Source organism: Xiphophorus hellerii, chromosome 2, assembly GCF_003331165.1.
Source record: "Xiphophorus hellerii strain 12219 chromosome 2, Xiphophorus_hellerii-4.1, whole genome shotgun sequence".
In the NCBI taxonomy this organism is placed as follows: Eukaryota; Metazoa; Chordata; class Actinopteri; order Cyprinodontiformes; family Poeciliidae; genus Xiphophorus; species Xiphophorus hellerii.
Window position 1 is genome coordinate 25,202,462 of NC_045673.1, and position 124,816 is coordinate 25,327,277.

At 39.5% G+C, this 124,816-nt stretch overlaps 3 protein-coding genes and 1 long non-coding RNA gene across 14 annotated transcripts; 2 read left to right on the forward strand and 2 right to left on the reverse strand.

Moving 5' to 3' along the window:
* The first annotated feature begins 21,736 nt into the window (after window positions 1-21,736).
* On the forward strand, window positions 21,737-47,630 carry ampd3b (adenosine monophosphate deaminase 3b). 3 transcript variants are annotated; one of them, XM_032590186.1, is made up of 16 exons: window positions 21,737-21,896; window positions 26,679-26,746; window positions 34,941-35,163; window positions 35,286-35,442; window positions 36,013-36,178; window positions 38,129-38,348; window positions 40,074-40,203; window positions 40,307-40,501; window positions 40,688-40,819; window positions 41,993-42,156; window positions 42,359-42,485; window positions 42,590-42,753; window positions 44,025-44,145; window positions 45,092-45,265; window positions 45,410-45,520; window positions 46,953-47,630. In XM_032590186.1, exons 2-16 carry the CDS (start codon window positions 26,689-26,691, stop codon window positions 47,130-47,132), a joined length of 2,322 nt encoding a protein of 773 aa, XP_032446077.1. In that variant the 5' UTR covers window positions 21,737-21,896; window positions 26,679-26,688; the 3' UTR covers window positions 47,133-47,630. The 3 variants fall into 3 exon arrangements, with proteins under 3 accessions (XP_032446077.1, XP_032446087.1, XP_032446095.1); XM_032590196.1 differs by having other exon boundaries at window positions 21,737-21,892; XM_032590204.1 differs by lacking the exons at window positions 21,737-21,896; window positions 26,679-26,746 and adding an exon at window positions 32,020-32,306.
* Window positions 47,631-51,999: 4,369 nt separating this feature from the next.
* rnf141 (ring finger protein 141) lies at window positions 52,000-58,725 on the reverse strand. 5 transcript variants are annotated; one of them, XM_032590250.1, is made up of 6 exons: window positions 58,637-58,725; window positions 54,854-55,049; window positions 54,200-54,308; window positions 53,446-53,627; window positions 53,176-53,283; window positions 52,000-52,571 (listed from the first exon to the last, which is right to left on the reverse strand). In XM_032590250.1, exons 2-6 carry the CDS (start codon window positions 54,982-54,984, stop codon window positions 52,421-52,423), a joined length of 681 nt encoding a protein of 226 aa, XP_032446141.1. In that variant the 5' UTR covers window positions 54,985-55,049; window positions 58,637-58,725; the 3' UTR covers window positions 52,000-52,420. The 5 variants fall into 5 exon arrangements, with proteins under 5 accessions (XP_032446141.1, XP_032446133.1, XP_032446149.1 ...); XM_032590242.1 differs by having other exon boundaries at window positions 58,591-58,713; XM_032590258.1 differs by having other exon boundaries at window positions 58,611-58,708.
* A 770-nt stretch (window positions 58,726-59,495) lies between these two features.
* Window positions 59,496-118,209, reverse strand: LOC116737181 (alpha-1,3-mannosyl-glycoprotein 4-beta-N-acetylglucosaminyltransferase C-like). 5 transcript variants are annotated; one of them, XM_032590216.1, is made up of 5 exons: window positions 118,053-118,209; window positions 112,941-113,049; window positions 61,568-61,713; window positions 61,332-61,479; window positions 59,496-60,882 (listed from the first exon to the last, which is right to left on the reverse strand). In XM_032590216.1, exons 3-5 carry the CDS (start codon window positions 61,694-61,696, stop codon window positions 59,717-59,719), a joined length of 1,443 nt encoding a protein of 480 aa, XP_032446107.1. In that variant the 5' UTR covers window positions 61,697-61,713; window positions 112,941-113,049; window positions 118,053-118,209; the 3' UTR covers window positions 59,496-59,716. The 5 variants fall into 5 exon arrangements, with proteins under 5 accessions (XP_032446107.1, XP_032446112.1, XP_032446103.1 ...); XM_032590221.1 differs by having other exon boundaries at window positions 61,568-61,710; window positions 117,991-118,209; XM_032590212.1 differs by having other exon boundaries at window positions 117,991-118,209.
* A 91-nt stretch (window positions 118,210-118,300) lies between these two features.
* LOC116710311 (uncharacterized) lies at window positions 118,301-120,943 on the forward strand. The gene is made up of 4 exons (XR_004337076.1): window positions 118,301-119,735; window positions 120,173-120,223; window positions 120,604-120,687; window positions 120,841-120,943. It is a non-coding gene; the product is annotated as an uncharacterized LOC116710311 (long non-coding RNA).
* Window positions 120,944-124,816: the final 3,873 nt, after the last annotated feature.

Consider the following 124,816-nt stretch of genomic DNA (forward strand, 5'->3'; position numbering starts at 1 on the left):
GAAAACTACAGGGAACAACCATTAAAGAACAACTCAAAACCACTCGTACCCTTTTGGGCTGCATGACCTGTTGCCATAGCAGCTGACTGACAAGAGCTCCACTCGTGTATCAGTATTCAACACCAAAACTCACACAGATATTTCCCACACAAAAAAACAGAACATTCAGTCTGTTGCAGTTTTATGTTTTCAGGATTGATTTTTATTTCGCGATTATTAGTAAGTGATCGCCTGACTAGCTAATTTAATTAGCTAATTAGCTAAACACCTGCGCCTCTGATCCATTAGAGAGTTAGTGTGTGAGTTGCCTTCTTGTTTTCTTTTTCTTTTTTAACAAATTCAGAATTCTGCAGCACATCTATATGTTAAGGCTGTCAAAGTCAAGCTAGCATAGCCGATCTGTTTTCCCTTGCTATTTAAAAAAAAAATTAAAATACATAATTGTTGTTGCAGGTTGGTAGTCAATACACAGTCATCAGTTTTATGGAAGTACAAAGATGTGTGTGTGTGTGCAAGGGTGTGTGTGTGTGTGTGGGCGTGTAGGCGTGTGTGTAGGGGTGCATGTGTGTGTGTAATGATGGTGTGAGGTGCAGAATGTCTGTCGGTGCACGCCGGCATGTTTTTAGTGAAAGTGGTCGGGAACCTACTGTTTCTGACAACAAGGCTCTCATTGGTCAACACTAACGCTGCTTTTCAACCAGAACTCAACGAGACGCCGATGTCGATCACTGTCACAGACGTCTCTTACAGGCGCTGAAATTCCTGGCAATCAGAATCCCCTTTCCGTCCTGCTCGGCCTCCGGCGGAATGCCAGGACTCTCCAAGTGGATCCCTGGTGTGTTTTGCACTTTCAACACAACAAAAAGACAAACCAAAAACAAGTTTCACCGATTCCTCTTCAAATATGCCAGTCGCTCTTATGAGTCACGGAGTTTCGAAAGCCGTGTCAGAAGCTACATTTCAAAGCTAATCCCTCGTGAGCTAAATTTACAGACTGACTGCTGGGGGGGAATTTAAGGACTTGTTATTTATTTTTAACCTTTCTCTCTTAGATTTGGGGTTCAAAGGACATACTTCTCTTTATACACCTAAATCAAGTCTGTTTTTCACATTTCATGTCATAAGTCAACACAAAGAAAATCTGTTAATGTCCACAAATCATTTTCCTACATAAAACCACAAACTGCCATCTCCAAATGCTTCTATTATATGTTTATTTACAATAGTTATCTACAGCAAGGACTCATTTTGCTTTGTTTGAGCCGAATGAACGACAAATTGTAAATCATTATTTTGCAACGGCCACATAGTCACATTACATAAATTCAAACATGAAGCTCATCTGTCAGACTAAAAGCACCTTCTGAAAATAACATACTTTTCTATAAGCCCACATTTTTTACATTTGCTTATTGATCTACTGCAACATTCTAATCATCAATGTCATCTTTTTAATTAGCTGTACTTAAGGTTTGAAAATGTCCCTGTGTGTAACTTATTCTATTTAACGTGTTTTACTCAGTTTTCAAAATAAATGTTCCAGTGATCTTGTAATTTTAATTTTTTTTGAATGTGACTCTGTGGTGCTAGCTTGATTTAAGAGCCAAACAACGCATTGTTATAGAAACACTAACTCTAGACAGACTAAAAGAGTGTTCACATTAGCAGTGTATTACCATTTATTTAATTGTAGCGAAGTTAAACCCTCACAAGTAAAACAGGAACCATGTCTAGAAAAGTCAGACTTCCGGCTACTTCCATTCACTACCAATCTGATACGCAGCCTCTGCACAGCTCCATGACGTAAAGCTGATGTTTTTACTAACACTGTTGTTTGGAACGCATTAGGACATCAATGCTGCTTACAATGAGAGCAAAAATGACTTACTGCTTGCTTCCTGACAGAATTCATCTGAATTTTTGCCAAGTTTATCCACTCACCATGTTGGTTCACTACAAGAAGGCTGGACTTCTAAATATGTGGGTAAGATCCTGGTCTGTTAGGTCTCTAAGCGGCTACTCTTAGAAAACACTAGCACAACTTTCTCATCCCCTGGATAAATTATCACTTGTTTTTCGCTGCCTCATGCTTGCTCTCTTTCTATAAAGTGGCACTATTATGTATTTTCCAGTCACAGATTGCCATTTTATAGCATAATCAAGTAAATATGTTCACTTCAGTTCTTATTAAAATGCTACATATAGCAAATATAACTTAAAAAATGACTTTGTGATTTAACACTTTGAAATTGGGTCTCTGTCTCTTTAAGAAACTCCTGTTCTGTCTGAAACTCTGCCTAAAAGGGTCTGCCTGTTTAAGGGTCTTCTATTAACCGTTTAACAACTTTTTTTTTTTTTTTACCTGCGTTTCACAAAGAAGTAACTCCTATAAAGTTGCACAGTTCCACCAGATGTTTGCTAATAGCTGCCGGCTAGTCTGAGGGGGCTGAGTGGAGGACATGCGCGGTAGTTGGAAGGTTGATTTGGAAACTGCAACTCAGAGGAGGAGCTTCGTCCACAGAGACCTGCTGATGCTTTTTTTAGAGCCAGTAGAGGAAACCGCCATGTTTCAGTCTACAGAAAGATCTAACTTTAAACCCAGTCTGTACTGACTGAGTCTGATAAAGTATTAAGATTTGGTTTAGGCTTTTCTAGGAACATCTGGGCTAAAGTAAAAACAAGAGATTAAAATTATTGCCTCGGCTAAACAGTCCAGGCTATTATTTCTCTGTCAGAATATGTGCAACATAGTTTTTCCCTCGGGCAAATTGGTATTTTCCACTCGACAATTCCTGAACTTGTAGCTCTCCACCAAAAAAGGAAAAACACATGCACGACATTTGTTTATTTCTCTCGCTGTTTTCTGCATTGTTTTTCGGAAAAAAGAAAAGAAAAAAACGCAGAGGAATGTTTGGGCTGCCTATCTGGGGGAAAAAAAAAGGCATTTTGAGGAAATGCTCTTCCAGAGCAAAGAGAGGGAGAGAGAGAGAAATTCTTGTGTCACATTCCAGAGCAGCCGAGTTAATGAGAGCCTAACACTTCCTGCACATCGTTCTCCAAAGTAATAAAAACGCTGGATGAAATGTGGAGCTATAAATAGCCTCAAAGTAACTAATAATATCACACGCTGGCTGACTGCCAGGGTTGAGCTCATGCTGTGCTCTACTGACCCTTCGGTGTGGAAATCCGCCGCAGCTTCATCCCGAGCGGCATCCAAAGAAAACTACACTGCCTCTGTTTCTTTTTTTAACAATGAAATCAGTTCATACAGAAACACTGAAAAGTCCCTTTTTTATAAAAAAAAAAAATCTAACCAGTTTGTACTGGTTTGCACTGTTTGGGTAACATAACATTCTGGAGCTCATGATCAACATGCAGCTAAGAATCTGAACGGCATCCACAGAGCGATGAACCGTTTTCCAGAGACGTAGCGCTGTGTTCCTCTGACATCGTTCTTCTGTGTTAGAAGCATTAGCTCACGTGTTACTTAAAGCTGCAGTATGTTACTTTTATAAGAATATTATTTTAGATATTTTTCTAAACTGTCACCATGTCGTGAAAGTAAGGTATGAGACACAAAATCTGTGAATTATTATTATTATTATTTTAGCTTCTCTCCCTTTTTCCAGTGCTAACTAGAAACAACCAATCAGAGCCAGGAGGCGTGACTTAGCGGTGAAAATCATCCTTGATATGGCGCTGCCCATACCCCCTTTAATCTCTGCTACGCTGCAGCTAGCAGAGCCTGTAGTGAATGTTAAGGCTAGTTAGCATAGCTGCCGATGACGGTGGATAAACTGTTTTCTTGTAACGGTAAGTTGTTTCTGCGCCGGGTAAGCGCTACACATTTAGCAGCAAGCACATAATAAGGATGATTGACAGCGCCAGGTCCCGCCCCCTGTCTCTGATTGGTAGTTTTTGAGATGCATTTCTTCGGACAGCAGTAATAGTTCAAGGAGGACGTGGAGGACAGTGATTTTTTCCCCCACAGATCTGTTTTGTATCATACTGTCATGACAAGGTGACAGTTTTAAGAAATAAGCAAAAAACTTTTTTTTTTTTAAATTACATGCTGCAGCTTTAAGCTGTTTTCTTCTAGTTTAGCGCAAACGTCTGCTTTGATTTTGGTGCTGTAGTCAGAAAGCACTGCATGTAAGATCAATTCAGGTTCACGCACAGTGGGCAAACATCTCTCCTGTTCTTAGAAATGTTTAAGATCTACAACAGTCCGACCTGCAGAACATGTGCTTCTCAAGAAAGTGTAATGGCACCAATATGGTCGTCATTCATCAGTTATGAATTACAAGCTAATCAATTAATTAATAATTGCATGTACAGTGACATACTTCATATTTTTCACTGAAAATGTGGCTACTGAAAATGGCAAATTATTTATTTATTTTTTAATTACGGTGTTTTATTAGTTTTTAAAGCAGCATTTATGCGGTGATAATTGCAATTTTCCACCCGTGTTGGGCCCATGAACGCACCTCGGCCCCCCTCCAGCCCCGCGGCTTTCCGTTTGCAGCGTTGCCTGGCTCATTAGTGCGGCAGGCACCAGGTGTGCACGCCAACTATTTCATTCTCCAGGGCGGTGGCTGTTTGCTGGGCTGCACGTGTCTGGGAGAGCATCCTAACTGGGTCAGCGTTGATGTTGTGCTCCTCGGGATGCTACAGGTAAGCCTTGGGACCCAAAAGATGGCGCTGGCGCTTTTGGTCACGGTGGCCCTCCGTGATTATTTTATAGGACATGCGAAGGTACGACAACATACCACGAGATACAGTATATCTGCACGTTGTGTTGTTTCAGGAGTTAAAATGAAGCGTAGCATAGTGTGTTTAATCCATGTTGAAGTGAAAATGAATGTCAGAGAAACTGCTGGAGATGCCCTTTTACTGTTTTATGGGTTATGCTCTTCATAATAAAGCATAATTATGCCCGTATGACCACAGACACGTTGCAGCGTGACGTCACGAGCCCCCCCACCCACGAGCTTCCTGCTGGAGGGCAAAAAAAAAAACTGCTGGCCAATGATGGCTAGCATTGGTTTCGGCTGTTGTCGACACAATAATTTACTACTAATTGTCAACGTGACACAATTAGATAACGAGGTCAGAAAAAAGTTTTAATAAAAAAAAAAATAGTGAAGAAGAAGGAAGTAGGTCAGTTATGCTACGCTTGACTTTGACAACCTAGAAAACTTAGATTTGCTGTTGAGTTTGATGCATTTCGGTTCAGTAAAAACCAAGAAACGTGACGTCATCAGTAGAACAAGGCGTTTAAATGAGCCAATCAACCACTGCTGTAGATTAGCTGATAGCGCTGGTAGCAGAACTATGTCCGTATGTATCCATGTAAAATGAAGAGCTCTTTGTCAAAGTGGCTCCTTAAAGTATGAAAAACAATGAAAATTCCCCTTGTGTTTGTTTTTCTGGCCTGCCAATAAAAAAATGGTCAACTTTAGCGAAGGAAAGTTTCACTGATATAACGTGATAATTGTGACACCTGCTGCAAACTTTGACTTTACGGAAAACTAAAATAACACTAGGTTGGACAACAAGCATTATTTGAAAACAAATGCTATAAAAGTAATTATCTCTCTCACACACAGTTTGTGCACAAAACTATTTTTGTACACCAACCACTCCTGACTCCATGACCTATGTGTATTTTAAGGGATATGAATACTTTTGCAAGGCACTGTACCACATTTATCATTTTGCTATTATCTAGTGTTGCTTAGCACACAATGATTAATGTGAAGATTTTGACTATTTTCTTTAATAAAACCTCTAACCGTTCCAGTAACCGATCCAGTCAGTGCCAGAACCTCCCTTTGGTGTAAAAGTCAAACTCCTAAGAAACTTGGAAGTCACCAGTCGCACCGTCAAACTGACACCATCATGCTTTAACTCATAAACCTCTTTTGAACTATTGCTAGTGACACACAGCTCCATGATTTTACAGATGTTTTGGGTTTGCGATAAGGTCACGATGACACCACTTTCCTTGATTCTGAGAGCTACAACTTTTCCTCCAGCCGTCAGTTGCCATCATGTACAGTTTCCTCTGCCTTTCTCTGTCTACATGTGAGCATTTCCACAGCAGTAACCTATTTCTCTAATACCGAATTAAAACTCATTGTTGGAGAAATATCTTCCCCGACATGTAATCAACAGTTCAATCAATTTAACAAGAAACTGCTGGATCACCCGCATCCTTTTGTGGACAAAAAAAGCTATTAAATGTGCTTACATAATCATGATTTATTTATTTTTTTATGTCTTGAAAACTTTTGGGTATGAAAAACAAATCAGTCAACAACATGATCGAGGATTAACTTTATGAATCTACAGAACACCACCAGTGAAGACAGTGACTCAAAAGTGAGATCTTTGATTTCGATGTAAACAACCGAGACTGTCTGCATGTCTGGCGCATGCAGCTGGTTGAGTAACAAAGAGCCAAAGATAAGAGAAGCCCACCATGAGGGGACAAATAACTCGCCATGCTTTGGTCTTGTTGTGAAGATGGAACATGTGTTTATTGCTCTGCTGGCACTAAATAACCTTCAGCAAACATTTTGTTGCAGGCCAAAAAAAGCCAAATCTATTCTGCCAAAAAACCTTGGCGTTGGTTCGGTTGAGGTGAACTGCGGCGCGGTTCGAGCGCATATGTGAACGCCAAGCGGACCAGAGATCACACCAAAAGCAGCAAGCGGACTACGGCGCAAGGCATTCTGGGTAAATACAACTAAAACAAGCGTATGAGTCCAGTGTTAGTGGGAGAAGTCCTACAACTGCTAATATCTGATATCTTCCACGAAGAAAGTTGCGCTCGGTGTCTTCTTCAGTGGTTTTGTTTCCTTCAGTGGTTCTTGGTGCAGCGCCACCACAGGCGAGGAGACAAACTGATTTTTCGAAAGGTTTTGAATCGCTTGATGCTGTACAGTGTGAAAGTTGAGTTTCTTGCTTCTTCCTACTCCTTTTCGAGCACGTTAAGATTACTGTGGTGCAAAAATGTCTTCTGCATTCCTTGTTCTTGTTCATGATTTTATACTACTATCATGTTTGAAATAAAGTTTCATTTCATTTCAAAACGTACTGCAGCAGCTGGAAATGTCACAAATGTTTCAATTTTGGTCCCCGATCAAACAGAGTCTACCGGACTATCAGGGGGAAAGCATCCTTAATCTCTGTCAATCACAGCTTTGTTTTCTTTGCATGTTGACTTCTCAGTGATCCTAAAAACTAGTCTTGCTTTGAAACACATTTTAGCTCTAGGTCATGGTGAACCCACAATGACTTAAATAATCTGATTTTGGACTGATGTTTTGAGTTTTATTTCCAAGCTTCTGGCGGAGAACGGACTGACAGTTGGAGATTCTGGTGTTGGCTTTAGCAAGACCGACACCAGCAATTACCGAGGCAGCTTTTTGTTTATATTTAGTCTCAATAGTGTCAACTAACTCTGACTGGTTTTGATGCCCAGATCAGATGTACGTTTTTAGTAGCTAGGATGCTACAGCTCACAGTAAGCTGTGGAAATTTTGGATTGATCAAAATAAAATTATATATAAAAAAGTGGGTTACTGATAATCAATGCCATCATAGCGAAATGGTTTTCCTGTTATTGTGCACCTCTGGTTACATTTAATATTATGATCTGTGTGACTCAACACCATCAAGTTGATTTGTACCATAATTATTTATATTCGCTGGCCTTAAGTTTGCCGTCGCCCCAGGGGCCCACACCCTCCCAAACCCGGCTCTGGTCGAATTTTAATCCCATGTTGTGATTTTCTTTTTTCACTGGTATTTTTGAAAAGCCTTCACACTGATTCGGATGTCGTGCTGATTAAGTGATTTCTTCTGGCCCTTCTGGCACTCGGCATCTGTTTTGATCAGTTCCCATGTCAACAGGACAACCGCCTGCATACGAGAGCAGCTGACTGAGCTGCACGCAAAAGAAATTCCATCTTACTCCAGAGTAATGCTCTTATGTAATGCTTTTAAGTGCCACTAAGGAGGAGGTATTGCTGATTTTGGAAAGGTGAGAGTTTAGATCAAATGAGCCCTAGGAATTCAAGACTCTCCCTTTTCCTAAAATTACAATGACTCTGTGCAGTTATAACGAAGTACACCAACTTTTACTTTAAGGGTTTTATATTTTATGTCATAAATGGTTCAGCTTATGACAGAACCGGAATTATCGTTTTGGGTGAAAAAAATAATCTCTTCCAAAGAGACTGTTGCCTGGTTCACATCGCAAAATTTTAAAATTATCAACCAATTTTTACGTGTGTGAGAGACGACACCATAAAAAGTCTTGGGTATAATGGGTTTGGCTGTAGAGTGCGTGGTGTGGAGCCACATGGCGGGAGCAACACACACCATACACAAAATCACTCTGTCAGTCAGATTTCAAAATTTGTCGAGACCCAACGTGAGTTCAGAGTAAGCAAACATGGCCGACTGGGAAGAAGCAATGGCGATGGTATAGTGTGCTGGCCATATTTACCAAAGAAAAACAGCACAAAGACTTGTCTAACATCCACCGGACTTTCTGGTGAGCCGTGGCAGATGCTTCTTCGTTTTTGGATTTTGGATTCCCCCTCTGTGTTTCTGTCACTTTACCTTCTGATGGACGGTTGGGATTAGCGTGGCGTTCTGTGGGTTTTAAACCATAACCGCTGGAAACAATCTTAAATTAATGCTGTTTTAATCAGATTTTATTATTTTATTTACTATTGTTGTGGGCGGAGGCATACTTTAGCTGATGTGCTAATAGCAGAGATAATTTTTATTTTGTTCAGTGTTTTTGCTAACTTTGAAAATGGTTAGCCACGTAGCTTCCCTTAAATTAATTTTACTAATTTACTTGACTGTTTTATAAACATTAGCAGTTGAAGTTTTGGCTATAGACTGTTCAAGTCGTCAGACGTTTTAGAGTCAAAGAATCTCTTCTTGAAATACAACCAGACAGGTAGGTGTGCAATAATACATTTGTCCCTAATGAGGGTGATATACACACTTGTTGTATCACTGACATGGTAAATATGAACATCATTGGGTTCAACAAACTTAGCACAACAAACTTTTGAGATAGCAGCCATCACTCTCTGCTACCTGGAATAAAACTTCAGTGAACACTCGTTCTGCCACCTGCTAACAAACAGCTGCTAATGGAGAGATGTGGTTTGTGTGAATTGATTAGCTTATGTTGGGGAGCGCCTGTTCAGCTTAAAGCTTGTGTCCCTAATTTTTGCAGTGCGTGTAGTTTCCATAACGACAAAGAGCTAATTTATACATAATGGAGTCTGAGTGGAAATTTAAAATCACACCTGACTGAATCGGAGTGAAGCTAAGCCATTTGAAACACTCATTTACTCTCTGAATTTACCAGACGCATGCAGAAACAGACCTTACACAACAGCTGAGAGAAAAAAAAGTTCTTAGTTTTAATCATGGTTTTACCTGCATACTGTGGTGCAGTGAAAGCAGAAGAATATACACCTATTAAAATTTCATAATGAAAATCTGAATATGTAGACCAACTTTTCTTTCCCTGTAGCCCACACTAAAATCCAGTGCAGTCAGTTGCCTTCAGAAACCACCTAGTTAGTAACTCTATACACAGTAAATCCACCTGCTAAGGATTGTTTTAGATGACTAAATCCAAGAAACACAGCAAACAGAGGCAGGATAAAGTTATGGAGAAGTTTAAAGCAGGTATAAATTTAAAAACGCACCAAGCTTTGGACTGTCCACCATGTAAAATCTGTCATCCATGTTTTAATTCTAATTCCGTAGCACGTTGAGATTTACATGTAAAGTGTGTTATAGATAAAATTCCATTATCATTATTATAAAAACAGAAGTGGCTTGGCAAAACATGGCTGAAGAAGTTAACTGACTTGGAAAAGAACAGATTGATCAAAGAACCAGCCCATGATAACTCTGGAGGAGTTGCAAGTAAAGATCAGGTGGACGAAGCTGTTGACAAATCTGGCCTTTATGGAAGACTGGCAAGAAGAACGGCGTTGTTAAAAAGAGCCATGCAGGGCTGTGCCATGTCAGGCCCAGTCAATGTACAGTTCAATTGGTCAAAGTACAGACTGATTGAACTGTACATCATCCAAGGTGGCACCATCATTCTATAGGGATACTTTAGTTTCCCTGGTTTAGCAGTGAGAGAAAAAAAGAAAGGAGACTCAAGAATCAGGTTAATGTTTACCTCAGAACAGAAAAGCAAATCACAACCTTCACTTGACAGCTATGTGCAAATGCAATTGTGCAATCAGAGGAAATGCCCAAGAAATATAATGAAATGTGTAAATGTAAAGACTTTGAGGGGCATAAATACTTCATAATCACCATAAATTAGGTGTCCAGCAATAGATAGACCTTGGTTTTCTTAATATTGGGAGATCAGTAATCAACTGATGCTTCTAATTTTGATGTGTCAAGATATAAAGGGCATTATAAACAAAATATATTATTACTTACACGTGAAGCCGATCTTATCTACTTTGGGAAAGATCTAAAAATCATCTACTGTTCTCTTCTGTGAGAGAGGTTTGAGAGGTTCCACAAGGACCAGTTTGCAGTTCATCTTTCTCTATTCGACTAAAGTCGGAATCGGCAGGTCAGGCTTCTTAAAGATCGGCACAGAAAACCGCAGTCGGTGCACCCCTACTGTAAATGTCAATGAACTTTACAAAGGCCAAAGTGTGAAAGGCATGCTATTCTGGTAACATCTCAGAGCAGGAACAAAAAAAGAGCAATAACTTTGATGAAGTTATGATTCCCACAAACTATCACTCATGCCATTTGTGGGTCCGCCTGCAGCAGTCGGTCTCTGCATGTTTCTGGTCTGAGTGTCTTCGTGAGGGGTGGACGGGGTTGACATGAACTGTCAAGCAGTCCCTCCCACTGGGTCTGGCATTCAGGTACAGCTCCCTCCCTCCTCTTATAAAGCCCCTGATGTCAGCAATGTAATCTTCAGACTTCAACCCATGGCAAAGCCTTTACAGCATTGAAGAAAAAAAACCAAACAACTTCACTTATAATAGACTTTGATTCCTCTATATCACGTCCCAAGAAAGACTGAGGTGAGTAACACTTTGTGGATTTTAAATTGCCGTTCTAAATATTAAGAACGTTAAATCCAGAAGCTGTAAAGAGTCATAACTTGTTCATCTTGAGCAAACTAAATGCAGTTTCTACATGTTCTGATTGACAGCTTTGAGCCAAAATGAGATTGTCTCTCCACACTGTGATGTGCTGCTGTGTTTTCACCACTGTGGTCCCACTAATCAGAGGGGACCCTGTGGAGCCCCACGGCGCCCTGAAGAAAAGGTGAGCTGCCTCATAAACAAGCAGCAGAGGACATTTTGTTCACAAGATGGTCGCTCATATATTAGGGAATAAATTAAGTTGACTAATTGGACTTAAAGGCTTGATATTTTTGGGGGGGGAAAGAACCTTTCAATATCTAAGATTATTGTGCTATTGGAGATAGATGTGTTAATTTGACTGGGAAATGATGTCGCTCCCTCCTGTTTCTGTAAATGTTTGCTGCAGGTTCAGAGAATGGCTGCAGAGCCACATGAGCAGGGACCCCCACACCCAGCTGAGCGCAGCTACAGAGCGGACCTCTGTGGGACCAGAGCAGAACCAGGATGGAGAAGCATCTTTACAATCAGCAAGGTAAATAAGAAGAGATGCTTCTCCTACACCCCACAGACAATCACTGGTGCTTCAGATTACTGTCTGGGAAGGAAAGCAAATGAGAATTATGAGCCTTAGATCCATAATAATACTGTAGGATTTTTGATCTCCATTTGGATGCCTTCAGAAACGTATTACTAAAGATTTTGATTTTATGATTTAACCCCTTACGTTCCCATTTTAGAAGTTAAAAGTATTTTTTTAATCCCCCACAAAGTTGATATCCGTACCAGGCCCAGACTCGTTTTGTAAACATGCAAGTTGACGTACAGGAATATTTTATCTTTTTATTTCTTCTCCCCTCCATCTCCTTCACTCCAATTGGAAGTTGGGAAGGTCGGGTTCCAGAAAAGTCAAAATCTTATTCAAATCACTTGTGGCAAATTTTTACAAAGACTTTTTTTAAAAAATGACTTTTATCTAATTTATTTTTATGCTAATTGGTAAATTTGCAGCTGATGAAAAAAAATGTCTTGACCAAGCAGAAAACAATAAAATCTAAGGATTTTAAAAGACTTAACACTTGTGAATTAAAAAAAATTGTAGTTGCCATGATGATGTTTTTTTTTTTTTTTAATTTTGATATAGTTTAAAAATGTTATCTCCCCAAAAATACACAATATATCAAATTTGATCAAAACAGTCCAAGTTGTGTGAAAATGAAATCCAAAAACACAAAACCAAACATCCCGTTGACCCACGAGGTTTTCAGGTCGCCTGAAAACTGCATGACTTATTCGTTACTGCCGTAGTTCATCTGAACAAACATGGAAAAAAACCCTACTACTACCTAGACTTGAACCTTCTTGTTTTATGAATTCACATGACATTAACCTGTGAATCTGTTATTTCAGCTTTGGAGGGAACATCAGATCCAAAAGATCCCCTGGATGCTTGTTGGCAACCTGTTCAATTCACGTCACATTAGAAGCCGTGTACAACAGCAACATTCCCAAGCCCTGCTCTCCAGAAGGTAAGACCGGCCCTGGCGGCTTTGGACGCCGCCGCCGCCGCCGCTCCACCGCGGGCGACCCTCAGCTCACCCTCGTCACCGAGAGACCAGCAACAAGCAGTGAAAAACCATGCTCCAAGGAGAAAAACACACCTGTAGAGGCAAAGAACAATTAGCGTTGGACCTTGTTTTTGATTGTTTGTTTCCAGCATAAAGACTTTTCCACAGATTTAGATCTTAGATTTAATTACCCATGGAGTCCATGAGGGGGAGCTCTAGCCTCCCTTTTGGCTGGAAACGATACATACACGATTTTTTTTAGCTGTTTGTGTATCTGAACGGTGTGATTTATTGATGTGCTGGAGTCAGAACCTGTGGGACTTGATAAGAATGTGCCTCTTCTTCAGCATTTAAAGTGAACCAGCCATGAACTGGGAAGGAACCAGAGAAGCAACTGGAGCTCTGGAAGCTCACATCAATGAAGCGAAGCGAAGTGAAGGAAAGGAACTGCTCATTATGTGCAATTTACACATCTTGTACCAAACCTTTATTTGCTATTTAGTACTATTTAACGGTCAACATGTATATATGAATATAAAATTTTATATTTAAACAATATAATTTTATACATATTAAAAAATATGTATTTTTTTATTTCAACTGGAATGATATTTTTGCTGTATGTAACCTGTAAGCAGAAAGAAATGTGATGACATTACTGCGTTTTGTGCTGTATTAAAGCTTAGTTGTTACAGGTTGAAGAGTTCTAAAGAACTAAGTAGGTGTTGTGCTGCCATCTAGTTTTGACTTAAAACATTTCTAAATAAAGGCTTGTCTTTCACTTTGGGAAATGCCTCATATAAATCCTTGAACATCTTAATATTTATGTGACTTGTGAACAACTAATCTAAAATAGCTTTGAAACTTTAGTCATGGATTGTGGCAAAGCCAGAGATTATAACTGATTCCAGCAGCCCTGCTTTCAACCAATGTCAGAAACTATTTAAAAAATGATGTGGTCACCAGCATCAGTCTCTTTGGGTTCAGATGCATACGGCTGTCATTTTGGGACAATGTGGGTTGTAAAAAGAATTTCTGACTTACATTAGGAGCGAAACATGCGCCTCGCATTCCATTTTAAAAATAACTCTTTTTATCAGCTCCCTGTTTCAAAAGAAAAACATGTACTAAAAGGAAATTTGTCCATGGGGAACATCGTTCTGGAGTTGAGTAATCCTCAGTCTTCCTTTATTTTGGGGAGGAATAAAGGAAGAAAGTACAGAAACTGGGACTGTACAGTTCATTCTAGATATTTACTGAGACTGAAATAATTCTTGAAAACATCAAAGTTCTTCTTAGTTTAAATGTTTCTGACATGGCCGCTGACATGAAATTTACACCAGATGTCAGGAACAACCCAAGTAATCCACACAAAGACACTGAAGCAAAATAGTCCATTTAAACAATTGTGGGTAAAACATTGTCATCTCTAACACCTCTGTTTCAGAGCACCTAATTGGTGCTGATTAAAAATGGAGGCAGATGGCCAGCATCTCCAGAAGATTGTAACCTTCTGACATTCTTCTCTCCCCTTTGTTGCCCTCTCCTCTTTTTCTCCCTCTCCTTGACCTCTCTTTTACAGCTAGCTATCATTTTTGTCAAATTAAATTTTAAGTTTCCCATGCATTGCTTCCCTACATTTATTATGGTCCTAGAGCCAGGCTGCAACAAATTGGGGGTTTGTCCGGGATGTAAGCAGAAAATCATAATTGTCCAAATAAATTGCTAAAAAAAGTTCTGACATTGTGAACATCTGTTCAAACCTCCAGCATGGTAGAGAGGACTCTCTTCATTCCATGATCTAGAGTTTTGCAACCTCTAGGTCTTGTTTATTACTGCCTTGCATAGCACCAATATCTGATGAAGTCCTGGTTGATTTGAGAGAAGAAGTGGCCTGGCCTCGTTTCCCCCAGACGATTTTACAGCCATTCATATTTTGAGATGTTGCCAAAACAACTCACATGGCGGGATTGTTAGGTGACCACCTTTGATTGTCAACTGAACTTTCTAGGGAAATGAGCTAGAGTTTGATTAAAGTGGACTAAACGAAGCTGGAGTGAATGTACAATTATAAGCTTCATACTTCCAGTCTAGTCATAACTGAAGAAGCTTTTTAGATGCGAGGTAGAGCATCTCCAAAAAATAATTAAGCACTCAGGATTCCTGCCACAAGCTTCTTACAGTAGTTTTCTAGAATTTTGACCCACTCTTCAGATTTGCTGAAACTGAACCACGTTGGTAGGCCACCTTGTTCACACACACATTTTGGGCTCTGGCCACAAATTTTCTATAGCATTAGGATCACTAGTTTGTGACGACCACGCAAAAACTTTCACTTCATCATTTTATTGTCGATTTTGTGAAGCGCACCAGTCCCTCCGTTTTTCTCCAGATATAATAATGGTTATTTTTGCAAAATGCTTCAGTTTTAGTTTGAATGAAACCATAAGACACATCTCAAAAACTGAAGATCTTTTGTCCTAAGTGCATTTCCAATTCATGTCTGCATGGGACTTGATATACTGGGGATAATGGCAGTCCATCTTCTGACAGGATCTCCACAAGGTTTTTCGTGCTTTTGTGCCGCGGTTTATAAGCACATTCATCTCTGGGTGACAGAACTCATCTCCTTCCAATGCAGTTTGATGTGTGGACATTTCCATGCTGTTTTCATTTAAATGTTGGAACTGGTGAAAGCGGCACCTTCCGGTAGTTGTGAATTTCACCCAGGGATGCACAATGTTGGTGGAAGTTCACATTTCTAATCCTAATATCTTGGCTGATTTCTTTGGATTTTTCCATGATGTCACACAAAGAAAAATTGTCTGTAGAGTCGCCTTAAACACATCCACAGGTGAGTTTCCATGTAACACAAATGTAGTGACATATTTATATAGACTTGACAGTATTGTCCCAGGTTGCTTCACGTCATAGTAAACTTCTGAATTTGGAGAAAGTATTCTGGCATTTGGTAACCTGGTCATTGCCTTCTTACGCAATTCTGTTCAATTCTCATCTCCCTTTGGTGCTCCACCTGGGATTTATCCAAATGAGCTAATTTTCTCCAGCTGAATTTCAACCGGGCCGGAACAGAAATTGTGAACGACGATGTTGATTTTTTTTGGTGCCGTTTTAGAATTATTGTCTGCCTCTATTGGGTTGTAGTTCGGCAATTGCAGTGTAGGAAGTGAACAAAAACATTACGTTTGTTTGTTCTTCCACACTTCCAAATATTGACCCATTAAAGTCGACGCATAAGGAATGTATAAGATGTTTTATTACTGGCAAAGTTGTTGGCCCTACTCCACACATGGTTGTTTACAGTGCACACAATTTCCGGTAAGCTTCATCAAATTGGCATATTTTCCCTTCTACTGTAATTGTTCTTTTTAAGAAGAAACTACAACTTGTTTAAAAGGTTTACATCAGATCATTAAAGTCCTCACTAGTCAGCTGTAGCCTGGTAAAACGAGCCCCTTGTTCCACATGTTGTTTTAGGATGTGGACTCTTGACTATTGAGGAAGGTTTGCTTCCTGGAGGCATGGACTGTGTTGACGTTTAAAATTTTACCCAGTCGCTAATGTTTAATAGTGACATATGTAACGTGCCAGTTCGATGCAATGATGCTAACAGAAAATTGCTCATGATTGCCTTTGATGCATGGAATAGAGCATCGTCTTGCATACATGTCATGGTCTGCTTGAACATTCTTGTAAGATCCAGAGGTTTTCTGTGCCACTGCTTGAAGAAAGTGTATTCCAAAAATGGAATCCATCTTGGGCTTTTGGGCTGCACAGTGGCGCAGTTGGTAGAGCCGTTGCCTTGCAGCAAGAGGGTCCTGGGTTCGATTTCTGCATCTTTCTGCATGGAGTTTGCATGTTCTCCCTGTGCATGCGTGGGTCCAAAAACGCGACTGTCAGGTTAATTGGTCTAATTGGTGCCTTGCGACAGACTGGCGACCTGTCCAGGGTGAACTCCGCCTCTCGCCCGGAACGTAGCTGGAGATAGCAACCCTCCCGACCCCGTTAGGGACAAAGGGTGAACAGAAAATGGATGGATGGAGAAATGGAATCCATCTTTATGAATAGCACCAGCCCATGAGAGTACTTAGCAAAGTACAGCCCTGATCTAGCTACTGATCCAACCACAGGCTCACCTATACAGTTCGTTAAGTTTTAGTCCATAAAACTTCTGAAACTTCTCTCTTCAGATATTCCTTATCCTAATGTTTCAAACTATGTGGCTTAGTTGAGGGGTCTTCTAAATCCAGCTCTTCTAACCTTTGCCATGCCTCTGATCTCAGAACACCTGGTACTTCTAGGTTAAGTGATCCCGAATCTGTCAAAGTTACAAACTTTTATCCAATATCATTTTCTAACCTGTTTACAGTTTGTAACAAAATGATTCTGGGACAGAGTTTCAATATTTCAGGTAATTTCAAGGAAGCTTTTTTTTTCTTAAAGTATTTTTGACTTTTTGCAGTCAGTTAAATCTCCTTTGGGTGAAGAGTAGCCTTACGCCACACTCTCAGTCATCACACATACAGATCAGCTGATTTACTCAAGTCCAAAGATTATTGCACAAAAATAACATGAGAACAATACTGTGCACACAAAGTACATAAAAACATGACAAAGAGAAAACAAATGGTCTGAAACTGTCACCTGGAGGGGAGAACAAAATGAAACATTTCCTCACACATTCCACATGGTGGTGCTATAAGATTGCATTTAAACAGGCTGCTGTAATAAACTAGATAGATTTGTCTTTTCACCCTACAAAGATTGTATCCAGCGTTCAATATGACGGGACTCATATTGAAAAGTTACTTCCCAGATACTCAATTTCTACATATTTATAGGTTCTCAGCCATCCAGGACATGGGACCCCCTAACCCCCCTGCCCCAAAACTAACAAAAAATAAAAGTTTAAAGCAACTTAAGTTATAATTTAAGTAACACATAATTGTATTGAGAAGCTCAAATGTGAAAAATTAGACTGATGTTGATATGCGATACTAATACTGCTGTTATGTTAGATTTACCAATGTTTTATTTTATCCTTTTTTTTAATCTGATCACTCGATTGATCGTAAGAATAACTGATAGATTACTCGATTACTAAAATATTCGTTTACAGCAGCCGTAGTCAAGATAAAGTCACAGTTAGACCTTCAAGTAAGTGGGATAAAGTTTTGTCTTACATGGGCCGTCATCTTACATGGGGTCAATGCACCGATTGCAGCTTTCTCGCAGATTGTAGATGATCAATCTTTAAAAAGTTTGACTTGCCTATTTCGATTTTAGCCAGTGCCATTTTTTTGATTGAAATGTTGCTAAATATAGCAAGAAAGTCACTGAGTTGGTAACAGTGGCCTTGCCCATAATTTGATAGTTAGAGGACACAGATCCTCCTCTTCCTCACCATGGACCCGGAGTCTGAACAACATGGAGGCTCTGAGAGTCATTATTACACTGAGGGCAGCCAGACTTTATTTTGCTAAATTATTATATTTTAACTAAATATTATTGCTGAGGGGCACAAACAGGCCTCTTGACATACAGATTAAAAAAATAAATAAAATAAAAAATAATTTTTAAAAAACCCTCAAAGAGGCCACTAGGGGCATCAAAGATAAAAGGGGGAGGGGCTCAGCATATTTCTGAGCTCATCACAACAAGGATTCTTTCTGATTAAGACCTATGAGATCACGCTTCTCTATCTCTAAACTCTGATAACTTTCTTGTCCCGGGGCATAAAACTCTGCAACATCTGTTTTACTGTGAAAACAGAAGAGTGTGTATACATTCTTTCAGGCTGATTTATAACCTCAGGTATGTTTCTCTGCTATAAATCTGAATCATTGTGAAATCCTGTTTGCAGAAGAAGTCTGCCTTCACTTAAATCATGCTTAGTGGACAGTTGCTTGCACAATCCCTTTTTTTGCTTTGGGAAAGTATTCTTACGCTTTTACAAGGTTTCCCCCAGAAAACTAGCTTGGGTCGCTCGGCAGTCAGTCTCCCAGCGGCCCGTCGTGTTTTTGAGTTACAAAATGTTTAAAGTTGAGAGGAAATGTGAAAATATCACTTCATAATTATGTGTTATTGGAATATTGGAAGATCAATATCTGAATACCAACTATAAAGTCTTAAAAAATGGCAACATTAAAAAAAAACAACTAAAATAAATAAAAGTTAAGCCTGGTGGGAGCACAATAAAGCCTGGTGGCCCTCCAGGCTTATAATACACAGGGGACACCCTGCTTTTAACTTTTTCACACTTTACACTTTACAGTCACAAGCTTCTGTACTTCACCTGGATTTTCTGTGGTATAGCAACACAAATTTGTGAATGATTGAATTTTTCAATTATTTTCACAACTTAAACTCTGAAAAGTGTGCTGTGCATTTGTATTTATGAAGCTCGGTGTCAGGTGAGGTGGGAGGCCATGTCTTGATAGATTTGCAATCTGTTTTTAGATGATGGGTTGAGTATCCCTCTCCTCACCATGGACCCAGTTTTAACCCAGCATGGCTCTGTGCTTTATCACCAAACATCTCTACATTGACTTACATTGAAAATACGTAATACTGTCCCTTTAAACCTTTTAATGCAAGTTGTGTGACTGAATCTTTTTGCAAAAATGGATCTAAATGGACCCACATGGAAATTTCAAGTCGGAAATGTTTGACTTTAAAACTCAGAAATTTCCAAGTTCTTTCTAGAGAATTTCTGAAATTAATCTGAAAATTTCTGATATTTTTTTTTTGTGGACTTTTTAAACTCGGACGTTTCCTTGCTTTTTCTAAAAAAAAAAAAAAAAAAAAAGATTCTGAGATTTTGGCAGGGATTCAGTTCCCTACCAGTGCCACAGTTGGAGTTGACTGCAAGAATCATCTCTCAGGCATTGTCTCATCAGTGTTGGCACGTTCCTATCTGAAAAAAGGCCATTTCCATTTCTGTTTCAAGTTTCTGTTTCAGTCCTAAGCTGTGCTGTGGTTACTTTCCTGTCACTAGGTAATTCATTTTTATTCATGTAGCAACATTACTAATAAAAAAACCCCAGAAAATAAAGTAAAGCCTGTCTAAATAAGTACATCTTTAAGAGGTTTTGTTTGTTTAAGTCTGTATCTGTCCTAGGGGAAGACACTTCACCTCCCCTGCCTGTTGGTGGTGGTCAGAGGACCTGATGGCGCCAGTGCATGGCAGACCTCCTCATCCCCAGGACAGCTGCGGCTACAGGCCAGTAGCTCACCACCTTCATAGTGTGAAGGTGTGTGTAAGGGGGCGAATGAGTGAATGTAGTGTAAAGTGCTAGATAAATCTCATAAACCGCTCTACAAGTGCAGGCAATTTACCATTTTGTCTGTTTTGGAGGTGTTTGCTTGGTTTGCCACCAGAGGTCGGTGTTCGTGTGTCTGTTTTCTGGAGCACTCTGGCATTTTTCATCTGTTATTCTGGAGATTAACTTGAGTTATTTTTTTCTCTCATTCTTTTCTCCAAGAGCTAGCATAGTTAAAGATTTTACTGTTTTAAAAGGAGACTATTACGCTACCTAGTGTCCATTGTTACCAGTTTTTATCATTTGTTTGATAAACAAGCCTTTGCATTGGTCGTCAAGCCTCTGTTATGTGCGAGTCTGCCTATGTGGACAGCCGACAAAGGATTATTAGGCCTCAGAAATCTTTTTCACAGCACATAAAAAAAAAAAAAAAAATCCATCCCAGACCTGCGGGGAGAAACAGCTGCTACTGTAATGGGATTGCTGATGACTCCTCATCGGCATTGTGTTAGAGGGGGAAACTGAAAAACGTCCTGCTGTCACGAAGCTGATTTTTAGGAAGCCGTTTGTAAAGTTAGTCAAAAGTTAACAGCAATAATTTGGGTAATTTAGCTTGTCATAAGAGAATAAAATTGGGGTTTATTTTTCAAAGTTATCATGTTATTTATGAATTTATTTAAGTCACAGTTTCAAACTAAATATTTGATTAGCAGGTTAAATATTTAGTTTACAAGTTAAATATTGAATTGCAAACTAAATATTTAGCTCCAAACAAAATATTTGTTTGGCAAGCTAGCCTCAAGCTACATAGTTTAGTCTGAAGCTAGCCAACTGGAGCTATATATTTAGTTCATAAACTAAACATTGAGCTTTGAACTAACTTTGAACTAGCTTGCTAACTAAGCAGTTTGAGCTGAATATTTAGTTGCAAACTAAATATTTTGTCTGGTGCTAAAGTATTAGTTTGAAGCTAAATATGTAGTGAAATATTTAACTTCAAACTAAATACTTTGCTTTCTAAGCTTGCTTGAAACCAAATATATTAGCAAGCTAAATATTTAGTTTAGGAACTAAATATACAGTGCTAAACTGAATATTTAATTTGAATGAACTAAACATCTAAGTCCAAACTATTTAGTTTGAAGTTGTCTAAACATTTAGATTGAAGCTAAATATTTAGTTCATAACGTTGGAAACTGTGACATTTATGAATGAATGAATAAAAATAGAACTTTGAAAATGTAACCAACATTTTTTTTCCATTCTCTGACAGGCTAAATTACACAAATTCCTGTTAATTTTACAAAAACGGTTCCTCATCAGAGGTCAGAGGTCGCGAGTCCTACTGTCTGGCATGTTTTAAATGAACGTGTGAGTGCACACTGTGTTGTATACATTGACATGCATGTTAAGTTTAGGTCATTTTAGAACCAGGTGAAGAACTATAAAACCCTGTGTTTTGAAAGACGGTGTATTTTTGTTTGCTGTCATGACTGCAGATCTTTTTCTTTTAATTTTTTTTTTTACCACAGTTTTAATGCCAACTCACGCTCCTAACAGGAATCTGAGGAATGCAGCCAGCCCAATCAACAATGAGGGTAAAACAAAGAAGGGCGTGGTCTAAAAATAGCTCTCATCCACTTAGAAGACTTAACAGCGCCGGTGCAGATGTAGGCCTTCCTCCTGCACCTCCTCCACCGCCCGGCTCACTTCCTGAAACTCTCCGGGTTCCTGCATGTTTACCAGTCAGGTCAGGCAGGTGAAGCAGCTGCGTGTCTGCTGGAGGCTGATCCTAACAAGGCTCCGAGCCGCGCCGAGAGGTCTGAGCGCCGCACACACAGCCCTGCAGTGACAACACCCGGCAGTAAGTAAGTACACGGCGACGCCCGGCATTCTTACTGTACTGCTAACCGTAAGGCTCTCATCACTCTCACACACGCGTGAATTTGGCGCGGCAGAGTCCGTTGGGTGGAAATAAAACATCAAAACGTGGCTGTAATGTGCATCCGAGGTCAAGATGCGCAGCGCAGTTTTTAGTTCTGCTACTTTTTATTGTAGCGCAGGAGATCTATGAATCGGAAGTTCTGCTTTTTTGGAGCAAAGATATTCTTCTTCTTCTTCTTTTTTTTGTTGCTTTTTTTTTTTTTTTTTTAGAAAAATCACCAAAAAAAAAAAAAAAAGTCAGTCTCGTGGGTGCGATCGTCAGGACAACTGGATCAAAACAAAACCTTACAGAGGTTTTGTTTTTGTTCCGAGTGTGGGCGTGTTCTTGAGCCAGTTTTCGTACACTGCACACACACACACACACACACACACACGCACACACACACACACACACACAAAGAGAGACCAGCCTGGGCAGCTACACAAGAGAATGTGATTCTTACAGATATAACTTTATTCACTTAAAATGAACTTGACAGCGTGAGTGTTAACCCGTGGGATCGTTTGGAGTTTGCATGCGATGGAGAGCCAGACAAACAAACCCGACAAGTCTTGACAAATCTCACGTCTGAATGGATTTTTGCACCAGATAAAAAAACAAAAAAAAAAACCAAAAGAAAACCTGTGAAGATTCCTGGGAGAGTTAAAAATCTAGAGAACTGCCAGTGTTTAATGGTGCGAGTAAAGCTGTCGTTATTCTGACGTGGGCAGCTGCAGAAGTACAGAGTCATGAGGGAGGAGGAAGGGTAATAGAAGTTAGCTATTGCACCTTCTGGGTCTTGGTGTAAAAAAAAAGAAAAAATTTACAGAATATTCCTTTCTGTCGTTCTCAGTTTACCAAACAGGAAAGAGAAGAGCAAAAAACCAAATACGTACGTGAAAATGCTTCTTTAAAAAAATGTTTTGTACACTGTAAAACACTCTTACTAAGTGTTTTTGGTCTAGTTTCTAGTGCAGATATCTGAGTTTTGTCTTATATCAAGTGTACTAACTTAAAAGTAACTTTTTTAGCAAGACGAGCAGCTTGTATTAAGTTATTTAAGTCATTTAACATAATGAATAATGAAAAAATACTAGTACAGATTCCTATATGACTATATGCAGTCATATAGCATATTGACTGCTACAGTTATCTTAATGTCATGTGTAACCTTTACTTTTATAATTTTGATTGCAATACACAGACCAGCAAAAACATGCAAAATTTAATAGTTTTTATGAGCTGATCATTGGACAGAACTTTTTTTTTTCTTCTCCTTTTCATGGAGTTAAACTGGGCTAGTTAAATTGTGAGACTTTTTCTTCGACTGACTAACCTGCAGTTTGTTGTCTAAGGGAGCTGTCACTCATTGCTTTGACTTTTTTAGGCCAACTGTAGTTTTTTCATGGCCCTCCAAACAGCATTAGCTTCCGTTTAGCATAAATGCTGCCTCATGATGTGTTATAGAGTGTCATATCACTCCACGCCACTGGATGGCGCTGTCGAGTGAGGCTGATGACATTAAAGAATATGGTACCGTGTCCCTTCGTGTGGATGTGCTACTTTAAATAAATGCGTTATGCAATAACGTGTTTTATTTGTCACACCATTACATATATCTTCTGACTTTAGTTGCCCATGGGTTGTTAGGTTCTTTGTGTCTAGTGCTGGAAAATTCCTTCGGTCTTTTTTTTGACAAAACGTCTCCATTTCGCGCTTGCTAGCATAACAAGCTAAGCTAGCTATGTTAGCTTAGGGAGAACGCAGCTTTATAACTGACTGGCAGCCAATCAGAAAGATGAGCATAGCACATTCAAAAAGTTCTTTTAACTTATATTTTATATTAATGATCGAAAAATAGATTAGATTTTATAATTTACAATGAAAATTCATTATAATTTTTTTTCTTTTTTTATTGAAAACATAGAACAGTTTTGGTTTCAAGGCTCTGGCTGATTTTTGATTCTTTTGGATGTATGGAATTATATCCGAACAGCTGAGCTTATCTTTCTTGTAGGTGAGGAAAAAAGTGTGTAAGCAGCCAGTGGGGGAGGGGTAGCATCTGTGCTCCATGAACCCGGAGCGAACTGCGTTCACTTTCTCTGGCTTAAGGATTTCAATGTGACCTACAGTAGCTGTTGCATTTAAATCCTTAAAGAGTGGAGTTGGACATCCCAGCATTAAAAGCCTCATTCTACAAACCAGCCTTTCCAAGCAAAGTAAACAGCTCTGATCAGGTAATGTAATGAAAGGCTAGAAATTTGACTATACACATTTATCACATTTATTGCTGCAATTTAATATGAGGAAGTGAACAAAGAGGCTGCTTGTTCACCCTGCACATGAACTGTGCCTGTACATGAATGTGTGTCTTATGTGACGTGTTGGACTTGGCATCTAACCCAACTGTCAGCATGCTCCAACCAGGTGATGGGATTAAATGTATCTGCCATACATCTACTGACTCTGAGTTCCCATTAAAACAGTGGGTTAGATGTTTTTTTTTTTAAAAGTGGGGTTCTCTGCAGAGGGTATTAGCTGTCAATATCTTATCTGCTGTAACGAATAGGGGTGCGCCACCAGATCTCACGTTGTTATGCAATAATATTTCGTCTTGTCTCAAGAAGTCTTTCACAGTTGCAGTCAATATGGGACATCGTCTGCTCAAGTCTGTTTACGTTATGTTATGAGCTCCACTTAAGAAGATGTCTGCCTTAAGCTTCACACTCTCCTCTATTTAGATTTTGGTCAAAATCGTCACTTAAAATCACTTATTTTTCTCATATTTGAACAAAACTGAAACATTAGAAAAAGATGTATTGTTTTCAAAAATGTTTATAAACCTTTCTTGGCATTGCAGCAACGCTTCTTAGAACTCGTAAACCTTTAAACTGGTTTTCACTGATGATTCATCTTTTATGATGAGCGCAAACTCTTGGTGGCTGGAGAAGGACTCCTTACAAACACCCAAAGTTTGGCTCTCTTTACAAATTCTCTATCGGAATCCAATCAGAAGGAACATTTGGGTAAAATAATATTATTTTTAAGCTAAATCGGCAAAGGAAATGAGTATTGCTTGGGCATATTTTATGTTTGAGACGTTGTCCCGTTGCACTGATAGACTAAAGAGTCCGAGTCAGGCTGGTTGACAGAACTAGACTACAAAACTTGAAGACAAGTGCAGCACTTTTAAATCTGGTATCTGGAAGCATTTTGGGTATTTATAAGCACTGTGAGAACGCTGATGATGCTAAAGTTAGCATCAGCTTCATGGTTTTGTTTGCAACCATCAGGGACTAAGAGGTTTACCTCCAAATCTCCAGTAGCTGCAGGCCTAAACAATAGATGTAGACAATAGATTAAAAGTTTTCCTTTGAAGCTTCTTCTGAGAAGCCAAACTCCACTCAAACCCCAAGCTATCTATTTAAATGAGCAGTGACTTTGCTGCTTTCTAATGCTGTAGTGTTAGAGGTACAGAAGCAAGTGGCGAAGCACGAAGGCAGGAACTTCTTCTAAAATCAGTCCAGCACTCGAAGTGAAACTTTCTCAATCAACCGGCATTGGCTTCCTCTGTCTTCTTCTCGTCATCATCTGTTTCACAAACAGTGGCAGAGACACAAGCCACAGTTCAGCACGGTGGCTCGTTGGGTGAAACGCAAGAAAATTTCGCAAAGCAGCGAGACGAGAAGAGAGAACGCGGCCAACTAAACCTTCTGGTTTAAACACAGTTGATAGTTTTTGTTCTACGGAGTCTGCTTTCCCAGTCACACATTGCTGAGTGCGTTGGGTTGCAATGTAAGATTGCATTTTATATATGTGGTCATGTTTCTTATTAGCTGCATTATTTGGTTTCCAAAGTATTGAGGTTGAACGTTTCTAAGTGTCTCGTTGCAATTCCGAACCTGCATGTGTTTCATCGGGTTTGTATGTGGCAGGCCAACATAAAGCATTACAATTAAAGCTGCAGTTTCACTGAACATATAACTGCACAAGTTGGAATTACAAAAATAAATCTGATTAATGGAAACACTCCAACTTGAAAAACATGTCTTATAATAAAAACCACCTCATCACAGAAGCAAACTTCTTAGCGAAAAATGTTTCAAAATTGGCGGATTTCAATAAAGCCAATTTATTTTCGAAATTTCAAATAGTGAAAAACATTGTCAATGGAAACTCAGCTGATGTACTGCAGCTGGTAGATGGCTGTACTTCAACACACCTGGACCAAATGAGGTCATTATAAGGCCTCGGTGGAAGATGATTTCATGCTCAGGAAATGATCCAGCCATTTGAACGTTGGAGAACAGTCAGTGTCTGGAGATGGAAGCCCTTCCTCCAGAGTTTCATCCTCCAACAACAAACCGGTTCTGGCCCCATTCCTGCAAAATAAAATTCGTCTGCAGGCGCAAAATTGCCCCTAGAATAAAGATAAGTTGTTGAAGTAATAAAGGATTTCCTTTTATAAAATGACTTTATTTTATCATGACTTAAAAAAAAGCAAACAAAAATTCTTTAAGTTTTGGAACAAAGAAAAGATTTAACATTTAAAATGAGTATAAAATACATTTCTTGGTGTTTTTGTATTTCCCATATTTATGGGAAGTGAATAAAGAATTATGTAGAAGAGTTCAGGTGTTATAAATATAAGCCAGCGTTAGACTGAAAATACATATATATATGTATATGTATAAATTTGTATTAAACAAAACTTTGCATCTTTTAGGTGAATCAAAATGAAGAGAAGGGACACTCCGTTTTTCAAGCAACAGTCCACACCATGCCTCGGGAAAGGTGAGTCAAAATTCCCCATGTGGCGGTCGGGGGGTATGGGGGGAGAATAAGAAGCACACGGTGTGATAGAACATTACAGCTCCAGTCAGCATCCCTGCTCTGTTCATTGAAGTAATTAATACTCAACAGGAACATGCTTGTCAGCTGTTGGCAGCATGTATACATGAGAAATGAAGTCAAATCATTAAAAAAAAATATATATATATCAATGCATGAAGATGCTCTGCTCCAGTGAAGGAGTGTGTGGTTTCCTGTTAGATGTAGCTGCATGGATGCCTCATAAATCAGAGATATTAGAAATATAACTCTGTTTCTTCATAAACAGCTTGGCTCAACATACTGCAGGTGACCCATAACATAAGAAACCAAAGAACTGCACTCTGTGCCACTCATACAAACAGACCAAAGCAATTTTTTTCTTTTAAAATGTATTTTTATCAACAAATGCAGCCCAAAGCCTGCAGCCCAAAACAGGAATAGGTTTTTAGTTGCAACATTTTTCATGTTGGTTTGTATAATCTTAGGCAATCTTTGGATTCATTTCGGTTTATACTTGAAGACTGTGAGCTAAGAGATGTGTATATTTGCTCTCAGTTCTTGTTTGGACTCTTTTTCATGCTTATGCACAATGACTGATAAAGAATAAACATCCGGTGGAGTCGATGGTGACATGTCTAGGTACTTTGCCATATTTAGCTCATCCAAAACAGACCAACAGTTCTTGGATCTAATGTTGAGAGAAAGTACTGGCTAGCAAACAGATTTCTTCTCACACATAATGTTTCAGGTCCCAGATCAAGGTAACCCGAGTAAATACAAAACACACTTTTTAAGTTTTATTCACTAAGGGGGGAAAAAGTTATCAAAACTTTTGTAGAAAAGCAATTTCCCCATAAGAAATCACTTCAATAGAACCTATCTGAGAACATGAACAATGGACAAAAGATTTTAAAAAGAAACACATCAGGCCTGATGTAAGGAGGAACGATTTTTTTTTTTCGACGTATTCTGTCTGAGTGTTGGCACAAGGTGAAGCCCAAAAGATTAACTGTCACAAGTGGAGAATTTCGTCCTTTCCTATGATGCGGTACTTTGGGTTAAAACTTAACCCAAAGTAACTTTTATTGATATTTATGAATAAAACTTAATTTGGGTTTATTTCAAATGTAATGGACAGGAAGATGTAGAAGAAAACTGAGGGAAAAGGTTTAGAGAGAATGCAAGACAACACCTTAGAAGTCTGCTTCTACACCTGCAGAAAGAGAGGGGGAAAAAAGCTAAACGGAGAACTGAGAAACGAGTTTAACATAAATGAAAAACTACATTGTACTACGTACTTGATACAAGATGTGTTTAGAGTCAACCTCTGCCCGACAGAGTGTTTATGTGAAAACATCCGAATGTAAACACCATATCATAGGTGCAGATCACTGACATGCATCAGTCTGGAAAGCTAAACAAAGCTAAAACATCAAACCGTTGCAGGAGTGGCAGCCCTGCCAAATCAAAGAGTGCATCAATGACTCATCCAGGTCACAAAAGAACCGGGCTGAGCACCCATACACGTCTGGCCTCTAACTAACAGTATTTTAGAAGAAGAAGAAGAAACATGCGGCAGAGTGATGGCCTGAACATTCAGACAATTCTGAAGGAAATGCTTGACCAAGCACACAGGGGTCCAAAACACACCAGTAAACACACCAGTTCAATGTCTCAATCAAAAGTTGTTTTTTTTTCTTCAGCTGCCTAGTTAAAGTCTAGACTTTTTCGATGTATATGCTGTGACGTGACCCTGAAGAGGTTGTTCAGGCTGGAAAACCTTTAATTCAGCGTTTCTGAATTAAAGTGTTCCAGGATTCAGCTGCAGAGTTGTTAAAACCTTGCTGCCAGTTGTTCAACCACTTGTTGTTGTTGCCAAAGGGCTGGTACAACCAGTTCTCTGGCTTAGGTACAGAGAACCTAAAGCTTATGTTGGACTTTTCAACATAAGCCCAAAATGGTTTGGATTGATGATCAAAAACCCTTTAAGTGTGACAGAAACAACAAAAACAGCAGAAATTTGCAAAGGCCTGATATCTTTCTGCCATAGTGAAAAGGTATTTACGTCAAAGCTGACAGTTTAGTCAGTCATAACAATACATGCTGGTAATGCATCACAGTGTGTTTTACATTGCACTGTACTTTAACATAAGTGCACCTGTTGTTTTGTAATATACCACAGAACAGCCATAAATGCCTCAATGAGTCGTTTTAGTACCCTAGGAACATCTACACAAACCTGTAAACAATTGTTTGTGTGATTAATAACAAGACGTTATGTAAAACTAACTGAAATGTTCAATCATTTGAGTTTTTTTTAATGAGCATATCTAGACCGGTGTTTTTTTGCTTCTGGCGGAAATGTAGGATCATTACTTTTTGATTAAAAAACATTTATAATATTAAATTGCTTTATTTAACAGCATATCCTGACTTTGAAAAGCAATCTTGAGGATTCAGTCACATGCATGTAATTAATAATATTGTCCTCCGGTTAATAAGAGGAAACCGATTTGGATCCGTGAACCAAAAACAATTCGAATTTGTACTTTGTTGTATTTCAGCTGGACTTTGCCACTGAGATATAATATTCTATTATCAGTCATGTTCATCCATGGCCTTAAAACAGTTCACAGATCAGATTTACAGGATGGAGCTCAGTCCTGCACCAGATTTTTTTCAGCTTTCAAAATAAAAGAGTAAGTTGGTGAAATTTAGACACATTTCTGGACACGTTAATGAGTTAATGCAACTTTTCTAAAGAGAAGTTTTAACCCTCTGTGCCATATTATCAGAGCTTGTGGAAGAAAACCCAAAAAGTTTAACCCAAATCAAACAGTTTAGAAGACATTTATCCCCACTACAGACCAAATGCATGCAAAGGATTAAAGCTACAAGAAAAATACATCTCCAAAAAATATTCTCATTAAGTTTTCTGGCGTTAAGAAATATGAATAATTGTAACCTAAACGAGAGGTTTGGTCAGATTTAACTTCAGACAGTGAGAAAAAAAAAAGTGTATTTTGTTCTGACACTGATGTTAGATGAGAAGGCCTGGTTTTGCAGGCCCTGCTCTGGTTTACCCTGACGGTTCTCTGTTGGTCAGTGACGTTCCAACACCTTGGACTTGCTCATCTCCGACCCTGTGGCGCTTTCTCTGTTCATGTTGGAACAGGAAGTGGCCATCCTCAAACAGTTGACGCAAAGTTTGAATCACGAAACTGTTTCCTTCTGACTGCACAGCGCTTTGAACAGGTTTTTCAAGTTGTGAAATATAAGATGCATGTCATCATCAAGGCAGCGCAGGCGTTCCAGCGTTGGAGACGTTAAGAGTTCATTTTATTCTTTTAACGGTGACAAGCCTTTCTTTACACCACTAACGCTTTGCATTGCACTTTGTGACGTTAAGGTTCATAAGCAATTGCGTGGCCATGGAAACCCATCTCCTCAGGCTGTTATTGAGCTAATCTGAAAAGCAGAAGTAGTTAGTGTTGAGCTATTGACCCTGCAGAAAGTTGGCAACCTCTGCATGCACAGACCTGACTCAGTTCTGAGGTTTTCACTTCATACCGATCAGTCCCCGAGTTGGTCTACAATACCTCAGACAAATGTCTGTAGAGTAGTAGGGAGGAAGTTTCTTGACTGGACTTACTGCACAGGTAGCGTCCTGTCTTGGCATCATGTGGGAGTTCATAAAACTCCCAATGATTCTTCATTCTTTGACAAATATTGACTGAAACAATCCCTGAGTAGTTACTCTCCAGTTGTTTTTTTTTGCCAGGAAATGTATATCCTAATTAGGTCGCTATGAAAAAGGTATTGAGTAGAGTCTGAGAGCAGATCATGACTTTCAATTCTGATTGTTTTTTTCTGAAATCCGACTTTTTACGATCATTGTTAGACTTCTGTAACGATTTGCTTCCCTGAAGAAGAAGAAGAAGAAGAAGAAGAAGAAGAAGAAGAATGTTGACGTCACACAGCAGCGTTGTGTTTATGGACGTAATAATGGAAGGGTTTTAAAGTTTATTCAGCAATGGGAGCAGACAGGATTGTCACAAGATCATAAGACAAAGGTTGCAGTCAATGGTTGATGAGCATTGACTGCAATTTCTGTAGAGATGGAGTGGTGGGATTGTGATGTGATGAAAGCTGTTTCCTTTACAATGTGTGCAAAACTTTGTCGATATTCCGACTTCTTGTTGTTTTCTTTGGTTTTTTTTCTGCCAGTAGTAACAGTTCAGTTGTTGATCGTGATTCATGTTATGCAAAAAAAAGACGCTTTGCACAGCTGAATGGTTGTTTCAATCTGAGTTTTGTGAAATACACTTATTTTGATACGGCCGAAAAGCTTTTTTTATCAAAAATCGTGGGATTTTTCGGAATTGACGTGTTTCCATTTCCTTTTTCGTAACCCCAGTTTGCGCAATTGTAAGGTCAGTGGAAACGCAGTTGCAGACTTCTTTCATAATTTCATAATTCTGATTTTCAGCCATTATTTTTACGTCTGATCTGGCTTCTTCCGGTGTCAAATTGCGGCATCTGTCTCACGCCAGTGACGTAAATGTCGGATGAAATGCCATTCAGACAGCAGGCGTTTGGAAACATTCGGATTTGCATCCAATTTAGCAAAACATTTGGAAATGGCTAAAATCTGATTTTTTGGGGGGGGGATAAAAAACATCAGAATTGGTGCCGTTGAGGCTTGCATGAAAAGATCTCATATGGCCAATTAAAAAAAAACAAGCAAAGCAAAAAAAAAAAAAATCAGATTTGGGCTGCTTTTACCCGCTGTGTGAACGTAGCGTAATGTTCCTTTCCCTTGCGTTTCAGTATTGCATTGTTCTCAGGATTCGTCTTTTATAGTCATTTTGTTTTCCCACCCAAAATATCCAACAGCCAGCATTTCTTCTCAGCATTAAACAGAGGCATGCTCCTGAAAACCCAAATTTCCCTGTGGAAATCTGGGCCCTTGAGTTTGTTTCTTCTCCACAAAGCGTTACGTTTTGAAATCTATTCTCAGTACCTTGACGTGACCTAAAGTGCCCCGACATTTTATTCCCGCTGACCCGGACCACAGACAGCCGCCCGAGTTATCAGCCCCGCTCGGCCATGCCAGCTCGGCCCCTGTTGCTATGACTCTCTCAACATCCGAAAATAGCTGGATAGAAAGGGACACTTAAGACAGCAGCAGCTAGCAGCTGCTTCATGCGCGCTGTTACTGGAGGGCATAAACAGCGGAGCAAAGCGGGACAGAGCCCAGTCGCAGTCAGACGCTTCGACGAGAAGCATCACAGGCGTAAAAAACCAAAAAAAACCTCCGACGTCCAGGACACTGCCAGGTGTCTGCAGAAACCCTCTGTTGAGAACCTGCAACCTGAAGCTGACATTTTATTTTATTTTTTTAAGATAGTGATTTTCACTCTTATGAGAGCTGAGGTGTTTGAATCAGCAGGGGAAAAAAAAAAAGAGTGAGAAAAACAAACAAACAAACAAACAAACATGGCCCAAATCACTGCAGAAGGTAAGAGACGGAGTGGAATCTGACGTGTTGTGGATCTGTAGAGTGATGCGGATGTGATGACAGTTTTATCAGTGTTGTTTAGGATGGACTTTCATGACCTACTGGCCGGGAGCGAAAGTGCCGCGATATTTTGGGAACATGTTATTCTCAGTTTCATGATGGTTAAAGCGTGACGATTCATATTGTATAAAATGTGAAATCATTTCATGAACAGTGGCTTCACAAATGTTCTGGATATTGAATATACTGCACAAACAGCAGCAGGTTTTGGCAATTTACATCTCTATCAGCTTTGCAGTTTTACATCACACATTTTCAAGTCTTGCCATGTATTCTCAAACAGCTTTAGCTCTATGCTTTGACTGGGCCATTCCACCCACTGAGAATGTTTTGCTCTAAACCGGTCCATTTCCCCTGTATTACAGCTTGTAACAGGTTTTTTTTTTCTAGTTTTGCCTTGTGTTTAGTTCTTTCCATCAGCTCTGACCCCGTCCCTGATAACTCACAGCCATGATGCTACAACCACCATTTGTCACTATGGTGATGGTGCATCCACAGTGATGAGTTGAGTTTTTTTCCAGTCCAAAGGTTAAACTTTGCTCTCCTCTTCAGGTGTTTGTGATAACCTTCTGTCTAAAGTTGGAATGGTTTTCTTCCACCAACAGCTGAACTCTTTCTGCAGCTCCTCTGGAGTTAGCCTGAGTCTAATCTGGTTGGTGCTCATCTCGTCCAGCCTTTTCAGTTTACGTGCACACCATGTTATTGTAGGTTTCATTCTCTTTCTTTTGATTTTTTTTCTTTTTGTTATTTTAAAAAAATTCTATTTATAATGTCTATCTTTGCCTTTCTCTCTTTGTTTCTCATTTTTTCTGTTTCTTTCTTTCTCTATTTCTCTCTCTCTTTCTTTCTGCACACCACACCTTTCAGATTTTTATTTGTGAAGTAGTGTTATGTGTGGTCGTCATTTTTCTTCCACTATTTTTGCACTGCTTTGCGTTGGTTCAACCGATAAAATATCCTTTAAACTACCATAATAGTTTAAAATCCTTGGTTGCAAGTTAATACATAAAAAAGTTCAACATATCTAAGCATTTTTTACAAGAGGTTTTGTTTTTCTGGGTGTATTTTTTATTTACTTTTTTTTTTTTGAACTTGTAAAAGGAAACTTTTCCGTCATCCTGCCGGCGGCTCAGCTGTTCCGGTACAGGAGCGAATTGCACGTGTCCAGAAGCTCGGCCAGAATGAAAGCTTTAGAAAGTGTGTCAGTGTGAAGGTAAATAGTCCTGCGGTCGTTTCTGGGGAGCCAAGAACGTTGAAAGTTCTGACAGTGTTGCCTGTGGCGGCTGCAGCTGGGATGTTAGTCACCCGATACTCTGGGACGTACACACGTCTTCATGTCCTACTTGTTGATTGAAACGCCACACGGCCCAAAGACTGGCCCACAGACAAACATTAACACCAGTAACAGTGATGACACAGAGGTCAGAATAGCTACACACGTCCGCTGGTACTGGATAGCAACAGAAGCTCTCACAGCAGTGACGGTTTGGCCCGCCAGCTGAGTCGTCTAAAAAAAAAAACAAAAAAAAAAACACTCTCCTGTTGTTCTTCTGATCTGATCAAAATACAAATTCACAGAAGCTGAGGGTAAATATAGCGCCAGGCGTCATGCCACGGATGCAAAAGAGATCCAGGTCAGCCTAAATAAACCAGACTGTTTTATTATGATGTCTTTGGAAGAGTGCTGCAGCCCAAACGGACTCGCATTAATCTCCCAGGAGCCACTAAAACTTTACATTTGTGTTTTTATCTGGAGTTTTGTGCTCATGTTTCAGTAACATTCCCACATTGTTCCAGCTATACCCATAAACGTCAGAGTACACTACTGGGATTTTATGTGACAGACCAACACAAAGCAGTGAAAAACTGAGAAAGGGAAAGAAAAAAAAATGCATGTTTCTCCAAATGAAAAATCTTTTTTTGTGGGATGCACTTCTGTTTGTCTACTGAGTAAATTGTGGCCCTATGTTTTCAACAAACTGAGAGGAAACACTAGTACTGGGCCTCTGAGTGCCGATGTAAAATGTGTTGACTGTAACCTGGCCGGGATGTTGGGCAGAAACATGAGCAGTCAGTTGGAAGTTGTTTACAAGCTAGAGTTCAGATGAAGCTCAGCAAACCATCCGCCAACTCCCACCTCAAACTCGTATTCAGATGTCTCTGGTTTATCTTTGATACGTGTGTTTACTGCCATCTCTAAAATAATGTTGTCATGTTGGCAGCTTGCTTAGATAAATAAAAACTAATGCAAATATACATGTGATTCTTATGAAATGATCCTTACCTCTCTCGGGGTCTTAGCACAACACTCAGGAGGAGCGCGGCACATGTCACGGTTGGACAGTGGAGAAATGATGGGGTTGTCCCGTCAGACTGTCAGTTCCCGAAACCATACACACAAAAACATGTAAAAGTGCAGTTGGCTTCAGTGCAACCTTGCCGGACTGTGCACAGGGTAAAAAAGCTCACGGGCTCCCATGGACAGGGTCTATCACCGGTAACCGCAAAATAGTTACCTGTGATAGTTTATGACACGAATCCCAGACCTTCTCTAAAATGCTACTCTTGTTCCAGAAATGGCCAGGCTCTTCCCGAAGATGTCTCTGAGCGCAGCGGATGAGAAAATCCGGCTGATGGCGGAGAAAGTGTACGCTTCTGCCCTGAGAGAGGAGGACACCAAGGATGCCATGGCCCTGTTCAGCGTGCCGGAGGACTGTCCCATCGGCCTGAAAGAGGACAGGGAGCGGGAGATGCAAAAGGAGCTGGCCGAGCAGCACTCTCAGGAATCAGTGAAGAGGTACACCATGGATCAGTGTTCAGAAACCTATGACTCTCCACCCAACAGGGAAAACTTCCAGTTTCATGACCCTTAAAGTGATCTGTTAGCTCGTCATGTGATCCCGTTGCTTGCTCTTTCAGGAAGAAGACCTTCTTGCTGAAGCGCTCCCAGTCCATATCTATGCAGGATGACTGGAGGGCGTCTCCACAGCCCACTCCAGGAGGGGCCGAAGCTTCTCTCCCAGAAAACTTCCCAGACTACCAGAGAGTTACCATCAGTGGGGATTACTGTGCAGGGGTGCGTGGTGCTTAAGCACACAAGTCTGTATTGAAAAAGGCACCGTGATAAGTGATGAAGATCCAAACCAGAAATGATATGACCAAAACGTGAAGGAGACAAGGGAAAACCACTGGATGTGCAACATTTTGACCCGCTACCTAAGTTTATGCTATAATTGTCATTACTTGTAATGACCCAAAATATTACATTTGTTAAACCCAGATCACTCCTTGTAAGGGTGTATAAAATCTCTAGGGGCCACAATGATAAACCCAAGAAAGAAGGGACAGACTGTAGGATGTCGTAGGATTTCTCTTTTGTTTTTGGTAAAAGACAAAAGTAGCCATTTCTCCAGCTTTTGCTACACTCACGTTTGTTTTGGTTGTATTTACCCAGAACGCCCTGCACTGCAGTTCACTTACTACCTTTGAGCTTGGTTTTCACATATACATCCGAACTCACCTCAGTCAAACCAAGACCGAGGTTTTTAGGTGGCGCTAGAGTTTCCTTAGAAACTCTACTCATTTACCTAGTAACAAGCTAGAGTACTGGTGTGAATTCTCCGTTAAACTTGTTTAATGTTTCCAGATAACAGTTGAGGATTACGAACAAGCAGCCAGGAGTCTCTTTAAAGCCCTCGTCATCCGAGAGAAATACTCCAAGCTGGTGTACCACCGCTTCCCAAGAACCGCTGCGAAGTACCTTCGCGATGGAGAGAACTTGAAGTGGAGCGAAGACGACGAGGTTCTGCCAGGTACAGTAAGATCTTTTAGCTAATGTTACTCCATCAAAGCATTCGCTACATTTACTGAGTTGCACTCCTACTCTTGCAGATGCTATAATCTTCAGGCATTCGCTCTTAAATTCATCGGATGCATCTAGAGCGCTGACAATGTATCGGCACAGGGAGAAATTCTTTCCATTTGTTGTTGTTGTTTCAAGCTCTATTTCAAGTATTGTATGTAAAGATAAAAATGCAAAGTAGTATCCTTCACTGCTATTTTAAGCTCCACTCTATGTGCATCAGTGTGAGTCTAACACAAGGCCAGTCAGGCTGTTCCTGGTTCGAGATGAAAGAACACACAACCAGAAGTTTACTGAGTACAAAGACTTGATTCATACATGGTGAAAGCAAGTAGAAATGAACTAACATACAGTTTTTGTGTATTTTTTTTTCCTGCAAAACATGAGTAACTTTATATAAACACAAATACACAATGTCCCCAAGGCATGAAAATCCTGATCATTGCACCATCTGACCTAAATACAAACACCTAAATATGCAGATTGCTTCTACAGACATTAATGAAAGAATCTAAGGAGTTAAGTAAATTTCAGTCAAATGACTTGACTGTATACCTACTGTGCAAGTCTAGTCATGATTTGTTTTTTATTACTAAATATTCCACAGTCAACTCTCATGGTATTAGAGCAAAGCTGAAGCAATTGGGAAAAACCACCATGAAGAATACAATTTACATTATATTATAATTTTATTACCTCATTAAAAACATACCTGGAGTGTTGCCATGATTTTTTTCCATGAATATTTGAGAAATCCTTTAATCTCCATGGCAACCATCGAGCTGTGCAAAATGTCTGGGTGGACATAGCTCCGCCTTTGAGACGAAGCTCCTCCTGCAGTTTCCAAGCTGCCGCCTCACAGAGCAGCCCCCACCCACGACTACCACACTCAGCTCCTCCAGACTAGCCAGCAGCAATTAGCAAACGCCTGGTAGAACGGTGCATGTGATGAGCTCATTATGTAAGCAACTTCTCAGTGAAACGCTGGTAAAGATGTTGTTAAAGAGTTAAGAGGAGTGCTGCAGTGATGACTTCCTGAAGGTGGAGTTTCAGAAAGAGCAGGAGTCTCTTAAAGAGACAGAGGTCCAATTTCTAGCCATTAAATTAAAAAATAACATTCTTTAAAGTCATATTTGAGATATTTAGCATTTTTTTTAACAGCTGAAGGCAACGCAGTTGCTTTATTAGGCTATAAAATGGGACTACCTATGTGCCCAGAAAACACAAAATACTGCCCCTTTCAGACATGTAAAATTTCTGCAAAATCAATGGCTTCAGACCTTCAAACTTAATGTGACTTTCATATAAGTTTGAGAAGAGTGCATAGAAATCTTTGTGGAATTAGTTTCTGCAGCTGATCAGCTGCATCGGAAGCTTATTTCACCTTCTGCAATAATAATAATAATAATTGGCAAAAAACACCTTAGGCTCATTATCTTAGGAAGGTAACAATATAACAGCCAAGAGTGAAAAGTAAAAGTGGAAATGTTTTGTAGATCAGACTGGGACAGAAGTACGACTGGATTTTTTTTAACTTTGTACTCATGTTGTAAATTTAACCTCCAGTGTATAAAACGGTGAACACATTCCACAGTTTACCAGTCAGTGAATATAGAGGAGGAAATTTTAAATCAACTAATTTCAGTACAGCCAAAAACAAACCTCCAAACTCATCCTAGTGCCTAAACTTTTCATCTAAAAACTAGTTTTTTTAAATTCAGCAAATTTATTTTCAAAATGTTAAATTGTGCCGCTATATGGTCAATGTAAATGCAGCTACTGACTTTCCCACAGAAGGACTGCTTTTGTCTTTTTCAGTCAATGATTTGTCTTTTAACCCAGTTTTACTTCAAAGCAGCATTGCTTAATGTTTTTGCTCATCTATTCCAAACCTGTGCAGACACCTGGCCTAGCCCTCACGAAGAAGAGGACCCGTACTCCATGGAGGGCATTCCTGAGAACCTGAACTATGAGCTGAAGATGAAGGATGGAATAGTTCATGTTTACGCCAACGCTGAGGCCCTGAAGCAAGAGCAAGCCCTCAGCCTGCCCTACCCTGACCTGGAGACCTTCACCATCGATCTGAGCCACGTACTTGCAATGATAGCTGATGGGCCAACGTGAGTGAACAAAACGCTTTAACGTCTTCCACAAAGAGGAGATCATGGAGGGAGTTACATCTCAGCTGGTAGTGTCAGTCATTTCCCCAACCTTAGGCAAAGATAAATTATTTTTAGCAATTCAGGACAGATGGGAACCATTGTGGGGGTAAAATCTACACTAAAGTTATTTTGCAACGAGCATTTAGCAGAAGCTAATGCTAATGTACTTCATCCATAATGATGTCCAGCGTGTTACAACAAACCAATATGTGAAATGATAAAGCCTGAAAGCATGTTTAAAAGTTGTAGTTTTATAATACCATGTCTAATGCAATAAAAACCGGCAGAAGTTTTAAAAAAAAAAAAGAAATTTAATTGCTAAAACAAAGAGTAATCTTATTTGCATCTGAAGAAAGAATGGTCATCTCAGTTATTACCAGTGGTGGGCACTGCTAACTAAAAATCACAAACTAAACTAAGACTCATAAACGACACTAAAGTGTTTTACCAACAAGTATTTAGCAGAAGCTAATGCGAAAGTGCTGAATTCATCCATGTTGATATCCACCATGTTAAAACGAAACAATATGTGAAACAATATATCACCCTCAACACAGATACGCAACATTACAGTTGTGCTTCAGGAAATGATTCTTTGGAACAGACCTCGTGGTTTCACTTTTACAGTTGCTGATTTTTGAGTATTGGTAGCTATGTTGTTATTTTTACCTAATTGGCTTCGGTCATAAAATTTTAAATTGTTTATTATTTTAAATCTGTACAATAATGGGGGGAATGTGAGGAGGCTCTCAAAGTAATTTGTGAATATTTGCTTTTTTTTAAATTGCATTTTTAACACTGGTTGTTGGTTGATGTAAGTGTACTCTTTAGTTGTTTTTTTTTTTTTTTAGATATTTGCCACTTGCTCAATAAAAATAAAGAACATGTGAAGAGTTGCTTAAACAGTCTTCGCACACTTCAGAATAAGAGCACAACTATAAACGTCTGGCTACTTGAATAATTCTTAACAGTCGATCACCTAAACTTAAACACAAACGGTGAACTTTATTCAACTGAATGATTACAAAACAGTAAAGTTAATTAGTGCCTTTGTTTGTATCTGGAAAAAATAAATTTAGGGGAAGCAAAATGCGTTAAACTTTTTCAAAGTTAGTAAAGACGCTAATGCACTGAATGATAAATTAGCTCCACTGTGCCCACCACTGGTTTTTAGTAAAGATTCACCGATCCAATATTGATATCTGTATCTGTATTTTTTTTCTGATATTGAAAAAAATTCTAGATTGGATATGGGTGACAAGGTACTCGAGCCATAACAGCAGATCTATTCAGTCTAACCCTATGCTTTGTACTCTGTTACATTCCTAACTTTAACCTGGTTAAAGTTGTGCTGTTTTTACATGTTTTAGCTGAGCATCTGATGCTATTGGTGTATTTAAGTGTTGCTGTACTGGTGCAGAATAAATATAGTAAATGTATCCTTCAGTACATTTATTTCTGTTTAAAAAAGGAATTCAACACAGTTTTTTGTATCGGATTAGTATCGGCTGATACTAAACCTCAGATATCTGTATTGGTATTGAAAGTGAAAAAGTGGATCGGTACATCCCTGTTTATTAGAGGCTTGCGTCCCCGCAGTTCAGTGATTAAAAGAAGTTTCTCACACTCAGTAATTCCCAACAGCACATGAAATCTTTCTCTGTCTATTGTGTGGCTTTGCAGGAAAACCTACTGCCACAGACGGCTGAACTTCTTGGAATCTAAATTCTACCTTCATGAAATGCTAAATGAAATGGCTGAGATGAAAGAGTTAAAACGCGTTCCACATAGAGATTTCTACAACGTCAGAAAGGTTGGTCTGCAATTTTGACATCTGGTCCAACTTCCTTACTTTTGAAGTCTAAATGGGCAACGGCGCAAGAAAAGGTCCGACTTTCCTGTTTGATCACACTTAGGTGGACACACATATACACGCTGCCGCCTGCATGAATCAGAAGCATCTGCTGAAATTCATAAAGCTATCGTACCAAAAGGAGGCAGACCGGGTGGTCTTGGAAAAAGGCAGCGAGAAGATAACTCTGGAAGAAGTCTTCAGGAAGCTCAACATGGACCCCTATGACCTGACTGTGGATTCACTGGACGTCCACGCTGTAAGAGTTAAAACATCTGGAAAACCACTTTAATGTTAACTGCTCAGACTGCAGATAAAGGAGAATGTACTGATGGATTGTTGTTATTCTGATTGTTCAGAACAAAAGCAAAGGAGTTTAAGCTGATTTCTGTTCTATGCCAAGTTCTGATTTACCGTTTTTCACATGCTCTCTTGTGACTGGCAGGGAAGACAAACCTTCCACCGCTTCGACAAGTTCAACTCCAAGTACAACCCTGTTGGAGCCAGCGAGCTGCGAGAGATTTACTTGAAGACCGACAACTACATCAAAGGAGAGTACTTTGCGCGTCTCGTCAAGGTGAGTGAGGAAAAGCACTGGCGCCAAATAGTGTCATTTGTTACTGCTGGGCAAATCTGGCGTTGTCCTGAGGTTTAATGGGACTCTAGTCAATGTTCTCATATTCCTATAATCATGGCTATGTCATTTTTTACCAAAAGTGATTTTGGGAAAAATAAATCACTACCTTTTTCTTTCCAAATGATGTTTTAGGCAAGAAAACAATGACACGGGCCATTACTTTAGAAAGGTATTGATATTATATGGGATTGAGAAGTCATCAAGGGTTGCCTTCTATTTACGAGACAAATCTCAATTATTGGCACTCCATGTAAAGAACATTAAAATAAATCTCATCTCAAACTGGTGACCCTAAGATTAACTAAGATAAACTTAGGGTCACCTCAGGAATTTTTTTAATAAATGACCTTACATATGGAAAAGTTTAGGTGAGCACTTATTTTTTCTGTAGCCATGTGCGGATTCATAAATGGTTAATGGCATGTACTCCTATAGCACTTTATCTAGTCCAGAGGACCCTGAAACGCTCTACATTCACTCATTGGCAGAGGTGAGGTTCTAATGCACCTTTGACCAGCAGGAAAACCAGGTGAAGTGTCTTTTCCAGGGACTCAAAGACTGAGAGAGACAGACAGACAAACCAGCAGCCCAACATTTAACCACCAGTTACAGAAACTCCTCCCACCTGAGATAGCTCATATCAACTAACTTACTTGATGTAAGTTACTCTACCACTTTGAAGAGTGGCTGAGAGAAATGGACCACTGTGTCGCACCATATTCACACCCCAAGGAAACAGAACTTACATGTCTAAAATCTTACTAGAAATTTTTTTTTAGGGTTTCTAATAAGAAGAAAAAACATTCTGGGTGCTGTGGTGGCACAGGGGCAAAGCACAACACCACATGTGGAGGCCTTAGTCCTCGAGGTGGCCATCACAGGTTCGATTCCCGGCCTTTTAACTTTTGTCTTGCCCTTCTCTCATTACCCAGTTTCTTGTCTGACCTCTCTCAAATAAAGGTCACCAGGGCCAATAAAACCTTTTAAAAACATTCTGCACTGTATTGTGAGACTTCTGCTGCTGTTTTTACATACTGAGTGATTGCAAGTGCCTACTTCAGTCTTATCAAACAGCCTCACTGGCTTCCTGTGTGGTTTGCGTGTCTGTTTCAGGAAGTTGCCGCAGAGCTGGAGGAGAGCCAGTATCAGTATGCTGAACCCCGTCTGTCGATTTACGGCCGATCTCCCAGCGAGTGGGAGAACCTCGCCACATGGTTTATCCAACAGAAGGTCCACTCCCCCAACATGAGATGGATGATCCAGGTTCCAAGGATCTAGTAAGCACTCAGTCTTACTTATAGAGCAAACCACAGACCGTTGCCCTCAAAGGACACCATGATGTTAGCATATATCATGGTGTCCATTCAGAAAGTGTAATCATCTAGAAACTCAAGATCAGTTACTTAACAGTTACTTAAAGGCAACTGTCTGATTTGTTCATTTTTTAGGACGGGTTTTATTTGGTTACTTGTCTTGCAGTGACATCTTCAGGTCAAAGAAACTGGTGCCGAACTTCGCCAAGATGCTCGAGAACATTTTCCTTCCACTTTTCGAGGCCACCATCAACCCTCAAAAGCACAAAATAATCCACGTGTTCCTAAAATACGTACGTCCTTTCGCAACACCCAAGTGAACGAAAAGACAAGCCGTGGAAGATTTCTCCACATCTGGCGGAGCGTAATAGTGAACTTTGCCTCCGTCGCCCTGCAGGTGACGGGGTTCGACAGCGTGGACGACGAGTCCAAACACAGCGACCACATGTTTAGCTACAAAAGCCCGAAGCCTGAGGAGTGGATCGAAGACAACAACCCTCCATACACCTACTACCTCTTCTACATGTATGCCAACATCATGGTGCTCAACAACCTGCGCAAGTAAGTTTAGCCTGTTGGTGCAGCCGATTGGGGAAAAAAAGTAAGCACAATGTGGGCACAGCTAGCTAAAAAAGTTAGTTGCGCTAACCTTGAAGCACTAGCCATAAATGTTAGCTCTGCTAACAAGCTGTATCAACATGGTTTTTAGCAGAAGCATTAATTTCAACTATGTTCATACTCACCATTTTTAATGACATGTGTTGCACCACTGTGTTTAATTCTGTCTAACAGAATTAAATTTTAAATTATTCAGAACAAACCTTTATTTTTTACTTTCAGTTTTAATAGTTGTTGAGTATAGCTAACTCTGCTGCTACATCAGTAGATTTTAAACTGTTGAGCGTTGAACCACTATCTGTAGTTCTACAGTGATGCATTCTGGGTACATAATAGACATCATTTGGTGCACTGCATCATGGCATCATGGGTGGAGAATATGAGGAGAGGAACCGGACTGCCGTGTGAACAGTCTTCACCTGCTTTTTTGAATATAAACGTTTAACTGCTTTAAGAATTAAAAACTAATACACAGATGTCAAACTGTAGTCATAGTTTACAAAACTGCCGAGTAAATTGGTGCTTCATTGTTTATCTTTGAAGCGTCATAGATAAATAGACGTGTTGAACGATTTCACAGTTTGTAAATAAGCTAATGTGCTAAATGAAAAATTAGCTCCGCTACGAGCAGATTAGTGGAATGTGCTCACTGCAGCGTAATCACAAAGATTGTTTCAAGGATTTGGACAACAATGACTATTGTTTAGGTAACATACACAAAATTAAATCAGTGGGTTTTACTAAAGGTTGTGGCTGTTACTATTGGTTAGCCCTAGCGGCTGATAGTGGGGCAGATAATTGCTAGCGCAATCACCTCCCACCTTTATTTCTTGTGTACATGACCGTCACCTTTTGTGGAAATAAGCCCTTAGCGCAAGTGTGATGAGGAAATACTTGTGAAAATCTTTGAGATTGAAATGGTTATAAGTTCACCTTGCTCTTAGCGCTTTCAAGCTAGCTATTAGCTGCTAATAGCTAATAGCTATTAAGCTATTGTAAGCTTTAAACACGCCACATGTTGCCTGGACTACTGTCATTTATTTGAGTGACGTCTTGAATGCAGCTCTTATTGACAACCCATACATAGAGTTTCAGTTAAATTTCTGAAATAGGCTTACTGAAAGCACAATACAGAGTGTTGAGACTGCAGCCAACTAAAAAGATCCAAAGTGAAGCTCATGGCAACGTGACTCTGAAAATGTTTCTGTCCACAGGGAGCGAGGCCTGAACACCTTCCAGTTTCGTCCTCACTGTGGAGAGGCCGGCTCCCTCACCCACCTGGTCTCTGCCTTCCTGACCGCAGACAACATCTCCCACGGACTCAACCTCAAGAAGGTGCAACCCTCCTACCATGACGCGACTCGGTGACCGCAAATGAATTCATCAAGCCACAGTCAATAAGCACAATTTGTTGTTTCCAGGGAGAAAATTCTGGTTAAAATTCACTCGCCAAATTACATCAATGGGGTTCCGGTTTTTGATAAACGTTTTAGCATCCCGCCTGCAGGTGGCAGTGTTTCTCACCTTTACGATACTGTTGCCTCAACCGTATTTGATGTCTAGTTATAATCTGTTATCAAGTCACATTTGACTTGACATCATACGCAAGTGTAAATTTTTCAAAATTTCTTGAAAATATTTCTGAATTACCATCACAAAATCTGTGATTTTTGATTGCAAAAACTCACAAAAACAATCACAAAATCCTGGAGGGACAGAACAATGTAAAAAGATGTTCAACATTATTTAATTATAAGTACTTATCGAATGCAGACTGTTATTTATTAATACATTAGCAGCTTAATGGACTGAATCAATACAACCCATAAAGTTGTATTGATTCATGATCTTGATGTGGCCTAAAAATGAAAATGAGTTTGACCCTCCTCCCCTGCCCTAGATGATGTAAACTCTTATCTTAACTCTAAGGTTCCATATCCAGCATGTTCAATAACAGAACAGATTTAAAGCCACTTTGCTGTAATATGTTCAGTTTCTACTGAAGTCTGGTCTGGTTCACCGGTCAATGAAACGCCTCTACGTGTCTGTCGGTAAGACAGACATGAGTTGTAGAGAGATTGATTTCTTTTTTGGTTACATACCTTAAAAAACAGATTTTGTTTTGAAGGTTTCATCCCATGTTTGTTTCAGTAAGGTGTCAAATAAGTCTTGAAAAATCCACCGATTTCTCTTTCCACGCAAGTTGTTCTGGATCGTCTGATAGACGAACGAGTGTTGACCTACAGCGGTAATCCCTGATGCGTGTCCTCGTCTTCCTTAGAGTCCGGTGTTGCAGTACCTGTACTACCTGGCCCAGGTCCCGATCGCCATGTCCCCGCTGAGCAACAACAGCCTCTTCCTCCAGTACTCCAAGAACCCACTGCGAGAGTTTCTGCACAAAGGCCTGTGTGTGTCGCTGTCCACCGACGATCCCATGCAGTTCCACTACACCAAGGTCACAAACATCGCCGTACTTGCGTGCATACACTGCTTTCTCTCAGAGGCTTATCAAGTGGTCAGGCATCATTGGGTGTTGCAGGAGTGTTGAGGTGCATTTTGTTTGTCTAGCTGCTAATATGCTCCAAAAATAAATGTCCAGGAAGCGCTGATGGAGGAGTACGCCATAGCAGCGCAGCTGTGGAAGCTGAGCACGTGTGATCTGTGTGAGATCGCCAGGAACAGCGTCCTGCAGAGCGGACTCTCACACCAGGTAACGAACAGACGGATCGTCTCCGTCTTAAAAGCAACGAAACCGGCAACTTTCTGGCTGTTTTGTAGACTGTTACGTTGAAGACGTGACACAACTACATGTCATGTCTAAAGACGAATATATACACGTATCCATTACTGTAATTTTCTAATCAGAATCAGCTTTGACTGCAGAGTTTGTGCACATAAGGAATTTGGCTACAGTTCCACTTAACTCTGAGGAAAGACATTCAAATTATAAATATGTATTAAAAAAAATTTATTCCAACCACAATATAAGACGATAATACTTTGGTTTTAAGAATGTCAGTGAAGGCCAAAGTACAACTATAAACCAGTTTAAAAACTTGTACAAAAATGAACTTATAGGACATGATGTTGTGTAGATGTGTGTCTCAAAGGCCAAAACTGCAATTGCTCATATTAATAATGTGTAAAGAATGATAGTTATGATAGAAATGAGATGTTCAATAGACATTTAAGGTTTATCTGATATGTGGAGAGAAACATTTGATGTGCATGAAAGGAATCTATTTTCTATCTGCTCCTTTTTGAACAAATTGTGTAAAATTGCATGTCAGCTGGATGACAATATTTCTCTTATAGTTTCCTTCCTGTTTTTACTTTTCATTTTCTGTTCGAATTAAATAAGTAAATACATTTTCTCTTATTGATAATACCTAGACTGCCATCTTGTGCTCAAAACTAGTACTGCCTTTAACACTGAGAAGGAACATTCAACTCGGCTTAATGAATGGAAAAATTTAAATCCTTTTATTTATTTTGATTTTATTGTATGATTCTTTACTACTAAGCCCTTGGGAAACCAGACAATCTTAAACTTTTAGCGAAAAAGTTCTGTTCCAGACTGTAAAGTATTTGATCTCATGTCAGAGTTGTGCGATGCAGAATATTTTGATATTAATCCGATGCTAAGTAAATACAGCAGCAGTATTGCTGATAACGATACTTTTTAAAATTCAAGTTTAACATTTCATCAAACCTCTGACCTTCACATGTTTTTGCTTTAAAAAAATTTTTTTTTTTTACTAAAAAAGCAAAGACAGACAGAATTTGGACAAAATAACATTTTCACAATAACAAAAGAATATAAAAACAAAAAATATATGTTTGTGCGCATCTTTTCCAGAAAAAAATGAAATGAAAATAATTAACATTTTAGAAAAATCTAAACACCTTTTTTGTTAGAGTTGAGAAACTCGAATACCAAAAATAAAACTTCAAGAGGGAATCTGAGACTAAAGTATCGATCTTACCATGCTAGCATCGATCCGATACCGATACAGACTTGGTATCGATATGAACCTCTAGTTTATGTCCAGATCGTTGACCTGACTCATGATTCCTTTTAACAAAAACTCTGTACCATGAATGTTCCTTCCTTCACGGGCTGCATGTATTAAAACCCACAGGAGAAGAAACATTTTCTCGGCTCCAACTACCTTCAAGACGGACCAGAAGGCAACGACATCCGGCGGACCAACGTGGCCCAGATCCGCATGGCGTATCGCCACGAGACTCTGCGTAATGAACTCAGCTTCCTGGTGGACGCCGTGAAGACAGAGAGCGCTCTGAACCCAGCCGAGTTGTAGACCCGACGGGTCCGACCCAAACGCCTGGGCTGCGTCTTCAGACAACGGGACACTGACTAGACAGCAGATTTTTTTTTTTCAAATTCAGTTTATTGGGTTTTGGGGTTTTTTTCTACTTTTTTCTCATAATGTTGGGGTGGGTAAAAAACAAAAAAAGACTGTATGTAATGTGTCTGGTGATTTAAACCAGTCCAGATATCACCATTTATGTGCCTCTTTTCATCTGGTTAGGTTTTTTTGTTTAGTTTTTTACATTTGTGCAATTATCATACAGCAACTTGTCTGTATGATTATGAATTTCAATGAGGGAAATGTCACTTTTTTATCAAAGTATTGATAATGAAATTATGCTGTTGCAAAGATTTTACTAAAGACTTATGATTTATTGAGTATGAAAACATGTTTGACTATATTAACAGTTAAAATTGATTGGATAGTTCTTTTACAAAATGTCTGATTTCTCTTTTTCCACAATTTAAATAAAGGCTGTAAAACAGATGAGAGTGTTTAATACGTCAATTTGTCTGAAAAATGACAATCCGGTACACGTCCAGTTTAAAGAAACCAGTGGAAAACAGGTTTCCACAACTTAAAAAAACACATAAAACATCAATTTCTGTCAAGTTTATAAAGCACGTGTGTCTCTTGTATGTTTAAATGTAGCAGATTACATTTGGTAATCATATTCATGTAGTTGTCCAGATCAAATTATGAGGAAATCTACATATTTATTAATTTAGGAAGAAAATAAAACATTACAATAATGTATTTTCTCTAGCTACTAATAACTGCTGAGATTGAGATTTTCCTTTTAAATTAAAGCAACATTTAAATAATAATGTTGGGAACAACCCAAGTCTTTGAAGAATCATTCTTATTTCTCTATCTGAGTAAACAGGACCATTTCTATATGTTTAATCAAAAGCAGAATTGGGTGCACCCAAATCTGCTTTTGATTTATTAAACTTTGCTAAAAAATAAAAAGGTTCTTAAAGAGAGAATGACCGAAGTCCTAGTCTTGTTTTAAAATGTGGGCCGGAAGAAAGCACTTTCAACTTGGAAGAGTTTGTTCAGTTTGACTACAGGTTTGGACGTCCTGGACTTGAGTCTAAGTATTTTTATGACCCAGCTGGAACACTTTTGCAAGGTAATGACAGAAGATTCACACCAGGGTTTCACCAACCCACATTTAAGACGTTTATGAACTAAATTTAAGACCTGGTTATGCTACTGCTCCGGTCTCCGTGTTTATAATCCGCTAAACCGCCAGCAAACCGTTTTTCAGCCACGCTACGTCACAAGTGGGACATTTCTGGGGTCCGTTTGGTGCAAAACACACACAATACACACAACCTGTTGGCGACAAAAATGGCCAGCAGGCGATAAATCTGCTGTTACCTGTATTCATATCTATGCTCTCACCCACTACAGACACAAAAATGCTAGCTAGCTAGTAAAGGTAAATTAGCAGCTAGCTAGCGGTAGCCGCAAGCCGTCTCGAGTCACAGAAATCCATGAAGATTGAAAATTCAAGCCTGGAAAAATATCAATTTATTTTTTGGCCATTAATTTTACCTACATGAATTTAAGACTTTTTAGCTATTCGCAGATAAAGAATATGACTAAGTAAGTAAATACGCAAGGTGACGGAGTCTTTATGTGCAAAATCGAGCTTCTTTATTAATAGCACACCAACAAGGCTTCGATTTCATTACATCCACATCCATCCATACAGCATTATGACTGAAAGTACTCCAGCAAAAAAAGGACTTCAGTTAGTGGAATTACAGTTAATGCTACAACCTTAAGGTGGAAGTACCAAAAAAAAAGAAAAAAAAAACTACAGTCGTTTGCAAAACCTATCTAAAATCAATAGTGTCAGATATGAGCAGGAGCTCCACCAAGAGACATCTGCAAACTAAACAAGTTATTATATGCATTGAATCACAACTTTATTCAACATTCAGAAAACAAAATAAAATAGAAATATAAAAAAGTTTCTAATTTAAGAGAACATTAAAAAAAAACAAGCTCAGTGATAAAAAAAAAATCACCATCAACAAAAAGTTCTTACTAATTCATATCAACACAGAATTCATTAAAGTCTTTGTGAAATAGAAATATCTTATTGAACATATATACTTCACAATCAGAGCTATCATGTATAAGCGAGGCAATAAAACTAGACAATAATAATGATAATGATAAAAGTCAGCTTTAAAAGGGAGACGGTACGTGTTTGGTTCATGACAATGTTTAAACATAAAACATTGTTTAAATGATGTTTAAACAATGGTTTACAATTTTATTACGGTAATATTTTGCTACAGGGTTTCTAATGTGTTCTTAAAATGAGTATTGAAACAGACAGTACAATATTAAAAACTAGACTTTTAACTTGGTACAACGGCGTATCAGGGCCACTGTAGAAATCAGAAATTTTCTAGAAAAAAACGTTCCAAATTTCTGAGTTTGAAGTCGAAAATGTACTGAAATTTCTGAGACTAATCTCAGAAATTCTTCAGAAAAAAAAAAACCAAACGTGGAAATTTCTGAGCTTGAAAAGTGGCAAATTTCCAAGAAAAAAACTTTGAAATATTCAAAGTTCAGAAAGTTATTTTCCTTGAACATTTCTGAGATTAACCTCAAAATCTCTTGAGTTTTTTCCAGCAAACTTTCAACTTTTCAAACTCAGAAATTTGCTCACTTTCTCGAGAAAGTTTCTGAATTTCATTTACTCCCTATTTTCCACTCTAGCCACTACGACACGCCGTCGTAGTATGATTTTAATTTTTGAAATCGTCAATCTGAGGTCGGGCGTTCTCCACATAAATCACAGTTAGTTATCGACCCGAGAGCGGGAAGCACTCAGAACCAGACAGAAATACTCAAACAGAACCCAATGAATTTCTTCCTCAAAGGAAACTTGGTACCAGCGGAGATGACAACAGCAGATTTGCTCATGCAAACATATTTATACAGAGATCAAAATTAATTTATTTTTATACAATAATATAGAATAGATTTTTATATGTACACACGCAAGTACAATTAAAAAAAAAAGAACATCTTAGAAAGCAAAGTAGGATTTTATCCGAGTGAGGAAAGCTGTCATGTTAGCCAACTCCTATTAAAGTTCAAACTAATTCGTCCAAAACACTTTTTGAAGGAAAATCTGAATCATGTTCCTTCACAGCTTCACATCCCAGAGCTCATTTGGGACTAAGTGGGGAACAAACATGCAGGGCTTTGCAGATGGGAAAGAAATTTGACTAGCCCGCTTTTCTTCGCAAGTTCAGAAAGCAGGAATGTGTCTGATTTTGATTTGCGGGGGGAAAAGAAATGGGGAAACCAAGATTATCTTCTTTTTTGTGTGTGACTTATTTAACAGTTAATGGCTACCAGAAGGACAATCTGCCACAGGGCCTCCTGACTCAGCAATCAAAGTGGGTTAATCCAAGTCATTCCACCACAGTGGGAAAATATCGCTTTCCAACTCACATATATGCTCCCAAATATTACCACCTGTTTTTAGAGGGCAGTGAAGGCAACATCAGGTTTCTGTCAGGACTGGTTTCAGTGGCGCTACAGCTCAGCTAACTCGGCCCAAACGATTACAACTCAGCAGAAAACAGAAAACAAGACCTGATGGAAGCGTGAACGTCATTCACTTTGGGCTTTTAGGTCTTTCTCCCGTTGCTTAGCAACTTTGTTGCTACGTTTAGCAACTTCTCAGACGAAAAAAAAAAAAAATCGTCCAAAATCAGAATCGGTAGGTCAGACTTTTTGAAAGATTGGAGATCGACTGGAAAACTGGTAAGAAAAACAAAAGGAAAAAAAAACATATAGGAGCTGAATAAGGTGAACAAAATAGAAAATATTTCTGTTGATTAAGGGCTGCAATGTATGATTATTTTAGTTAAGCCTTTAGGAATACATTAAAGGATGCAAATAAATTATTACATTTCTTTTTTAAATAAGAAAATAAACATTTTGTTGCCTAAAATGAACAATATATATATATATATATATGTGTTTTTAATTTCCCTTTAGGATCAATAAAGTAATATCTTTAATTGAATTAAATATTCTTAACTTTTTTTTTCAGACCTGCATGGATGTTTTAACGGTTTTATCCAAATTACATTATATGGCACAAAAAACTACATTATATGCAGAAAAAAAACCCATCAAATAGAAATGTATTGCACAGTCAGACTCTTGTTTGGTTTTTACTGTTTTCTGAAAATTGTTGAAAAGCCAGAGATCCTTTCTGCTCACAGACATCACCATCTACAGCAACTCTTTGAAGAACCTTAAAGAGGCAGTATTATGAATTTTCCAGTCACATCAAGTAAGTATGTTACCTTCAGTTATAAAATTGACAAAAATATCAAATACGACTTAAAAGAAAATTGACTTTGTAATTTAACCCATTGAAATTGGGTCTCTGTCTCTTTCTGAAGCTCCCACTCTTTCTGAAACTCCGCCCTCAGGAAGTCATCCCAACATGGCTCCTCTATTAACCCTTTACCAGCTTTTCACTGAGAAGTAACTCAGCAGATGCTCAGTTCCACCTGGTGTTTGCTAATTGCTGTTGGCTAGTCTGAAGGAGCTGAGCGGAGGGCGGCTCTGTGAGGCAGAAGCTTGGAAGCTTGTAAACTGCAGCTCTGAGGAGGAGTTTGTCATCGAAGGCGGGGCTAGGTCCACCCAGGCGTTTTGCACAGCTGAATAAGAAATCATTGAATCTCCATGGCAACCAAATGTGCACAGAAGAATCAAGGTAAACCTCCAGGTACATTTTTGATGAAAACATAACATTATGACATGATGTAATGCTAAAAAAAAAAAAAAAAAAAAGAGTCAATTTTACATAATACTGTGCCTTTAATTTCCACAAACTATTTCTGAATATGAATTCATATGAATTATATCTGAATGTATATTTGAGCCAGTTCAGATTCATCATTAAAAGCCCAAAATGATTCATGCTGATGACAGGTACATGTGAACTTCTCACCAGAGCTGTGAGAGGGCGTGCGTGTGGGTGTGTGTGTTATGGAGCACAGTCCGGTTTGGAACAACACAGAACACAGGGAGGAATACTCAGGCTGCCAAGTGCATTCTGGGAATTTGAGGCCTTGTACAGTAACTTGGTATCTGCCGTTTAAACACAAATAAGACGCTACTAGTTGCTATTTACGTGGAACATAAAGATCTCCCCAGTCAAAGTGTCACTGTGAGTTTAATCAGGTGAAGGTCTAGCCTCCCTTACTGTGTGCGGTGTGTTAAGGCCGGTGTGGGTGGCCCGCCTCATCGGCCAGGTTCAGGATGTAGCCGACCACTTCGTCCTCTGAGGGGAAGTCGGACATCACCCACGAATCGTCGGCAGCCGTCACCTGCAGCCGGCAGATGGGACAGTTCCGGCTGCGGCCGCTCCTGCCAACGCAGAAAACGCCACGCGATGTCAATGAGAAGCCACCACAAACAACCACGGCATAAACAATACGTTCATATCAGCAATCACACTGCTCCAGTGTATTATAAGCCTGGCGGTCTACCAGGCTTTACTTGTGCCCCCACCAGGCTAAGCATTGCTGTTTTATTTTAGTCTTGTTTTTTGTTTTGTTTTTTTAAATGATGGCATTTTTAAGAATTTATAGTCAGTATTCAAGCATTAATCTTCCAAAAACACATAATTATCAAGTGATATTTTAAAATTTCCTGTCCACTTTAAAAAATGTTTTAACTGAAAAACACAGCAGGCCGATGAATGAATGACTGCCCCAGCGCCCCAACCACCGGGCTTAGCAAGTTTTCTGGGGGAAACCCTGACACTGCTAGCAGAGCTCCATTAGTTTGTTGGGTTCCTCAGGGACCCATTTGGGGACTTCTTTTATTCTGACTCTGTATTAAAGATTTAAAGAAGAAGAAGGAAAAAAAAAACGTTTGTAAAAGTGCACCGCCTCACAGTTGCTTTTTTAAATCTTATTGTTCTTATGTGTGAATAAAATTAAAAATAAATAAATAAAGCAAGCTTCACCATTTGTCGATGCATTTCTGACAGAAGCTGTGAGCGCAGGGCAGGATGAGGTCGGCCTTTCCGTCCATGCAGATGCAGCACTCCTCCTGGTCGGTCAGCTGCTTCACCCTGCACTCAGTAAAACACACCACTTCAGCTCTACAGCGCCTTGCAAAACTATTTCTACCTTTAGAACACTTGAAACATATGGTTTTAAACGTTTTTCTTTCTTCCTACTAATTAAAAATGTGAAAGCTCCCTGCTGAAGAAGAGCCACTCCTGTGTGCTGACCTCCCCATCCACATGCTGGCCTGGCAGGAGTCGGTGGAGGGCAGCTGGGCGGACGAGCCCCTGACGGCGCCCTCTGCTGACAGAACCTCAGCCGCCTGGCTGGTGATGTCCCGGTACAGCTGGATGAACTGATACAGGTTCATGATGCGAGACGCCTCCACCACTCCGCTCTCCTTGTTTATCTGAGACGTGACAAATTCAAACCAGATCTCCCATCATCCAACCCGGTTAAGGAGATCGGGGCCAGTTTACCGGCGCGTTTTTGATATTTTTGAAAGTGAAGACATTTTGTTTGTTCCTCTAACTTTGGGGACAAATTCAACAGGGACAACTAAATAAAATTTAAAAAAAAAAACTCAAACCCATCAACAACAACAATTTATAAAAACCTAAAACACGCACAATGTTCTGCTGGACGATCTACATATGAGCACATTTCCATAGTTCTACTGCGATCCGATGTGTTCTGATAAAACAGTTGTGGAGAATTCGTTTCTCTCTAAGATGCATTTTCACCTTTTTCTTTTTGTTAATAGTCACAGTAATTCAGCATATGTGACAGAAATCTTCCACTTTAATTTCTTTAAAAATAAAAAGGTCCAACAAAGGACTGGGTTTGTAAAATTAGCCTGTTGCTAGAAAACAACGATTGATCTGTTTTTAGCACGTAACATTGTTTGGTGTGACGTCCTTCATGAAATAAGTTTGAATTCAAACAAAGTTGAATGTGGACCGGCGCTACTCCGGATGTCACCTTGGTGCAGACGATCCGGACGGCCACCTTCCATAAGGCCGAGGCATCAGAACCGGGCTGGACCTCAAACAGAAGGTGCTTCTGCTGCCCGGCAGCCAGCTTGGCCGTCCTGAGAGGAGAGAAAACGTCGTAAACAAATAAAACAGATTTCCAACATACTTCATCTGCAGTGCCAAAATCGGTTGTCACTGATGGAAATGCGTGATAAAAATGACAGAATTTGGTTTCTTAGAGAGGAGTCCGCCTGCAGAACTCGACACCCAGGCCCAGGTCGAACTGGCGTCGAGGATTTTGAGAAACTTTGAGATTAATCTCAGAAATTTTTTAGAAGACACGAAAAGTTTTTGACTTTTGAAACTAGAACATTTTTTATATTAATTTCAATATTTCTGAGTTTTTTTTGGTGGAAATGTAGTCTGATACGCCGTTGTAAGAGACTATCAGAGTACGCCTCCTTTATTACTTTAACATTTCAGCTCTGAACGGAAAAACTAAATGAAACATTAAAATCTTGAGTCATTTTCTCACTTCCCCCACATTGATCTGCATTGAATTTTAAGAACTCCAAATAAAGTGGTGAAATCTTGCTTCCTGTTTGTAGACTAACGTCTACAGAGCATTATTAGTATGTTCAGAGAAACGGCAGAAACTCACACGTCATTAAGCTCAGCTACTCTGCCCAGGAACTCCTCGTAGGTCAGGTAGCCGCTCTCTCGGACCAGTCCAGCATGTTTCACCAGCTTCTCAGGCAGATGGTTTATCTGACCTGAGATTTGCTGGCCCATCCTAGAAGCAGCAGCAGCACTTTACCGTCCAGCAGGGGGCAGCACTTCATTCAGTTCTGCAGCACCTGCTGGCAAAACGAACTTCTTAAAACAGATCAAATGCTCTCTAGGGCTGCGTTCACACTGCAGGCTGAAGAGACCCAGTTCCGATTTTTTTTTTTACCTCAATGCGACCTGTATCCGATCTTTTCATGATGGTCTGAACAACACAGGTCGGATTCTTTTCAAATGCGACCCGGGCCACTTGGGTATTTGGTGCAAATCTGATTCAAATGCGACCTAATGTCCACTTTGCAGTCATCTGACCTGAATGTCATTGATACTCGGCAAATGTCACTACTCTGCGTCCTGAAACCCGCAAGCGGGGAAAAAAACAACATCCAGGACGGATGATAATGAGGATTAAGTTGTTAATATGCTGCTCCGGTCAGACAACAACTTCAAATGTGTAAGCTATGCTCCACCGTTAGCATCCATGTTTACTTCCACAGTGAGCTCTTCTTCCCTTTATGGCGGTTGGCAGAACACTGAGAACGCTGACATTATTGCGCACTCTACTGCGCATGCGGGACACTTTCAGGTCGTCTGCCCGTTCACATTAGAGATCGCATCCAGGTCGCATATATATTTGGAAGTGTGAACGACCGCGCCAAAAAAAAAATCTGATTTGTCAAAAAATTGGAATTGGGTCACTTCAGGCGGCAGTGTAGTTTTTAGTAAAGAAATACTATATTGATCCCAGAGTGAATGTGAAAGTTGTTGCAACTTGTAGAATTTTCTTCAGAAAATTTTTATAAATGCCCTGACTGTGGGCAGGGTCTTGTAGCAGCCGGTATTACAGCGGTTCCACATGAAGCCTCTGATTGAAGACACTGTTGATGTATACTGCTCTTATGAAGGGGACGCTCAAGGTTGCCAGTAGATTTCTTGACTTTCTGAAGAATCCTTTATAAACTGAAGAAATGTTGAGATGACAGAAGACGGTTCCTGTTCCAACCAAAGGCAGTCACACACTTCCTGTACTTACAGGAAGGCCAGATTCAGTTGTTTTGAAATATTTGTGATAAACATGAACAGTCGTAGCGTGGAGGCTGAAAGCGTGCCACCTCTAGCCTATCTGTCGAATCTCTATTATTTTTGGTCCTGTGAAGATACAGATTAAATGAAATTAAATGAAAAACTTATAAAATTGTGTTTTAAAACTACAACTGCCAGCCACTAATGACATGTCAGTTAATGAGCTGACTGCTAGCAATCTAGAACAAAATATAGACAAGCTAATAAATCAGCTAAAATCAGCTGGCTAAAATTATAATAATCTATAGAGCATAAAAACAAAAACTGAATAATATTAAGCACTTTAAGAAGATGTACTTTACTCAGTTTATGAGGCGTTTGTTTTCTGTTTTTATATTTATGTCTGTCACAATAGCAAATTTTACAATACATTGTCCTGGTGATTGTTGCAATATTGTTGTTTTGAGACCATTTTCAAGTCATTTATCAATAATGGCATAATAATGCTAGTTCACCCTCTCAATAAACTTTAATTTTGTGCAGCACATTCCACACAGAAACTGGAAGATATTTTAACTAACCAAAATAAAACATAAAAACCAAAAATAATAATAAAAAAAATAAATTAAAAGCACTTACAACCTCACCAGAAATATGATGGATCATGAAGTCTCTGTGAACAAAATTTCCCTCAAGAAATATTAATTATAAGAATGGAAATGATGGAGCTCATTTTTATTTAGTGTGCGACTAACCGAGTCATTGCTTATTCCGACAGGCTTATTTATGTCCTTATTCTCATCTGCTTTGTCAGAAACACAGGTGGAGGCCTCAGCAATCACCCGTCTCTATGACAACCAAAGTGTGTGAGACTGAAGGAGTGTGTGTGTGAACGGCTGTGTAACCTCTGGAGATGACGGTGCAAAGGAGGATTCCTCATAAAATCAAGAACATCGTGAAGAACTCTGAGCTTCTTCATGAGACTACTTTACAACGAGTGTCTTCAGGCAGAAGCTTCTTCAGATCTGCAGCAGCACAGACTGCTACAAGAACTTTTGAGTTACAAGAACATCTAACTTCCCTCTAGGATCAAGAAAGTATTTCTGAATTGACTTTTTCCTATGCCTCTGTTTTTAAACCAAAACAATATTAAATGAATGATATAGATAACAGTATTATACTCATAATAAACAATATGTTATCTTAACAGCAGGTGAAATACTGGTTGCTTTCCCGTTTTAGAAAAAGAATGTTTAGATCATATTATAGATTTTTATATCAAATTACAAGGTTTCCCCCAGAACACTTGCTAAGCCTCGTGGTTGGGTGCTAGGGCAGTCATTCAGCCAGCGGCCCGTCGTGTTTTTGAGTTAAAAAATGTTTAAAGTTGACAAAAAATGAGAAAATATCACTTGATAATTATGTATTATTGAAAGATTGGAAGATTAATACCTGAACACCAACTATAAAGTCTTAAACCATGCAAATATTGTTAAAAGACTTAAATAAATAAGCAATGCTTAACCTGGTGGGGGCACAAGTAAAGCCTGGTGGCCCACCAGGCTTATAATACACTGGGGGAAACCCTGAATTGTATACAAACACAATATATGTGTTTGTATATTTGTGGTTTGTGGTCCACGTCATTAAGTCTGAGTCTGAGTAATGGATACTCAGACTTGTGGTTATCATATCTTGTTCTATGCCTAGTAAAGCTAACAGCCCAGAAATCCTGAATAGTTTCAATATGTGCAGCTGTGTAGCTGAGAGAGGATAACAGGTGTGTGTAGCTCATTACTTAGTTGTGTGGTTTGTTGCAAACACCTTTAGTGTGGCTGTACAAAAACATTCAGGACATGAAAACACCAACAGTACTGTATCCAACAAATTAGGGTTGCACAATGAACCAATATTATACAATCATAACAATGTCAGTGTGTAACAAAGTAACAAAGGACTTTGTTGGCATGAAGAGTTACTCAAATGGATGGAGCTTTCACCTGACACGCGTGATAAGATGGCCTAGCTCAGAAACTAAAGTCCACCGTGTCAGTAACATCGTAATAACAGGTGAGAAGGCGAGGAATGACTGAAATGTAGATAATGTACCAACCTTTGATGCCATGGCAACATTTAACAACATTTCAGCTGGCGGATTTTCCAATACTATGCAGCCCCGTGGTAAATAAGTCTGCATAGTTTATCTAAAACATTACTAAAACATGTATTATTAAGCGGTTGTTGTAAATAAACGTCTACGTTGAAATATATATATATATATTTCTAACAATATGTTAATGGACCGCTGTATACAGACTGTTGGCCAACTGAGGACCATTTGAAACCAAATAACCTAAAACGCGAAATCAGCTCCAGCTAACCAGTTCTAATTATTATCATTTTTAAAACATTCATTTCGGACCAAACTCAACCGAACCGAAGCTCGGTTCAAATTCAAAGTTCTACTGATAAGCTATCAAGCTAGCAAGAAGCAGCAGCTCTGCTGCAAAACCGCAGCGAGCCGGCTACACGCTAGCAACGAACAAGAAACACTGTCACTATAAAGGAAATTATGACGGAGAATATTACGTTACTCAAATTCACCACACTTTTAGTCCAGAAAGTTGAGTCTTACGTCGCTGCCTTCGCTGGGAACTTGCTTTGACGAACACAACAACAACACGCAGCGGCGCGGCTTGATGACGCAATCACCGTCACTTCGTTGTTCGCCGCAGGTGAATTAGGTGATTTCTGTTCAGAGGTTTTCAATATTTGTTCATAATTTACCTCCTTGTTCATGTGGTTTAACCCGCTGAATTGTAAGTAAATTGTCGGAAGTCGTTTCAGGCAGTTGTGGTCTCATTTGTTTCCCGCCACAGCCGTTTGTAAGTATGAGCAGCAAAAAAAAAAAAAAAAACACGATTAAAAGTCAACACTAGTAAAGTTGTCATACAGTGCCGCGCTAACGTACTCATTCCTCTTAGTCCCCTTAACTTTATGTTATTAGAATTTTATTATTATAATTATACTATTATTATTATTATTTTATTATTATTCAAATTTCTATGACATTATAAACACAAAATTTCATAAATTTAAATAGTATTCAAATCCTTTGAACCTTTATACATTGTGTAATGGTACAACCAAAGTATTAATTTAAGATCATATCTGATAGACCGGCTGATAGAATGCCTTTCTTCATTGAGTTTGCATGTTCTTTCTGTAAAATATAATATAATATAATATAATATAATATAATATAATATAATATAATATAATATAATATATAAACATGTTGATTTGAAAATTATCTCTGAGTTTTGTAATGTACCACCAGATGGCAGTAAAGGACAAAGCAAACTGAAAAAACCCCTTTAACTTTGGAAAATAACTATTTTCTTTAAAGTGAGGTCTTACACTTTTGAAAACCTAAAGCTCTATTACTTAAAATTACTACCAAGACTTAAAAAAAAAAGCCAGAGAGTTCCAGTAGTGTGTAAATATTTTTTATAAATAGATCCTCAGAAAATGAACGTTGTATTACAAATGCCCTTATGTACACAGCAGTTCTGTTGTTGATACATCACAATGAAAATATACAAATCTTTCAGCAACCCATGAAAATATGGATTGGTTTAAATTTACAGCACAGTAAAAGTCCAAAGTGAACTTGTCGTATCAAACTAAAAAGTACAGAAAGACCTCAACATCCTTACTTTAACTGACTGACAGGTGATGTGGTCCAGAGGCTGATAGTTCTAATGATGAGCCATTCTTTCTGACTAGCTGTGACAACTATTCTGACACACTCAATGTCAAAGCCAATCTTGTGATCCACGTCATTAATCTCAATGTTGCCCACTTTAAACTCTCCTAATGTGATGTAGGATGTACACTGTCTTCCCTGTTTGGTCTCCACAGACTTCTGTCCTACTTCCAGAGCTCCGTGGTGAAGGATGTCGTTTTGCCGATCCTCCGTCCCTGTCACTATTTTCATTCTGCTAATTTTTGTTGATTTGTTGAAGATTATGATGAAGAAGTCTCCGGTGCAGGGAGGTTTCCCCCAGAAATACTCATCAACTATACTGCTGTACGCCTTGGTGGCGTCATAGTTCTCAAAGACGTTGATGTTGGTGTAAATGCCGGCCGGGGGGTTGTCCGGGATGTCTATGGAGTCCTCCTCAAAGTCGTCGTCCTTCAGTTTGTTCTCCACGCCTTTGTAGGATGAGTAGTAGCCCATGTGCTGGAACAGCGAGGGCTTGAAGCGGATCACGTCCTTTTGAGCTAGCAGGCCCCGGAAGTGGATGAGGAGCCAGTCGCAAGGCATTTCCTGGTAGAACATGAGGAGGAAGTGAGCCAGGCGGGGCAGGTCTCTGGAGTGGTACAGCTTCCCGATGTAGCCCAGCTTGGAGAACTCCATCATCACCCAGTAGGAGCCTTCTCTGGAGGTTATCACCTTCTTCAGCGCCGTCAGGAAGTTCCGGGAGCAGCGGACGTCGTCCTCCAGCATCATGTAGAAGTGCGACAGGTTTGTGCAGAAATTCAGGAGGAAAGCGTAGTCGACGTTCTGCTTGGAGCGGAAACGGACTCTGTCCTCCGGGTCGTTGTAGTTCCTCTTCAAGCCGTCCAGAGAAGGGTAGAACTCCTCCGGGGCCTGGATGACCAGGAGGCGGCCGGCTATGATGTGGTGAGCGAACTTCCTGGTGATGTCCTGCACCACGTTCTCACACCACACCGGGTCAAAGTCCGCCAGGTGGACCACAACCACAATCTCTTTCAGCTCCTCGTAGCTGGACTGGTCAAAGATGGATTTGATCGTCTCCAGGAGGTAGCTTCCCTTTTTTCTCTTGACAGATGCCAGCCCGATGGTAAGATACTCTGAAATGAAATCAGTCTTATCAGTCTTAGCATGAACACAAATAAAATGTTCATGCTCAAGTTGGCAACAAACATATTCAAGAAGATATACAGTTGAAACCAGATATTTCCACAAACTTTATGAAAATACATTGTAATAAGAACATAGGCCTGAACTTTCTTAGACATGTCCTGTAATCTAAGTGTTTCTCCATAATTGCCACTTCTACATTTGGAGAATAAAACCCAACTGAGTTACGCAGTGGGTCAAAATTCCAGGAAAAAATACTTTGAGATGCTCGTTAACAGAGATCCATCACTTTTGAATTAAGTCATGTGGTTTAAAAGGCAGTTCCACCAAATAGTGAGGAAATATATTTAAAACTTCTGGCTCTGAAGAAAGCTATAAATGGTTTTAAATGATGTCTGTAAAAATCTGGTTTCAACTGCATGTCTGGTATACTGCTTACTTTTTCTTGACAGAGGAATTCCGGCAAGGTAGCGAAACGTCACATTGATACTCCCAGAGAAATTGGACAAATCTTTGAACGTGTGCACATATCTGTCAGAGCTCGAAGGATGAATCAACGTCTCTCCCAGCTGTCTCTTTTCGCCTTCCTAAAGCCCAAAAAAAACCAACAAAAGATCAACAAAGAACGGCACTGGCAGAGGTTTTAGATGCTAGATTCCAAATCGAGACTCGTACCAGGACGTAGCCATCATTCATGTAAAAGTTGAAAAAGAGCAGCGCGGTGAGCAGGAAGGTGAGGACGGGGAGCGTGGATCGTTTTCTAAAACACCTCATCTTGTCCACGGACTTCCACAGCAGCCTCATGATCACAGCTGTGACTGCTGGGAAATAAAGAGAAGCGATGTAAGTGGGAATAGTATTTGTTTTTGTTTCAGCTCCTTTCTAGCTCTGGACTTTTATCATTGTCACAAAGTATTAGAGATAAGAATCTGTGAAAATATGATCCACTTTAATAAGAAGGTCAGTTAAATGATGGTGCTAGACGGACGCCTGTAAAGCAGTTGAAGCAAAACTTAAATAATAGTCTTAAGAAAATCTGTGGTATCAGTGGTATCTTCAATAGAATAGCATAGAATAGCTGGTTACATCATTAACCATGGTAGCTAGAAAGCAGAGTGTCTGTAGCAAAACAGATGAGTGCGACCTGACATCTGTAGACTAGAGGGAAGGGAGCTACATATGGGCAGCCATTTGTAAAATTGCAGTCAAAAATTAACAGCAATAATTTAGTTCATATAGCCAGTCATGAAAGAAAAGAAATGGGAGTTAATTTTTCAGATTGATATTTTCACAATTTCATTCATTTATAAATCAAAAAAATCAAATAAATTTTTTTTGTATAGCACATTTCAGCAGCAAGGCATTTCAAAGAGCTTTACATCATAAACACAAAAACACAAAGTCATGCAACATAGAATCAACAATCAAAACATGACATTAAGTCAAATGCCATCGTTAAATTCGTAATTGATTAGGTTTCAAATACAATTCTAAACAGGTGGGTTTCAGTCGAGATTTAAAGGAAGTCAGTGTTTCAGCTGTTTTACAGTTTTCTGGAAGTTTGTTCCAGATTTGTGTGCTGAAAGCTGCTTCTCCTCGTTTGGTTCTGGTTCTGGGGATGCAGAGCAGAACCAGAACCAGAAGAACTGAGAGGTTCTGGTAGGTTGATACAACAACAGCAGATCTTTAATGTATTGTGGTGCTAAGCCGTTCAGTGATTTATAAATTAACAACAGTATTATTAGTTACACTAAAGTAAATGTCACAGTTTCCAACTAAATGCTTACCTAGAAATCTAAATATTTAGTTTACGTATTCATATTTATCTCCAATTTAAATAATTAGCTAAGTGTTTAGTGTGAAACTAAATATCTAACTTGCTACTTAGATAATTAGTTTGGAGGTTTTTAGCTAACTTAATATTTAACTTGCTAAATAAATATTTAGTTTCAAATTATATACTTAGATTGCTAACTAATTATTAGTGTGGAGGTATACATTTAGCTCGCTAGCTAAATATTTAGTTTCAAGGTAAATATTAAGTTTGAAATATTTAGTTTGAAACTAAATATTTTAGTTTGGAGCTACATTTTTAGTTGGAACCTAAATATTTAGCCTTCAACCAAATATTTAGGTTCTAACTTAATATTTAGCAAGATAGCTTTAGCTTGCTAGCTAATCATTTAGTGTGGAAGTAAGTAGTTTGAAACCATGACATTTATAAATGAATGACTAATATTGTGAAAATATGTGTTTCTTCTACGACAGGCCAAGTAATCCAAATGACTGTGTAACTTTACCCCATTACTATGACGACGTTTTATAAATTTACAGAACCTTTCTTGAAAATGTTCTATCAATCCCTTTCAGGCGCCAGCAGATGTACAAACTTTAAACCCGTTGAGCTGTGAAGCTTAGTGCCAATCATCAAAATCACAGGGTTCTTAGTCAGATCTCAACACGTACATTTATTTCCTGTTAACTTGTTGCATGGATATGAGACACATCAGTGCAAATCATATTTAATCTTTTGGAATATGTGTAGATTGAAGGAACACTAAAACAAATGAAAAAGAACTGAAAACTCAGAGAATGGCAAAAAGAAAAAAACAACTTAGAACAAAGAAATCTGCAAAGGTATTCCATCATCCTTCCTCATTATCCTGGACAACTCCTGTCTTTACAGTTGGATGCCAGTTATTCATATCTAACCAAATAGATTATTCTAACGTTAATCAGAATAATGATCAGCTGCAACCCCGAGGCATCAATCAAAGCCTGGACACATCGTCATCTTTAATTACGTTTTGATGAGCTACTCAACATGACAGATGTGACCGTCGGGGGCTGAGGCCGATGCAGAAGGCTGATTTGAAGGCTTTTCACTGGATGAAGCTAAATGGCTGCTGGTGATGGATCGTTTCGCTAATCCGCTCACAAGCTGAGACGTCAGTCATCTGGTCTGCTGTTACAGGCCAGATGACTGTCCAGACGTTCTTAAACGGATGTTCCAACAGGAAATTAACCTTCCTGGCCCGAAATATGATAATATTAAACGGATTTCTTACAGGACTGATTTTTTTTGATGGGAGGTTCTGTAAAAATATAGCGGTAATTAGAAGTTTACATGTATCAAATAAGAAGACACATTCACCTTTTCTTTTTTTTTCTCACTGAAGTTAAATCAGACCAAACTTCTCTGGTTTTAGGTAAGAATGACTAAAACCAGAGTAATTACCCAATTTATTTCTATTTGCTAAATGCCACAATCATGAGAAAAATAATATGTCAGAGATTCGTTTATCCATGTCTACCAACTCAAAAGTTCACATACAGAATGATTACTGCCTCTTTAAACAATGAAGAAAAGCCCAGATGATGATGTAATGACTGGAAACCTCTGATTTGACTTGATTGGAGGCACAGCAGGTATAATGCTGCGTTCCAGTTCTACTTGGAGCTGGGAAATTCCTACGTGCTAGTAGGAAGAATCAACAGGAATGCCCTCCGAAGTTGGATATTCTACTGGGAAAATGGGAGCCAGTCCGACTACTCCCAGTTAGGACTTAAAACGCACGGCCAACTTCACGTTTCAATATGGCCGCTCCTCGCTTAAAAAGTAGTAAGTTGAGGTGGAAACATGTTTATTTTACAAGACTCACATGTAAGAGTGTGTCTAAAAAAAGGTTATTATAATCAACTAAAATTAATAAAATAGCAAAAACTGTCATTGAAAAATATTTTCTTTAACTGAAATAAATAAAAACGGTAATTAAAGGGGGAAAAACAATAACTAACTGGAACTATATTGTGTGTTTATAAAACTAAAACATACAGAAATCATAGATAGCATCCTTCCTTTTTCCGTTTATGAATCTATTTATTAGCTTTTTTGAGCTGATGTGAAATTGGATTTTTCTTCACCATACAAGCATTTTACATTAGCTGTCTGCAAATCACGGCGCTGTGTACACCTAGCGGCGCTTACGCTAGTCCGCAAAATGGCGACAGCAAAAGGTGGGAGAGTTCAGCAAAACCTGAATCCATTTTTTGAAAATGGTATCTTTTATTGAGTATTCATTAGCCAATCCATAGCATAGCATTTAGTTTGTACTATTATTATTTTTTTCCTTTTGTATAGACATAATGTGAATGTGGACAGGGGGACAGAACGAGAACGATGCCAGGCATCCTGATATATTGTGTAAAGTGTGAGTGTAGCTCACAGACGTCTTCTTTTTACATTCATAAATTAACAAGAGGGGCAGTTATATGTCCATACAAGGGGCAGGTTGGTTTTAATAACTTTTTATTAATAATAAATGACATCATTATTTGAAACTCACATTTTGTTTTCACTCAGATTACTCTTTGTCAGATATTGAGATTTGTTCGTCTGAAGAATGTAAATGGGACATAAGAGCAAAACAGAGGAAATCTGCATTTCACAACACTGTAGCTATTTACTACATACGGGAAAAAAACCCACCTTTTGGCACTCAATCCTAAAAAAAAAAAAGCAAAACAAAGTTGATTCCACCCTGCTTAATTCTGATATTGTAGAACTTAAAAGAACAACCTTCGATGTGAGACAGCAGCCGGCTCCAGTGACAAACACCTTATTATTCATTCATTCATTCACTCATTCATTCATTCATTCATTCATCACTCAGGCTCCATTCAAGCCAGCAGAGCGTCCTCCACCTGCTAGAGAGAGTGAGCCGTCATGAAAAAGCTCCAAGGTGGCACCTGAGAGAGTAAAGTAGAAAGTAGAAAGACAATGACAGCTGACACAAGTCAATATTATGAAAGCCTTGGCAGGAAAATACACACACACACACACCCACACACGCCCACGCACACACACACACACCATTATCTGAGACAGCAGCCTGCGAAATCTGATATTGAGACGAGCGAGGAATACCTAACAAGGCACCGTAATGGCCGCCTGCTCACTCCGCCACGGAGAGAATCCTTCTAAGAAATGAGATTTTTGTTTGCTTTCTCTCCTCGAATCTAAGCAACAAACAAGCCTCCTATAGGTCACAGACATTTATATGGAGATGAAGCTGCGCTGGGCGGGATAAATAAGCCCCAAGTTTGAGGTTTGGGGTGGCGGTGGTGGGTTGGGGGGGGGCAATTTGCTTTTACTTCAAATGCTACTCTGCTGAGGTGTTTCTTTTATTCCTTTTTTTGTCAGCAAATTATCAGCATGCATGCCCAGGGAGCTCATTTCTACAACTGGAGTCATTTTAGATTAGAGGCCGTAAAATAAAAAGGAAAAAAAAAAAAACAGATAGAGGAGAATACCAAGGAGCATCTGCATTTCAAATAGTAATACATCTTCAGAGAGTTTCTCTTCTTCACTGCGCATTAACCAGAGTCTCTCTGGAAGAATAAAAGAAATAAGAACTGATGGGGCCCACGCAGAACTGCTGTTTGAAACTTCTCTGAAAAGGAGGGGGGGGGGGAAACGCAGTGGAGCACTTAAAAATGATAAACAGCTGGCGACGGCTGTTTGCACACGAAGCTAGATGGAAACTAAAAGGGTCCAATCAGGTTTACTTGATGCTTTTCAAACATTTTTCAAAAAATAAAGTCAAAACTGAAATATTGGGATATGCACAAGAGTAAAAACCATGAAAGAAATTTCTATTTGATGTTTTTTTTAAAAAAAAATTATTATTATTATCTTCAAATTCTTAAGAAAATAAAGTTGGATTTTGCACCAGGTAGGGTAATTAAAGGAAACTGTTCAATTCAATTCAAAAGTAATTATTGATCCCAAAGGGGAATTAAATATTAACTTGAGATTCTTCAAAGAGTTTGTTCTAGACGCTGATGGCTGTGTACAGGAAGGATCTCCTGTAGCAGTCTGTCTTACTGCGAATTTTGAAGACGCTTCTGACTGAAGAAACTGTTTTTCTTGATTTTCTTTTTTTCAGGTTTTTTTTCTTTTGTCACACTTCTCTATTTCAAATTATGACAATGCAAAACGCAGTTTATTAAATGTTTGATGTTGTTTATTAAGAAAAGAAAGTATCTAAACTAAGCTGGCCCTACGTGGAAAAATGTATTATGATAGAATAAAATAAAAAATAAAAAAACACTGAATACATTAACTCTTTTGGGTTGACGCTCCCCCCACAGCATCCGGACCTGAACAATGGCAGACCTGTATGATCAGAATTCAAGATTCAAGAGTAGAAAGCAACATCTTTGATTTACACCGTTAATTAAATCAGATTCTTCACATTCGCACATCACGAACGGATAAAAAAAAAGACAAAACTGTTTTGTTGTATATTGACATAGAAAACTCCAGGCGTATAATAACCTGAGGAGACTTTATGGTTTAAAGTGGCAGCCTGATGTGTTTCTAGGCACAGAATGTCATTTCATAATCAAGCAACTGTGTTACCATCAGTTTTTATAAAAACGCTACATAAAACAAATATGACTTAAAAGAATTTTTACTTTGTAAATTAATTCCTGGACTTCGGGCCTCTGTCTTTTTAAACACCTGTTTTTTTCTGATATTCCACCTTTAGGAAGTCATCATAACACGACGCTTTTCTCAACCCTTAAATAACACTTTACCAGTGTTACACTGAGAAGGAGCTCCTATAATGAGCTCAGCAGTTCCACTAGGTGTTTGCTAATTGCTGCTGGCTAGTCTGAAGGAGCTGAGAGGACAAGTAGGAGGGGAGGGCGGCTCTGTGAGGCAGAAGCTTGGAAGCTTGGAAACTGCTGCTCCGAGGTGGAGCTGCGGCTTGAAGGCGGGGCTAGGTCCAACCAGGTGTGTTGTACAGCTGAATGGTTGCCATGGAGATTAATGGACATGCATGAAAGAATCAAAGCAACACAGCTATGTTTCTGGTGAGGAAATAACATAATAACAAAAAAGTAGATTTTTACAGAACACTGCCCCTTTAACTTAATTAGGAAGGAGTTCTCGAGGCTGCATGTTAGCGATTTGGTTTTTAATTCTCTTTCTCGGCAATGTGACCTAATATGTTCCTTTTTGAAATCGATTCCTTAAATCGAAGTCCTTCGAAAAGATGCTTTTTACATGAATGCCTTTTTTTCTTCTTTTGTTTTACTTACAGTAGAAAGGTAAGTTTATTTGTACAATATATTGAAGTGCTTGAAACAAGGCAGTTTACACCATAAAAATATAAAACGTTAACCAATTATGAAGCAAGCAATAACAATTACATTTTAAACGTAAAAAGTGAGAACGGATGAAAGGTAAACGAATAATCAAGTGAGCTGTAAGTTGAGGCTACACCAGAAAAAAAACAGAAAGACTGCAGTAAGTTAGACGAGATAAGCTTTGGGCTGGAGAGCTAAAGATTTAATAACCAGCCTGTAATGAAAGCGCGATTGTGGAAAAATTAATGAGTAATCTTTTCATTTCAACGACGCCTAATATGGCGGCCTTTTGGGAACGAAACTTAATACCGCCGTGCAGCACTGGCAACCAGTAGGACATTGGGATGTGAGCAGGATACGCCCTGGAGAGAGGAATGAGTGGAACGCGACAAGATGCTGAAACAGAAACTGCCTTTTCAGCAGAACCCTGCGTGTAATGCGTTTGGTCAGAAAATGATGGGTGGGACAGTTTTCACAGCGGAGACAGAGGGACGCACACGGAGAGATCCTGTTATCGACTGGATGAATGCAGGCAGCTAGAGGTGGTTAATGGAGCATGGGCATGGAGTTGGAGGACAAGCTAACCTGGAGCACCAACACCAAGGAGCTGTTGAAGAAGGCACAGCAGAGACTGTACTTTCTGAGAATACTCAAGAAGAACCGTCTCCCCTCAGACCTGCTGCAGGCCTTCTATCACTGCTCCATAGAGAGTGTGCTCACGTACGGTCTGTGTGTCTGGTACGGCAGCAGCACATCCGCGGACAAGAAGGCGCTCCAGAGGGTTGTTAGGGCAGCAGAGAGAACCATAGGCTGCCCCCTCCCCACTATGGAACAGATTTACACTTCCAGGCTCCACAAGAAAGTTTTGGACATTTTAAATGACTCTTCACACCCTGGCCATGGTCTCTTCCAGCTGCTGCCATCAGGCAAGAGATACAGAGCAATAAAAACCAGGACAAATCGCCTAAAAAACTGGTTTTACCCGATGGCAATCATGGCACTAAATTCAAAGGCATAAGAACTTCTGCTCTTGACACCACTTTGTTAAAAATGTAAACTCTGTTGCGACACCTCCAGGCGCTGCAACCATCTTCTGATGTCTATTTATTTCTCATTTTGTACTATTTATTTCTTTATCTTTGTATATTATGTATATACACATAACCTGCATCTTAACTCGAGTCGAGCAAATCTCAATCTCGTTGTAATCTGTTGATGACAATGACAAATAAATCTTATCTTATCTTATCTTATCTTAATGGTGGAGGGATGGACTGGGCTACTGGGAGTCTGAGAGAAGAAATATCACCTCCTTAATCGAGTTAGAACAAATAATTCCACTTTGAAAAGTGGCTTGGACTTTCACACTTAAAGCTTCAGAATGTAACTTTAATAAAATTATGTTTTTTTTCCCTCCATATTTATTCAAACTGTCACCAGGACTGACAATATGATAATCTGTGAAAAAAACATCCCTGAGCTTCTGTCGCAGTCTGCAAAACCACCAATCACAACCGGGAGGCAGGTATTTGCGCTGTCAATCAATCTCCTGTATGCTGCTAAATGTGCTAATGGCTGGGAAACAATGTACTTTTATGGGAAAACTGGTTTATACGCCGTCATTATTGGTTATGCTAACTACCCTTAGCATTTGTAGCAGGTTATGTTGTCATAACCTGTCACAAAAGAGCTAGCAAAGTTTAATTCTTTGCTAAATCATAGCTTAGCAAAGAGCTAGTGGGACGGGATGAGCACAAGAGTGATTGACAGCACTAAGACCCTCCTCCTGGCTCTGATTGGTTGTTTCTGACTTAGTGGTGTATTTCTGCAGGTAGCACTGGGAGAACTGGGAGAAGGCAGAGGACATTGATTTTTTTTAATAGATTACCTGTCTTATACTATCAAGACATAATTGGAAAAAAAGGTTTTTTTAAATAAAAGTTACATAATGCAGTGTTAATAAATTGATGTAAATGCATCACTGACTGCAGCTTTGCTTCTACAGCTTTCCTTCTCTCACTTCTCTCTTTGTGCGACTAAAACTGCCAGGGTTCTCCTGTCAACTTCTCTGAGAGGAAACTCAGAAGGCATTATGAATAACCGCAGGTGGCCTCGTAGCAGATGCACATACACCACTCACAGCCCGGGCGGGCACCGTCTGAAAGAGTGAGCCAGGCGAGATGATAGGTCGATTCTGCCCTTAGTGGGTGGCAGGTTCAAATCAGACGCAGACAATAAGATGTGACTCAAACGTTTCAGATAAGAGAGAAGAGTGAGCCAAGAGCTCAGGTCGGAGGCATGCAGTCACTCTTCATGGTGGTGAGCATTATGTTAATTTTTGTATTTTCATGTTTATTTGGTTTTTCCCCCCCACTTTTTTGCTCAGCTGATTAAACTCTGACATAGTAAATTCAAAGACAATTTAATTTGAGATTTTCTTTAAAGCACACAAGTTCAAATTCATGTAAACAGGCTCAAACATACACAAAACTGCGGGCACCACTAGCTAAAACGTTAGCTGTGCTATCCCTAAAACACTTGTGCTTAGCAGAAGCTAATGCTAAACAGCTAAATTCAGCCACGTTCTTAAAGACAACAGTTACAGTGTTGCATTCTGGGTACATAATAAATGTCATGATGGGAGGAAAGAAAACAGCTGTGTAAAGAACCTTCACCCACTTCAAAATAAAAGCATGAAGATAAACGTCTACCTACACGAATATTTCTTAACAGTCGAAAACCAAAATTCGACACGGACGTCGAATTTTATTCAACTGCAGGTTTGCGAAGCAACAGAGTAAATTAGCGCTTTAGAATGTATCCAGGAAATTAGTTTTAAGGGAAGCTAAGTGCACCAGATGTTTTCAAAGTTACCAAAAATACTAAAGCGTTAAAAGAAAAATTAGCTGTCAGCAGAGGAGTGTCCACCACATATACCTGTACTTCACCAAAACATTTCATTGCCACAAAACTAACCAAACAACTCTTCTTTTTTTTTTTTTGGTAGCATAATGTTGAACCAGTGATGCTTAGAAGTTTTCCACAATGAATTCAAACTAGAGCACAAATTCTTGCTATTACGTAGAAAACCTTTGAAAAAATTATTTACATGTTTATGTAAGTATGAATGGATGTAAACTTCTGATGTCAGCAACGACACGTACAAGAGTTAAATCATCAGCAAAAAAGTGAAAAGATGCATTCTAAAGTTCCAGAAAACAGACTTAGTTTATTTCTATTACACTTTATGTTTAATGCATTATCCAGATGCAGAATTTTAACTTTACACAATATTCTCGGTGAAATACAGAAGCATTTCACAACCTGAAGGACACGCATTCATTTGTCCGCCCATTTCTTCTCTACGTTTCTGTATTTTTAACCTCATGCATACAGATGCTGTCTGAACGTTTCCTCTCCTGCCTCCAGCTGAGTCACCTTGAATAAATAAAGTCAGACTGACTTAGTGATGTTCCCTTCTGATTCCCTCACAGTTCAAATCAAAGTGGAGTCTGAACAATAAAGGCGGCTCGGCTTCTGGCTGTTTGGGTTTTCACTTCAGAGCGGATCATAACAACACAGACGTGATCCGAGATCCATGACAAGGGCTAGAAATTTATTCTAGATTGCAAACTTTTTCTTGTAGAGACCAAGTAGATATAATCTGACCCGTGATGTGGGTCTCAGATTTATGATGGTGTGTTAGGGTCATTGTAGATTAAAAAAAAGGAGTAAATTTCCACCCAAAAATCCTCAATATTTTAAAATCTCAGAAATTTTGTAGAAGAAATTTGGACATTTTTTAGCTTCAAAAGTTGAAAAAAAGTCAGAAATTTTTAGATTAATTTCAGAATAAAAAAACAAAACAAAAAAAAACGTGGACATTTCTAAGATTCAAAAGTCGAAAATGTTCAACTTCTGGAAATTGGAACGTAAAAACTTTATTAGAAAAAAAAAAAAAAAATATATATATATATATATACACATATATATATATATATATATAAATAATATATATATATATGTTTATATGTATAAATTTAGATTCATCTTAGAAATGTTCCAGAAAAAAACCTTAGAAATTTATGAATTGAAAAAGTAAAAAACTTACATCTTTTGACACTCAGAAAATTTCCAAAACTTAGATTATCAGTTTTTGAAACAGACGTCTCAATAATTTTCCTAGAAAATTTCGGAGATTAGTTTTTTTCAACTTTTCAAACTCAATCATTTTTGTGCTTTTTGTAGAAAATGTTTGACATTCCCAACTCAGAGATTTCCATGTTTTGTTTTGTTTTTTTCTAGCAAACTGTTGACTTTTGGAGCTCGAATATTTCCTTGAAAATGAATTTCTAAATCTTTTGGTGGCAATTTACTCCTCCATTTTTTCTCTCCACTTACGACGACTCAGTTGGATATACTGTAGAGTTGTACTGACTGTCATGTCTGCTGCGCCTCCATACGGGCGTGGAGCAGCGAGCTAATGTGGGTCAAAGCGCTGGCTGCTGAGGCGAGCCCATCCTCATTACAGTCGCCGCCACTGGGACTGCAGAAGCCTTTCATGTTCGTCTTTGACCTGAAAGGTAAATACACTCCAGATGCAATTTACATGTACAGCAGGCCCGCTGTGCGCCAGCGCCGAGCTTCAGAAGAAGAGAATCGTGTTAGCTCGGGGGCCGAAGGCCCGCTTTTAATCCTGAATACTGAGCAGCTTGTTGCAACTGCAGGAGCCGATAACGGAGATCAGATTATTTTAACCAATGCTAATATGAAGAGGTTTCTGCCTCTGACTTGCCACTTACTGTATATCTTACAGCTGGCTAGAGATCAGCCGGAGCGGTTTGAAGTGGTTAAACTGGACGGAGAACCAAGATGTGCTCCGGACACTTTTTTTTTTTTTTTAAAGAGGATAAAAATCAATGCTGTGGAATAAAATAAATATCATCTTTTCTGTTCCACATGTTGTGCTTCCTCATAGCCTCAGGCAGAGATTAGGTGCAACCCACAGCGGTCTGATAAACTCACTTCTTTCTCTTTATACAGCTCTCAGCTGACAGCCTTTATTATTAGTTATTATCATTGTTATCATCCTCACTTTTCATCTCCTGTTCAAGACCTGATCTTTAATCGGTACATTTTCTCCGCGCTGCATAATTTACAGGTATTTATTATCTGGGAACAATCTTGTTTGCGCTGAATACGTGGAGCAAACCGGTCGTTACCAGACTAGCATATAACAATCATCATCTTGTGGAAAAGCTCCGGTCCTTCAGGGCCGGTGTCGTGTGACTTTGGTGGCACTTTAAAGGGGTCATCGTTCATTGGTATCGCTTATTAAATGATAAATATTTTTATCCAGCTGTCATTATTTGGTAGAAGTTAGTTTTCATTTTTCAACTGTTCCTCTACCAGGTCTTACATATAAGCAGGCTCCGGTCCGTTATTCCATTGTATTTTAATCACAAAGCCAAAAGCTGGGCTTTTTGCTTTGGCTGTTTGAATTTAAAACTCTCAAATGATATCTAATAAAAAAGAAACAAAAAAAAAAAAATTGTGTTAGAGATACTAAAGCCAACAACTGTTGCAGAGACCTAAAACCCGTTTAGGCTTGTTTGGATACTTAGTTTGGAACAGAAATTAAGAAGATAAATTTTTAATGACCTCCTCCAAATGAAAAAAGAACGTTGTGCACCTGTTGCCATTACCCTCCAGTGTCCCGTGTGTGTGCGTGGGTGTGTGTGTGTGTGTGTGTGTGTGGGTGTGCGTGTGTGTGTGTGTAGCACCAGACCAGAAGTTCATGGAGAAAATTTTGTTCTTTTAATGCCATAAGACTTGATTAGACTTCATTACCTTCTAGTCTAGTCTAGACCGCCCTAGACTAGAAGGTGGTCTAGGGCGGGGACCGCCTTCTAGGGTGGGGACCGCCTTCTAGGTCCCCACCCTAGAAGGCGTCCAGAAGGCGGTCCTAGCCCCACCTTCTAGACGCAGCTACTCTTCAGAGCTGCAGTTTCCAAGCTTCTGCCTCACAGAGCAGTTCTCCCCCACTAAGCTCCTTCAGACTAGCCAGCAGCAATTAGCAAACACCTGGTGGAACTGAGCATCAGTGTAGCTCACAGGAGCTGCTTCTCAGTTAAATGTTGGTAAAAACGTTGTTAAAGGGTAAATAGCGCAGTCGTGCTGTGATGACTTCCTGAAGGCGGAGTTTCATGAAGAGCAGAAGCTTTTAAAGAGACAGAGGCCCAATTTCAAGTCGTTAAATTACAAAGTCAAATTTATTTTCATTCATATTTGGTACATATACCATTAATGTAACTTGATTGTGCTGTAAAATGATAAAATGCCTGGAAAACACAAAAGACTGCTCCTCTAACAGTGAAATAAATGTACTGAAAAATTATGTTAGATTAGAAAAGAATCGAAATGAATTTTTTGACAAGTTACAACAGTGATATAACTCAAAGTTGAGACAGAATGTAAATGCTTTTTATAAATGGATTTGAAAGGCGAGTACTCCTCACATGAAAGACTGTTGCTAGCATGACCTGGTAGCATCTAGCTACGGTCTGTTCAGTGATCAGATCTCTCAGTCCCCCAGGCGGGTCAGGTCGTCTGCCGAGTTCCTGGTGAATTTCTATTCACTGTGCTGATGCCTGAGTGGGCGACAGGCAGGATACCACTCAGACAGGTCACCCATCCAAAACAAGACCCACGCTAAATTGTATTGTAGAGTCGTAAATCCTATAGCAAAGAACAAACTGTTATGTGATTATTTTCATATAGTAACAACATAATTGAAGACTCCTTGGTTATTCATTTGGGTTTTGAAATAGATTAAGCTCAGAATTCTAATTCTGTGTCAAAGTCAAAATTCTGATAGTGGTGGGCGATATGGACCTAAAGTTTTAGCACGATATTTTGTGGTACTGCGGTGATAACGATAAAAGTGACGATAAAAACTATTACGTTTTAATAATATCCCCACAAGCACAAATAACGCAAATGTATTGACACATTTGCGTATTCACTTTATTTATTGATAAAGTGAACAATTGCAGAAATAAGAATCCCACCAACATTGATAGTTTCAGAGGTTTTAAACATTAATTGGAATTTATTGCAACAACAATAAATTAAAATCTTATGACAGGAAATTTATCCCGATAAACGATACGATAAATGCCCATCGCTATTCTGAGATAAAAGTCAGAATTCTTTTTTTAATCCCCTTCCGTACCACAAGGTGATTTAAACGTGTAAAATTAGAAAGAGTCGTCGCAGTTTCAGAAACACTCAAGACTTTGAATCGACTGCGCTACGCTAACTGTTGGCCGCTGTATTTGTTTAGCGGGAAGCACCTGGAGCCTGATTTCCACAAAAGCTCCTGTTTGAAATTCAGCGTGTGTGCGCACACCAACATGGTCACGCCTCTGGCGGATGCTCTCACCCTGTCTAGGCTTCCTGTAATAGAAATATTTAGGGCTATTATGGTCACAGCTAATCCATATGCAGGGAAGAATGATAATGACAAGAGCGTGCTCAAAAGAAAAAAAAAAATGCAATTAATTTCCAGGAAAACGGCTCCTCGGCGCCTGTAATGAGATGCCGAATTAATAAGCTTGTGTGCCGAACAACAAAGCCATTTGGTAAACAGCGCTGTTCATTTGCCTGTTGACATCCAGACAGTGCATGAACCCAGAAGGACACTAGTGAGCTGGCGTGTGTGTGTGTGTGTGTGTGTGGGGGGGTGGGCGTGTGCGTGTGTGTGTGGCAGGAAAGCAGGCAGCAGGATAGGTTACGATGGAGGATTTTGGAAAATAACACGCTGGTGATTTTTGCAGTCTAATTTGTTGACAATATGAATACAGTTATTCCTTATGATGCTTTCTACTTTGCTTGTGTGAAGCCTGTTGGATCCAAGGCTGAAATTTTATTCCACATTTTTCTATGATCTCGTAGTAATCGCTCATATTTGTGCAAAATTCAAATGCAATTTCCTGCATTTCAAGGCAGCTATGTGTAATTTCAAATAAGGAATTGTTCCATATTTTACAGTTAAATTGTGCATTCGGTTTCGAATTATTACAACGTGAAGAATTATCACATGTTCTAGAGTTATCTGGCATGAAGCATCAACTTGTCAAAATGAGAAAATGCAGATGGACTGATTTGAGATTCTCTACTTATGTTTGGTTTGGATATTGATCCAATTTTTTTTTATTCCATAGTGAGGAAAAAAAAAAGAAGAAAAAAAAAGATGAGTCTCAACTTGAGTTTTTGTTGATCAGTAGTTGATTCAGTGAGTTTTCTCTGTGGTGAGGCGTTTATGACGATGAAGGTGATTTTTGGTCTTGTAAAATGTCTCCTGTTGCTCCTGTAAGAAGCTCTGCAGCAGTGAGTTTGTGTTTAATCAATTACAGTTAAACGTAAGAATATCCATACCAATAGTGCATGTACATTAAACATTTTCATTTAACCCAGCAGTTTTTTTTAGCAGTTCTCTCACAAGAGTAGAGGTGGGCAAAGCGATCCAAAATATCGACAGCATAGGTACAAAGTTGATATCCGTATCAGATTGATACTACCGTGGTAAGATGGATACTATGGGGCTAAATTGGGGCCATAAACTTTGTTCCAAAGGGAAAAAAAAATAAAACTGAAAAAAAATAAATAAATTTAAACTGAAAAATCTTTGAAAAAAGTTTTGAAATCATGGCAGGGACATCCGTAGCGGCCATGATTTTTAATTACATCTTGTGAATGAGCTTATTGAGGAATGATTTCAGTTACATTTCTTATTTAATGGAAACATGGCAATTGTGAGATTGTGTCTTTTTTTCACAACAGCACGACAACAACAAAGATCTGTGCAAATTTTTAATGGGAACGCAGCTAGTCTCTTGTTCAGAGGTTTTCCATGTCGTTTCCTTCCTGAGTGCTGCGCCCCCTAAGGGCGAGGAAGTAAACAGTTTTTTTTTTCATGGAGTTTGGTTCTTGTGACACAGTGCAGAGCAAATGTGAACCACACCAGCTGAAAATGTAACAAATGTAGCTATTTCGGTCTCAAATAGAGTAGAGTCTACTGGACTATTAGATGTGAAAACACCCTTAGTCTCATGCTACACTGTGCAGACCCTCTGTCTGCACTGATGATGATTCACTCACTTCACCGCTTTATGTGGTTTACATTGCACTGCATTATTTGTTTACATCAACCACTATGGAATTTCAGAGACAGGGATCCAGTGTAAAACTGGGCCCATTCAGACAACTGCACATTTCTATCCTCACATTTCCTTTTTCTGCTCTATGTACCGTTTTTGCATTTGCCTTCAGGCTCATGTTTTGCTTGTAAGATGTCGTTTTAAACATACAAGCTCAGCAGAAACAAGCGACGCAACAATCTATTTGGAGATGTGTTCAGAATAAGAAAAGATAAGCGAGCCGCTCGAAGAAAGCAAACAGTCAGATATTTTGCTGGTGTCTCAAAGGCGGCGTAAACAACAGCTCTACACAAAAGGAAAAATGAAAAACAGAATGAAAACACTTAATGGTTCCCACTACACCCTTCCCTATTAAGACCATACAGACAGAGCTTACCAGAAAAACGCTCTCCTCTACTTTTGTCAATTTGCCTCCTGAATCATTCAGCAATGCACAATTATATATATATAAGTCTCTGACTTAATCATAATAATATTTACAAATATAGACCACCTGCATGTTATTGTTTACATAAGGAAATTTCGCGCATGCAGACAACGCTGGAGGGCAAAAACTTCTTTTACATGCCATCCATATCCATATCCATAGCCACTGTTGCTGTAGAATAATTCCGTTAACGCAATGAAACATGGAAATTTAGGTATTATTAATTTCGCGCTGTGCTCCACAGCAAAGGTAAAACCCGTTAAAGTACAACTCAAAACTAGAAAATTCCTGAAGAAATTTAACCGGGGCCTGCCAAAGTGTGCCTGTCGGTTTGGACCCAGTGTTCGGATGCTAAAAATTAGCATCAATGCTAAGATTAGCTACTGCGCAAGACAGTGACCTGACCTGAGAGAAAAAGATAATGCAAGGTAATATTATTGCATCACCTATGGCGGTGCACTAGTGGAGGGCAGTGAAGTGCTAATGTTTGTGCTAATGTTAATGTACTGCCTTGCTATGAAAGGCAGCGCACTAACCTAAGAGAGAAAGATAATACAGGCTAAAATTATTGCACCGCCTACGGCCGTGCACTAACCAGAGGGGAGTATTAAGGCTTTTATTTTGAAATTTTAAGTATACTTCATTTTAAATGTCCAAACTAATCCCATGAGTAACAGTGATTGGGTTAAATCGTTTCTATGATGCCCAAAAGAGCAATTACCTGATGTAAAAATTGTCAATGCTTTTATTTTGAAATGTTTAATAAGCTTCATTTTAAATGGCCACACTAATCCCATGTGTAACAATGGTTGGGTAAAATCAATTATAAAATGCCCAAAACACAAGTAGTTCTAAAGGCCAGCTCAGTCCTCCTCTGTAGTAACTGACAGTTCCGCCATGTTGTAGTCCTAACCTTGAGTCATTGTAGTTCTAAAGAGCAGCTCAGCTGTCGCGTGATGAAGCAGACAGGAAGAGACAGAATTCCAGTAGTTTGAAGTAGTTTGTTTTTCTGAAAGATCTGAGAGGAATATTCAGGCTTTTATTTTGAAATGTTCAGTAAGCTTCATTTTAAATGTCCAAACTAATCCCATGAGTAACAGCGATTGGGTGAAATCAGTTATATAATGCCCGAAAGAGCAATTACCTGATGTAAAAACTGTCAAGGCTTTTATTTTGACATTTTTATTAAGATTAATTTAAAATGGCCACACTAATCCCATGTGTAACAATGGTTGGGTAAAATCAGCTATAAAATGCCCAAAACACAAGTAGTTCTAAAGGCAGACTCAGTCCTCCTCTGTAGTAACTGACAGTTCTGCCATGTCGTAGTTCTAACCTGCATGTTCTGCCATAGTTAGAACTACAGTGATGCGTTTTTGTAGTCCTAATCAGCTGCTCTGCCCTGTCCTGTTCTTTGTTCTGTTGCTATGGTAATGAAGCTTGTCTGTCAGACACTCAGGGCTGACAGAATTCTATTTCTTTGAGTCAGCCAGTTTGACAGAAAAAAGCAGTCCTAACAACTCCTTCCCGTTCGGGAACCGTGATACGTACTTGAAAACCGTTTGAAGCATCTGAGAGGGCTATTTGTCGTCTCCAATAGTACCACGATTCATATTCTCTACCTCACTCACAGTAATAACAGCGATGAGAGAAAGATGGTGTGTGCTGAGCTCAGAAATTTTTCAGAAATGCATTGAAGTCAATCTGTGACTATCCTCAGAGGGATATTGAGGCTTTTATCTTGAAATTTTCAGTAAGCTTCATATAGAATTGTTGTTTAGGTTAAATGAGTTATTTACTGGCAAAACAGCCAGTAGTTCTAAATGGCAGCTCAGTCCTCTGTTTTAATTCAGTGTTAGTTAGAACTACAGATATGGCGTATTTGTAGTCCTATCTATTAGCATTAGGTTAAAGGCTAAAGCTAATAGATAGGCACTATCTGCGCAAGCCAGTGCCTTAACCTGAAATAACAAGATAATGCAGGCTAATATTAGGCCCCAATAAAGAGACGTTTTATTAGGTGTGGAACAATAGGTGCCTGCCATGCAAGACATTCTTGTTTTAACCTTCTTGTTTTCAAGAAGGTTAGGGATACAAATTTTCTAACCTTGAAAAGTTGAAGATTTTAGAAATTTGGAATGAAGATGATGTCATGGAAAAGAGAACTTCCAACTACAAACACTTGTTTGGATTCTTGTTGGAAAGAAAGAAAATGGTTAAAATACCAGTGGAAACCATTTTTTAAAAAAAAAAAAAGTACTTAACAGTTGATTTCTTTTTACATAAAATCATGGTAAGTCTGGCTTTTTTTAGACCAGGGGTCACCAACCTTTTTGAGACTGGGAGCTACTTCACAGGTTCAGAGTAACACGAAGGGCTACTTGTTTGATACAGACATAAATTTTCTTTACAACAAAAATTCATTTAAGTAAATATGATTACATGCTGCCTGATCATATTAATGTTAGGGACTATGCACAATAGTTATCAGTAAGGACAGCTATGGTTAATTGCTATATTGTGGTCAGACGTTCTTAGTTCAGAGTTTTAAGTTGGTGAGGTGGGGAACGCCGAAGCCTAAATCTTATAGGTCAGTTTTCTTTTTCTGTGAGTTAAAAATGATGACTGGAGTTTGAACCACTCATCATTTGAACCTCAGGTTCTGCCTGAGCTTTTTACAGTGCGCGGTTCTGGCGGGTTGTCGGTTTATTAGCTTTTTTGTGATTTTGTGAACTGAACAGCTGACGGGTCACCTGCGGGCTGACACAAGCAGATGTCGAAAAAAAATGTCTGACAGATTGGAAGGTACAAAACTATCACTGCACCCGACCTGCAGGAGCACAACCACCTCTCCAATGCGCAAACATCGGCACAAAACTAAACCACTAAAGCAGCGCACCCTTTTATTTCTTTTTTCTGTTTTTTTACACAAACAATGCTAAATAATAAAGACATTGAAGCGAAGCAGTGAGATCCACGGAAAGAGGAGGATTGGCGAAATCTTATAACTACGGGAGGTTCAAACTCCACTCATCATTTTTAGCTCACAGAAAAAGCAAACTGACCAATAAGATTTAGGCTTTGGGTGCCCTTTGACCCCCACAGACTCACACTGATGCGCGCTACATACAAGATGTTTTGGCACAAAAGAACTTTTTCTTCTCCATAATTTTGTTATTAGTAAACAGGGTTGGATAATAGAAATACAATAACTTTTCTTTTTTTAATTTAAAGGAAAATCTCTCAGTGCGTCCAGCTGTACAGCTGCTGCTGCAACAATCCAAACTCTCAGTCACTTGTGGGCAATTTAGAATCACACAGAAAAGCTCCAAAAGGGAATCAAACTCAAAACTCTGAACTAAGAACTTCTGATCACATAATAGCAATTAACCATAGCTGCCATGGTAAATTATTACTGATAACTACTGTCAGTAGTCCCTAACATTAACATGATCAGGCAGCATGTAATCATATATATATATATATATATATATATATATATATATATATATATATATATATATATATATATAGCCAAGACAATTTATGTCTGTATCAGACAAGTAGCCCTTCGTGTTACTCTGGACCCGTGAAGTAGCTCCCAGTCTCTAAAAGGTTGGTGACCCCTGATCTAAGGAATCTGGGTGAAGGGGAAAGACAACGGTATACTTTAAACTTCTACTTTAATAATTTTGTCTTTTCCACTTTTCCTTCTCTAATGTCTCCTCCCACTTAGTTAATTAAGAAAACAGAGAAATAAATATATGGTAAACTGCTCTAATATTCCCTAAGTAAACATGCTCTGATCTGCATCCAGAAGAGCTTAGAAAGTTCTCAATTAACTATTGTTCTATTGTCTTTTCTGCAAAGAAAATATCATAAAGCATAACTTATTTTAAATACTTCATGTTAATAGCTGCACATTTAATATGCACGTCTTAAAAGTCTTAACTGTGACATTTGTAAAGCATTTCTTGAGGAAACAATGATAGTTCCCCTCTCTGCTGTCGCTATCCCCAAACATCCTGGTACCAGCAACCCCCCAAGCTCCCCTCTCTGCTGTCGCTATCCCCAAACATCCTGGTACCAGCAACCCCCCAAGCTCCCCTCTCTGCTGTCGCTATCCCCAAACATCCTGGTACCAGCAACCCCCCAAGCTCCCCTCTCTGCTGGCGCTATCCCCAAACATCCTGGTACCAGCAGCCCCCCAAGCTCCCCTCTCTGCTGGCGCTATCCTCAAACATCCTGGTACCAGCTACCCCCCAAGTTCTCCTCTCTGCTGTCGCTAACCCCACAGCGTTATGGTACCAGCTGTCGTTACGCAATAGTCAGCCCCGCCCTCAACCTCACAACATCCAAGGAGTGACTACTGACCAGCTCTCCGTCCAACGGGTCCAAAAAATCTCTAAGCCTTCGAGTATTACCCTGAAGCAAGTCTAGTAGAGATGATCTATCTAAGCTGGTGTCGAAGGAGACTCAACTAGCCTTTAACTACCTACAGTCCAAGAGTTATGGCCTTTTCCAGTTAAGAAGCAATCAGCTGAGTAGCCCTCACACCTGCACAACCTCAATAACCACTCCTATTAACGGTAGCGCCCCCTCTAAGTACAACGTGCGCTTGTTACAGACTAGTCAAAATCCTCTTTGAAATAGAAGCAAAGCAGACCTGGCTGTTGTCCTTCGAACACTTCAGATCTTCATCACTCAGTCACCTTTGTCTTTTCTCCAAGTCTGTTGCTGCAACTTTGAGATCCTAGGGTTGAGGCAGAGTAAGGCAGCCAAATCAGGAACCAGGGCTGAGGGTCAAGGGGTCTTGTCCCTTCTGGCGGTGCGAAGTCTCAACTTCCCCATGGCTCCAGGGTGCCAGACCTCTCTTCTTGGTCCCCTTGGCCTTATATACCCTTTCAACCCATGCCTCTATAAGGCGTACGTGACCTCTCGAGCATGCAACTACCTTATCGGAAAGTCCCAGCCATTCCCACATATACCCTGCTTCCCTCCCTTACTTTCCTCGTGACCATCTTAGTTTCAGATCCTTAATTGGGACACAGCTCTTGGGCAAGTCCAGACATGTTCGGACTTGCCTTTTTCCCTTGCCTCTGTATCTAACACATTGTTTGATTATTACTTCAATTACAGTTTTATATATGGTGTATGATCATCATAAGTAAATTCAAAATATCTTGTCCCATAATCATCAAAAAATCAAAATGCAAGATTCACTTGCTCAGGCCTTCATGATCTGTTGTCTGCATTAGTCTGGAATGATCCCACCTCCTCATACCAGTTTTCACAACACAGTGACCCCCCAATACTTACGTCCAGTTACCTGAAATTTTTTTCAGTTATTAAAAAATCCAGGGTGGCACCCAGTACCTCAGCGTTCCCGAATTATACATGTCAACAAAAACACGCCCAACTCTCCGGAATATATTCGGTTTTGGTGTTTCTTCCTCCTGTGTTTGATCAATTTGTGGCTCAATCTTGGTTTTTTCCACCCTGGATTCCATTCTGTCTATCTTGATTTTTAAAGCCACGATCTCCTTATTTAATTCCTCGTTCTCCCTAGTAAGGCACAGCAGTTTTTCTGACTTTTCTTTTAAAGATTTTTCCGCGTCATTTTTTGCCATGGCCCGCTTCCGTTCTAGTTTAATTGTTAATTGTTGCATGTTGCAATAATCATTTTGCATTCTTTCAATTGTTGTTCTCGCTTCCTCCAATTCCAAATTAACTTTAATCATTTGTTTTTTATAATACCCATTCGAACTTATGAGTTTGCTATTCTCTACATGCCAATTTGTTGAGTCATCGGTCCTGTTCAGTCTCTCTAGTTTCCTCTTCAGACTCTCCACTGTTTTCTGAAGCTGCTCATTTTCACTGTTCAGCTTCATCTGGTTCTTCTGGAGAATCTCTAACTTTTGTAACGTGAAATCTTTCTCCGCCATTGTTTCTTTCTCGTTCGAACCTTAAACTGCAAATGAATTTCTCTGTGGAATCTGGGAATACAAAGACAGTCACCAGTGATGTCACAAACAGGATGTGTGACATCACAGTTCAACATCATAGCCACAAGAAGTCTGTTGGGTGTGGGGGGGAAGGGGGGATGTTTTTTTAAAAAAAAAACTTTATTAACACTGTATAACAACAGAGAGAAACATTTGTTCTGCCTCAAGAAAAAACAAATACAGACTAGAAAATTTCTGAAGAAATTTAACCGGGGCCTGCCAAAGCGTGCCCGTTGGTTTGGGCCCGGCGTTGTCATGCTAGAAATTAGCATCAATGCTAAAGAACGCTGCAATGTAATCAGTAGCATGTGGAGAATCACAAGAACGTTAAGTAAGGTGGCCGTGCACCATTCAGTATGATTTAAAATTTTTGTCAAGGCTTTTATTTTGAAATTTTTGTAAAACTTCATTTCAAAGGGCCAAACTAAATCCATGTATAACAGTCATTGGATAAAATCAGTTATATAATGCTGAAAAGAGCAACAATCTCATGTAAAAATTGTCAAGGCTTTTATTTTGAAATTATTATTATGCTTCATTTCAAAGGTCCAAACTAATCCCATGTATAACAGTCATTGGGTTAAATCAATTATAATGCTCAACAGAGCAATTACCTGATTTAAAAATATTCAAGGCTTTTATTTTGAAATTTTCAGTATGCTTAATTTTAAAGTTCCAAACTAATCCCATGTGTAACAGTTACTGAGTTAAATCAGTTATATACAGCCCATAGCAGCAAGTAGTTCTAAAGGCCAGTTCAGTCCTGATCTGTTTCAACTGAGTATTCCACTATAGATAGAACTACAGTGATGCGTATTTGTAGTCCTAATCAGCAGCCAATAGCCTCTTGAGTTCCGTTGCTATGGTAAATAAGTTTCTCACCAAGGTGTGAACTGTTAGTGACAGAGCCTCAGACAGCCTAGAAAATCCTGTCGCATGACTTTGCTCTGAAGCACCGTGACAGAAAACCGTACGATCTAGATAAATTTCGAAAACATTTTACCGGAGCAGACATGCGTATCAATGTCAGGACCGATTTTGATACCAATCGTGCGATATTTGTGGGCGTGATGGCGATTTCAAAATTATTTTGGGGTGAAAAATTGTCTTCATTTCTCACTCTAGCAGAGGGGCACTCAGGAAGATTCACACTCTAATTTTAGGAAAAATGAGAAACTTTGGGTTGCTTAGAGACAAATTGTGGACAAACCGTAATTGGTATCGACGAGCCGTCTTCACTTTCGAAGAGATCACAGACGTATCTACAAAATGAAATTTGAATGGCATTTCTACGTGAATTCATGACGACACAGAGAATCCTCAAAAATAGAGTATTTCTAGGATTTTTCCCATTGACTTATAATGGGGGTTTTTTCATAGTTTTTTGCGAATTATGTCGCCATGTAAACCCCGAATCCCACCAAAAGTAATAGCTCCAATGGCGTGAATTTTCTGCACATTTTGATACCTCATTTGTAGGTGTGCACCCAGCGGTATGAGCCGCATTAACGGTTACGGATGAAAAATAAAGAATTGGGAGAATAGCAATAGGTTCCTGCCATTGCTTTGCATGGCAGGCCCCAACCACGTCTTTCTCGCTCTCTGCATTGGCCAGGCTACACGCAGACTCGTTGCCATAGCAACTGACAACAACGGCCCTAAAAAAGACACTGAAATATTTCCTACACAAAGAGCAGAACATTCAGTCCGTTGCAGTAATATGGTTTTAGGCTTAAAGTTTATTTTTGCGATTATTAAGTGATTGCTGTAGTAAGAGGAGAAAACTATAAATATATCGCTAACCTTTACTTTATGGCTAGCTCCATGGCTAGCTCGCTGTTACTGTCTCTTACTCTGCAGTTGTGGAGTCACAATGTCTGGGATCATGAGCGCCCCCTGCCATGAGGCAAGAGAACTGCCTGCCTCACCTCGATTCTGTTCTCTGGTTTCTGATCGCTCCTCAGCACACGAAACACGTTACACACACAGTTGGTGACAAAAACACTGTACATTATATACATAAGCTAAATTATGGAAAATCAGTTCATATATTAAATGTTTTTTAACCATTTTATTGGCGACCTACAGACAGGAGGAACATGCTCTCATAGAATGGCAGATCACTGCTGCCTCACCGGCTTGGCTTCCAAGCATTTGAATGGGAAAATGCAATAATACAACGATTTTGAAGAAAACATAATCAAAATTAGTTAAACTAAATAAAAAATAAATACTTTATAGCACGAACCACAGGGTGAAACTAGCAATATAACTTATTTTATCATTATGAAGCCTAGGCGCAAATTCAAACTGGAAGACTCTTTTATCCCCACCGGGACCCGTTAATTGAAGCGACCTGCCCACAATCGTCGACCTATCAACGCCGGACCAAGCCACGTCACGTCCAATCACCGACCAAGTCCCAGCTGATAAGGACCTTCATCCATGGTGTCCTTCGCTCTCCAGCCGAGCTCAACCCACCACCACCCCTTCTCCTCCATTCGCCCGGTCCCGAGGCCCGCACCCTTCTTCAACCTCCACCACCAGTGCCGGGCCCCGGGGGATGACGTTCCTAACAGCATCGGGGATGCTCATCTGAAGCCTATCGCTAACGCTGCGATAACCGTTATCTCCAGCCGGGGCCCGAGCGCCAAAGACTTTAAATTCTGTTTGTCAATAAACTCTTCTAATTGTCTTCTCATCTCCGTCTGAGTCTCTCCAGATTGAAATATTTTTCCATTATGACAGGTGAAGCTCTGCCTCACTTGCCAACCCTGACCGAACGTCACTGAAATATATATATATATATATATATATATATATATATATATATATATATATATATATATATATATATATATATATATATATATATATATATGTTTGCCAGCAGTCAAGACTGAGGCAAATTGTTTTTCACATACTTTAATAACAGTTGCTCCATGTATGATTGAGGCTGTGTAATGCAATCTCCAGAGCAGAATTAAAGCTGATGCTTGGATCCAGACTCTAAGGAAAATGTTAATAGAGTTCACAGAAAGTAAGCAGCGAAACCTTCAACAAGTAAACAACATTTCCTCTAGAAGAAAGCAAATCTTCCTGCCTCCAGCTGGGAATTTTACCGACTGCTTCTCTGCCTGGTTCAATGTGTTTACTTATTCATCAAGGTGGAGTGCTGGGAGAGGGGGGTGTAGGGGGGGTTAGTGGGCTGGTGGTGAGGAAGGAGGGGCAGGAGGGATGGGGGGGGCTGCCGGTTTCTGAAGCTTCAGGAGGTACGCTCATCCTGCTGCTGGGTGAGACGGGCAGGCGTGATTAAAAATTGATGCAAACACATGTGGATGCATAACCTGCAGCGAGTGTTTGTGAGCGGTGGTGCATGTTTGGCTGTCAGTAAACAGGTAATCTTATAAAAGGCAGGGAATAGGATTTGATTCATCACCGTTTTTCTGTGAGTACTGTTCCACAAGAAGACAATGAGCACGCCACCTCCTTGTATGTTTCTGTTTTCTTAAATAAGTCTGGTTGAAGCTGTACATGCTTGAAACACGTCCTGCTTTAAAGGGGCAGAATTATGTAAAATTGACTTTTTTGAGCTTTGCATCATGTCATAATGTTACTACCACATCCCTGGAGTGTTGCTATGATTCTTTCATGCATGTTTGAGAAATCCTTTCATCTCCATTCAGCTGTGCAAAATGACTGAGTGGACCTAGCCCCGCCTTCGTGGACGAAACTCCTCCCCTGAGCTGCAGTTTCCAAGCTTCTGCCTCACAGCGCACCCCTCCCTCCCCCGCTACTCCACCACTCAGCTCCTTCAGACTAGCCAGCAGCAATTAAACAACTGGTGAAACCATTTTGTTTAATTTAGCGTCTGCTGAGCTCATTATACGAGCTACTTCTCAGTGAAACACTGGTAAAAACGTTGTTAAAGGGTTAGTAGAGGAGCCATGTCATGATGACATGGCTCCTGTAGGCGGAGTTTCAGGAAGAGCAGAAGCTTTTTTAAAGAGACAGAGGCCCAATATCAACACAGTAAATTAAAAAGTCAAATTTCTTGTCATATTTGATATATATATAGCATTTTTGCAACAACTGAAGGTAAAACTCACTTGATTGTTCTAAAAATGGCAGTATGTGTCAGGAAAATACATAATGCTCCCCCTTTAGAGAACCATCAGTTATGCAGCTGAGAGAAATTGAAAACAGAGAAAAGGACTTTGTAGAACATATTATTTAAAGGAGTCAATGCCTTGTTCACAAAAAAGTTACAAACTAAAACCCTTTACAAAGGCATACAATGCCAAGCACCTTTAAGGGCAACCGAGTTCATGGAAATCCCTCGGGTCATCACCATTTCCTTAAACCTCTCCCTAGAAATGTTTGATATAAAAAGAATTGTAACATGGTACTTTTTTCCCTCCATTTTCTCAATATTTAGAATTTGACCATGTTTTGTCAGATAACATGGGCGTCATGCCAAAACGTCAGCAACAAGCCTGACTGGTGCTCACAGGAAGAGAAAAACTAATTTATTATACTGGGTATGTGCGTGTGTTTTTTCCCCACATTCTGAATGGAAATGGTTGAAACTTCAAAACCACAACCATCAATAAAAAGCTGCTTTTGATTGGCCAGTGCAATAAAGACTCACTGACACAAACATACTGATAGGTATCAATATGAAGTAAACTCTATATTTTAAAAATGGTTCTCTTTTCCCTGGCCTTTGACTGATTGACACACTAAATAGTTCTTGGAAATCTTAATTGTTCTGGGGGTTTTTTAAATTTATATTACAGTTTAAATATTACATATATAAATACTCTTGATCAATATCTGCATTTTAGGTTATTTCTGCTTCTGTTCTTCTACATCTGTCTGTTTCTAAAGCTTTACACAGCATGTGAGGGTTACACTTCGGACTACTGTTGTTGTTACACTGGACTCTCTCCACGCTGCATCGGTGTGGAAAATCCTTAAATCACACAGTGTAAAGCGCTGGGAGTGCAGGATTTCGTTCGGTTGGGGAGTTTGTTCAGTTCCGTGTCATTAACTCTCTTCATGTAGTATTGATTTTGTCACCAGCTATATCAAATATTTGTACTTTGTCGGCGTATTATTTACACGAACAATCGGGAGGCAGAAGGAGGCGAGGTTGATTTTCATTTGCTGCCCTGTGCTTCATACATTAGCTTCACAAATCCCCATCAGTTTTCAGATCAGCCCTCTCTGGTAGCGTCTCATGTTCAGCGTCGCACACTAACAATCTCCTTGCCGATCTGTGGCAAATTAGCGCTAATGGCGAGGTGAAAAATATCTCTATAATACACATTTCTGTGTCATTATATGGTTTTTGATTCAAGTCATTTGTCCAGGTTCCCGGGGGCTGAGCTGAATGTTAGAAAATAGCCAGTATAAGTAAAAGCGGTGAGAAAGTAGGTGGTTGATATTGTGTTATAAAGGTGGTCCAGGGACGTGCGGTGAGGTTCATAGCTGGTGAGGCACTGACTTAATCATATTCAGATTTACAAATATAGACCCCCTGCATGTTATTGTTTATGTAAGGAAATTGCGCGCATGTGGACAACGCTGGAGGGCAAAAAGACTATTTCCGTTCACTCAATCAAACTTGGACATGTAGATATTATTCATTTCGTGCTGTGCTCCACAGCGAAGGGGAAACCCGTTAAAGTACAACTCAAAACCACGTCTTGTGTCGCTCTCGGTATCAGCGCAGCTACGCGCAGACTCGTTGCCATAGCAACTGACAACAACGTCACAATAAAAAACACTCAAATATTTCCCAAGCAAAAAGTGTTGCAGTAGTATTGTTTTAGTATTATTTTGCGATTATTAATTAATTGCTGTGGTAAGAGGAGAAAACTATAAATATATCGCTGCACTTGACCTTATTGTATGGCTAGCTCCATGGCTAGCTCGCTTACAGTATCTTACTCTGCAGTTGTGGAATCACAATGTCTGGGATCATGAGCGCCCCCTGCCATGAGGCAAGAGAACTGCCTGCCTCACCTCGAATCTGTTCTCTGCCGTTTTTGATCGCTCTTCAGCACATGAAACACGTTACACACACAATTGGTGACAAAAAAACCACTGTACATTATATACATAAGTTAAATTATGGAAAATCAGTTCATACATTAAATGTTTTTTTAGCCATTTTATTGGCGAACATGCTCTCAGAATGGCAGCCAGTGCAGTTAGCGAGAAGTTGCGCAATCCCAGGTGAGGCTCAGCTCGCTGCTGCCTCACCAGCTTCGCTTCCGAGCATTTGAATGGGAAAATGCAGAAATTCAGCGATTTTGAAGAAAAAATAATCTGAACTTTTTTAAATTAAATGAAAAATAGGTATAGTACAAACCACAGGGTGAAAATAGCAATATAAATGATTTTATCATTATTATTTTTCCATGATTACAGGTGAGGCTCTGCCTCACCTGTAATCATTTGTTGCTCAGTTTGAAACATTTATTACCTGGGCGTTTCTTTTTTATCTCAAAGTAAAGTGACACCTTTTAGCACAACGTGCAGCACAGCTTACCTGATGACAGCACCTTTTTGTGTTGGGAGTCAGATTAATAGGCACTCCCTGACAAACTAGCAGCTCTGTAGACTTTTCGTAATCGTAATTTCATAAAAGAAAACCCCCAAATTTAAGGCATCAATGTCCGGGTGGAAAACAGTGAGACGCCGCTGACCTAAGTGGAAAATTTATTTGTGTGGCCGGCTACAGAGGCACTCTGACTCATTAATCATTCATGGGGCAGAGGAGTGTCTGCTGGGAGCTGATCCTTGGCATTTGGACTGGAGGGAGACTACAGTAAACACATTCCTGACTGCTACTCTGCGGTTCACATCTAATCAATTCCCCTGTTATTATGATTCCCTCACTTGGACGGGGGGTTTGGAGGGGACAATAGGGCAAAGGGATATAATATCACCCAGGACCTGCCAATGATACATTTCTATCACAGAGAAGGCATAATTTGGGCTGGGAAGCGTCAAGCTCGTCTGAACTGGGTTTTTAATAACAAACAGCCCTCCTGTGAGGAGTCAACAATGCCCCAAGGTGAGAGGCAACGCTATTTGTCACACCAGACGTGCAACAATGTGCGAAATATGTGCCATCTGCCTGCAGGGGTTACCGAGATCTCATCCGAAATGAAACAGCCTGAGAGGGTAATACCGAAGTCATTAAGTATTCTCAAAGCCCATCATCTCCTCCTCTTCCTCCTCCCAGCTCTGCACAGGAGTGGTGGGGGGGCTAAAGAGGGGTAAACAGGGCGCCAACCTGATTTTTTATTTTTTTTTTTGGAAGGGTGGCAGATCAGTTTAACGGGAAGCGGAGAGTTTTAGAGATGCAAGAAAATATGGGGAGATAAGATGTTGGTCTCCATGGTGACAAGTGCAAAAGCTCGGTGACAGAACAGCAGAGAGACGGCCAGAATCTTTGAGACTCTGAAATGATGCATCCCACATTCCAAGATTTATTTAGTTTTTTTCTGCTAAGGAGTGGATGATTCAGAGATGCGATCATCACAGAAGGCTGATCCTGATTCACACTACAGCACAGAGGCTGCCCCCGAGTCAGACTGCGCTAGAATATTCTTAGGAGTGTGACGAAGCAAGTGACAATTTTAAACGGTGTGTATGAACGGTGTGACGACAGAGAGAAGTCTGGTTTCGGAGTGTGACGTTCAGATTACAGACCAGATTAAATAATATGCTTAATAATACCTGAACAGCACAGATTGGACTTTAAAACCACTTAGATCTTACTTCAACAAATGTTACTTTGTTGAAGTAACATTACTTCAACTTGTAATGTTGAAGTAACATTACAAGTTACTTCAACAAAGCTAGAGGATAGCGGCGGCTCCATCAGAGGTCCGTGTTGCCAGATTGGGTGGATTTTGAACACATTGGACTAATAAAAAAATTTTGGGGGCGAGTTATTCAAATCTGAGCTGCTTTTCACAACATTTGCTCTTTTTAGACAAATGAGAGGAAAATTCTTTCGAAATAGTTATTTTGTGACAGAAAAGCCGAAAACTTTTAATAAAACGTCTTGTTATTCCACTTATCTTATTAGTCAATTTATTTTGAGATGTCTAGAATCCGTCAAATATGACATCATCCATAATTAGTCATTGGCTAATCAAGTGTCACCATGTAGTGGTGTTGTAAAACAGAAATCCCAGGGCAACATCAGGATTTAAACGGACATGGCGCCACAGAAAAACCTGACACTGAAGCGCTATTGACTCAGGTTTCATTAGAGGTCGAGCTTTGGGCTGGTTGTCTTGGGGGGTTTTTTTGGAATTGGGCGGGGTTTATATTGTGTTTGGCAGAACTGACCAAGCTAAACTCCACCTGACTGCGAGAGCAGCCAACCTTGAGCTGGAAGCAGTGAAGGCAGAAGAAGAAAACGGGGAGCGGTCCCGGCCGTGTCAGCTCGCTCAAACACTCGACAGGCCAGAGGAAATGAATCGACATCAGAGCCGGCAGAGCGTTTCTACAGGAGAGCATGAAATTACCGTTATTACTGCCTCTCTGCGACACTTGCAGTGGAATATTTCTAAGGTGTGTGTGTCTGTGTGTGTTTTGAAGTTGCTGCAGACTTTATTTTTTTTTAAATGATCAATACGTCTGAGGAAGTTTGTAAATCACACCATGTGCTACAGTAGGAGACAGAATAACAAAAGATGACATGTTATTTTTTTTCAAGACACATATTTTCATCCGCCAGACACTAAAAGCAAATCTGATGTGTGATGGGATTTTAAGTTGAAGCAACAGACTGAAAGATTTGTTTTTGGATACAATTCAGAAATATGAAAAACTAAATATGAACAAAGAGATCAAATATCTGATTTCTGGGACAGTAGATAATTTGTATAAATCCACTGTAAATTTATAAAAGTATCTAATTTGACTCATAAAAGTTAGCCATTAGATGCAGCTGTACACCAATGCTTGTTGCAGGTTTCTGCTCCTCACAAACAAACCTTTTAAAATGATCAAATTCAAGGTTAGATCTCCAGGCAGCCTTTGAAATTCTTCTTACTATTAAAGTAGCTTTTTTCACATTTTGCCATGTCAGAACAGCATAATCCAATGTATTTTATAAGGATATTACCTGACAGTAACATAAAGTGGTGCGAAACTGAAAGGCTGGAAGGAGAAGGATACATAGTTTTTATAAATAAAAATCTGAAAAGAGTGGCGCGCTTTTAAATTCAGTCGATGAGTTAATGCTTTTTTTTGCAGTCGCAGCAAATCGGTTGGAATCTTTGCTGTTAGCTTTGCATGTCTCCAGACTTAGCTGCGCAAACTCTTTACAAAATGGCAGCAGTTCAGTCCGGATGGAAAGCTTGTAGCATGATTCTGCCACCACTATAGTTCAAGGTGGGGTGATGAGCAGCGTTTTAGGTTTTTTCTTAGATTTTTTTTCAGGGTGGAGAGAGAAGAGGAAGGAATGCAGCAAATGACCCAAGACCAAGGAAACAAATCCAGGACAAGCGCATCGCCGGCTACAGCCTCTGCACGCGGTGTCTCCTCTACAAACTGAACCACAGTGTACAGTTAGCTTTCCTCCATAAATTTTCAGTTTTATTTTAATTTGATCAGAGCACCTACGTTCTCTGCAGACTGTAAAATGGTCTTCTTACTGCCGTTTTTAGCCCTGAGCTGTCTGCTGTGTTCTTTGGTCGTCACGATGCTGTTTGCTCACTAATATTCTCTGGTCAACCGCTGAGGCCTTTACACAACAGCTGGCTTTGTGCAGAGAAAGTAATACACACACAAGAAGTGGATTCTGTTTACAACTAGGTACTTCTTAGGGTGATTTGTTGCCATTTTAGAGCGGTGGGCACACTGCTGTAATCCGCTAATAGGGGAGCACATTTTTTAGCTTCGCACTTTAGCTAAATTCTTTTAATGTTTAGCTTAACTTACCCTACACTTTTCCAGATAGATTCTAAACTGGTTATTTACTTTCCTGTTTTGTAAGCAAGTGTAAAGAATGCTTCAAGTAGTAATGTTGACATTCGTGCTCTTATTTTGAAGTCTGCGTACACAGCAGTTCAGTTTCCTCTCCTCATGTCTGCTTTTTTTTTTTTTTTAAGAAACTTTATGGAGCAAATGACAAGTAACAAACGAATGAGTGACAAACAGAAGAATACAACACTTACATGAACAAACAGCCGGGGGCGTTCAGCAAACGAAGAGCAAAATGTCACCTCACATTATTGTGTTCTCCTTGTGACACACAATGAGTGTCAACATGGCTGAAATCAGCGCTTTAGAATTATCTTCCTCTAAATACCATGTTGGTTTATCCCTGCAGAACTGAGGTTTGTACCATAGTGCTTTAGGGTTAGCTTGGCTAATGTTTTTGTTAGATTTTTTTTATCTAGCTGTATGAAAGCGAACCACATTTCTTTAGCCTGGTGTTGGTCTATGACAGAAGTTTGTGGTTAAAACCTGACGAAATGTTAAGGGAGCATGAATACTTGACCACGACCCTTCCTCTATGATTCTTCTTAACTCAGAAACAAACTTGGCAGTTCTGAACGGATGCAGAGTTTTCATACCTTCTCTGCAGTAGCTAAACTTGTGTCAACCTACATTGGTATCAGATATTTATTACACCAAGAAAAAAAAAAAGGAAATCATACGCAGCGATTTGGAACTCAGCCCAAACACTCACATTGGGAAATGCTCCAAAGCAACAGCAAGCCATGATCACTCAGCTGCCTGCCAGAAGTGTACAAGAGAGACTGCTGCTATAAGATGAACATAATGGGATGCTAATAAATCCTCCGGAGAGCACAGGGAGTTCAGAATGATGTTTCCCAGAATGCTCATCTATCAGACGAGTGAGAGGCCGACTTGCTTTCAGAGAGCGTCCTCTGTTAGCACCGCTTCGCTTCGTCTTGCCTACAACACACACTCGTGTTTCTTTCCAAAACCTCAGTTTGATGTAAAGAATCTTTATTCAATTACTGGAGCTACATTTTCCTTTCTTAGCACATCACTGTTACCTCAGACAGGCAGCATTTTGTCATCTAATGCTCCACTGTCATCCATTCAGCCTATGGTTTTCTTTCTTTTTATATTTTTTCGCCGTGAGATTGTGTAATTGTATTTTTTTTTTTCTGACAGACTTTCTTTGGAGGAAGAAACTTACTCTCAAACCTGGTTTGACTTGAAGTTACTGCTATAAATTTCACTCTGCGTCTGTTTCAGTGAGCGTTGGATTTGTTATATTGAAAGAACGGAAAGCAGTGATGGGGGGTAAAAAAAAATCTGATTTTCAGTCCTAAATATGCCCTTTCACACAAAAGTAAGACAAAAACAATTCGCTTATTACAACTGACAACTGCCTGTCACCCAACCTCCTAATAATGTTTATCCCCCCGCCCTTACAAAAAAATCACATGTTTTCACATGTGGTTCCCATTTTTCACACGTGGTTCACATAATCCACAAAAATAATCACGTTTTCACATGTGCAAACATGTGATCACATGTGGGTCACATTTTCCACATGTGAAAATGTGTAAATCACATGTGGAACTGTGTGATTCACATGTGAATCACATGTGATTTCACTACAAAACGTTCCAAAATCACACGTATACATGCGCTTTCACATGTGATTTACATCTTTCACACATCATTCACATAAAAAAGTTGTGTGAATTTCATGTGGTCACATGTGATAACATGTGAAAGTCACATGTGATTTTCATGGGATTTTTTTGTAAGGGCGGCTTTCAAACACTCATAAGCCTGTCATCGCCAGGTCTTCCTATGATGTTAATAGGAATATCTTCTGGAAATACAATAGCAGTCTGGGAAAATTAGCCTCAACATCCGCAAAAACGTCACATCACTTCCAAAGCCTGGACCTGCACTGAGGTGAACCAGGGGAATTGAACTGGATGGGATTATATCACGTTATATTTGATGGAAAGTGGTTTGGTTTGAAAAATGTCCACTCTGCTGGGATTGAACAGAAAACAGGAGGTGTTTTTACAGAGCCTGTCAGGTTTTTTTTTTTTTTTAATGGAATAACCGCATTAAATTCCCTGCATTTAAAAAAATATATTTTCTTTTTTTGTTACGTTGGAAACTATGTGTTTTTCTTTCACATCATGTTCCACAAATTTTGCCATCCCATAGAACAATTATGTCCATCCTCTTTTTGAAAACGTTTTATGTTTTTCTTTAAGATCTCAAAAATACTACTGAAATGGCGGGTTTTTAAAAATAACCACACATTTCCCACAGAAGATATATATATTTCAAATTCTTTTATGTAAAATTAGTGGCTGCAAGTGAGTTCTATTTGCCTGAACTGAAAGTAAAAAGGCTTTTTGGACTGTAAAGGTTGGAGATGCCGATCCTAAGCATTTGCGTGTGAGTAAAGAGAAACATTTAATACAGTTTTAATAAGTATTAAAACTTATATACTAAAAGTATCACAGTACAGCTGTGAATACTTTTCAGATGCAGTGTGAATCGAACCAAAAATAGAATAATTTAAACGTACATTCAAAGAGGGCGTTATTTGAAATAACTAATTTTATTTATCTGTCAGTTGGAGTATTGCAGTAATATTTTCAGTGTGCAGAAAACAGAATGTTTTCCTGACACATTGTGCTTCATAAAATGGCACCATCAAGTAACAATGTTAGCTTCAGTTGTTATAAATTGATACATGTATCAAATATGACTGTAAAGAAATTTGACTTCACAACTTAAAGACTTGAAGTTGGTGCCTCTGTCTCTTTAAGAAGCTCCTACTCTTCCCAACACTCCGCCTTCAGAGGTCATCACAACATGGCTCCTCTTTAACAGACGTTCTTGACGTTCTTCAAAGATTCAAGGCAACAGTCCAGGTATGTTTTTAATGAGGGAATAACATTAAAATAAAATAAAAACTTGAAATTTACATCATACTGCCCCTTCAAGTTAAGAATGTGGTTATGAGGTTCACCTAGAGATGATGTGTTAATTTAGATGCATTGAGCTCAGCTCTCTCCATCAAGCATGTCTAATATATGTCTACATTTAGACTTTAAGCAAACTTCTGAAAATGTAATCTAGATGTAGAAAACCTGTCACGTTTGGACCAATTATAGATTTATCTTAGTCTAGACTTCCATGGACCTTTTGGCTCTTCCATTCTGCAGCACAGAGAAATACGTCAAGACTTACAGTTTATTTTTCAATCTTGGAGTGTTGAAATATGAGCATACTGGCCTTTTTAATTTCATATTCTGATTTTCTCCTTTACCAAAGCTGGAGCAGTTTGGCCTCTCCTCTTGCTCCTACCAGACAGGATGTTATTTCTGATGAGAAGAAAATGTGACAGAGATGAACCTCTGCATCACACTCTGCTTCATCAGTTAAGATTTTTTAACCGTCTTAAGTCTCCCTCGTTTCAAACCCGGGGGCCAAGCGTGCTTGTTTGGAAGAATAATGAGAGGCAAATTGGGCCAGAGGTTGACGTGGAGCACCAGCATAACAATTCGCTGCAGGAAATGTAAACCATCTCTGGCCCGTTCACCAAATCAATTCCAATTTTATTCCTGAAGTCAATACTCTTCATGTTTCTCGTCTTTCACAGCCACGCATTTATTTGATCATTGAATAAAATCCAGTGTTCTGCAGTGATCATAAACGCATCTGCTAATTTTCCCGTCACTAGCTGTGAATTCATTACAAATGTGCACACATTTTTTGCAAATATTCCGCTAATGTTATGCTACATAAAAAAATTGAATTAAAATCACACGTGAATGAGCTTGTTAACGCGATAAGTCAGTAAAAGTCACAGCAGTGACTGATGTAAACGGTTACATGATTTATATTCATCATTCAGCCGCGGTGCCAACGCTCAGCAGAGGAGACGCCTGAATAAAGCTTTCTTCTACAGGAAGCGGCTACGTATGCTGCATTTTGGGGAAATTGGAGTCGGCCATTTTAAGCTATGGATTCAACACGTTCAAATGACAACATTTTATGAACTGTGCCACCAGACGTTGCTGCAACATTGTCAGAAAAAAAACCAAAAACAAACCACCATCCTCCTGTCATCATTTTTGTTGTTTTTGTCGGTAGTAACATCCGACTGTAGATCAAGTGACTCGTTTGATTTGCGAACTAAATCTATTACGATACGGCCAAAAAACCCACCTCCTCCTAGCGCAAAAAACACAAGTTTTTTTTAAATTGTAATGTTTCCATTAAGTATATTTACATTTTCAATTTGCGCAATTCTATGATTACAGGAAACGCAGCTATTCTCATGTCATTACATTGCTCTTACAGTATTGACACGCTTTCTTATGTACCATGATGTGACACACTTAGCTGTTCTAATGTGCCGCTATTCATTCCGTTGTTCTTGAGGGGTGCTGTTACGTAGTCATCCAGAAGGAAGCCATGCTAAACCAAACTCATACAAAGTCATGATTGTAGTCTACCACAAGCTAGCCTAGCCATCGCTATTCAGTCCGATTCTCATCTCCCTTCAGTTCTCCGTCTGGAATTTATCCCATTCACCCATATTTCTCAGCCAGTGCATTTCATTCAGGCCAACCAGTGAACAGAAGGAGGAGCTGTGAACGGTGTCGTTGAATTTCTGCACTGTTTTCGAATTGAGGTGATTCTACAAAACAGTGACAGAGGCTGAACACAAATCCACGACACACTCTTCATTTTTTTAAAATGTTGAAAACCATGCACCATAATTTTATCCGCAATGCAGTGTTCCTCTACTTTGTGTTGATTTTTCACAGAGAAACAATAACACACATCAAAGTTTGTAGTCCCAACCTTATGAAGTGTGAAATGGCAGTGGGATCCTTCATCGGACAACTGAATCTTCTCTAACTAAAGAAGCATTTTCAAATGTGCATGACAACATAATTTCTTTAAAGCCAGTTTATACCTTTATTTTTATCACCCCCACCACCATCTTTGCAACAGTAAAGTAGATCAAAGAATGAGCTGAGGCAGAAACTTAATGCTGGCAGGAAAATATCTCTAAGATGCTTTTTGTTTCATGTTGCAGCCATCCACAATAATCAAAAGCTTCTGGCAGGTACGCCTGACTCCAGGACCTTCAAAAGTGGGGATCTGACAAACCTGCCACACTCAGAGAAGACAGGCTCGGCTTATTAGGACGGTAAGGAGCTGCATGCTCCATATAGCTGCCTGCCTGTATACTTTTAACATCCTGGGAGTTATAGCTCACATTATCTTGTCTGCAGTCACCTCTGAACAATTAAAACGGCTGGCATTTTAGAAGTGCACGTTTTTTTTAAAAGAGAACTTTTCCAGAGCTGCTGCTGCTGGGAGCACCATCATTAACTCCAACCAATGGTGGAAAAGAGTCAGAAGAAGTGAAATACAGACTAGAAATTGTTGTCGGTTAAATTTGTTGAGACTAATGACACGGTGGTTCTCCTTAGCAGCTGCGTTTCCTTTACAAATGTGCGCAAAAGTTTAATATTCCGCTAACGTCGGAAAATCCCCACAAATTTGCAATTGCGGTGTAACTATGAAATAGGAAGCACAATTAAAATTGCATTTGAATAAGTTTGTTCAAGAGATAAATCATCCAAAAAAGAGGTGCCGTGGCGTGCCGTGGTGGCGTAGTGGCTAGCGCGACCCACATTTGGATCCCTGAGTCCTCGACGCGGCCGTTGATTTCAATTCCCGGACCCAGCGATATTTGCTGCATGTCTTCCCCCCTCTCCTTCCCCGTTTCCTGTCAGCCAACTTTCATATAAGGGACACTAGAGCCCACAAAAGACCCCCTGGAGGGGGAAAAAAAAAAGGCGCCGCCGTGATCCTCCATCTACTTCTTGTTGTCGTCTTCTTTCTGGTTCGAGCCAGTGGCAACTCCAGGTTGTTGATCAAGTGACTTATGTGATGCAAAAAAAAAAAAAAAATGTTAAAAAAATAAAAAGTGTTTCCATTGCAGTCTTGCTAAATAAACCCATTTTGATACAGCCAAAAAATTGAGCAATTACCTGCTTATTAGAAACGCAGCTGAGCTGAAGCAGTGGCACATTGGGTGAGCAGGTCCTGCTCACATCTGGCAACTTAGTCAACCAGTTACAGTTTGATCTGTGGCTCAAAGTTTTTAGAGGTAAATTATCAGATATGAAACATGTAAAGCAAGCCAATAAGATGCCACATAGACCCTTAGCCAACAGCGCCAAACAACACAGCAAAACTACAGACCAGACATGGAAGAGTGGAGAACAGAACAGAAAATAGGAATTCAGTAGAGGAAATGAAGCTGTGATGGAATCCTCTGGGATTTGTAAAATAAAGTGGCAAGAGCGAGTTATGAATATCAAAAAGCTTAACTGATCCAATCACGTACGTTTTCCCCCGTTCCATCAAAGTGAAGCTAATCCGCGCTAATTAGCTAAATAAACCGAGATCTGAATGGAGGATGAACCGAGCGGGTTTCGGGGGAATGCGACACGCGTGCTCTTCACGGTTCACCACGTAGACGACAGAGATGGAGAACTGATAACTCCTCTCTGATGCTCTCCTGGCTTACACACACACACACACACACACACCCCCACACACACACTGATTATCCACCTGTTGCGCGTCCGCAGGCTGTTTATCACTGATTCATCTCTTTGTTGGCACAATCTGACTGATCAGAGAATCAGTGGAATGCTTTTCAGATCAATCTATGCATGCCTTATAGCGGGAACAACGACGGCGCTCGTTATGAATGCTTGTTCAGCCAGCAGCAGAAACATGGAGGGCAGAAACCTGTTTCCTTCAGAGGTTTTTAGAGACCTGCAACCTCTCAGGAGTTTGCTTAATAAGTGTTGGCTTCCATTTCCATGGATGCTGTAGGTAAAGGACAGTCCATTCATTCTCTGATCCTACAGGGAGAACATCCACACCGCATGTGGAAAGGTCCTGGCTGGGATTTGAACCCACAACCTCCCGGCTACAAGTCAACAGGACAAACAGCTGCTTCACTGCTAGGTTTTTGGGATCATTTCCGAACACCTACAAGTTCTAAATGGTGGGGTAGAAATGGAAGTGAAGGAAAAAGTAGAGAGTAAAAAAAAATTTTTAATTTTGGATGTGAAATTTATGCAAATTGTATTTTCAATACCAAATGCGATTACATTCTTGTCATCAAATTTATGGATGTGAAAAGAGGGACTTTTAATGGGTAAAGAGATGATTAATTCAGTTGCACTGTGGGAAAATTATTCAACATCTAAAAAGCGAAACTTCCCTAAGAAAAACAGTTTTCTATTTCACATTGTATGACATAAAAGTATAATTTAAAATTAATGCGTTAATTTCGATTAATTGCATTTTAACGCATACATTTTTTTTTAGCACAATTAACTGCTTAGCTGGAAATGATGTATTCAGGCATTTCTGGTAGGTCCCTTAATCTGACACACAAGCGACATCCACAAATACACCGATAGACAACAGAGCCGTTTCTTGGTCCACTGGGTTTTCATTATTGTTTCAGAACTGTCTGATCGGACGTTGGAAAACACTATTATTGTGCTCAAGTTGTGCTAAAAGCAGCTAGCTTATCACTGAAGCTATTCAAGCCTAAATTAGCATCTCAATGCTAAAAATGTAACCGCACAGACGACCCCAACGCTAATGTCGAGTCCACAGTCCACATTTCTAGTCCCATGAATGATCAGGAAACACTTCAAAGCTGAATGGGTAGAGAAGAACTTGGAACCAATCTGATGGCTGAATAACCTAATAGATTAAAAACAATGAATATCTTTGTTGTTGAGCTCTTATATCTATTCAAAAACTGAGCAGAAAAAAGTTTTTTTTTGTACCCAGATGTTTGTTGTTAATATATGGGTTTTGATTAAAATGTGATTATGATTGATTGATTAATTACAGATCCTACAATTAACTTGATATAAAATATGAATTGAGTCCCACCACTATTTAAAATATTTTGTAGGAATATTTTTATTTTCTGTTGTACATTATGTATTCCAAATTGTTTGGGGGTAAAAAAAGAAAATCGACTTGTCATTATCTAATAACAACCATCTACACTTTTCAACCAGATTTTTGTGATTATCTTTTAGTTCTTTGGAATAAAGCAAATGAATTCATTTTTTGCTTATGTAACATTTTGTTTTTATGGACCTTGGCACCTCCTGCAAATTCTGTTATGATGATTTAATAAGACCATTTTTATAGTAGTGACAGTTTTGTCAAGGATTTTTCAGAAGCTTTGTGGCTTTTGTTTTTCATAATATTTCGCAATTTTGCATGATTAAATTATGCTTAAAAGCACAAACTGAGGGCTACAAGGCAGGGGTGAACAAAATGGAAGTAATGTTTGTCACATTATTTTGTGGCACCATTGTGATAAATATAAAAGTGACAAATATTTATTACTTCTTTTTTAGGTAATTTTATGGCTGCCACAGCAATTATGGCCCCACAAACACAAATATTTCTCTTGAAAAACAGTCCTAACTGTAACGTGTGTCTTTAGGACACCGGTTAGATCAGGGGTCCCCAAACTTTCTCCTGTGAGGGCCACATAACTTGTCCCTTCTCTGATGGGGGTCCGGGGTCAGTTTGTAACAGAAAAAGTGTGACGATTGTAAGAGTGCTAAACATAAAAATGTATTGTTTTTCAGAAAGCACAATCAAATAACCTTTTCTGGATTCTTCAGAGAACAAAAGTCAGGAAATAACACTATTTATGAAATAAATAATAACCAAATAACACTGGGTTCTCCACATTAAAAAAAGGGTTAGGGTCAATTATATGCATGTATAAAACAGTTACTAACTAGTAGTTAATAATAAATAAAGTTCATTACTAAGGAACATTTATTTTATTGCAAAAGTCCAACTTATCAAATAAAAATGCACATATATGAAAATACTCTGGTATTGTTCAGGGGGCCGGACCAAATGTGGAGGCGGGCCGCATCTGGCCCGCGGGCCGTAGTTTGGGGACCACTGGGTTAGATAAAGAAGTGCAATTTATAAACAGTGGAAAATTGCAAAGCTATTGATCCCAACAAAACGGACAGTCTTGAGGTTTTAGCTCAAGACTGGACTTTAACAACATTAGCTGGACTTTACTGTGACAACAATAAACCTAAATTATAATCACAATAGGATATTTATAACGATATGATAAATGCCCCACCGTACTACAAGGTGGTGTAGTAATTAACAATTAAGAAAAAAAAGAAACATTTTTGTTGTGGGCCTCTTAAAAAAAAAAGGGAAAAAAACTAACAAGAGTTTTAGAAAATGAGGAAATAATTGTTGTCATCAACATAATAGTTATTTTAAAAACCCTACCAAACTAATTTTCTCTGTAAAAATAATTTAGATGGATCTGAATGTTTGTCATTCTAGATGATACGTCACTTGATGTTGAGCTCTAAAAAGATTTGTATCACTAACCGCAGACTAATACCTCACATCATCACAAATCAATGTTTGATACTGTGTGAAAGTGAACCTTTCTCAGGTTTCAGTGCCCCTCAGTGTGGTCCAGACCCGGCTGTGAGACAGACGCCACATGGCGGTATGATACCAGAGGTCCATCAGCGTCTGATAATGTCTCAAAATTAGGGGGAGATTTGTTAGGAGGCAACCAGATTAGCACTGCCAAGTATGAACATAAAGCCGCTTTTTTCCTGTCTGCCAAGCAGCTTAGCTTTTTGACCTCTCTCTCTCACAGGATGGACATGCTGCTTTTTACGCCTGGAAACTGAAAACATGCTTTCAACTTAGCATGACCCTTTAATGGAAGCTGGGAGGCCATGTTGGGAGTAATTGTTCTGATAGCTGTTTTTTTTATTATTCTTTTCTTCCATTAAACAACAGAGAAAAGTTAAGATGTAGCTGACGGCTATGAGGTGGAGCTTCGATCTACAGCGGCCTGTAAACATTCTGTAAAAAATGAGAGATTTGAACCCTGAGGAACCTCTGCAAGTTAAACAGTTAGTGCAGATAATTGAAAACAACTAAAAGGGGCGAAAAACACACTGAAGTGACCACGAGGACCTAAAGAGACTTTTATTTGCAATTCAGTGACTCACAAGTCGAAATAACTCAGAGGTGATTGAGGCTAAGAATAAATAATAACACAACATAATAAAAACTCAGGAGAGCAAAAACATAAATCTGCTCCACCTGAGGGACTTCTCAGGAGTTCTGCACTTGTGTTTCTCCTGAATTATAAAAATAGCTTGGTCAGAATAAACTAAACTTTGTTATTATGCTTGCCACTTTGAGTGAAGGAACAAATTCCCTTAATGTGCTGTGAGTATGGAGTGATGGTTTGACTGAGGCTTGTACTTACTGAGTAAATTCAGAAAGACAAACCATCTGATAAACTCTGGTGGCCTCTTGTTAGTCTGATTTATTTCTGGGGGTTTCCTATTTGACCTGTAGGCCCGAGTTAAAGCCCATTTTGGACAAGCTGTGTGTGTAAGCTTCAAACTTTCTGGCCTGTAAACAAAGTGGGGCATGAATACCACTAGAGCTGGTTGCTATGCACACGTCCCAAACTAAATATAACGAGTATGCTGCCCTCATGGGTTCTTCCTCGGTTGGCCATTAACGTGGACAGGCTAGCAATAGGAAAGGATTTGCTGGCGTTAGCGTTGTGTATACTGGCAACTAGCACAACTAGGTCGGTAATCCGCAACTTGCACTTTCTTCTTTAAATTAAATTTTACCAAGAAAAATGGTTGGCAGACAATATCTGTAAGTACAATATCTGGCATTTGAAAAGCGACCAATCAAGGAGCGCCATTCATTTTCCATGGTGCTGATTGGTTGTAGGCCTAGAGAATGTAAATCCTTACCATAAAGTTTAATGAACACACAGCGAAGCAAAGCTGTGTGTTCATTAAACAGCTGAACACAGCTCTAATGTGTTTAAACACATTTTAAACACATCTTTAAAATGTGTTTAAAATTTTAGCTTTTTAAAATGCTAAAGCATTTTAGCATTTAGCTAAAATTTTTGCATTACTAAAATTTATCAAAGTTTAGTAATGCTAACTACACTAACTGAACCGAATGTTGACATAAGATACTAAATATTTTCTCTATTCTAAAAAGAGATATCAATAAGTAATTTTCGTTCATGTTAGGAAGGGATGAAAATAATGACCAAAACTGTTCTTGCAATTGTAATGTTATAGCTCTAAAGGGGAACATGGGTAAAACTGGTATCGGCGTAAAGTTACGTAGAGACCAACATTTAAAAATCGATAACAAAACTCTGATCTCTGCTAACTATAAAATTCAGTGGAAGACGGCTAAAGTCACTGGTGTGATTTACACCTCCACTGCTGGAGTCAGGCTGGTCAATAATATCTCGCTCTACACGGCTCCAGATGTTTAATGGCAGCAGAAAGAGAAATTGAGAGGATTATGTGCTCCGCCTGCCAACACAGTCTTTTGATCACAGGCCAGGTAATATCAGAAAATCTGCATTAATCCCCACCATCACCCTCCTCCTCCTCGCTGCCTGTTCTCATTTTGGCCGACCTCCCCTTCTCTCCAAGTTGTTATCAGTCAGAAGGATAATTAAGCCTTGTGGGACTGTTAGTAGGCCCCTCTTTTCTAACTTGTCAAAAGTTAGTGGGAGGCAGATCAAAAGCTTTTGAAACAGACGAAATGAAAACGATAATCTGCCAGGCAGCAGAAGATAGTTGCCTTTACTTTGACCCTTATTCTGTATGATGGATAAAAGTTCACTCATGCTCTTAATGAAAGTGTGAAATATTCTGTACTTCTGTATAAACTGTAGCAGTCACAATTCTGGAGTATTCTTTAAATGAGCTACTAATTTAATTTCTCTCACTTTACGATCTCTAAAAAAAACATCAAGAAAACATTGATTTGTACTGAAAATGTGCTTCAGATGAAAAGTTATAAACTGCTAATAAAATATTCTTGGCAGATTACCAGATCAATACTACCCACCCCCCGTAAATTTAAGGTTAATTATTAGAATTTCTAATTAAATTTTTTTTTTTAAATCTCAGTCAGTTACTAACGAGTTAATAACACTTTTTAAAACATAACCAAATCAGAAAATCTGAGTCATTATTGACTAGTTAATTACAATTCAAGGCTTAGTAGTAATAATAACATTAACATATGAATTGCAATAAGCAATCAATTAATCAGATAATAAATAAAAATGAGTTCTATAATTTCCAATCTGAGGGTAAATTTTTTTGAAGGGCAATTTTGTTTACAGAAACTTTGTAAAATCATTTTATTTATGGTTTCGGTCCTGCATGGTTTTTTATTTCCGTTTTATTTATTGTTCTTGTTGTTATATTTTATTTTCGATATTTAAAATATCCTTTTAGTTCCAGTGTGGAGCGTCATGTGCAAATTGAAGTTTGTTCATCTTTGGGAAGGCAAACTTGAATTATTATGCCATTATTAGCTGAAAATGGTTTCAAAAGCAATATTATTGTTCGTCGCAATAATTCCTGGGACATTCATCTGACAAAATGTGTTATTGTAACAGGCCTGCTAAAGATTTAAATCAAGCTTCATTGCATACATCACATTTCAGCACCAAGGCAGTTCAATGTGTTTTAGATGATAAAAAAAAAGATCCAATACAAAAAACAACATAATATTAGAGTGACAGAATAAAGTTATATCCATACCAGAGTCAATCTATTTTCTAGTTGTTATTAATCAAAGGCAGCTGTAAAGAAATGGGGTTTCAGTCGTGATTTAAAGGAAAATGACCATAAGTCTGGAATTTGTGGAGCTGACCAGAATAGATGCACTCAAATCATCCAGCTAGCTGTTTTGTTACCAAGTGTTTACATTTAGTTCAAGAGTGCAAATTTCCCAAAAGATTATGAAGGAAATGAAAAACACTCCAGACTGTTAAATATAGCAGTTAGCAAGGTCTCAGAAATCTTAGCTTCACTGGTAAAAAATGGTAAAACAGAAAACGAGTTAATGAGTTTCCTCATTTAGAACATTAAATGTACAATATGTGCTTGTTCTTCTTAGACAAACAATGTTGACAAATCAGTGGAAGATTCATTATTACATTTTAACAAGTCACCAACAGAATCCAAACTCAACCTTAGTACAATCAATCAATCAATCTAATTTGATCTGTTCAGCACCTTTCAGCAACAAGGCATTTCAGAGAACTTTACATCATAAAAATACAACTTGCAACTGAGCAGTAATAATATTTATGTCACTAATGAGCCACTAAGGAAGCTGAATGTAGAACCTGCGTCAGGTCGACACTAAACTGAAAAGCTGTTTATATTTTTATTAATTTTATGAGCTCCAACTGCAGTTATTAGTCTCTCATTCAAAACCTAAAATATTTCGACTGATCAAATCTGAACTAGATTATTTCATTTTCTACTTGTGAAGACCCAAAAACAACGATTTTCTTCTTCTTTTTTTTTCTTTGGCAGTTGGATTGACTATTGTGACAGATTATTTCAAACATGGTTTGTGATTTGAGAATGTAGAAAACTGGAGTTTCTTAGTTGTCATACGACCAAACTGTGACCTTGACCTTGATAAAAGGTCGCATGTCTGTACAGTAGAAAGGAAGGTTACATCTACAATGCCCCTGAGAAGTATTCACCCCTTCATGTGTTTTACTCCTTTTACTGTAAATCAATCATGACTGACACAATTTCCTTTCTTTGACAAAAAATAAACACTTTAATGTCAAAGTCAAACTTAAGTAATACAAAACAATGTCAATTAAAAAAAAATAAGCAACAGTGAGACACCTGAAAAACCTGAAATTTCCTTTTATTCTGTTCCTAGGTTGTTCAACTTGTTTGCTTGGCCACAAAAATCATGTGAAAGTTATTATGTTGTTAATTTAAAAAAGTAGGGTCATTTTATGACCAGTGAGAGAAAAATGTTGGTGAGTTGCTCTTTACCTTGGGAGTCAAACAGAATATACACGGCTTTCTTTTTTCTTAACTGATTATTTTTTAATACTAAGACTTAACTTAAAAGTGAACAGAAAAAGAAATCAGCTACACAGACAGGCCCGGTCCCCCCCCCGGAAGCTGTTTGTTTTTACCTTAAAGTTTCCAACTCTCTGTTATTCCTATATATCGATTTGATACAGTAGGGGCTTCCGCACTTCCCATATCTGTGCCTTCTGTCACTTTTTTCAGCCATTAAATGTGTTTAATCGTTGTTAACACGTCGTGACATGTTTTTCCGAGCCGCCTTTAAACGCAACATGAGCGCTAAGACGCTCGCACTGGGTTTACACCTGTAAAGCAGTGAAGGAGACCTGCTGCTGCTGTGCAGAGCTACTCAGGTCTGGTAGAATCATGGCAGCAAACCAGTAAAACACTTTCCACAGTTTTCCCCCCAAACTAACCGACTGAGTTGAGTAAAGCTGTTGGATGCAGATAATTTTAGCTAAATGATGACTAGCTAATACCAATACAGCACCTTCAGCTTGTTAACTAGCAGCCTGTAGGCTACTGATGTTGTTGTTTATGTTCAAAAGTGTGTAGTACTTATTACATTGAGTAAAATTTTTGGAAAAAAGGTACTCATATGTGTAGTTTTACTGCACTGTACCTTTTTTCTTTTACGTGAGTAATTTTGTTATTGCTATGTGTTCATTTTGACCCCCCTGTTGAACCGGAGCCGGGGCTGCATCAGGCTACAATAGAATGTTCAGTTTTATATGTCACATTTTAAACTAAATATTTAATTAGTAAGCTAATTTTTTTGAAACTGCATATTTAGCTGCAAAGCAAATATTTAGCTTGCAAGCTTAAAATGTAACTTACCAACTAAATATTTAGCTTCAAAGTCAATAGTTAGCAACCTAACTAAGTCTTTAGTTTAAAGGTTAGTATTTCACTGTCTAATTAAACATTTTAAGCCTGCTCTTGTGGCATATTAAATATTTATTTTGATAATAAAAAAAAGCGTGTTAAACATTTAAATTGTAAAAATACCTACAGTAGCTTGCTATCAAAACATTTAGTTTGAAAATATGACACTTGAATAACAATTTTTGATAAGTAATTTGATAACACAATTTAATTATTCAAATAGTATTTGAATAACTGTGACCAATTTTATTTATTTATTTGACTTTGCAGCACCCCATCAAACTACGGTGAAAGAATACCCAAAATGTTTGACCCAAGTCATACAATTTAAAGACAAATATCCTCCTGAGACCCAGAAAAAAAAAAGTTTTTGAATTTTTTTTTTTTTTCACTACATGACTCTTTGGAGTGAAAAAACATCACTACAATTGAAAAAGTTTCAAAACATGTTATTATTTATTTATTACAGTATGTCCTTTGGAGAGGACATCGGGACTCTCTTGTGGCAAATATGAACACATTTCGAGGCCCAGGATGTCCTCTCTAAGGACCAACAGGATTTAACACAGTGGCATGTATGGTTTCAGAGTTATGAACAAAAAAACCTATGTCCTCCACAGAGGACAAAAATGTATTGCTGGGTCTCAGGAGGATATAGGTGTTCAAAGGTTTAAATAGTGTGCTGTAACAAAAGTGTCTTCATTCTGGCACTTAGCAAATAGAAATTATTTTTGATAACCATAATCCTAAGTAACCTAAAAAAAGGAAACAGTTTGATTCAGTAACAGAGAGTGTCATGTTGGTTTAAATACTGTATGTAAACAATCAGCTGAATAAACTAAGAAAAGAGCCAAAAGCTCCCTTTCAGCATGAACCCCCCCCACCCAGGAAATAGAAAATCAGTCATAAAAGCATGTTGTATCAAAGGACTGCCTCTTTGTGGTAAAAAGACATGAAGAAAAATCCACTTCTATTGAAATGTCTGATATTCTGTTTAGAGAACCTGTTTACCTGTAAGCTGCTCACAGATTGAACTTTTTTACCATTCAAACACCCGAGCACCAAGGTGTCATTCTCTACACCCTCACACCTTCTCTAAAGATGGAGGATCTTTCATGTGGAAGCAGGATATCACTGAACGGAGCTGCTGGAGGTGTAAAACACATGTAAGAACGGAGCTGCGGAGCGCGTGCGGTATTTATAAAGCAATAATCCGACGTGTGAACCCTAAAGAGAAAGCTTTTGTTTCACCTTTACAAGCACTTACTGGTTTTTCATCCATATAAAGTTCCTTGAGTTTAATTACAATTGGCTCCTGCGAACGTTTTATCCTGTGCACGGTCTGTCGAGGTCGCACTGACCCCACGTGCGCTTTTGTTCATGCGCATGGTTTCAGGAGTTGATGGTCGCGCTAAGACATGCTAGGGTGGGTGACGTGTAGAAAACACAGTAAAAAAGGAATAGAGCTTTGGAACCGACGTCACTGCGTGTGACGTTTACGACTCGCGCAGTCGCTCGGCGCCATCTTTAAAAGCCACAGACCAAAAACTTTATTTCGCCGTTTTCATTGTGTTACTGACCGCAGTGAGGTTGTTTTCAGGTTGGATTTTGGATATTCGCGCTCCTAAAGGGCGTTTAGCTCAAGGTTGATCCGATTTATGAACGCTAATTCTGGCCAGCTACTTCTACCGCTCCCTCCTCAAGCTCTCGGAGGTTCACTTGGGGGGCCGTCAATTTCCGAACCAAACACTCCTGTAAATAAATGCCTTGCCTTGTGACCAACTGATACAAAAAAGTGGTAATACATGCTATTGCACGAGGCACACTATCCTCTATTAAAATTTTAAGTCATATTCAGTATTTTAAATAATTTTAATATTAAATGTTTTCTTCAATAGCTTCCAATTCGTGTGCCCCATTAACTCAAAATCAGTGTGAAATTGTTCTACTAGACTGTATAGATGAAGCACACTCATCTTTATTACATTTTAACACTTTTTATATTTTTTAGCTATTTCTGTAGACAAAATTTAGCATTTTTCTTCAATAGCTTCTAGGTCATGTGACCCATTAACTCAAAATCCATGTGAAATTATTCTACTAAACTGTATAGATTAGGCACATATTTTTATTCCATTTTGACCCCTTTGTAATTTTTTAACTAATTTTATATTTTGTAAAAAATAACAAATTTCATAAAATGTATTACCTCAGATGATCGTCACATTTGTTACCTGTAATGTTCAATTACATAAAATTCTAGGACAGGATATATTTCATTACATGTTCACCTTTTACCTGAAATATATTAAATACAACAAATATTTATTTAAAGTGTGATCTATTTCATAACTTTTACTCGTCACCTTTATTGTTTACTCTGAACTGTTTAATTACACATTAAATGTTTAAAGATGGGCTCTTTCATCTGGTTTGATTGTTACGTTAAATGTTTACAGCAAAATGTCTGATTATATAATTGTTTACTTTAATCACATAAAATGTTTTTTTAAAAATATAATCTTTCATTACATGTATGTTTATTACCCGAAATATTTTAAATATCAAATTTTTACTTGAAATGTGACTCATTTCATCACCTGTTTACATGCAACTTGAAGAGCTTGAATCAAACGTTTCATGAATGTTTACCACATTAAATTATAAAATGACAGAAAACAGACACTTCCAACTGAACACATATTTCAACACAAATGGTTCCTGTTCCTCTTCAGAGTCTGCAGCCTTGCTGAGCTTCTCTCCTGGGGTTTCCTCCTCAGCCTCTACAACTTGCTCCTCTTCTATAGCCTCTACTACTGTGTTTTTATTATTGACCTCTTCTGGGGTAAATCATAAAAACACAGTCTTTGTAACTTGGTGATCCATCATGGTTTTGCTGTATCGCCTCTTTAATTGTTGAGCATGTCGGTCTGATGTTGTGGCGTTTACCTCGCAGTGACCTAGATTCAGTCTGGATTGAGCTGATCCATTTCATACGTCGGTTTGCCTTGAAGAAGACATATCGGAACACACATCAGTATTAATACTGTAAATTTGATAACGCTAGTAAAATAGTTTACTTCACAATAATGGAATAACCTCGATGTCCACTGACAAAACTCGGACTGTGCTACATAAAAAATATAAGCCCGACCTAAACAAGGTTGACCCACTTAGATGAACTCAACATAAACTGAACATGCGTACACCTGGACAAAATCATAGCAAAAAATTATGACACAACACCAACAGAGCGAATTTAAACACTCACCAGAATGTAAAAGTCTGGAGCAAACTTGTAGATATCTTGGGATGTTGGAGAACGTAATATCAGGACGTCTCACCTCTGATATCCAGGACATTCGTCTCCTTTTCGTTAGCTCCGATAGTTTAGCTCCGATAGCTTAGCTCTGATAGTTTAGCTCCGATAGCTTAGCTCCGATAGTTTAGCTCCGATAGCTTAGCTCTGATAGCTTAGCTCTGATAGCTTAGCCCCCTCGCATTGTTTCCAGGCAGGAAAACAGTGAAACTAAAGTCCGTTTTCCATCTTTTTACCGTTTCGGTCGTATGATTGGACATTACATCCAATAACGCAGCAAGTTCGTACCATTGCTAAATAATTTTAAGTAACTTGGATTCAAAATATCTGTGAGACAGTTGTTTTTGTCGGTTATGGCCCCTCAAGATGGCGCTCATATCCCTACGTCTAGAGCAGTGACATCACCTTCCAAAGCTTTATTCAGCAGAACCACCTTGATTATTTCTCATTTCTTTGTAAATTGAGAATGTAGCTATGTACAAATAGCTAATAATATTAGCTATTTGTACATAGCTAATATGTACAAATATAATATCTGTATTATTAGCTAGTACATAGCTAATATCATTTGTACATTAGCTATGTTCAAATAGCTAATGTATTTGTACATTTGAACATAGCTATGTACAAATTTGTACTCCAGAAACTAATCTCCAGAAGCTAATACTGCTTACTCCGACTTACTGTTTGCTCCAGAAAGTTGACGATTCGTTCATGAAAGTTTCAATGAATCAAAGAACAAAGTGAAGGCAGCAGCTCGTTTTCAGATGCACCTCACACAGGTTCAGTACAGACAGTACTCACACGTTTAAAGCTGTTAACAGTGTCTGAAAACTAGCGCCACTGTTGCTCATGTGACAACTCAGTTGCGCGAGGAAAAAAAAAAAAAAGTCTGACGTCAATGCTCGAAAGCGCTCCACGCGCTAAACTTAGAAGCGTTTTAAAACCAGTAATTTAACGTAGAGCTTACCTACCTGTTGGCGTGAATAGACCGGATGTTGTTTGAGGGAAAGTTTTTATTTTTTATTTTTTCCTGTTCTCTCTGGCCTGGCATGAATCCTTTCAGTCACATCACGCGCCGGTCTGAAAGTAAAGCAACACAAACGACAGGAGGAATCAGAAGACGACTGAGTTTGACCTGGTCGTTCACAACAAGTCTCAAGCGTTTTCGAGCACGCGTCCCTCTAATAACTTGTTTGTCCATAAGACAAAGGATGGCATGTTCTGTCAGCCTTGAACATCTGACTCTCACAAACACAGCGTTCTTCGGTGAGAACGTTCACCTGAACACATTGCATCTGTGTTCAGGCAGAACAGGCTCATTATCTTCTGCCGCGTCTCATTAAATCTAAATCAGAGCCACTTTCTACCTTTCAAGAGCTCACGTGTAGAGGTCTCGTGAGCATATATGCTCGCATGCCCATAGTTAAATGTTGGGTTTGTATAAGTCAGTCACACATTTATCTAGGGATCCGAAACGGACATAATTAAAAGTAAAAGAAATAAATAGTCAAAGGAGTAAATCAATACACTTAAAATGCACAAATTCTTATTATTTGTTGAAAGACGTTTGCCTCATGTTTATAATTTAATTGACATTCATTTTTCATTTTTTCAGCTGAGTTGCAACAAGTTATATTTTTGAGCACATAATAAGAATTCTGGTGTTATTAAAACGTATATATATATTTTGTTTTTCCTTTTACTTGTAGATGCATTTGTCTCTTTAATTAGTTGTTGTTCTTTTTTGCCACAACTCTTATAATTTTTTTTTTTCATTTTTCTGTCTCCTATTTTTACTATCTGCCTATATGCAAATGAGGAGGGGCGGAGTCTCAAGGCGTCAACTTCTGCCTATTGGTTGACGTCACTCCACATGTAGTTCAAATCTACTCGACCAGATGGCGTCACTTTACACGTTGTGGGACAAGATGGCCAGTTTATAAGTGGGCTGAAGCTTAGCAACTTTATTAGAAATCAATGGTGTAACTCCTGAGTCTGTTATTTTTCATATGCAGACTTATGCAGCCAAGTTATTGCACCTATTTTATCTTCTGCTTGTAACCTGTTTGTCTATTTTTCAGCTGTATTGTACAAGATAAATGTCATGTTATATCTTTAAAAAATTTTAAAGTTATTTATCTTGGGCTTATTTTTTACATCACCAAAGATTTGAACACTTGTGAGAATCTCTGCTTAAACACACACATACATACTCGACTGTTAGGCCTCAGCATCGGGGCTAACAGAATGTGAAGCACAGTTCAACGTGTTCATGTGAGTAAAAACGATATAAGGCAAAAGCAATCGTTCAGAAAGTGTTTACAAGGACAAACAAGCAGCCAGTCTGCTTAATTTGTCAAGTGGAGCGTGTGGGCGTGTGTGTGTGTAGGGGGGCGTGTGTGTGTGTGTGTGTGGCATGAAAGTCACTAAGCTTGGCTTTCAGCTTGGATATGATGTGACTAACATGTTATGCATGTTATGCCTGGTCCCTCAGAGGCTGCCGGCGTGATTAAAAGGAAGTTCTGCTGCGAGCAGATGGCCGTGTAGACTTCGCTTGTTCCTTAAAAGTAGGGGCAGTCCACCCACCTTCCTTATTTTTATCACTTCATCTGAGAGAAAGTGAAGCAGAGACGAAGACAGACTAACGAGAATACATTTAGGGGAAAAAATGTTTTGTAACATTGATCTGAAGGTGTTAATTTAAGCTTTTTTTTAAAGGTTATCCGTATATGGTCATGTGAAGAAGAAATACACTGATGTCTAATTTTTTTATTTTTATCTGATTTGTCTCAATTTATTTCTCGGTGTTTCGCATCATCAGTAAAACCACTATTAAACATGTTTTACTCACTAATCAAAAGGTAGCAACAGAAACGTGGTTTCTAACGAAAGAGAAAGTTAAAACACCCTATCCACTAAGACATGGATGTCCAAAGTGTGGGCTGGGGGCCATTTGCAGCCCTCTGAGGGATTTTTGTGGCTCCCGAACACAATTCTAGAGTAAATAAGTCCTCGTTATATGTCACATTCAACAGGCTGAGTTCTTGTTCATCATTGGGGGATACCACACACACTGTGATATCCGACCAAGACAATCAAACATGTTTTTAGATCGGAGCGGTCCCGTCTACCTTCTGAGCGGACCAGATATTACTCTTAACACACCACACACAACAGCAATAAGACTATCTTAGCCATTCCGATGATTGGGGCGTCCTTGACATTGTCGGATTGACTCATCTCTGTTTGGTTATAACGGTTACGTGGCACCAGCCTCTTTTTTGATATCTACTTCCCCCTGGGGTCCATTCCAAGTGTGTGGAATCGAGTTGTAAACATGTCATCAGAAGACTCCCAGTCTTTGATCGGCTATGGGGTGAAGTCACTGGTTGCGTCACGAGAACGACTTCCTGACAAGACGTGATAAAAACTCAAGACAGCAAACGAGCGTCTTTGGAGCGTACAAGCAGGCATTTTTGTGTTTGTTGTGCTTGTGTCGCATTCAGATCACATCGTGTTACTTTTAGGGCTCTGGGTTTGTGATGCTATGGAGACCCTGACGAGTCTAGTGAAGCTCTTGCTTTCAAGCTGAGCAAGGTATTAGTGGAACAGGGCGGTTGGATGACCAGACCTGGTCATGCTATATAGCAGTTGTTGTGAACATCCTTCACTTTTAGACCATTTTCCATACGGTGAAACTGCTGAGTTGATATTCTTCTAAGACTTCTTCAAATCCTTTGCCAGACTCTTAAGGTGCTTCAGTCTCCTCTCTGAAGGCCTCTTTCCATTTCATCGTGACGTTTATGCTCACTTCAGCAATCGGGAGACCGTCAAACTAAATGTCTATGATTAACAGAGCAAAAAGCTAAATAACGACACCGTCATAATGTGCACCTAATGTCATACACCTGAGAGTAATTTTAGCCATTTGAGCTTGGAATAACTGTGGGGGTGTCCAAATTTATCCCTCACCATAAAATAATTTTTTATCCATTTTACAGAATACAGTGTACTGTTGCTGTCTATTAAAAATCCAAACGTACAGGTCTGTTTGAAAAGGTCTAAAAGTATGCAAGGAGTTGCACAAATGTCCCAAAATCTGAAGAGGTTTCAGGTTGGGGGTTTTTTCAAAGTTTTTCCTCTTCATTCATTCGAGCATCAGAAGATATTCTTGTTGTGTCTTGCTTTGGCTGACAAAGAAACTAAATCACTCAGAATGTTTAGTCTTTCCACAGGATGTATCCAGCCCTAGTTCGTTCTGCATATTTGATTCTCTTTTAACATAGCCTGTAGTAAGCACAACATTTCGAAAGTTTTCATATGCCCCTACTCGCATAAGACCCAAAACTTGCTCCCTCAGCTAATTTCGAAACTCAAAGATGTTTTTCATCACAACATCGGAGTGTGTAAAGACAGTAAAGTTTATGTGCAATCATCCGATCTTTCCTGTCTCCGGAGAAAACAACTCCAGTAAGTTTTGAGTTGAGTGCGCATAAAATCAGGACTTCAGACTCTAAACTCGGGGTTTGCTTTTTAAAATGCTGTCACTACATGTTCTGGAGAAAGAAAAAAGAAAAACCCTGCTGATGTTAGTTTCGGAAGAACCAGGGCAGACGTTGGTAATGTTGTTTACCAGTTGCATTGCTTCCCCTGCTCCCCCCTCACATTGCTTCCCTGAGCGAGACCTCACCGACTGCAAAAAACTGAAACTCTGCAACGACGTCTTGAATTTAAATCGAGCCGGTTTAGGCTTTTTGAAAGTCTATACAGACGCTCAACCTCTGCAAACACAACACCGAGTTGACGGTAAGATCAAAATGAGAGTTTCACTGGGCGACCCCTACAAGGTCATAAAAGCCCATTTTCCTTTTATTGATTCCTCATATTAAATCTGTTCCAATCACAAGAGCAGGGCTGCAGGTAGACTGAAGGAGACGAATCGATTACGTTTTGAGCTGCTGGACAGCGCCGGAATGGAGGAAGAGTTTGAAGATAATTCTGAGGACGATGACCCCAACGTTTTGTAGATTCACTTAAAGTAAGTGTTTACGACTAGTTTGCGGGTGAGCCAACAAAGACGGAAAGAAATTACCAGAGAGAGAAAGAGGAGAATAAATTTTGCCGACAATACAAGTAATTCCTAAATTTAAGAGCTCCATTAATTCCCGCCAACTGGCACCGGTTTCGACAAGGGTCACGAGGAGAGCTAACATTAATAACAGCTGCCATGTTACGGCCGAGTGTGGCTTGGGGGACGATGTCCCGTTTGACAGCGTCCTCTCGCAGATGACACATGATGCCATTAGGTGTCATTATAGGTCAAACCGCACACAAACACGGGCGGGCAGACGAGGAGCGAGTGTAAATCACTCTAATCCAGGCGTGAGATGAAGACACGTTCCCCCCCTCCTCCCGCATCGACAGCTGAGCGGGGTCGGGGATTTGTGTCACGGGCTGAGCTGCAGTTTTTACAGCTCGACTCATGATGAAGGCTGTGATAGAGCTCAGCTGTAGCTCAAGCCAAAAACAAGGGGGAAAAAAAAAAGTCTCATCACCTGCTTCCATCACCACAAACTTAAATTCCACACGGAGCAGGAAGGGATGCCCAGAGGCGCTCCAGCTGTGGACGCTGTGGGGGTTTTCCCATCGGGGACACAATCTCAACACCTAAACATTGAAGAACTAAGCTGTTGCAGTTCTCTTTCACTGCTCTCACACATATTTACATCATCACATTATCATCCGCGTCCCTCAAGCAGAGATTGACTCATCATCTCCCCTCTCATATCTGTCCAAACCTCATCAGCCCCTCTTGAGTCCGCCTGTCAATCCCGGAGGCACAAAACGCTCCTCGGTCTGCCCGGTCATAAAACTACCTTCTGGGGTGGGGGGAGAGAAGAGGAGAGGAGAAGGCGATGCAAACTCTGCAGAAGTTGTTTGCTCCTCTTCCCGGGGAGGCAGAGGCAAACCAAGGAGCCGAAGAAGAAGATCTATAATCGGAGAGAGGAGGAGCGAGCTTACCTGCCCACGACGCAGACACACACACCAGCAGGACTGTGGCTTTCTGTTGCCGCTCCACTCACCTACGCTAAATCACTTCCATGACTCACTCAGGAGGGGGGGAGGAGAGAGAGAAAGCACCGGCTCTCGGCGTAAAGAGAAGTCGTTGCAAAGACGGGAGGAAAAGGCAGGGAGCGTGCTTCCGCTGCAGTGATGCTCGCCTCTCCTCCTTTTTGCTTTGATTCCCCACCCCCATCCATCAGAGAACAACCCCCCACCCCCCCCCACCCCCCCCACACACACACACACCTTCCCAACACCCCCGCACTCTCCAACACAAGGTGTTACAAACAGAGTATGTCTGCATCTACTGCCTCTGATTGGCTCCCTGTATCCTCCTCCATCGCCACCATCTCAACCAGTTTCTCTCTCTGGAGTCTGGACAGGCAGCCTTAAAGAGGCACCGCATCAAAGCCGTCTCTCTTAACACTTTAACAAAAACAACAACAACAACAAAAAAACTGATTTGTGTGGGGAAATACATGAACTATATTTATAGTACTTTTTGAGTGTCTCTTTGGACATTACCCGAAAGCGAAGAGGAAATTTTAGTTTATGGTGTCAGTCTTGGCAGATGGCATACTTAGACTGAGACACTTACACTGCAGGAGGTTTCTTCCTGTTTAAAAGGCAGTTTTCAGTTCCCCTGTCACCACATATAGTCACAGCATGAGGGATCGCTCCAAAGTATCACCTCCGGAGGAGGGTTTACTGCAAAATCTGTTTTCTATTAGTTATTCCCAGAAATTAATTCCCACCCAGCTGTCTCTCTTTTACCTCAAGCGTAATATTTGCAGTAGTTCATGCAGCCTGCTGACGCCAGGTCTGCTGGTGCTCGCAAAGGAAAACTGTGGAGGAAAGTGTTATTGAAAAAAAGAACATTCTGACTAGTATGAAGTTGCTCTTGACATTTACGTTTCAATCAATCTTCAGACAATTTTTAAAAAAAACAAAATTGCTTTCTGTTTTAACAGGAATGCAGATTGGATTTGCAGAGGAGACTGTTTGCCTGTGAAAGTGAAAACTACAGGACTTAGTTTGTGCTAACGAGAGAAGCGCTCCCCGTCAAACTTTATTTTTCTTTTACAACATGATTTTATACATGTTATTATTTTAACCATGATAGATCTGAAATCTGTTTCACAAGAAAGACCTGGCAAAGATGGCGTCTTGAGACATGGAAAGAGATAGATTTAATTCACCAAGTTGACTGTGCATTTGTTTTTATGTATTTCTTTTTATATACAACAGATGCTAAACAATAACAAAATGTATATCAAAACTGAAATTTAAGAAGTCACAGAGGCTTCATAGCTGGCAGACCAGCTATGAAGGTGTATTACTGCCACCTACTGACCTGGAGGGTGGGCAGGAGATAAACAGGAAAAAAAACAAAAAACAAAGGCTGTTAAATAAACTCAATAATTCAACTAAATTCTTTCTATTCTTTTATTTTTATTTTTTTTACATTAATTTGATATTTTCCTTTACTGGCATCACTTCTGAAAATGTTAAAACCGAGTCTCATTGAGCCCTGGGTGACCTTTCTGAAGAGAGAGCCAATTAAAGTTAATGAGCTACAGCTGTGCCACAGGGATTGGCCTTTATAAGCCTCACATGGTTACACCTGTAGCTTGTGGCAGGAACCATGGCGTGTGTTTGTGTTCTTCTCTTTTGTGTGGTGGCATTTATGTGGCTTGACAAAGGTATGTGAATCCCTTTTCAAAAGGTTACTGTTTTGTAGCTTGTTGTAGAACTATATTCGAGTCGTAAAGGTTTTTGTGATGCTTGCATTGCTAGTGGGTAATTCCCTTACAATGGTAAATGGCTTTGTGCTTGTATAGCACAAAGGACCCTTATCAAGTCCAGAGAACCCCAAAGTGCATCACACTAGTCATTTACGCAAACACTCGCATGCTGATTGGGTCAAGCTACCTGACGCTTGCGTGACAACTTGATTTAGGCTGGCTTTTTGTGTCTTCAAATCTAAGAAGCCCCTGTCTCATTTGGCATCTGAATAAATCTTGTGACTGGTTATATTTTTGTGACAAATGGCTGATTTGACTCTAGCTGCCAAAAATCAATGGATCCACTAAGATTGCTGTGTTACTTCATGCAACTGACATGACACTGTTGCCAACAGGATTATGTTTGCCAATTGCTTCTGGAGAAGAGGGTCACAGGATTAACATCTGTAAGTATAAAGGTTTGGTTGGGAGGGATTAATTAAATATTGCTAACTACTTTATTACAGAGCAATAAAAACCAGGACAAATCGCCTAAAAAAACAGTTTCTACCCGATGGCAATCATGGCACTAAATTCAAAGGCATAAGAACTTCTGCTCTTGACACCACTTTGTTAAAAATGTAAATTCTGTTGCGACACCTCCAGGCGCTGCAACCATCTTCTGATGTCTATTTATTTCTCATTTTGTACTATTTATTTCTTTATCTTTGTATATTATGTATATACACATAACCTGCATCTTAACTCGAGTCGAGCAAATCTCAATCGCGTTGTAATCTGTTGATGACGATGACAAATAAATCTTATCTTACTTTCTCTCTGGCAGTGATGTCTCAACGTGAGATTTCTATGAAGACACTAACTGCCTTTCTGACGTCGATGGATTCCGTTTTACCACAGGGTGAAAAAGGTGGGTAACTCTAAACTAAACCAAACCTTGCAGTGGTGAGCACTGGCACAGTGGTGGTGATCCTACATCAGAGTTCATGCATGACTTGTACGGGAAACTCCTGAAACAATATGTGTGGTGCTACTGCCTAATGCTTGCTCATCTTATGTTTAGTGCAACTGGAAACAGCCAAGAGTGGATTAATTCCCTGTGAAGTAAATAGCGCCGCCGCCGCCGCCCACCACAACGTGTCAAGCGACGCCGCCGCCGCCCACCACAACGTGTCAAGCGACGCCGCCGCCGCCCACCACAACGTGTCAAGCGACGCCGCCGCCGCCCACCACAACGTGTCAAGCGACGCCGCCGCCGCCCACCACAACGTGTCAAGCGACGCCGCCGCCGCCCACCACAACGTGTCAAGCGACGCCGCCGCCGCCCACCACAACGTGTCAAGCGACGCCGCCGCCGCCGCCCACAACGTGTCAAGCGACGCCGCCGCCGCCGCCCACAACGTGTCAAGCGACGACGACGCCGCCGCCGCCCACAACGTGTCAAGCGACGACGCCCACCACAACGTGTCAAGCGACGCCGCCGCCGCCGCCCACCACAATGTGTCAGGCGACGACGCCCACCACAACGTGTCAATATTTAAAACCCCTTCTGATTAAAATTTTTAGCATTTTCACTTCCATTGCTTGGTGTCCTTCTTTCACAGGTTTTCTGGTTTTGGTCAGGTTTTTCAAAACTGACCTGAAACTTTCATTTCCAAATGCTTGTTGAAAATAACCCTGGTCTGTTGCATTTACCCCAAAACCTGGTCCCAGCGTAGGTTTGCTTCAGCTGCCCTTATATTAACAATAAAAAGGAATAAGCTGATTTTGTTCAGAGCAACATTGTGGTTCTCGGTGAGTAAAAATACATCTGCTGGCCGTTGAACAGTAATCTAACAGATTGTGAAAGGTAACTGAAGCTGCAAAACGCAACAACCATGTTTGTGTCGAACTTTAAGCCATGCCTGTGCAATATATGGAAACAATGCGTCACCACTTTTGATGCTTAAAAGGCTATTTCTCTTTAAAGGTGCTATAATTGTAATTTCAAGTTGATGCAACCCACACTTGTATAGAAGACATGTTTCTAAAAGAACAATTTAGGGTCACAAATCTGAGTAATATGTTTGACTGGACTGATTTCAGCAACACGTTTCATTAAACTAAAGCCTTTTGTTCTTATAGTGCATCATTTTCTGCATGAAGTTGTACGTTTTCTGCCTGCCACTGGTGGCGCTTTTAAAAGCAAGTAAAGCTTTCCCACTTCTAGAAATGAATTTTAATAAAATGCGAAGAAAGCAGAACATATTCGTGAATATCTCTATCATTTCAATTCTTTCTTACCCACAGAGGGCTACGCTGTACCGCCATCATCACTTCAACCTGCAGTTATCTCCCAGGCACTTTCATCTGCAGTGATAGATGCTTGCATACAATCCCTCCCAACAATAAAGCTCTGATTCCTGCAGATTGTAAAAGGCTGGATGATGATTACAGGCCTGAAAGACTTGAAGGGTATCTATTAATTTTGCACACACACCCCTACTGTGTGTGCAAAAGGTGAACGCAGTTACAGTAGGCATTCAGAGGAAATTCTGCAAGCCAATTAGCTGCATGAATCCTGCAGTCTTGCTGTTCTTTTCCCACTGAGGCAACGTCTGAATATTTCAGAAGTGATAATTCCAAGGTTCGCAGGAGCTCCCCGTGCGAACGAGCAGTCGCTCTTCATCTTCAGGTTAGAAGAGAGGAAAATCAGACGTATTGTTCAGTAATGGGTTTAAAAAGCCTGCTGCAAAAGAACTGTCTTAAGGTCAATGGTAAAGCCCTCATGGAGACTCCGGGTGTGTGTAGATTCTACACATACAGAATACTTTATTAGAATTTTAGAGGGATTTATTTCAACTTTAATGGACACAGAGACGACAGACCGGAAGAAAGGGATCAGGTTTAAAAGGAGAGGAGAGAAAGAAGCATAGAGAGAACACAAGTCAACACCCTAGAAGTCAGCCTCTAGACCTGCGGGAAGTGAGAAAACAAAGCTGAGAAACCACAACAACAAACAACAAGCGGCTATAATAAGACCAATTACAACATGTATACATCATATATTGGTACAAGATGTACGTTGTGGCAACCGCAGTCCAATCAAGTTAAGAACAAAGCATGAATGTAACAGTGGAGAGAAACGGAGAACTAAGAGTCATGTTAGAGTAAAACTTACTTTTGTGCTGTTTTCTCATGTTGTAAACCAAAGCAACACAAAAGGTCTGACATTACAGGGAAATTATTCCTTATAATCATGACAGGTGAATGGTTAAGTTAAATAATTATTTTGCACTTACAGACATTGCTGTTCAAAGTAAATCATTTTTGAAGCAGGACTGATGCAACAGGCTGAACTTAAGATCATTTCTCAAGTTGCTTTTGCATTTTTCTTTTTTCATTTGCTCAAAGCAGTTTGGTGTTGGTTCAATAGTGAATAACTGCTTCTACAATGATGCTTTGCTATCGTTTTTTTTTTTTTTTTTTGTCTACAACAGTAAAATAATTTCAGTGACTCGTCCTGCTTCCATCCCTCCCAGCCGCTACAGAACAAAGCTGCTCTGAGCAGCTGTGACCGTGATGTTTTCTCAAGATAATCAGATCATTTCTTCCATCATCACGAGAAGACACTAATTGTTTTCTTGAGATAACGAGACGATTATCTTACTTGTTTCCGATGGAAAAAGGTCACACGTACATGCAATACACTTATAAGTGACCTCCCGCTACTGTGGCATGCATTAGAAGGACGGTGTGAGGATTAACACACACACACCAATCAACTCGTTATCTCAAGAAAACCTTTGGGACGTTAACTTGTGATCTTGGGAAAGCCATCGGGGAAACTAACTCGTTATCTTGCAAAAACTACCGGAAAGTGAACTTGTTACCTCATCCTGTCCCATTGTTGTTCAACGTTCAACACACACATCAGTCAACCTGCTATCTTGAGAAAACCACGGGGAAATTATCTTATCTCGAGAAAAAGAATAGGTCTATCGTCCCTAAATGTTTCAGCCGATGGCAAAAGCATGGCTCAGAGATGGATGACCGTTGCGTTTGCCTTGTGGTTTTTGAGCGGGGGTAAGAGGCACCAGGCCGACACATGGTCAACACAGACACAACCACGCACACACACTCTCCCACATAAGTGCAACTTAGCATAACCAATAAACGTAACGCAGATGGACCGTGGGAGGACGCCGTAGTACGCTGAAAGAACAAAACTATGAAAAAGACCAGAATGTGAACCTTATGGCTGTAAGGCAACAGAGGCGAGCACCAGGCAACCTGGCTCTGGGGACAAAATAACAGAAATTATTCTAAACAAATTGTCTATTTGTCTGTTTTTGGGAGAACAGCCAAACACAGAGGACGTTTCACTCCGAGCCAATGAGCTCGGTTTTGATCAAACCTCGATGGTCCTCCACAGCATTTCCGCCGAGACACACACACAGACACACACCGACCCGTCTCCGTCCCCGTATGCTTCCAGAACAAAAGCGCTTGGCTCGGCCTCTTATGTGCTAATCAGCCTGAAGAGGCCACTCGACATAATTGATATAGGATGATGTTTTTCCCCCTTAAACTCAAGCACACACCGACACACGACTAACAAAGCAACAGCAGCAAACCACTGAGTGCAGACTGAAGAGGAGGATGTTCCTATAGAGGATAGCTTTGCATATGAATGACGGCAAATAATAGATTCCTCCTACTTGTTATTGTTCAAAACGAAGCAGTACACGTGTTTCCTTTTCAGAGGAGCCGCAGTAAAGCACATGCTGCAGAGCTCTGTACATAGAGAACACAAGCTGCGTTTCCATTGACCAGATAATTGCGCAAATTGACATTTTGACAATAAATTAGCTTAATGGAAACACGGTAATTTTGAAAAAAAAAAAAAACAGTTTCTCTATAAAAAAGGTTTGTCGCTAGGACGAGGTAGTTTTTCGGCCATATTGAAATTAGGGTTTGTCGCCAAGCTGCAATTGAAAACTTTTTTCGCATCGCACGAGTCACACGAACAACAACCGGATGTTGCTGGTGGCGCCAAC

Excerpts from the sequence above, each read along its gene's own strand:
- ampd3b (XM_032590186.1), top strand. The coding sequence starts at position 26,689 with ATGAAGAGAAGGGACACTCCGTTTTTCAAGCAACAGTCCACACCATGC. Across the intron at positions 35,443-36,012 it reads GTGGGGATTACTGTGCAGGG|ATAACAGTTGAGGATTACGA; the intron begins GTGCGTGGTGCT and ends TAATGTTTCCAG. Across the intron at positions 42,157-42,358 it reads ATCCAGGTTCCAAGGATCTA|TGACATCTTCAGGTCAAAGA; the intron begins GTAAGCACTCAG and ends CTTGTCTTGCAG.
- rnf141 (XM_032590250.1), bottom strand. The coding sequence starts at position 54,984 with ATGGGCCAGCAAATCTCAGGTCAGATAAACCATCTGCCTGAGAAGCTG. Across the intron at positions 53,284-53,445 it reads GCCAGCATGTGGATGGGGAG|GGTGAAGCAGCTGACCGACC; the intron begins GTCAGCACACAG and ends TACTGAGTGCAG. Across the intron at positions 52,572-53,175 it reads CAGAAATGCATCGACAAATG|GAGCGGCCGCAGCCGGAACT; the intron begins GTGAAGCTTGCT and ends CTGCGTTGGCAG.
- LOC116737181 (XM_032590216.1), bottom strand. The coding sequence starts at position 61,696 with ATGAGGCTGCTGTGGAAGTCCGTGGACAAGATGAGGTGTTTTAGAAAA. Across the intron at positions 61,480-61,567 it reads TGAATGATGGCTACGTCCTG|GAAGGCGAAAAGAGACAGCT; the intron begins GTACGAGTCTCG and ends TTTGGGCTTTAG. Across the intron at positions 60,883-61,331 it reads AATTCCTCTGTCAAGAAAAA|AGTATCTTACCATCGGGCTG; the intron begins GTAAGCAGTATA and ends ATTTCATTTCAG.